Source organism: Herpailurus yagouaroundi, unplaced genomic scaffold (genome assembly GCF_014898765.1).
Source record: "Herpailurus yagouaroundi ecotype Mexico unplaced genomic scaffold, PumYag 164, whole genome shotgun sequence".
Taxonomy (NCBI): domain Eukaryota; kingdom Metazoa; phylum Chordata; class Mammalia; order Carnivora; family Felidae; genus Herpailurus; species Herpailurus yagouaroundi.
In genome coordinates this window covers 27,988,977-28,107,643 of record NW_024412405.1, presented here as the reverse complement: position 1 = coordinate 28,107,643, position 118,667 = coordinate 27,988,977, and the positions used below count along the sequence as shown (strand labels likewise).

Below are 118,667 nucleotides of genomic sequence, written 5' to 3'. Positions count from 1 at the left end.
AGGTTTGTTTCTATCTTCATTCAACTGCCCTCTTCATCAGCCATTCCTACATTCCAGAAGGCTATATACTTGACACATCTATTATCTCTTACTATCAGATGCCAGGGAGACTCTGTATATTCAAAGCTTACATGTTGCATTATAAAGCAATAATATTTACTATTTATTTGTTGTTGTGGATTTGGATCTATATCATGGCTTCACAACCATATGACTAACAATATTTTGTTTGGCATGGGGAAAAACACACTGCAATTCTTGCAATTTCTATCATGAGAAAAAAGGGCAAGTAACACACATTTGTTAAAATAAAAAAGTTTAGTGAAAACTGTTTTATTTAGTTTTTTGGTTCTTTGAAAGTTGATTTGAGGTCTTCTGCAATTAGAATAATTTATAGATTTTGAAGTTTGATCAAGTCAGAAGGAAAAAAAATCTTCAGTCTGAATCTAGCAAGTAAGAATGCCTAGTCAATAAAAATTAGAAGAAAAACACAACCATAATAAAACCAAAAATAAGACGAAATTCTGAAAATAATGGAATACATAAAAATTTCTAGGACACAGGGGTGACTATGTGACTCAGTTGATTAAGCATCTGACTCTTAATTTGGGCTCAGGTCATGACCTCACGGTCATGGGATAGAGCCCCATGTCGGGCTCTGCACTGAGGATCAAGCCTGGTTGGGATTCTCTCTCTCCCTCTCTCTCTTCCCCTCCTCTGTTCCTGTTCTTGCTCTCTCTCTCAAAATAAATTTAAAAACCTACAGAAAATCCAGGACACAATTTAATTCACACAGTACAGGAAACTTGGGGATTACACAAATATTTTCTTACTTTAAGAAACCAGCTTAATATAAGAGCTATAATGTCACTTACCAGACACAGCTCCTCTTAGCAATGAAATACCTTGATTTATTTCTCAAGTTGATGTTCTTATATAAGACAACATTTATTTAAAATTACAGAGGTACTAACAAATAACATGTTGGTCTAACTCATTCAATTATTGTGCAGTCTATTTTTAAAGGGGATATAGGATTTATTCACAAACATGTGTGCACATCCCCCACTGTGTAGAAAATCAGGAGTCATCATAATGATAATCTTGATGATTAAGAAGTCAGTTGATAATATCAGCTGACAATTGATAATATAATTTATCTATTCAGAAATATTTCCCATGAGTCATGGGACAGAACTCTGGGGATAAATTGTTTATCTCAGCCTTCTGTACAATGCAAAACTGACTGATATAATGAAATTTGACCCCTGTGTAAGCTACTTTTATAGACAAACTCTATCACATGGTTGGCAATCTGAAGTGAAATACAATCAATTTCTTCAATTCAAAAAATAGAATGACAGCTTTTCTATCTTCTTGTTTGGACTAGAAACCATACATGGCTCATTTGCCAGGGGACATGATGTTGAGCTAACTGCTTTTGAGTCCCCGCCAAAAGCTCCATTTTCAAGATTATATTTGGTAGTCAGTAGACCGTGGTAAAAATTCATTGTTGTAGGTTTTAAGCTATTTTCTTTATATTTTAAATTTGATTACCACGGACATACCTGTTTTCTAGAGAAAGTTTAAAACTCTTCTAAAAAACAAATCCAAATCTATCATGATCTGATATAGAATTTTTTTTTAATTGCTGCACATTTAAAATAGAAATATCTTCGCTTCCTCACTAAAGTCAGCTGGTGCATCCTGGCCCTGTGCTCTCCCACTGCTTTGGCAGATGCTTGCAGTCCACAACAGGGGACACCTATTGATCACATGGCTCTGGTGGTCGGGTTGGGGGTGCATTTCTGGGTCCTAAGGGACTGAAACAGAGAGACTGTTCTTGGCAGGCTACTATCTCCAGGGCACTTCATAGCTTGCAGACTGAAACATATCCCTAGTCTTTCCGGAAAAAAAGGCCTATTTACTCTTTGGAGCATCTAGAGGCTATGGAGGTGTTCTCAGAGAACACAGATGAAGGCTGTCATCTTTGTTGTCTCCCTTGGTTTCACTATTGCTCATGGGTACCCTCCAGAAAGGAGCTTATCTGAAGCCCAATTGTGTGTCTGATAAGGGGCTAATATCCCAAATACACAAAGAACTCATATAAGTCACCAGCAAAATACAAACAATCCAAATGAAAATTGAGCAGAGGATCTGAAAGATAGTTTTTCAAAGAAGACATACAGATGGCCAACAGGCAAGTGAAAAGATGCTCAACATCACTAATCATTAGGGAAATGCAAATCAAAACCACAATGAGATATTACCTCACAGCTGTTAAAATGGCTATTATCAAAAAGAAAAGAAATAACAAGTATGGGCAAGGATGTGGAGAATATGGAAAGCTCATACAGTGTTAGTGGAATATAAATTGTTGCAGTCACTGTGGAAAACAGTATCGAGGTTCCTGAAAAACATTTACAGGAGAACTGTCATATGATCTAGCAATTCCACTTCTGAGTATTTATCCAAAGAAAACAAAAACACTAATTTGAAAAGATATATGCACTCTTATGCTCATTGCAACATTATTTATAATATCCAAGACACGGAAACAACCTAAGTGTCCTCTGATAGATGAATGGATAAAGAAGATGTGGTAAATATATACAGTGGAATACTACTCAACCACAAGAAGAATGAAATCTTGCCATTTGTGAATACACATGGACCTTGAGGATATTATGCTAAGGAAATATGTCAGGCAGAGAAAGACAAGTACCATATGATTTCACTTATATGTGGACTCTAAAAAACAAAACAAACTAATAAGACAAAACCAAAATCATATTCAAAGATGCAGAGAACAGAGTGGTGGTTGCTGGGGCTGGGGTGAGGGGCTTGGGGTGCTTTTGGAAAATGAGTCAAGGGGATCAATAGGTATAGACTTTTGATTATAAAATAAATAAGTCATGGGGATGTAATGTACAGCCTGGTGACTATAGTCAATAATATTATATTACATATTTAAAACTAGCTAAGAGAGTAAATTTTAAAAGCTCTTCTTCGCACCAGAAAAATGTTTTTATAACTTTGATGCTAGATGGTAACTACACTTATTGGTGATGATTTTTCATTGTATACAAATATTGAATCATGTGGGGGTGCCTGGGTGGCTCAGTCAGGTAAGTATCTGACTTTGGCTCAGGTAATCTCACAGTTCATGGGTTCAAGCCCCATGTTGGTCTCTGTGGTGACAGATCAGAACCTAGAGCCTGCTTCAGATTCTGTGTCACCCTCTCTCTGCCCCTCTCCTGCTCATGCTCTCTCTCTCTCTCTCTCTCTCTCAAAAATAAGTAAACATTAAAAAAGATAATAATTTAAAAATACTGAATCATGTTGTACACCTGAAACTTATACATCTCAACTTTACCTCAATAAAAAAAAAAAAAAATAGCTTTAGCTTCACTGTTAAGGATGTAGTCTATTGTCAGATACAATGACCCTGAGAAAAGGATTCATATGATACGTTCCTCTTAATACTAGTATTAGTCCATTTTTTTCCTCTAAAAAGACTTATAGGATTAACTATAAGAAGCTAACAGGAATTTTTCTATTTATTATTTTCTGCCTTATGCAGGACTCCAGTAAATCTCCAAGTTAAATATAATATTCAATTGCACTAACAAGATTATCTTCAGTTGCTGCTCATACAACTATCCTGACTTTCTTGGTGCTGTTGTCTTTCTATAAATCTAACTTCCCAAATATACAAAGATATAAAGATACACAGCTATACATAAATACAGATAGGAAGACACTATTTTAATGACTAGGTAAATGCATAATATAATGAATAATATAAGTTACTGTGCTCTCCCAAAAATAATTAATGAAAAATAAAAATTTCCCCATAGAACTCAGAATATGTTGCCTCAGCATCTTAGCAATTCAGAAAAGATATTATGAAGGGGTCATTTTCAAGCTGTGTTCCGAAAGCACTTAGGGCATTTTAAAATAAATTGTAGTCCAATATTGCTGACATTCAGGATGAAAGGGGAATGGGGAGAATTTAAAGTGAGAGAGATAAGAAAGGATAATCCGTCATGGGCCACTGCTTGAAAAGCTTTATATGGGAAGATACAGGCAAACTGCTGCCCCCAAGATTGGAGAAACAGACAGGAGAATCCGGGGGTTTCATCTTACCAGAGCAGACTCAGGAGTGGAAACCACTGCAGGAACCAGCACAGGAGAAAACCAGAGCTGTAACTGTCCTCCTGCTAGAGGAGGACAGTGAGGACAACTCAGAGTTGAAAACTCCAGGGGGACACAGTCTTAAGAAGACTCCCACAGTACTGTGGGAATGACCTCCAGGAGCTCAACCAGATAGATTCCCAGAGTAAGACTCTGAGAGAAAAGTACCCCCTGCTTCCTGTATGTAGAGGAGAAAAGGAACCATTTTGAAATACAAAAGAGCTCTCGGTATTTAACAAGGTCTGCCCTCAGGAGAAACTAGTTAACCGGAGTCTGACCTGTTGGGTAGTACCAGAGCCTAAGTAACCTGGGAAGCAGGAGGTATAAGGTAAATTATAAATATTAAACTCTTCTAAAAAATATAGTATTTATAATGAAAACAACAACGACCACCTGTATGTCACATTAGAAAATGTGTATTTTATGCTATAGATTAGTATGTAGAAGATACCATTTTTTCAGGAGCACCTGGGTGGCTCAGTTAGTAAGCATCTGACTTCGGCTCTGGCCATGATCTCATGGTTTGTGAGTCTGAGACCCTCCTTAGGCTCTGCACTGACAGTGTAGAGCCTGCTTGGGATTCTCTGCCTCTCTCTCTCTCTCTTTCAAAATTAATAAATAAACTTAAAAAAATAGAAGACAATACTTTCTCAGAATACAAAATATACTTCCTTGAGAAAGTCAAGCAATACAAAAGTTATATACTAATGAAAACTTTGGATCCCACTTCCTACAAAATGGCAGATTAGAAAGTCTGAAAACCTTCAGTAGAAATAAAGGTTTCGACGGGGAATATAATAAACGTAAGTAAAATCAATTTGCATTCACAGGTATTTTTGATAAATCACAAGGTGAAAAGGAGTATGGATGATTCCACAGTGAAAAGCTAGTACTAAAGCCCAGGGTATGTTAAGCGTACATGGTGATACGGAGAATACAGAGCTTTGTGTGTGAAAAGCTGGTCAGCATTCAGAAGGCAAGGCACTAGACCTGCACAACATATGCACTTGGAAATATGTCCTCCAGCTAAAGCTAGAATTTCATGGAGAACATGGGTTAGGCAAAGAAAATCAACTGCAAGCAAAACAAAAACAAAAACAAAAAACACAGCAACTAAATATATTGATGATAAAAGAAAGTAAAAAGAAAGAAAGAAAATGAAGAAAGGAAAAAAGTAGAGAGTAAAGGAAGACAGGATAGAGGAAGGAAGGAAGAAGAGGAAAATAAGACTCCCTAGTATTTAGTAGCAGCACACCAATTATTCATGCAAAAAGCCATTCTAGGTTGATAGCAAGTAGTGTCTTACAGAAGTAAAGCAAAACTTTTGAAGAAAAAGATCCTTTGCACAAGTCCTTCAGTAATTTATATGAGTCAAAAAAAAGGACCCAAACATAAAACCATTGTAAAACAACTGCAGAGAAAAGCCACCCGAGTAAAAAAAAAAAATTAGAAACTGAATCTTCAATACTCCCAAGCAATTTTGACAATGAAATTATGTTGTGATTATATAACTGCCATGTTTAAAGCATTTATAGAAATAAGTAAGCAATAGAAAATTATCAGAATGACCAGGCTAATCTGCAAAAGAACCACACATGAGAGGTTCACAGGGAAAACGTGCAATGGTGACTGGGATGGTTGGCACCTCTATTCCCACACGGATGTTCACAATGAAAACATATTCACAAGGAAATGTGACTGTTCACATGGAAATGTATGTGGTGCAATGGTGAGAGCCAATGTTGATCATACCCCAGATCATACCCCAATGCTCCCAGAGTTGAAAAAAAAATTGAAATTTCAACCTCATCTGTAATATGATCACAATTTTGAAATATAGAAAGTACAGAAATTTTATAAACAAGGCTCATAAAGCTTTCTTTGCCAATGGTAGCATTTGGTATAGTTCCCATATTTTCCTATTTCAATTTATATATTTCCTATGATAGGACTGATACTTAAATTCATTTTTAAATGTCTGCATCATATAGCATTGAGTACACCTTAAATTACTGAAATATTTTTTTGGACATCAAAAGTCGCATTTTATGCATATAGATTTTTCTATATATTAAGATATTGTCTCTTGACAGATGCAGATATCCATATAACGATGAGCATTATAACTGACTTAGATTATAAAAATATTTTTCTTCCTTACAATACATTACAAATTTTTTTGAGGCTTCCCAAATTTGTTATGCATCACTAAAATATGTAAAAAATTGTTTCTTCATACTCCTGCTCAGACATATCATGGCTTTCTTTGGTCTTGTTTTGTTTTGTTTTCTAATTTGATCAGAAGAAAATTTCTTGGGATTAGAGATTTCATTAATATTTCTTTAGAAGAATTGAAGTTTTTACACCACTATAATTAATTGTCTAATCATGCTCATTGCTTAGAAAAACATCTTAAGAACAACAATTTCCATAAAACTAATGGAATGTTGATATAAAAATCATCCAATCTATCCAGACACTGGCAAACTGCCCAGCCAATGACACCACATTCTGTGTTATTTGTCTTTTTCCCCCCTGCTAAATGGAAAAAGACATTTTACTTTTTCTCTATTAGTTATATACTTATCATCACTCCCACCAACACATACATACACTTCTGTCACCTGGTCCAGTGATTTGCACTCAATCAATGTTTGTTAAATACAGTCTGCCAATTGAAAATATGAACAAATACATCTCTCCTGCAATGATTGTCCAAAGCACATTGTTGTGAAATATAAGCACTTCTGATACTTGGTAAAGTGAATTTCAGACTATTGTTTGAAATATAAAAAGATGACCTTCAATTTCTGTTTTTTCTCAATTTCTTGGTTTTAATGTAGCATGGAAAGATAGATGTTATGTTTCTATGGAGCTTGCTGAATCTTTAAGTATAGAACTCCTAAAGAGCAAGCTTTCCAAAATCATGGTCCTTAATATGCTCCTTGAAGTGTGAATTAAGCACATAATCAGTATATCTAGGTAATAGTCACATTCAATAAGCTATATTTTCCAGGTTTTTATGTTTACTAAATCCATTTTTTTTTCCTTTCAGACAGGATAAGTATAAAAACAAAGATTATGAGAATGCCTTTAGTAGCAACCCCATATTAATGCAAAATCATTTTTCCTATTTCTAAAATAATTGGTTTTTGTGTTTTCATTGGGAGAGATGCAAATATGATTCAGAAATTAAAGATCTGGGGGAGAAAAAAGAAAAGGATAGAAGGAGAAAAGAAAAATAAGAGGAATCATTATAGCACTTCTTAGATGCATATAATATAAAATGTGTTACCTTTTTAATTTAAGAGATAAGAATACAATTCAAGGTAGATTTGTTAACCTCCAAGTAACTAAATTTATGGCTTAAAGTAATTGAAAATCTGTAAATGACAACCTTTGTTATATTGTATGTAATTTTTAAAAAAATATACTTTAAAAGGACAAAATAATGATTTCTTTTTAGTATTAAGTGAATAAATGTATCATTAAAAATGAGCCGTTCCGTTCTTTTTTCATTGCTCTCAGATTTACTATAATTTCCTCATATGAAATCTTTACCTCCCTGAATAACCACTAAGAATTTATTTACAACAATGTAAGTTCTTATCTTTACTCCCAGAATAGATTTTACTCTTTGTATTTCTTCCTAGTCTTCACTGAGGTGTCTTTTATTATGGGACCGATTAATTAAAAATATTTGGTCAGGGTCATATATTTAATTCTATTGACTTTCAACTACTTAAAGATACATTGGCTGAAGACTTGTATGTATGTGTAAGAAAATGTTGACAACTTTATATCAAACTGCTTCACATATCCTACAAGATAATCAAAAAACAGAGAACACTAAAATTCAATTTACATGTAACTGGGGAAACCAACACTTGAAAATAGCAGACGCAAGTGTGGATCTCATTTATGAAGAGTAGCAAATTTTAAGGAGTCTACAAAAGAGAAGGTTGTATAAAGGAACCCCTAAGAGTGGTGAAATGTAAATAAAACTACCCCCAGAGGCCTAGGTAGGGACGCTGAGAATGGATCTGATCTGGTGCATCAAAAAGAAAGGGTGTGAAAAGTACACAACTCCAGAGGAAACAATATACAGAAGCACATCCAGAAACAAGGAGGAAAAAGAGAGGGGTTTGGTGGTGAAAAGGGAGAAGTAATCATGCTGTTCAAGTTCATAAACCTTTGAAAACAAGACAGTATCATTGAATCACAAGCAGAAGGCACAATGACCAGCCCCCCCACTCACCAGCACACACACACACACACACACACACACACACACACACAAAAGTACCATTTATTAAAGAGTTGAACTTCACTGCAACTCCAAAATGGAAGGCTCTTAAAGAAAATAAATTCACCATCCCAACTCCTCACCTCACTCCACCCAATATGTTACTGCTGGCATAAAAAAGTCTGCAAAACTTTTTATGAACAATAAAAAACAATTATTTTCACGCAAAATTACTGTAAGAATTAAAAAAGTGCCAGTCAATAATTTTAGGTATGAAAAAATAGAACTTCCTGCTGGCAGGGGACAGGTATGGAGAGGACCTGTCAAAGAGAGGTAAATGACACATCCTTTCTGCCTTTAATGAAAAAAATTAAATATGAAACTAGATATGTGAAAGAAACTCACCTAATTTGATATAAAAACTCCTGACTATAGGGGCATCTGGGTGGCTCAGTCGGTTGAACGTCCGACTTCGGCTCAGGTTATGATCTCATAGTTCCTGAGTTCAAGCCCTGTGTCGGGCTCTGTGCTGACAGCTCAGAGCCTGGAGCCTGCTTCGGATTCTGTGTCTCCCTCTCTCTTCCCCTTCCCCACTCATGCTCTGTCTCTCTATCTCTCAAAAATGAATAAACGTTAAAAAAAATAAAAAAAAACAACTCCTGACTGTAATGTACAAGTAAAAAAAAAAGATATGAGATAAGAACAAACTGAACAAAAGAAAAACAACTGAAAAAAAAGACATCATCTCAGAGATATTACAAGGTACCAATGAAAGAATAGGAAAAAAACCTTTCAGCAACTCTAGGACACACACACACACACACACACACACACGAGAGAGAGAGAGAGAGAGAGAGAGAGAGAGAGAGAGAGAGGGAGATTGTTCACACTGGGAAATGCAAACTTCAAAAGCTAATAGGGTGTTTGGTCTATTTAATAGTAAAAGTTTAATAGCATAATAACCAAAGTCCCAGATCTGGTTGATTCATAATGCTAAATATGGGCTCCAACCTGGGACTTTCTCTCATTTAGCAAAGGCTTTATTAGAGAGATGCCTACACTTAGTCTAATGTGTGATCTGTCTTGTGAAAGACTGAATTGAAAGCATTTGAAAACAGTAGTTGAAAGTAAAAAGAAGAGATAACATGTCCTTTACCTGAAAGTTATTCTCAGGGTGACTGGGTGGTTCAGTCTGTTCATGATTTCACAGTTTGTGGGCTCGAGCCCTGCGTTGGGCCCTGTGCTGACAGCTCAGAGCCTGGAGCCTGCTTCGGATTCTGTGTCTTCTCTCTCTGCCTCTCCCCTGTTCATGCTCTGTCTCTCAAAAGTAAATAAATGTTAAAAATATTTTTTTAAAGTTATTCTCAAGTATGGGGGCTAATTCTGACCTTTTCTAGAAGGAATATATATGCATGAGGTGTCCCAAAAAATTAAGCTGCTGAATTAAAATTAAACTTAGTCTTAAAGGAGCCTTAGAGTAGTTACATAACATAGGAAGACAGAGAAACTAAGGAAATGCATTCTAAGCAGATGTTTCAGGATGGATGGATGCACAGACTAAAGCAAAGAATGGTTTGGGGGCACCCAGGTGGCTCAGTCAGTTAAGTGTCTGACTCTTGATCTCGGCTCAATTCATGTGGTTTAGGAGTTCGAGCCCCACATCGAGCTTTGCTCTGATAATGTGGAGCCTGCTTGGATTTTCTCTCTCCCTCTTTCTCTGCCCCTCCCCCAATCATGCTTGCTCTCTCTGTCTCTCTCAGAATACATAAATAAACTTTTTTTAAAAAAGAGAAGAATTTTTTTTCAAGCAAATGTGTAGCTAGAGTTTAAGATAACATGGATAGGGAAAAAAAGATTACATGTATAGGTCAGGCGAAAGGAATGACAGGAAATAAAGTTGAAAAGGTTTTGATAGGGTACATTTATGAAGGGTCTTAAAAATCATGGTAAAGATTTGAGAATTCACTTAAGCTGCAAGATGAACTTGAAGGATTAGAAAATAGCTTTTTTGGGGGGTGCCTGGGTAGCTTAGTTGGTTGAGTGTCTGATTTTGGCTCAGGTCATAATCTCATGGTTCATAAGTTCCAGCCCTGTGTCGGGCTCTGTGCTGACAGCTCAGAGACTGGAGTCTGCTCTAGATTCTGTGTCTCCCCCTCTCTCTTTCTCTCCCCCACTCATGCTCTCTCTCTCTCTCTCTTAAAAATAAACAGTAAAAAAATTAAAAAAAGAAAATAGGGTTTTTCTTAAAGAAAAGTAGGAACAATAGAGCAAGGACAGACACTATTTTGTTACTCAATATTATACATGAGATAAAATGAGGCTGTACTAGGGGCAATATGATAGAGGTGGAGATGCATCCTAAATATGTTCCCTGGATCTGGATGAAAGTTAGTAGACAGCAATGCTTTTAGCTTGTGGGGAAATAAAGTAGGAAAATAAAAATAGGAGTATCTTGGGGCTCCTGGGTGGCTCAGTTGGTTAAGAGGTTAAACTCTTGATTTTGACTCAGGTCATGATCTCTCGATTGGTGAGATTGAGCGCTGCGTTGGGCTCTTCACTGACAGCAAGAGCCTGCTTGGGATTTCTCTCTCCCTCTCTCTCTCTGCCCTTCCCCCATTTGCATTCTCTCTCTCTCTCTCTCTCTCTCTCTCTCTCTCTCCAAATAAATAAATAAATAAACTTAAAAAGAATAGAAGTATCTAGTAAGAAGTTGGAAAATAGACCACAAGTTCAAAAGAGAGAGATAGGACTGAAGATTTGAGAGGCATAAAAATAGTAGTTACTATGTATGGATTGCCTTCTGTGAGTCAGATAGTTGTCATGCATTATTTCATGTAATCCTCAAAATCTTCAAAGCAGAAAGTTTGCCCTTTTAAAACTGAGACTCGATCTGAAAGGGATTAAAAACTTGCCCAAAGACACACAATTAGTAAGCCACAAATTTAGTAAGCAGCTTAACCAAGGTTGCATATTTGGAATGTTTCAAACTTATGCTTCTTTTGAATATACTTTGTGTCTGCATTTTACTGATAATTGAAACAGTGGAAGCAGATAGCCATATCTTATTAAAGACAATATCCAAATTACATTCAAGTACAGATACATAGCAATATTTTTCCTTATCCACCACAGCTAAGTATCATGGACATCATGTGTTAATACATACAGAAACATAGACACACAATCCTATGATTTAGGTTTATGATTTCGGTAAGTTTTTGTAAAATTTCTTTTAACTTTTTATCTTTTGTCATCACTTAAATCATTCAGATACTTTTGCTGTGGGTGAAATTTGAACTATGATAGTGCCATTTTAGTTTGCCTCTATAAATTAAGCTATTGAGAAGTATTAATATCAAATTATTTATAAATGAATGCAGCAAAGGCTGCTACTAGTTTACCAAAACCTCATTTTTTTTTTCTTCAGCATACACCTATTCTACATTTCCCAACCTCCCTTGATTTATATAGACCCATCTGACTGCCTCTAGACAGTGTTACAATAAATGATGGTTTCTATTTCAAGACAAAGCTTAGTGAGTATTTTCCTTCTCAGACTGTCTCTCTTTATTCTAGCTGGATTCCTGCTAGACCTGGAGGATGAGAGAGTCAAATGGTTTAAAAGACTTAGACTTTTGACTCACACCATAAAGGAGAGCTACATGCTAATCAGGAAAACCACACGGGACTGTTACACAACTAAGAAATAAATGTCTGCCATGTTTGCGATATTTATCATGTTGGGGTATTTATTATTATGACCTAGCTATCATAAAAAATTGACATATAAATAAGTATCATTATTTTAAAGGGTTCAGATTTTCATGCTCCTGATTTGTAGTAAAATTAGAAACTTACAAACAATTTAAAATCTATAATTTTGATTTTAGTCTCAACTGATTGCCAATTTACACATGAAAGAGGCATGATTGCCAAGTTAGTTTATAGGGAATATTGTAAAAGTACTTCAACGACTGTGCTGACAGGATAAAACTGTCAAAAACCTTTGCCTCTAATATCCCTATATGTGTAAGATGATACTTACACTATGATTATAATTAACACATGGCTTTCTTTTATTTCTATTGTACCATCTACACAGCACAACATAAACGAAAGCAATTTTGCTCATCGTTACTAAGCTTTGAGAACTAGATGTGGTACTCCAGTTACTCATTTATGAAACTATGTAGAAAGTAAAATTTGTTGTGAGGAAATTGTGAAAGGACAAGAGAAATCTTCATAACTGGATCTTGGCATAACAAAGAAGTCCTTGAAACACTCAGACTTGAAATAAACTACTGTAATTTTCTCAGGAGCTTTTTGGTCCCAATTAAGCTTGTCTATTGTGACTGAATTTTAATTAGTATGGATGTTTGTACTTCAGAAACTCAGAGTTTGAATTAAACTTCATAAATTTGTGAAACAAAAAGAAAAAAAGAATAATTCAAAAAGCTTAGGATTTTAATGAGGGCATTTGAAAATGCTGGCATTCTTCCTCTCATGGCTGCTGTGTCATATGCCAAAATGCTTCTATAAAACTGGTTTGAAGATCCAGGCTGAATTAACTATTCAGTTGAATCAAATGTTCAAAAATGTTCAAACACCACCAAAGGCACTGTTTGAGAAATTAATACGTTAGTGGAATTATTTGGTTTTTAAATTTTTAGCAAATGATCAAGTAGCTCCATAGGGATGCAGACTTGAAGTGTTTTTCAAATTGTATTTTTGATTTCTGAACAATTCAAATTTTTGGAGGATTTTTCTGAGAAGCTAATGTCTATTGCACTTCGGTTACTTAAGATTACCAAACTGGAAATGTGAGACAGTTTCAACAGTAACTGTCTTTGTTTTATTTGTTTGTTGGCTTAAAATAAATAAATAAAAATAAGAGACTACTTTATTGAGGTATGACTGACAATCAAAAAACCGTACATATTTAATGTAAACAACTTGATGAATTTGGAGAGGTGTATATATTTGAATTTGCCTTTTCATTTGTCTGCTTTTTAAAAGATTGCTTAGGAAATGGTAATGTGGCAAAATCACCTTTTACCACCCATGACAACTTTGAGCATGTAACTCTGACAGGACATAACTGAGATGCCTTAAAACCATCGGTTTTCAAACTTATGTGTGTACCACAGTCATCTGGAGAGCTGGATAAGATACCATGTGCTAGGTCTAAACCCTGAGTTTCTAATCCAGTGTTTCTAGGATCGGTACCAAGTATTTGCATTTCTAATCGGTCCCCAGGTGAAGTGCTGTGTCTGGTCCAGAGTTCTGTCTGAAAACCACTGGCTGAAGCATTGAAGCCTACTTATTAACACTGGAACTGTCCATATATGACGGCATTTTAAAAAATTAAATATGTGTTTAAAACCTATAGTTTGTTACAGATAACCCTTGAACAATGTGAGGGCTAGGGGTGCTGACCCTCCACAGAGTTAAAATGTGGGTATAACTTTTGACTCTCCCAAAACTTAACTGGTAACAGCCTACTGTTGACCAGAAGCCTTTCTGACAACACAGACACTTAGTTAACACATATTTTGTACATAATATGTGTTACATACTATATTTTTACAATAATGTAAGCTAGAGAAAATGAATTGTTATTCAAATCATAAGGAAGGAAAAATACCTTTACGGTACCATAGTGTATTTGTCAAAAAACATCTGTGCATAAGTGGACCCATGCAGTTCATGCCTGTGTTGTTCACAGGTGAACTGTATATCAAAATTAGGCTCCTTATTTCTACCAGGCATATGTCGGCTTTAATTATAAAAAATATATCTTTCCTATATATATTTATACAAAAGTGAAACATTATGGAAGGGAGTTTCAAAGGAAAGGGAATTTATATATACATAAAAGATATACAAATAATTATATGTACAAAAAGATATACAAATACAAATACAAAAGATACACACACACACACGTATTTATTGTAACTTTATTGTAAATATAAACATTGTAGCTTATACATATTTGTATTGATTCCTAATCATTTTTGTCATGGTAAAAAAAGTGCTCTGTAATATTTCAATATTTTCAATTTCATTGAGATTTGTTTTATGGTCCAGTTTGTGAATTATCTTGGTGAAACATGTTCAATTTACAAACTTTATAAATAATAGTTTTGGGTATAGTGTTTTGAACATGAAAATTAAGTCAAAATGATGGATAGTGTCATTCAATAGCATCCTTCTTAGGTTTTGTATTTTATTACAATTTCCCAGGGATGAATGGTAAAATCCAGAGATGAATGATAAATACGATTGCGGGTTTGGCTCTTTTTCTTTGTAGTACTGTCTGATTTTGCCTCATGTATATTGAGGCTCTCTAATTGGGCACATATGCGTTTATGATTTTTATGTCTTCCTGTTCAAATGGCTCATTTATCATTATGAAATGTTACTATTTCTACCTTGTGGTGAAACCTATTGTTTCTTAAATTAAAAAGAGCCACAAAAATCTTCCTTTGATTAAGATTTCATGGTGTATTTTCCTTTCTTTTACTTTCAACCTATCTGTGAGTGTGTGTGTGTGTGTGTGTGTGTGTGTGCTGTGTTTCCTGTAGTTGGCATACAATTGTACTCTTTTTTAAATCTCCTTTAAGTATGATAATTACTTCCCTTTACTGGATTATGTAGTTCATTTGTAAATGTAATTAGTGATATGTTTGTGTTTACATACATCATTTTTATATTTATTTTCAGATTGTTTTAGGTGTTTTTTTAAAACTGCATTTTCTCTTTTCCATCTTTTACTTTTCAGCTTAACTTTTTTTTTATTTTTAAGATGGGGGAACACGTGCTATCCCTATCAAAATCCTAATGGCATTTTTTCACAGAAATAGAAAAAAAATTTTTACTTATTATAGAACCATTATTATAGAAAGAAGAACAAAGCTGCAGGCATCATACTTCCTGATTTCAAAATATATTCCAAAGCTATAGTAATCATGACACTATGGTACCTGCAGACATTTAGATCAATAGAACACAATAGAGAGCCCATAAATAAAGCCACACATAAACAGTCAACTGATCTTCAACAAGGGGGCCAAGAATATACAATGCAGAAATGATAGTGCCTTCAACAAATTGTGTTGGGAAAACTGAATACCTACTTGCAAAAGAATGAAATGGGACCTTTATCTTACCTAATACACAAAAATCAAGTAAAAAATGATATAGAACCTAAATAAAGACCTGAAACTATAAAATTCCTGGAAGGGAACATAGGGGAAAACTTCTTCATTTTAGTATTGGCAATGATTTTTTGGACATGGCATCAAAAGCACGTGCAAGAAAAGCAAAAATATACAGGCGAGACTACCTCAAATCAAAAATCTTCTGTACAGCAAAGGAAATAATCAACAGAATGAAAAGACAATGGAATGGGAGAAACATTTTCAAAGCATAAATCTGATAAGAGGTTAATATCCAAAATACATAAGAAACTCCTATAACTCAATAGCAAAAAAGCAAATAACCCAATAAAAAATGGGTAAGGCCTTGAATAGACATTTTTTCCAAAGAAGACATACAAATAGAGACCAGGTACATGAAAAAGTGCTCAACATCACTAATCATCAAGAAAATATAAATCAAAACCACAATGATATATTACCTCATACCTTAGGTAACTATTATCAAAAAGACAAAATATAGCAAGTACTGTCAAGGATGTGGAGAAAAAAACAACTCTTGTATACTGTTGCCAGGAATGTAAACTGGCATAGTCACTATGAGAAGCAGGATGGATATTCCTTTAAAAATTAAAAATAGAAGTACCATATTGGGGCACTGGGCGGGTCAGTGGGTTAAGCATCTGACTCTTGATTTTGGCTCAGGTCACTATCTCACAGTTCATGGGATCAAGCACTGTGTTTGCTCTGGGATTAAAGCATGGAGCCAGCTTGTATTCTCTCTCTCCCTCTCTCTCTGTCCCTCGCCCCGTGCGCATGTGCACATCCTTACTCTCTCAGAAATAAATAAACATTTTTAAAAAATTGAAAATGAACTACCATGTGACCCAACAACTCACTTCTTTGTTCTCAAGGATATGGAAAAATTTTACCTACTTTGTAAAGGTATCACTTGCTTCCACCATTTTTAAATTTTTTTCATTATAATTATTATACTTTTAGTGTTTGCTTTAAAGGTTGTAATATGCATCATTACATTTTGAATGAATCTGTTAAATTTAAAACCACTACTTCTTCAGTTTTTAGCCCCATTGTCTCTGTAAAGATTCCTGATACTTACTATAGCACTAGAAACTTTCTCATAATCCCTGATATTTTTCTATAACTCATGAAAATTCTAGCATTTTATGACTTTTTTTTCCCTTTGAGTTTCCATTTGAATAGCTTCTATTGCTAAATTGTTCATGTTCACTGTTTTTTTTTCTTCAGTATCCAATCTCCTAATAAACACATCCAATAAAATGTTCATTTCATTTCCCTGTACATTTGACTTACAGACTTCTTCATTTGGCTCTTTTTATCACTTTTATTTTTCCCCTATGAGTCCTCATCTTTATTTTTTAGTACCATCTGCTACTATTAAGTCCTTAAATACATTTATGATAGTTTATTCAAGCACTTTACTATTTCTATAATCAAGTGCTCTACCTCTGAACTGTAGCACCAAGTTCTTTGTTATTTCTAATACCTGGATTTGAACTATGTTGTCTTTCTTTAAAAAGTTTACTTTTGTTCTAAAAAGGAGTTAATCTATGGCAGCTTTTCTTGACCATTTTGAGGCTTCAAATTAGTCTTTGTTTTGGGGGTCAGGTTTAGAGAAGTCCTTACCATGTGATGTGGTCGTTGGTTTTAAGATGTGACCAGTCTCTTGTCTCAAAAGAATGTTGAGTTATTATCGAAGTCTCTCTTACATGGATCACAGTGTCAAAGTCTGCAGCTCCATGTGCCTGCTTCATTCTGTAGCAGCTGCTTTCTGTTTGGCCTTGCGAAGTTTCACCCTGAAAATGAGGAAAGCAGTGCTTGCTCAAAGATCCTTGGGGAACCCCAGTCTCATACAGTTCCCTCCTTCTGATGCATTGTCTGTAAGTGCCACCTGCCAACAGTATCCTTGAACTCCACTGTCTGTCTTCTCCTTTCAGTAGAACCTCTGTGTTCTCCTTAGGCTTCACCACCCTGAGACAAGTTTGAGAATTGATCTCTATGCAGAAATTATCTATGGGGTAGGTGTGGGGCTTATCTCATATATTTCCTTCTTTTATTTATTTATTTTGCAAACCTAAGTTATTTTAAATGCAAAATAAGTATTTATTGAATTGGTATTTTTACTAAAGCTTCAAACATATATAACACTGTATCTTGATATTTTAACCCTAAGTGGAAAATAAAAATATTTGAAGGGGTTTGGATAGATACACAGAAGACAACAAGATAAAAATAAATGAGAAGCCAGAGGTTCATAAAATTGCAATAGGAAAAGAAAGTTGAAACATGCTTCATTGATTTCTTTCTGGCTCTATTTATATTTTAAAGCAGTGCTTAAGGTTAATGTGAACTTTCTGTTCATTTGTGGCTTCAGTCTGGGGAAAAAATGCGAAATTTACTTAGGAAAGAGACTTCACAGATATTATTTGATAGGTAACTCATGTACATGAACACAATGTATTTGTTGGTTTGCCACACCTTCAGTATGAAAATTCTCCCTAATTTGTAGCATTGGCTACTTCCTTTGATTTTCATCAGTCAAATAAACCAAGTATTGGATTTTCATTCCATTAAATTTACCTTAGATCAGAATGACTTTTTAATACTTAAGTTGCCCAGTAGTTATTCCTTCCCATCATGAATAATTGATTATTTTTTTATTAATGTTAGTCATTGTCTCAGAATTCCCTGCACACGTGCTGAGAAATATTTATTAACCATAGAAGAATTTGTTGCTTCTGAAGAAATTTTGTTGCAGAAATCTCCTAATTGGGAAAAAAGAAAATATGGCCCTGGTAGACTCCAACAAAATGATTCTGTTTTGCAGTTTGTGTTATTTTTCTTTGTGAAATCAGTATTTATTTTGTCATGGAGTAACCATTTTAATAGTAAAGGATATTGATCAACACATGTTTACTACAATGGAGAAAGGCTACCTATAAAGGATCAGTTACCCATAAGAAATGCCTTAAATCTTAAAGTAATTTTTTTTCAATAATGTGTGCACTTGAGAGAAAATGGAAGACAGCAACATCATCACTAGTACAGATGCAGCTGTACATTGTGTAGAAGGTGGATAATAGGACAGCACTTTTTACTTGGATCTATCTACAATTTGGAGTCCAATCAATTATACTTACATCAATAAGCCCTATTCTAACTCTAGCCAGGTCATCCAGGAAAAAAAATATGTTTAATATGACATGATTTCAATCAAAATCTTGCAAATAGTATGCATGGTTAAGAAGTAAGCCACACTTTACTAAGTTTCATCCTGTTTAAAGAATGCTATGTTGAAGTTTACAAAATTTAATATAATTTCATAATAAAGGGCTACTGACATGACATTTGGGAAGTAATGAACTATTTACTATATAATATACTCCATTAAGATTCATCAGAAAATCTAGATCTACACCAGTAAAATGGAGTGTTCTAAAGTGATGTAATGCCAAAAATTACAGGGTGTATTGTATACAGGCATTTTATGTCATAGAAAAGAACTTTCTCTGCAATATACAGATGATTTACCAGAAATGTTTTATTGGAAGTAAAATAATTTATCTGGTTGTCACATTTTTTAAAATTCTACCATGAATCTAGTGGTTAATTCCTTACAGTGGTCAAAATGCTATGTTCTGACACATATCAAGGTCTTTGCAAATATGATCACATTGTTTGTAATCCTTTGACTTCTCTCTGCTCTAATATTCCATATATTCCTACAGAAGTGTGTACAAACAAGTATTTCAGTCTTCAGAGATCCCCTCAGAAAAATCGCCTCCAATGCCAGTGTTATCTCTAGTCATTCCTATAAAAGAATGCTTCTATAATATCTTTTTCATATCTTGATCACAGTACTTTAGCATATTCAATGCTTTCTCTCTCTCCCCCAAACTGAACTGTAATTCCTCTTTGTATCCCAACGTCTACCTGCCTAACAGAGTGCCTAGCACATAATAGAAACTCCCACACGCATATATTGCTAAAAACTAGAAATTATAGATTAACTTCCATCTACAAGTACTTTACTTTTGTTTCTTTTCATCTTTGGAGCAGTAACGGTTTTACACATTGAAAGCATATCATCACTGCATCCGTTTTGTATTCCACAATGATATATAATAGTAATAGCTAACATTTATCAACTGCATGCTCTGTGACAGGCACTGTGGTTAGCGCTTCACATGGATTAATCCATTTGATTATCACACACACAAGAAATTTGTGAAGTAGGAAAATGTATTATACCAATTTTGTAAAAGAAAATCAGAGTTTCAGAGCATTAAGTAACTTGGCCAATGTCAAAAGCTAAATGATTGCATGATAAAATTCCTAAGCTAATTCTTTCTGAATTGGTGACCTGACCTATTTCTCAACCACTACAGCCCAATACTACTATTCTCTTCCCTGTCTCCCTCCTTTCCTTCTTATTTTTCTCCTAGTCACTCTCTCTGTTTTTCTCTGTTTCTCATCCCTGACTTGTACTAAACACTGAATGAATTAAACTACTGATCAAATAGATCTTAAGAATAAGTCTTTTCTTTGAGAACATGCAAATCTTTGAAGCAAAGAACAACACACATGTTTAACAATAGCTGTCTAGGAATGAGAAAAATAAAATAACCAATGTAGCTTTAGTCTTGTGTGGATAAAAGCAATGTATAATATTTCAATAATCTGGAGTTCACTTACTTGCCAACTCCAAACACAGCTGGACACAGCTAATGAGTGGCAAATGATACATTTAAGAAATGCTCCTGTCTACTTGTAAAGATGTCATAAAATCCAAGGACTAAAACTCTTATACTTTACTTATATTTCTTCAGCTTGAAAAGAAAGAACATGCCAGGTTTTAGTCATTACACAAACACACATAGCAATTTGCCTGAATAACTGGCAAGTTTAAACCTGTCTGATGACGTTGGAGCTACTTATCTATCTTACTTTTATCTCCGTCTTTGTTGTTGGCTAGAATAATTTCTCCTTTCATATTACATTATGATTAGTTATTAGATTTTTGTAGTATGAATAAAGTCAATAGTGATATGTATGGAATCTTCACCAATAAAACATGCTTTGAAACATAAACCCTTATAATAGGGTTTTTTAAAAAAAAATAAATGTTTATTTATTTATTTTGAGAGACAAATATATATAGAGAGAGAGACCAGGGGAGGGGCAGAATGGGAGGAAGAGAGAGAATCCCTAGCAGGCTCCACACTGTCAGTACAGAGCCCAATGTGGGGCTCACTCCCATTAACCATGAGTTCATGATCTGAGCCGAAATCAAGAGTCAGACGCTTAACCAACTGAGACACCCAGGCGCCCCAATAGTTGGGTTTTAAAAACCACTCTAGACACAAATTTACATGTATCAAATTTTCAACAGAACAAGCTTATTTAGAATATTGAGGAGAAATTTATTGAAAGGATCACCTGAATTTATTGCTCTTATTTTCCACAAAATCCAGTTATATTTTAATATTCCCATATCATATATCTTTATATAAAATATTAATAATAAAATATTTTAATAAAATGTTAAAACATGTCATTTGAAATGTAATTCAAACAGAATTTGATAACGTATCAATTGTTTATTTGTCTCTGTAAATAGGAGCATTTAGTATGGTCAATTTTACTGTTTCAGTTCACAAATAAGCTGTCTGCAAATTTCAGAGCTCTGCAGATAAAAGATGGATAGGTAAATAGAAGTAATACCTGATTCTCAAAAAGCATAGTATGAGAGTAGCCCAGCATTAGTTATTTAGGAGAACTAATGCATGCTATGAGGTCAGCAATTTTGAGTCATAGCAATGGAGTATTGTTACTAGACTGAGTCCAAAGAGCCCACCAGAGAATTTTTCTAAAAGATGTTTTTTGTTCTAGTATCTCCCCCACAGGTGTTCCTGCCCAGAAAATCCAGACCACAAGAAACTGCAAGAAACCAGATCAAACAAGATAGGCCCAAGATGGCGGACAAAATAGGCCAAAGTTCACATTATTCCTTCATTATACAATGTTAACATACTAAAATCTCCTTCCTAAGAGTGCCATGACAGGAAACCCCTGACCAAATAAGCAATAAAAAAGGATGTGGCCTAAGTTCCTGGAAATTTCTGCCCCTTCCCCAGAATCTGGCTGACATCAACCATCTTGTGTTTGTCCCCAGTCATATCATCTATGCCCCCGACACATCTGTGGAGAAGGGGGTGCCTTTATAGCATGAATTCCCTTATTCTATTCTTTGGCCCGTTGAATAAATTACCTGCTTCCATCAAATACAAATGTTTTGTTATTTGGCTATTTGGTGAACAGTACTGAGTAGGGAAAGAACCTATCTGTTTGGTAATAGTAACTTTCAACTATTTGAAAGTGTAGTCTTCTTAACAAGTAGCAACTATATTTAGATTTGGACTGCAGATCTGTTTCAGTGAAGCCAGAAAATGGGCGGAAGTGTGGTTTTGGAAGCAGGTGGCATGGAGAGTGTGAGACAGGTGAGGGAAGGCAAATGTCTTTGACTTACCTTTGCTAGCAAAATTTTCCCAATGAAACATTTTCAGTCTGTCTGTTTCCACAACAGGGAACAGGAAATTAAAATAATGCAAATAATTCCATTACCCAAAGGATACATTTTACAATAGTTTGAAAAATGTAACCTCTATATTTAAAGAGACATAAACTACTTTTTTTTCTCTTTCTTTTAGGGAGGTGATAACCAGTGCTGTGGCTGAGCCAGCCCTTGTGGTTCTTACAGTTGCAAGATGACCTCAGAAACAACTTTGAAAGTTTGGGAAAAAAATGTTTATTACTTACAAGTCTTAGGTCCACACAGTGAAGTTATGGAGAAGGGGGAAAGGAAGGGACAGGGAGAGAGGGAGGCAGAGGAGGAGTAAAGAGAAAGGGAGAACGAGACAGAGGAAGAGGAAGAGAGATTAAGAGCAATTGAGAAAGAGAGATTGAGCACATGTGGGCCTGGATTCTATTTTACTGGGCTCAAGACAGGGGTATAGGGTTCCCCCAGGCTGAATCTTAATTGAGGAATTTACAATGTAAGAGTGAGAATTTAGAGAACAGAAAGGAAAAAAAAAGTGCCCCAAATAGTCAGCTGTCTAAGGAGTCTAGTTGTGTGGCTGACAATTAGTTTATACAAGAGGCATCTTTGAAGTTGTTGCTTCAGCAATCAATATTTAAGTCAGGCACTTGCATTACACAAAAAAAGAAAAACCAACCTGTCAGCGCTTACACTATAGGGGGCAACTCTTCTGAAATACTTGTTATATTGAAGACAGTATTTCCAAACTAGTTTTTAATATTCGTTTTTAAAATCTTGTCCTCCACAGGATTATAAACTCCTTGATTATATTAGGTCATATTACTATATTTTTTTAAAAAAGGCTTAAGATGATACATTATAGATAGCCAACACATATTTTTTGTAATGAAGACATTTTTAACAATAAGGCAGATTTGTTAATATTAGTGAAGTAATGAGGTGGGTTTATTGCTTTTGTTTTTATATCTTCTAATAGACTGTTTGATGGTATATGGATATTTTCTCCTGATGTGTAAAAGGGCATTTGTCTTAGTGACAATTTTGTTGCATCTTGTATTTACTTAACATAAATCAATACAAATTATAAAAAACAAACAACCAAAAAACACAGAAATCTGTATCCAGATTTTGGTATTTTGAGATGAGAAAAATATTGCAATGAGTTACATAATTAGTCCGTTACAAAACTTTTCTTGTGAGCAAATAGCAATCCATCTCAGTGAAATGTGCCAAGTGAGACCATTCCAGCAATAACCATTAAGACTCAGAACAGAGAAGCTAAAGTACACCAAACAGAAAGAGAGATTGACTCATTAAAACTAAATTCTCCTTCCCCCATAGGATACCCTTGAACACTCTCCTTAATATGGAGAATTTCGGCTGACATTTGCAAGAACCATTTATAACTCAAATCCTGGATGAATTGCAGAAAATGATGGGTGCTACACACACAACAGGCTTTATTCTGATTTTTCAGGAAAGATGTTTTTCAAATAAACATCCTTAACAGAATTTGCGATGACATCTTAGTATGAATTGCTTAGAATTTTGAAAACCATTATTGTTTTTGTAAATCACTCCTAATTTGCATCTTTATTTGACAGATATCTTGATTAAAACAGATTTTAGGAATTGCACCTGGTTAGCCAGTACTACGGATATTTTATATTTTTAACGTTGAAAATTCATAATAATATCTTTTGAAAACATATATAAGACCAAAGGGGTATTTGACACATAAGAAATTGTATTAGGTGAAGCCAACTTATTCATTTAGGTCAATTACTTGGTGATGTTGTTGCAGCCTATTTCATACAATTTGAATTATTTTTCTTAGAAACAATTCTAAATTATTTATCTCTTATATTTTTTTTCCTGTTGCCTGCTAATTAAAGGAGTCACTGAGCTCAAATTAAAACTTTTTAGGAGGCATTGCTATTTTTTCAAGGTTTACTAAGCAATTCACTAATATATACTGATAGAAGCTATTCAACTTGTCAATGAAAATCTTTATACAAAGGTTACAGATCTGTTTTAAAGTATTCCAAAGTAAACATTAGGAGATGTTCATAAAGATTGTTCTTTAATACTTTTTTTATATAAGTAGAAAATATCTTCCAAAAATAACAATTACTGTTATGGAGTCTATGTAAGTCATTATTTAATAAAGTACTATATACCAACTAAAATTATAGGTCCAGTTAATTTTTTTTATTCTAAGAGGATTATTAACATTGAATTCTTTATATCATACTTTATTTCTTTGTGTGATATAATTTTATTCCCTTTACAAACCATGATACAAGTTAACATTAGTTTGGCATATTTATACCGATTTATTCCCAAAACATCCTTCCATTTTAGGCAAGGTAAATAATTTATAATCAAAACTGATGCTCATTTGAATATGAAGGACCTCAGCTAATAAATATAAGCTATTATTAAAAACAAAATAGAACCACTGGCACATTGGAACTGCCTTTTACTGGCTTGGATGAGCTGATTATTGAAAAAAAAAATTTGTCAGCCAGATGTTAAAAGCTGTTAGTTCGAAATGCTACCCCGGTGATAGCATTTTCACCATGAAAATCAGCTAATGCTATGAATCAAGACCTCACCCCTTCCTGGCAGTTGTTGAACACTTACCAGTATATGAAAGTGTATGCATCTAACAATTTTGTCAAAACACAGAGTAAACCAAGATTGCTATAGGTAACTGAGCCATATGGTAATCTACATTGTAGGTCACATTTGAGGTTGCTATTATTCGGTTAATGACTAAAGAAGTATCAATGAGGCATAGTAGCACTTACTGATATTGCTCTCAAATCCACGCTGAACTCCACAGATAAAATGATATTTTCATGTGATTTAGACATTTTCCAGGCCTAATGTAAAGGCTTGTCATGCCCATTAGGATGAAGTCTGACATGCTTAATAGGGGTTTTGCTAAACTTATCTGGTGTCGAATACATCCTTAGCCTATTCTTCATCTCTTTCCCCAAACCATACTGGAAGTTGTTGGTTTTTTCCTCATTTATTAATGTATTGTGTACTTCTTTGCCCTCAGAAATTTGGATATGCTCATTTTTTTTTTTTTTGCCTAGAACTGTCTTTAATTCATTTCAGTAGCTAGCTTCTACCCATTCTTTTATGCTAGAACTTAGTATCTAATCTTTTCCTGAGTCCTAATTCAGGTTCTCTGCTCCTCTCTACATCAAATCTGCGATTTTTTTCTATTTCAAGGTTATTGTTTATCAATACCCTTTGTGTGTTCCATATTCCACCAAGTTTTGAAATATTACAGTCCCTAGGAGTAGTTCACAGGAATATATATCCCTCTAATCTATATCCACCCGTGTGTAAGATCTTGATAGCTCAATAAATATGGAGACAAACCTCCCTGTTCTGGGCTCTTGTCTCCTCCCAGACATTGGCCTTTCTCGTATTCAATTCTCTGTCTGCTCTCTTGCTGGACAAGAGAGAACTCCAGACTCATTGTCTATGACACTGATATCAAGAATTGATATCAACTACTTAGGATCTCAAACCAAAAACCATGGAGTTATCTTTGATTCTTTATATTTTTCATTCCATGCTTCTCCATCAGTGATTCCTATCAACATATCACAAATATTTTACTCTTCTCCATATCCAGTAGTTACCAGCTCAACAGAAATTACCAAAATTTATGGTTTACACCACAGTATTATTGCGCTGATGCCTCACTGCTTTGCCTGTTTCTCTCTTTTCCATTCTTTCATCCATTCTCTATTTTCTAGAATGTTCTTTTTGAAATACAAATTTCCTTTCTGATTATATCCAATTATTATTAAAATCTTCAAATAACTTTTCTCATTTGCTTATAATAAAATATGAACTCCTTACCTGGAAAACATGATTTGTTGTTCACCTCCTATTCTATATCACTTCCTACAACTCCATTTCTGCCTTATTATTTTCACACTACAGCCATAGATATCATCTTTTTTTCTTATGCATAAGCATCTTGTTTGTGCTTTAAGTCTTTGCAATATCTAATCCTTCTGCTCAGAATTATCTTTCCTAATTCTTCATACAGTTGACTCACACCATAAGTTAGGTCTCAACATAGATACCCGTATATTAGTTCCCCAGGACTGCCACAACAAAGTACCAGAAACAGGGTAGCTTAAAATAACAACAATTCATTTTCTCACAGTTCCAGAGTCTAGAAGTCCAAAATTAAGATATTGGCAGAATTTATTCCTTCCAAGGGCTCTGATAAAGAATTCATGCCATGCCTTGCTCTTAGCGTCGGGGGATGGCCAGAGATCTATGGCATTTCTCACTTTGTAGATGCGGCACTACAGTCTCTGCCTTTGTCTCCATATGGTATTTTCTTTGTGCCTCTGTGTCTATATTTTTCTTTTTATAATAAAATAAGTTATATTGGGTTAGAGCCCACTCTAATGATCTCATCTTAACTTGATTACATCTACAGAGACCCTCTTTTCAAAAGAGGTCACATTCAGAGTGCAGGCGTTAGTGCTCCTTTTGGAGGACACAGTTCAAACCATAACATCACCTCCTCTGAATATTCTTCATATAGAACTTACTCTCATAATCCAGTATCCAATTTTCATCATAGTATTTGCCATGACTTGATAATTTTGTATTAATTTAATTAATGGTTTCTTGTATGCCTGTCCCAAATAAATAATAAATTCCATGAGGGAGTGACCTCATCGGTTCTTGATTTTCTTAGATGTGCACCTAGAAGAGTGTACAACATATAGTAAGACCTTAATATAGATTTGGTGTATGTGTTTATGTATTAATAATGAATTTATTATAATACCTGTTTATCACTAATATTACTGCCACAATATTTGTTATAATACCTAAAATAGTATGTGTACCATTTTAATTTGCCTTACCTTCAGAAATGTGGTTTTCTATATAATGACTAGTCAAGGTTATAGCGAGTTTTTTTTTTTTAATCCAAGAGAACATAAGTGCAATTCAAGACTGAGTCTTTTTCCATTACATTAATGTAGCACAAAATTCAATTTTTGGCAGTGTTCCCAGGCAATCGAGGTTGCAAAGTCATCTTGTCCTCCACATTTGTGTATAATGGAGAAACTTATATCATCGTGATATATTGCAATGTTACTCAGAGGGGTTGACCTTATTCTAAAAGATACTTGATTATTTCCATTGACAGTTGCCATTTAGATGTGATAAACATTACACTAATTTTTAAAAAGATAAATCATTGAATAAGAATTAAAGCTACTACAAATCTGTCTGGTAAAGAATAAAAATAATAAAGCAGGATGTTATTTTTCCAAGAATTTAATGCATTGTGTATATTACCACTGAGCCAAGATATAGAACTAGATAACTTTTAAATGATATTATTTTAATAATCTATGTTTCTAAAAGAAAAGTAAAATAAAAATCTATTAGAAATTTGCCTATACATGGTGGAGGTGATTAGATTTTCAAGGTTTTCACATGTCTGCATATTCTAAAAATAGCAAGTTTATTCATGGTAAATAGAAGATATATTGGTTTTCAGGCTAGCACTATGCAAAATACTGAATTATAACATAATTTATGAAAGGAGTCATTTCTACTCAATGTACTTTAGAAAAATGAATGTTTTCCTAAACATGTTTTAGTGAGAAAGAAAATCAATTAAACTTAGAAGAAACTTACTAGAAGAGGAAAAACAAATCTCATTAGTTTTTAAGAAAAGGGGATTATGATTTTCCCTTTACACAGCAGTATATTTTCTGCAACAAAGTTTGAAGAAGAAACAGAAAAACCTAAAAGAATAAAAAGGATATTTTGTTTCTTGCCCTTCAGTAAAACAAAATTTAGATTTTAATTGCAATATAAATTAATGGTATGAATTTCTTGACCTTGGCACTGTTGACATTTAGGCTGGATAATTATTTGTTGTTGAGACTACCCTTTATATGATAGGATGTTTAGCAGTACCGCTGACCTCTATCTACTAGTTTCCTGTAGTACAATCTCACCTCATTTTTGGAGACAGTGAAACATGTCTCCAGATATTGACAAATGTCTGTGTGAGTAGGGTGAGGGGGGGTAGATTTTTCTCTGGGTGAGAACTACTGCATTAAAATAAACTAATAAAATATTCCTGCCATACCAGGTTTGTTGTTTGCAGGCTTATATCTGTCTTGGCATTTAAGTAGGAAAAAAAAATACCCAACTCTTTGGAAAATCAAAATCCAAGGTTGTGCTAATCATAGGATAATTTAAGGAGTCCAAGATGATAATTTATAAGAATTATATATATATATATATATAATTCTTATATAATTCTTATATATTATATATATAATTCTTATATAATTCATATATATATAATTCTTATATAATTCATATATATATAATTCTTATATTATTTATATAAATATATATAAGAGAGAATACTTTATTTTTCTGTACATAAGATATTTAAATCTTTCTTTGGGAATATATCCAAAACATAGAATACACAGAAAAATAAAGTTTCCCCTATAATTGAGCTTATAATTAAAAGTAAAATCAACAAAGGGAATAATCTATTATGACCAAATCTATTTGGACCAAACTAATGTGATTAATATTCTTAGAATTTAAGATAGAGTAAAAACTCAAAAGTAGAATATAAAATAAATGTGTTTTAAAGAATTAAAATGATGAAATAATGAATGAGAAAAAATTTAGAAGCCCAGGGCACTATGAAACAAGCATAGACTGATTTGGAAAAGGACAAATGACCATACTAGAAATGAACTATTTTATTGTAATTAAAATGTTCATAGATTAATTAAAAATCAGGTTAGATATAGTTCAACATAGAATGAATGGACTGGCAGAAACATCTGAGGAAAATTCTTGGAAACCATCACAATGATACAAAGAAATGAAAATATCAGAGAGGTTCTTAGACAAAAAGGATCTAATACACATGTGTAGTCTATAAGCAACAGAATGGACAATTAAGAAAAATTTAAAAAGGTAATCTAAAGGTTTTCTAGTTGAGATGGCATTGCCTACAACTCATGAGACATAAAGAAAGATATATCCTAAAACTGAAAAATGTTGACGTGAGAACAAAATAAATAAAAAACTAATCTTAGGCACATAGTTGACTCTCTAACATGCCAAATAAAGAGAAAGTCATAAAAAGAACCAATGATTATGTGCAGAAAGAAAACAATTAGAATTGTGTCTGCAGAATTATCACAATTATTAATAGAGGCCAGAACACAAAGAAGTCTAGAATAAATTTACAAAAACTATTCAAGGAATACCACAAATTACTCAAAGTTCTTAGCGGAATACTAATGCTCCCCACCCATAGGATCCTATTTAAAATAATAATTATTATTTTAGTCCTAAGTTACCATTATGATTTTATTGTTATAATTAATGCCAGTCTATATCCCATTTATCAATTTTCTTTTTTTTTAATTGTTTTTTAATGTTTAGTTTTGAGAGAGAGAGAGAGAGACAGAGAGAGAGAGCGGGGGTGGGGGTCAAAGAGAGAGGGGGAGACCCGGAATCGGATGCAGGCTCCGGGCTCTGAGCCGTCAGCGCAGAGCCAGATGCAGGGCTTGAACTCACGAACCGGGAGATCTTGACCTGAGCCGAAGTCAGAGGCTTAACCGACTGAGCCACCCAGGTGCCCCCATTTATCAATTTTCTAAGGACAGCCAATTTACATTTCTCTAATGAAATATAATATGTTAAGAGAAGAAAAAAATTTCAGAGACCAAAATATTACCCATCAAAAATCTTTACTAACAAAATAATTGTAAAACAAATTTATTTGGAGATAAATTAAATCCACTGAGACCAACAAAATTGGTAAAAATGTAGGTTGTAGGCTTCCTTTTGAGTGCCTTATGTAATTTTGAGAGAATGGAAAATGGATGCTCTTCAAACACTGTTAATGCGATTATACATTTTAAGGCATCTGAGTAAAATTGCTCAAAGATAAAAACAGAATATATATGCTCTTCAATTTTTTTTTAATTTTTTTTTATTTAAAAAAAAAATTTTTTTTTCAACGTTTATTTATTTTTGGGACAGAGAGAGACAGAGCATGAACAGGGGAGGGGCAGAGAGAGAGGGAGACACAGAATCGGAAGCAGGCTCCAGGCTCTGAGCCATCAGCACAGAGCCTGACGCGGGGCTCGAACTCACGGACCGCGAGATCGTGACCTGGCTGAAGTCGGACGCTTAACCGACTGCGCCACCCAGGCGCCCCTGCTCTTCAATTTTAAAGAGAAAACATGGATTAAAAATTGATAAATTCAATGCAAGATAGGAAAGGAGAAAAAAATGAAATTAAGAAAGTAAAAGTCAGAGAGAGATCTAACATGGTGGTGTAGTAGGATGGCCCTAGACTTGTCTCATCCCTCAAACACAAGTAGATAACTGTCAAATCATTCTGAATACTCAGGAAATTGACCTGAGGACTGACGGAACAAACTCCACAACAAGAGGGAGAGAAGAGCCCACACTGAGAAAGGTAGGAAGTACGTAGATTTTTTTTTTTTTTTTTTTGGTGGAAGAAAATAAAAGCTTGATCAATAGAAAGAACAAAAAAAAAAAAAAAGAGATACAGATAAAGCCAATATATAATGACAATCATATTGAATACAAAAATAAAACTCTCCTCCAAATGTAGATATTTTCAGCTTAAATTCATAACAATTCTATTATTGGATAATTGTATTTTAGTATTTCTTTAGTGGCAAAACCGAAATAAAAAAGAAACAGGAAGAATGAAAGTAATAAAGAGAAATAGTTATACAAACCATAAAACAAAAAAGAAACTAGTATACAATATTACAGGAAAAGGAATTATTAAGGATAAATTGAGTCACTACATACTGATAGCCTACAGTGATAAGACCAACTCAACAGGAAATTATAAGCTTGAAACTGCATATACTACTATATTAACAATATAGTTGCAAACTAGTTGAAATAAAACTAAACAAATTTAAAGAAACACAAACAAATCCACAATCATAGTAGGAGATTGAAACTTTTTTTTCACGAGATCTTTGGGGCTGCTTCTAGGATATTAGTGTCTGCCTGAATACAAATCGTCACACATCATTTCAAAAAAATTAACATAAAAAATAAACTCCAATTGAACTAAAGATTTGAACATAAGTTTTGAAACCATAAAACTCCCGGAAAGAAATGTAATGGTAAGCTCTTTGACATTTGTCTTGGTAATGATTTTTTGGATTTGCTACCCATAAGCAAAGGAAACAGAAGCAAACATAAACAAGTGGTACTACAGCAAACTTAAAAGCTTCTGCACAGCAAAGAAAACCACCTACAAAACGAAAAAATCAACCTACGGAATTAAAGAAAATACTTGCAAATCTCATTTGTGATAAAGCGTTCATATACAAAATACAAAAGAACTCAGAATCATACCATTCAATAGAAAAAAAATCTATTTTTTTAATAGAGGAAAATCTCTATGGAGATTCCTCAAAAACTTAAAAATAGAACCACCTTGTGATTCAGAAATTCCACTACTGGGTACATATCCAAAGAAAACAAATCACTATCTCAAAAAGGTTTCTATACCTAATGTTCATTGAAGCATTATTTACAATAGCCAAAACATGGGAACACTTAAGAGTCCATTGACAGATAAATAGATAAAGAAAATATGGTATATATATCACATTTATTTTCAATTATATACATAATTATCATGTGTTGATATTGCATATACTGGTAAATTAACAGCATAGTATCAAACTAGTTAATTTTAATAGTACGTAAATTTAAGGAGACAAACAAATCCACAATCATAGTAGGAGATGTAAACGTTTTTTTCACCATAATCATTTGTGATTGCTTTAGGATATCAGTCTCTACCTGAGTATAAATTTTCCATACGTCATTTCAAAAATATACATGTATGTATATATTTGCGACAATATAAATGAAATTTGAGGGTATTAAGCTAAATGAAATAAATGAGACAGAGAAAGACAAATACCATATAATTTCACTTATATGTAGAATTTAAAAAGCAAAACAAAGAAACAAACAAACCAAAAACAGATTTTTAATTACAGAGTAGTGTCTTAGATTTATAGCTTTATAATGGTCCTATTTTAAACTGCTTCTATGATTAAATAATTTAGAACACATTGAGTGTTGGCAATTTTAAAAGTATTTTGATATTGTTTTCCTTTTGGAGGTAAATGAAGCATTTGTTCTTTTGGAATGAAGGCTGTCATATTGAATGAAATGTATTTTTGTATGTATGGATTTCAAAAAAATATGATCATCTGATAATGCATAATGATATATATTATATACCCTAACTATAAAAATGGCTTATGTTCTTTAACATATTTATGAACTTAGATGATACCTTGTTAATATGTTTTGGTAGGGAAAATTCCCTATAATCTTAGTATTTTGAAGTTTCAAGAATGGATTAAGTTTACAAAGAATTATAAAAGGTTATTAAAATAATCCATTTCGTAAGGTAGACCATTCAACATATTAATGCTTAATTACATATGAAAAATAAATTTTAAGGTATACATTATAATGCTTAAAAAAAGAAAAACAAAGTCAATTTTTTGGTTAGAGCCCTGGGTCTGGCATCCACATTGAATCAATACACTGTCAGTGAAATGATCAATAATGTAACATTTAACATGAGAAACTTTACTATTTTATGGTAAGAAAATAAAATCTAAAAATCAACTTGAAACCAGAGGTCTATTACTAATGACATTAAACTCTAGCACATTATACATGCTGTCTTCAGAAAATAAAGCTTGTTGAAAGGCCGAATATATTATAAAATAATGAACCCCAAAAAAGAGGAAATGATATATTAAGTTAAAGTGTGAAAAATTTCCTTAAATTAAAAACAAAAAAAGATTTTCTTTATTGTAAAATTTTGTCCATCAGATAATGCCATTAAAGACCATTATTTTCAAACTTAGTATCATTTGATAGTTCACATTTTAAAGTTGAAAAAAGACAAATTTTTAAATAGCATGCTTGGGCTACATTATAAGCCTAAGTTAATGTCATTTACAGATCACTGGGGTTTTTGGCTTCACACTACAATGGCCTCATCCAGAGAAAAGAGGCTGACAAAATCTAATTAGGACTTGTAGATGTGACGAACCCTGGTTGCTAAAAGCTGAAATGGCATTGATCTAAACAGTACCATGGCGCGGTGGAATGAGCAAGGGTTCAGAGTTACACGAAAAGGTTATGTTTAGAAATTTCATCATTACCAGTTTTGTCACCTGGGAAAGTTATTTGATGTCTCAGCACCCTGTTATCTGCCTCTGCAAAATCTGCAATGCCGTTGTACATTTTACGTGAGGTGCCGGTAGTGTAGAATAGTAGTTAACACAATAAACCCTGCCATCAGACAGACGTGGTGGAGATGACACCACAACTTAGTACATCTGTCACAGTGGGCCAATCCTGTAATTCTTGGTCCTGGAAGATGACAATATTTATTTAATGTTTTCTTATGGATGTTTTAAGGAGGTCAGGAAACCCTGAATGCATCTCTTATCACAGTACCTGGCCCATAGTAATTGCAGTGAATTTTAACTATTATCATAGGTAGAATGCTTATATGCTACACTGTTCCTGCCTCATAACTATGCTCAAAAAGATCATCCCATTATGCTCTACTTCATTATTTATTGCTATTAATAATATACTTAAGGCACAAATTTCGTGACAAGTCTATGCTTTTGGAGGCATGTGAATATTGGTTTCATCACTGACCAGATATTTGATTTTATGCAAGTACATGTTTGCTTGGAAACTTATGATTTGGTAAAAAGTTGCTTATGCAAGTAACTGCCTCAGATATAGGTGGAGGTGTTGGGGAAATGACTTGGTAGCATACAGCAAGTGAAAATGCTCTGCACTCAACATGTCCATGAATGTGAAGGCTGGAGAAAGCAGAGTGACTAAAGTCTAGAAGAGATAAGAACTCACATTGTCAGAAATACCTTAATATTATTTAACTGTATTTTTTTTAAATATTCAATTCTAGTTATTTGCATTTCTTTGGATTTTGTGATTATTGTAACTGCTGTTTTGTTTGTTCTTTATGGAATTAAAGGAAAGGATTGACAACCACATCAATGTTATTTAAGCTCATTATAATCTGGAATCTGTACAGAAATCAAAGACTGGTGGTGTGAGCAGTTCATTGACTTGCAGCAGAAAGAGAAGTTCACAGCCAGGTGGGAATTTGAAAACTCAGATTACCTCTATCTTATTGAACATGGCATAAGATTGCAGGAAATTTCACTTGAAGCTCAAAAGGAGATACATCTCTGCTGACATCTGGTTACAGAAGTGTCCAAACCAATTGTGAAATACAGTTTCCTAGTGGGTAAAATGGGAGCAAATGAGAGTTACCCTACCAGTTTTTGTATAAAATGTAAATGCCACGAAGGCTGGAAATTGCTGCATTTTGTTCTTCATTAGATGTCTAAGATTTAACCCAGAAGTGAAAAAAAGTATTTATTCTAAAGTTTACATAACATTACCTAAAAAACAACCATATGTAATACCGAGCACATAAAAATAACTAGGCAATGTTAGTTTAAATCTTTCGTTTCATATTTTAATATTTTATGAGTAAATAGAATTAATGTACTTAAAAAAAATATGTCCATTACTTATGTGAGTGCCTGTAGGTGAGCATCATGATTCGCACTATAAATACAAGAGGAGCCAGAACTGTCCCATACACGTGATATTAATAGATGGTTTTAAATATAATTTCAATTTCACAGGAGAAAAAAATGAATAGAAAAAAATAAATTGTTAAACTTTAGTTACTTTTTTATTGTAAGCTGAAATAAATTTTAAAAGGCCTTGCAGTTATGAAATAATTATACAATTATTAAGAGGATTTAAATAAATATTTTTGACTTTTGTCTCATTTATACTATGAGAGGAAATTAGGATTTCTATATTTATCATTTCTGCTGATTCCAAACACAAATTATTGTTTTGCACATTTACTTTTATGACACCTCCTACAAAATCAATCAAAATCTCAAAAATGCATATAGAAAACGTCAAATTAAGATGAATGTTGAAAATAAAAAATAAGGGGCGCCTGGGTGGCGCAGTCGGTTAAGCGTCCGACTTCAGCCAGGTCACGATCTCGCGGTCCGTGACTTCGAGCCCCGCGTCAGGCTCTGGGCTGATCGCTCAGAGCCTGGAGCCTGTTTCCGATTCTGTGTTTCCCTCTCTCTCTGCCCCTCCCCCGTTCATGCTCTGTCTCTCTCTGTCCCCAAAATAAATAAACGTTGAAAAAAAAATTAAAAAAAATAAAATTAAATTAAATTAAAAAAAAAAGAAAATAAAAAATAATACTAAATTCCTGTTAACCAGGGATATAGAAGACAATGTAAACAAGTAAAATTTCAAATCCCATGAATAATAATTTTTATGTTCTCATTAAATTTTTTTAAAAATCAGAGATTATCAAATCCCATCATTTTTTCATCAGTTGTAATGTTTTTGATGTCTTGTATAAATCTGCTTAAACCTCTACTGATAATTTTCCTTGGATATTGCACAACAATGTATTTTGGACTTTCTTTCTTATTCTCCTGAGTTGAATCCACTCTCTTGATTGTAGGTATTCTTATTTTCTGTTTCTTCCCTTGTGCATTTTTCCTGTTTGTTTACATATATATGTAAGATATATATATATATATACACATATATGTATATGTATATATATAATATATAGATGATCCTGATATAATATATATATATAATGGGATATATATCACATTTTACATATTATATCTGTTATATATAATATAAATGTAAAATATATAATAGATTTAAATATACATTATATAGATTTTAAGTGATCCTCACATAATATCTTACGATATTGAATTTTAACATATCTATAAGCAATCTAGCAACAGATTTGATTGAGCATTGGTCTGATATAGAATTTAACATTAAATTGAATTTTTTCCCTCAGAAATTTGAAATGAATATATCATATTATATTATCCTGTGCTGCTCAAGATGTGTTTGGTAATAATATAATACTCTTTTGTCCTCTTTAGAGAAGTGTAAAATTTTCTCTTACCCTTAGGCTCTGAACTTTTGCAGTTTGTCTAGGTCTGGGTCTTACTGTCTCCTAATTAGTAGTATGGGTAACTTCTATCAACGTGGAAATAAGACTATAAACATTTTCTCCTCCTATCTTTTCCTCCACTCATTTTGGATATTTTTCTTATTTTTTACTTAGGATTTTGTGTGTCTTTGCTATTCACATTTGTTCTCTATCAGGTTCATTAATTAATAATGAGATTATTATTTTTGAATGTATGATATTTTAATAGTTCTTTCCATATGTTAATTTTTATTACGTAGATGTTCTTTCATGGTTGTACCACATTCTTGATTCTTTTCAACACCAGTAGAGTTGTACATTTGTGCACAAATGCCCATATGTTTATGCAGGCCCTTTTGAGCATCTTTCATTCCTAGAAGCATATGATTTTCCTTTAGATCAATTTTTATATTACCTTACTGTAATATCTATGATGTTGTAAATATAGTTATTGGTTTATAATTAATTTCTTAAAAATAGTTTATTCATGTATTGTTTTAAATGAGTGATAAAATCACTATGGTTTTTATATGCCATTAAATATATTAAAAGAAGGGATGGGGCATTTTTATTATAAAATGTCAATAGTTTACAGTAAGCCAAAAATAATGGCATAATTTGTGGTTTGCAGTTAATTTTAAGGGATATAACAACAATGAATAGATATTTCAGTGTTCTGTGCCTATAAATGGGGCTTTTAAACTGATAGGCTTTACTTTTGATTCATCACATAAAAGTGAGGCTTCACGTGGGAAAGGTACTAAATATAAGCATTTTGAAAAAAATTGCTCAGGGCCCTGTAAGAAAATTAATTTTTTATCCTATATGCCTCTCTATACAGATTTTGTATGGAGAATGGGGTTGCGAGTCAATATACTTTCTCTCTAGGAATGCTTTACATTAATGACTGTTTTTTCAGTCCTGCATCTAACTTCTGCCCTTAGCGCACCTAACACTGCAGTGATCTCAGCCTTTCAACATACTGAGTAGAGTAACTCCTCTTTTGGCCATATCTTCCTCCACGAATATTGTTAGTTATCAGCTTTCTCCTCCCTTAACCCAGCAGTTACCACTGTTCCAACTTCTTTACTTCTTCTTCCTTGATAAATTTGATGTGCTTTTGGCCCATTTTATATCTCTTTGTTGTTGTGGATATATAAATCAGAAATATTACGTTAAATTTATGCCCTTAGAAATTTGTGGACTACAAGAATTTAGATGAGATTATCTGGCCATTATCAAACTAAATGCCCTTATTATTAGAATTTTTATCAAATTTAAGTTATTTTCCTCCAAAGTATAGTTATTAATAAACCTTTCTCTCAGTATCACATTCACACAGACTAAAAGACAAACTATAATTGAATTATAGATTATGCTCAATTAAAAATATGATAGGCATTTGAAGCATGAATGGTTGAACACATTTGTGAGTGTAGGCAACAGATGTTTATTTGAACACTCTAGTAAATTTATCATATCAATAAGGCAATTGCATTTAGGCTACTTTTATCTTACAACATTGTTCATTCTGTATATTTCAAATATTTAATTGAAATTTTACAATTTACTACTGAATATACACGTAGGCAGGTTGAGATTTCAGTTAGCAAAGTAACGGATATGCATTTGTATGGCTCTCACAAAATTCCAAGTACAGGTATATAGATCATTTTCAGTGAGTATATTAATTGAAATTGAAAATAAATTAATTGATTTCTTTGTTTTTCTATAAATGATGTCAAATGGAATTGTGTTACTGTAAAACTAATATTTGTTCAGTGCCTATATTCTAGGTTTTTCATTGACATCTGTCTGATATATTATTCATTCATTCATTCATTCATTCATTCTTTATTTAAATTCCAGTTAGTTAACAAACACTGTAATATTCAGGTGTAGAAGTTAGTGGTTCATCATGTACAACACACAATGCTCACCACAAGTGTCCTCCTTAATACCCATCACCTATTTTTAACTCATCTGCCTGCCCACCTTCCTTCCAGTAACCCTTATTTATAGTTAAGAATCTGTTTCCTGGTTTGCTTCTCTTTTTTCCCCCCATATGTTTATCTGTTTTATCCACATATATAAATAAATGAATAAATTTAAAAATTTCTTATGATCCTTGATTTTTAATTTTAATGAGAAAACTAAACTTCCAAGTGTGAAAACAACTTATACAAAAGCTGTTCTGTTAGTAAGTCATAAGAAAAAAACGGAAGTCCAGATTTTTTGTTAGTAGCTGATACTTTCTCTCTCACCTCTGGTTGTATTTCACTTTGTCACAAGTAATCAATCTAGAAAATATCAATTACATTCAAGAGCAAAGATGAGCCTACCACTTTTAATTCCTCCAAAATTTTGATGGAGTCACATGCTTTAATACCCCCAAATGTAAGTGAGAAACTCACTGTGTGCATACTCCAAATCTACCCTTTGAACATGAATACACAGTTAATCTGAACAGTATTTTTGAAATAATAAGACTCTTCCACCAAGGTACAGGTCAATTCTGCCACCAAAACTTTTACTCATTTTAACAACTTCTTATCCTTTTACCATTAGATTATTCATACGTTTGTTCATTTAATAAAAATCTAGGTACTATTAATAAGTATATTAAAACATAGCCAACTTCAGGAGAAATCATGAAATTATAATTTTGTAGATTATCAAGCTTTTTCTTGTTGATTCTATAGAAATAAAAATTCGGAAAGGTGTTTTGTAGACTGTAAAATCATGGACTTTCTACATTAGACTCTTCACCCTGCTTCCTCACTCTACTAATTGCCTGGAACTTAAGTGAGATTCCCTGAGGCATAGCAGCCACTTTTAAATCATGAAGATAAAAGTTAAGTGTTAAGGTAAACAGAACATGAAAATAAGTAGATTTAGGATTCTTTATGATGGTGTACCTGATTCCCTACTTCCATTTATCTTGATATTTAAAGATTTTTTTTCCCCTACCTGTTTAAACCATTCTTGATGAAGCATCCTGTGGCTTGCCAAACAAAATCTTACTTGGTAAAGATTAGATCCAATAATTTTCACATAATCTAAGTTGTACTTATGGGAAAAGAGCTACAAAAAGACATCCTAGGGGCGTCTGGGTAGCTCAGTAGGTTAAGTTTCCAATTCTTGATTTTGGCTCAAGTTGTGAACTCACAGTTGGTGAGATCAAGCCCTGACTCTGGCTCCGTCCTGTCAGCATGGACCCTGCTTGGGGATCCTCTCTCTCCCTCTCTCTCTGCCTTTCCCCTACTTGTGTGTTCTCTCTCGCTCAAAATAAGTAAATAATGTTAAAAAAAAAAAGACATTTTAACATATTGGATGTCACAGTAATTATATCATAGCAATGCCTTTGCTGAAGCCAATAAATATTAGTTTAGTTTACAGGTGAATAAAAATTCAGCATTTATGAAATAAATTTATGCTATAGGATCAATGAAAATGACTAAAATCAGTCATTGGAATATATTTGTAAATAACGTTACAGGGCTTTATAGGGTATATCCAAATATTTAAGTGGTAAAATTTCTTTCAATATTTTCTCGTCTAGGTTTATCTATTCATTTACCCATGGGAGCTTTATTAATATTTTTATTAGAATGGAGTTAAACTTTTAATTTACCAAATAAATGTACAAACAAAAAATCTGCACCAGTACTGAAAACATATATAATATACTACAAATTTGTATAAACTTAAATCAATAGGATATTAAAGACTGACCCCTAGGGGCGCCTGGGTGGCGCAGTCGGTTAAGAGTCCGACTTCAGTCAGGTCACGATCTCGCGGGTCCGTGAGTTCGAGCCCCGAGTCGGGCTCTGGGCTGATGGCTCAGAACCTGGAACCTGTTTCGGATTCTGTGTCTCCCTTTTTCTCTGCCCCTCGCCCGTTCATGCTCTGTCTCTCTCTGTCCCAAAAATAAATAAAACGTTGAAAAAAAAAATTAAAAAAAAAAAAAAAAAGACTGACCCCTAAACTTAATAATGAGTAGCAGAGAGCCATTTAGATTTCCCTGTCCTAAAATGCCACAATTTTAGAGCATGAACAGATGGGGAAACACGAGAGAGATAGGAACCATTTCACCAGGGATACTGCTAAGCATATTTTAGCTGCTAAAGTTCATGGCTATTTTTGGTGATTCAAGGATATTTAAAGGTTAAAAAAAAATGATGGTATGCTGGCAGTGTCCTTGCTTGACATACCAGAGCCAGCCCGTCCAAGTGGCAGAACAGACCTGCATTTTAGAATCATTTTGAAAGGGCCTAGCACAATACTCTCATAAATGGCCCACAGCCCAGCCTGGAGAAGATCCTCCAAATACCCAGTGGGTTGATGCTTCATCATGCTGTTCTCATCCCTCTTCAGGGACCTTTCAAACATTGATCAAAATAACCCAAACACTTCTCCTACCACCACTGGCTGCTACTCCATAATTTTTCAACTGGAAAAAAGTTCTCTGTATATACATACTAAAATATATTTGCAAATGCATTTTTTAGATGAGCTCATGTATTTCAAGTTAACAGAGACAAAAGCAAACATAACTAGGCATATCACAACAAAAAGATGCAGTGGGAACCAAACAATTCTTTAAACTTTTTTTTAACATTTTTATTTATTTTTGAGAGAGAGAAAGAGACAGAGTGCGAGCGGGGGAGGGGCAGAGACTGAGGGAGGCACAGAATCCGAAGCAGGCTCCAGGCTCCGAGCTGTCAGCACAGAGCCAGATGCGGGCTCGAACTCACAAGCCATGAGATCATGACCTGAGCCGAAGCTGGATGCTTAACTGACTGACCCACCCAGGCACCCCCAAACAATTCTTTAAAAATATATGATGACTGACAGAAATAGCACCAAATATATCATTTATAAGTATCAGAGTAGAAGAAATATTCTCACTTAATGATAATAATTATATTCTGAATAAAACTTGATAAAGTGACTGCATAACATGTCTCAAAATCTAGTATAAAAGCTAATAATTATTACTATGGATTTCAGTCATATAGCAATAAAAATTATAATATCCTGAGATTATTTAAAAGGCTGAAAAGAATATATAAATAACAATAACCCTGTCATGTTTTGCTGTGTGAATTCATGGTTGGTATTAAGGGTGTAGGTAGAGAAGGAAGATGTTGTAATGTAATCTCATACTTAAAAAAACACAACAACAACAACAACAACAACCAGGTTTGCAGTCCAGAATATAAGGAGTTTAGAAGTTGCTAGTTCATCCTAACGACAAGTAAAAAGCCGAACAAACTGAAAAATCAATAACTAGTCTTGGATATGGCAGAGAAATGAAGTCAGGGGGCAAGATACTGCCCCTCAAAGTTGGATAGACTGGTGGACACAGTCACAACTTACACAGTGTAGGGGCAAAGGCTTTCCAGAAGTCAGAGACTAATCACAGGACACTGCCCATCTCCCCACACGCTGCCCACACATCACCGAAGAACTGTTTACTGCAGTTCCTTTTATGCAGTACCGCATACCCACCTTGTAACAAAGTTTTAAAGATACTAAAAGGCAAAAACACAGTTTACAGAGACTTAAAAAGCAACAAAAGCAAAGTCAGATATGGCAGGAATGTAGAAATTTTTTAAAACCTCTGATTAATATAAAGGGCTTTAATGGTAAAAGTGGACAACATGCAAGAACAGATGGGCATTATAAGCAAATAAATAGAAATTCTAAGAAAAACAAGACAAAAATAAATGCTAGAGATATAAAACAAAGTAACAGAAAAGAAAAATGCTTTTGATAGGCTGGACACAACTGAGGAAGGAATCTGTGAGCTTGAGGATATGACAGTAGAAACTTCCAAAACTGAAAAGCAAAGAGAAAAGACTGTAAAAATAAACAACAGAATAGGACACTCTCAAACTGTGGTACTACAGTGGTGTAATGGGGATGCCAAAAGGCGAAGAAAGAAAGAAAAGAAAAGAAGCAGTATCTGAAGCAGTAATGACTGAGAATGTCCCCAATTAATGTCAAACACCAAGCCATAGATCTGGGAAACTCAGAGAACACGAAGGGAGATGGACGCTAAAATACTACCTAGTTATATTCGCATTTCATATAAACACTACCTAATTACATCATATTAACATTTCATAAAATATAAGGAAAAAGTCTTGAAAGAAACCAGGCAAAGAAAATATCTCACTTAGAGTGGAGGCTTTATTTGTATGCCAAATCTTGGGGACACCAAGATGTCCTAGGTTAATGGATAAATGAATTTTGTTGGATCTAGACAGAGGAATATTATTCAAACATACAAATAAATGAGCTATCAAGCCATCAAGACATGGAGAAACCTTATATGCATATTACTAACAAAAAGAAACCAATTTGAAAAGTCTTATATCCTGTTTAATGTCACCGATATGACATTCTGGGAAAGGCAAAACTATGGAAAAAATAAAATGATCAATGGTGGCCAGAGGTTATGGAGAAGGTGCAATGAATAGGTTTAGGGCAGTGAAAATATTCTGTATGATACTACAATGGTGGGCATATGTAACTATACATTTGTTCAAGCACATAGAATATATAGCACCAAAAGTGAACCCTGATGTAAACCATGGTCTTTGGGTGATAATCATTTTTCAACCTTCGTTCAATTATAACAAATGTACCATTATGAAGTGAAATGTCAATAGTGGGGGTTTTATGGGAGTGGGTGAAGAGGGAGTAGTGTATGTGGGAGCTCTCTGGATTTTCTGCTCTATTTGCTGTCAATCTAAAACTGTTTACTAAAATAAAGTTGATTAACTAAAAAAGCACTATTTTACCATGCAGCTACGCTGACTTTTAGTAATAGTTAATGTACTATATCAATATGATCACACAAAAGGCAAACTCCACTTTGGAAGGTTTTTGTCATTGTCCATAAGACCACATCTTTCCCATTATCGAGGGAGGCCTACCAAATGCTTAAGAGTGCTTTGATTTCTGAGTCAAGTATAGATGTTATAATTAATATGAATAAAAATATTACCACTATGACAAAAAAAAACCTACCAAATGCTCAGAGCATAATTACCTTGAATTAGATTTAGGATGCATGATCTTCTTTTTATTTTTTATTATTATTTTTAAGGTAATCATAAAGAATTGTATGTTATTACTTTATCAAAACATTCTTCTAGAATCCTGAAATTCATTCATTACTGCATTTATAGATATGCAAGTAATTTTATATAATGTTAAAGTATATTGATGCTATGCATAGTGTTTCCAAAAATTTATGTTCATGTAATTAGCCTGTCTTTATAAAGAGGTGGAGTCATCATTTGCGTCATAAGAGATTCTTCTCATCACTCCATCTATAAACCTCATATCTGTCTTCCCCTTCTCCCATCCCCACATCTTGCACATACCTCTCAGCCATTTATTTCATAGATTTTTAGGGTCTCTTTCACATTAAGAATATTTCTCTGGTTCCATTTGCAATAAACTGCATTTCCTGATAATCTTCAGGGAGTAAAAGTTGTTTGTTTATTTTTTAAAGTTTATTTATTGATTTTGAGAGAGAGATCTGGGGAGGGGCAGAGAGAGGGAGAGAATGAATCCCAAGCAGGCTCCACAATGTCAGCCTACAGCCCTCCCCGGGGCTTGAAATCATGAACCATGAGGTCATGACCTGAGCTGAAATTGAGTCCAAAGCTTAACCAACTGAGCCACCCAGGAGCCCCCAGGGGAAAAAAAAGTTGTTATTTGAATATCTACATAAACACACTATTTATATGATACTTCTAAATGTGAATAAAGCACTTTTTCCCCCCAATTCTAATGTTAATTCTCTGTAGCACCAGAAGAATTTAATTCTGGTTCTTTTGAAGTCTTACACTTTTAGGTTTATTTTGAGTTGCTTTTCAATCAGTGACACGTACACGTAGACCACTGGCCAGTAAAAAATGAAATGAGATATACCTATAAAGGTAAGAAAAAAAAGGAAAGCATGTTCACTAGTTTTATTCCTTGATGGCTGAGGTAATCATACCAGTGAGTTTGTTCACTTCACATATAATGCATACAAAACCCAGGAGACCATAGTTAATAGAAAACCTGCATTAGACCTCACCTGCATGTTCAAAGAAGTTGGATTTTCCTTCTGAATACAAATTTTAGTCCAAAGAGAAAAGGAAATTTAGTTTCTTTTGCTTTGAGTTTTTCCCAGGCCTAGCGGCTAAATACTGTCTTTAAAATATGTCAGTGGCAATATCTAAATGGGAAAAATTAATGAATTATTCTACCATGATTTTTAACCACAGCATGTAAAAATTAAAGTTAAGTAATGCATTGAAAAATCATGGCAAAGTGTCATTATTGAAATGCGTAGATGTACCATAACCAAATTTCAATTTGTACTTTGAAGGTTTGTGTACTAGAAAGCAGGGTCAGCTATTTTACCTAACATTGAAATGCATTTACTGATATAATCGTCAAGATCTAGGAACTTTCTCACATGCTAATGAGAATTACAAAAAACCTTAATTTCACGCATTACAAGTCAACATTGTTAGCACTGATACTGAAATTAATAAAAAAACAATTTTCTCACTGAAAAAAACAATGTAAAGAACATATGCAAAAGTCGATAAGGATATGCATATGCAAAAATAAGAAATAAGGGTTTAATGAAAGAATATTATCTTTAGTTGAAACTCAAATGCGTGGCTTCTGGACCTACTTCTGACCCCACCATTATGTAGAAGTATAGCTTTCAGGAGATGAGGTTTTTATAACTTATAAAAAATTCCATTTGTATCCCTATAGATTGAGGACTGAAGTCCAGTGCTTCTTCCACACCTAAAATTAAAAAAAATAAAACTATGCATTCTTCCTACCTACAAGTAGGAACTTGCAGGTCTATAGGAAGAAATATCCACAAAGCTTTTAGACTGGAATCTTGAAACTCGGTGATTGATTTAATACTAAAATATTATTAAATTATATTTATTTCTTCCTGACCTTGAATGTTTGTGAGAAGGGTGTTGTAAAATAGAACTTTATATTTTCAAATTACTGGTAACTGCATTGGCAATATAACACAGTCTAAGGAATTATGTTGTCCATGGCCACTAAAATGTCATGCTAATTTAATGAAAAGTCACTGGTATTTCCTTTCTTATTTCAAAGTAGTAATAGTTAAATAAATTTTGTTTCACCATGAGATACTTAGTAACTCATTTAACCAAATCTTTATGAATCGCAAACTACAGTATTTTTGATTTAAAAGAATTCTCAATGTAAACTCCATCTGTAATTTATGGGTAAAGAAAAATGTTAGAAAATGAACAAAAGTCAGGTCATATAAGTAGAAATATAAACCTAAAATATTTTGCTGCAATATGGCCAAAAATAAATAAAAATATTCATTGAGTCCTGATTCATTATATATTTTTTAATATTCTAGCTAGAGTGTATATCTAGAAATGACTTGTGACATGGTTAGTGATTCCTGTTTACTTTGTATTGTTAAAGAGATTTATTTATGTACTATACACATCTGCTGTATTTATTTGTTTTTAGTTTTTATGTAGATAGTTAGAAAGATACAGAGATTCCTTTCTCATTATAGATTTTATTTTGAAAATACAGGAATGTATAGAGAAAATATTTTTTCAAGTGCATTAGGCAGGCTACAGGCTAAGCTGCTATGACAATATCAAATATATTGACTTAAATACAAGTCTATTTTTACTCGATAAAATACTAGAACAAGATTTTCAGCTTTGAGGGGATGATGGTGGTACTTCTGTCATCAAAACCAAACTCCCAAATTTGCTCTAATTATCACCATTTCCCAGAGAGTATGAAAGAAAAATGTAGAATCAAGAACAAGTGGCTTTATCTGTAAGGTGATGACCCAGAAATAATCCACATCATTACCATTTACATTTCATTGCCCAAAGTTAATTACTTGGCTTCACTCAACTGTTAGAGGACGAAGAATTATTATCTTTAGCTGGATGTTAACGTGTGCATATAAAATTTGGCACCTAAAAATGAGGGGTGAATGGATGTGGGGAACAACTAGTACTTCCTGTTACGTTTTGCTTCACTAGCCTTTCAGGTATTTAAGTGCTCCCCTTTTCTCCATGAAGAACAAAACCTATCTCATCACTAATCCTATTATATTATTAGATCCAGCTTTATTGATATCTGGGTTATGTACAGTTCACCAGGTTTGATGTGGCAGGTTTTTTTTTTTTTTCTTTTCCATCTTACCTCCACCAGGCTAGAAAACTTAAGCAGCATACAAAAACCAGTGCTAGTGGGTTAATGGGGAACTCACATACACAGCTGATAACATGAAATCGGCACAACACCATGAACAAGTTGGTATCATTTAATAAAAATAGACATGCACGTATTCAAAAATTTGGCAATTTTACTGATAGGTGAGTTTCTTAAAAAACAAAAAAAGTCAGTGCACTTGCACCAAGGTAAATGTTTGGATATATTCATATTGAAATTATTTTAGTAAGAAGAAAAAGGAAGCTATCCCCAAAGTTGGAATTTGCTGGGAAGCACTTATATGGCTGTTTCTTTTAAGTTGTAATTTGTTCAGAGTGGTTACAGTTCTATTTTAACTGTTCAATTTTTATGTACCACTTATTATTAAATATTTTGAATATTTTCCCAGGAACTGTCCATCAATAGAACAAAGGAGAAATAAATCATGTATATCCTTATAAAATTGTAAAAGACATCACTGAAAACAAATGTACCATGACTACATATATTAATTTGGATAGGTCATAAATATGTAATATTGAGCCAAATAAACAAAATGCACTGAATAGAGCACATAGCTTTATATGAATTGTATACAGTTCAAACCAAGAAAATGTCATATATATAAAATACATATATATAATATATTACTGTAACAGACAAATGTTTAAATTGTAAAGGAAATCAAATGGATGGGTAATAAAAAAAAAAAGGCATGTCTGGTTAGAGGACTTCCAAAGTACTACTTATGTTCAAATTGTCAAGCTTGGCAGTGTGGCCATCAATATTTATTTTAATATAACATTTCATGTGATAAATATATTCTAACTATAATATTTGTGCATGATACATTTTGTATGATATTTTTGAAAGTGAGAGGATTTCTTGATAAAAACAGATGATCTCTCAACACAGTTTTATTACATTTTGAGTTACCTTTGTAGAAGTTAAAAGTGTGGTTGTTAATTATTATTTCTTATATGTGGATCCTGGTAGCTATTAAGAGATTGCTCCGCTCCTCTGCAAATATTTGACACACTCAACACAAAATCCAGGGAGACTCTATGCTCCCTGTTTGCACCTCTGTTCACCCACTGCTGTGATTGCCACAGGGTGAAGAAGGGGAAATGAATTATAGAGAGGCACAAGGGTGATTGCTTTCTCATCTTAATTCCCTTCCTGTCAGTCCTGCCTCTGCTGATTTAAAGAGAGAATGAGCTGGGATCAGAGCAAAGGTGAGAACCTTGGCCATATCTAAATTAAAAATTAAATTTAAAAATATGGCCAAACCTATAAAATGTAACTGCATTAGAAGTTGTGACTGAAGGAGCATTGCATGTCTCATTGGTTAAGAATGAGAGGGTTTTTTTTTTAATAAAAAGAATATAATGGATATATGAGGATTAATATGTCCTGATTATTTGCTTCATAAAATAGCTAAGAGGAAAACTAGAAAAGGTAAGTTATAGTATTGTTTATAAATATTCTGAATTGTAATGCCTTTTACCAAGATTCCCAAATTCCCTCCTACCCTAGTGAGTCAGAGAACACAATGTATACCACAATATTCTTTTCTTTTAATTTTTTAAAAATGTTTTATTTTTGAGACAGAGAAAGAGACAGAGCATGAGCAGGGGAGGGGCAGAGAGAGAGAGCGAGACACAGAATCCAAAACAGGCTCCAGGCTCTGAGCTATTAGCACAGAACCCGACGCGGGGCTCAAACTCACAAACCATGAGATCATGACCTAAGCCGAAGTCAGACGCTTAACCAACTGAGCCACCCATGTGCCCCCCACAATATTCTTTTTAAATGTGCATTAGTGATACAAATATAGCTTTGGGCAAAATGATCCTTCCTTACTAAAATCAAGGTCCTTTGTTTCTTCTTCCATTGTTACTGTCATTGCTATTATTATTATTTGACAGTTCTGCTCTACCTTAATAAAAAGCAAATTTAGAATACTATAAAAATCAGTCTTTAATGATGCTCAGCTGTAATAAAGTGTACTGAGTCACTCATTGTATAAAACTATGCATTAAGTATGTTAAAGAAGGGCCTTTTCAGGGCACCGGGATGGCTCAGTAAGTTAAGCATCCAACTTGGTTTTGGCTCAGGTTGTGATCTCACAGTTCATGAGTTCAAACTGATATGCGGAGCCTGCTTGGGATTCTCTGTTTCTCTCTCTGCCCCTCCCTCACATGCTCTCATTCTCTGTCTTTCAAAAATAAATAAATAAACTTTAAAAAGGGGGGGGTGCTTTTCTTATTTAGCAATTATAAAGGTGATTTGTATTCCTCATGAATTTTAACTAGAATTTTTTTCATTTGGACATTTCTAGTGCATAAGACTAAGCCTCCCTGACCTTCATAGTGTTTGTTTGCTTTAGTATATAGATGTGAACTCAGACATGCTTATACAGGAAAAAAAAAAAAACCTGCACATTTATGCAGATATCAGCTCATCACTTCTTTGATAGCCATTTTAGAAAATATTTTACAGAGAAAAGCACCTCCCTCACCTCTGAAATATAAAGAAAATATTAAATATATGAAAATAATTTATTAACTTCTATATTCAAAGTTTGGTAGACAGGATGATAAAGAAACCAGAGAAAAAGTATACTTGGTATTAGCAAAAAATAATATCTAAGTTTTATCAGAACATGGATAGATAAAAACTTAGATAAAACACCTAAGTTTTATCAGAACATTCTCCTTAATATTTTGGTTAAGTTTTTCCACCGACTTTCTGCTAAGGAAGAATTAGATATAAATACCAGAATCACACTGTAGTTTATTAAAGGCTTATTGCATAGGGGCACGTGGGTGGCTCAGTTGGTTAAGCGTCTGACTTTGGCTCAGGTCATGATCTAACAATTCATGGGTTTGAGACCCGTGTTGGGCTCTGTGCTGACAGCTCTGAGCCTGGAGCCTGCTTCGAATTCTGTCTCTCCCTCTATCTCTGCTGTGGAGAATAAGCTTAGGAATTCCCCAAGCTTGCACTGATGGGTTAACAAGGCATAAAGAAATAGAAAGCCACAGGATGTGCATCCAAGATTAAGTAAACAAATTAGGTAAACAGGACAAAGATCCTCAGTATAGCACAAAGGTATAGAAATAGGAAATCTCAGGATGAAAATATCCAAAATTAGGTAAACAAGATTAGGTATTCAGGGTGGAAATGCCCCCCAATTTAGTACAATAGCAGAAAGCTGCATTCACAGGAAGGACCAAAATAGGTAAACAGGTAAACTGGGCTATAGACCACAGCAGGGTGAAGTTGCCCAGAGCAGAGCTAATTAGCAAAAGAAAGGTGCCTTTTTTACCCTGAGGTAGCAAGCTCTGTCTTTCTCGTCCCCTAAGCAAGTTTAGGTAAACTGAAGTAGTGCCTCGTGTCTGCTGCACACAACCTTCCACCAGGAGCCAGGATTTTGTTTTGTATTGACCCAAATCCCTATCACTGCATATCTTCAAAACCCCCTTTCCCTCACACCCATGAGTTAATGTTCACAGTTTCATTGTCTCTTTGTGCACGTCCATCATGCTTATCAGCCTTCTGATCTTAATCCAAATGGAGCAAGGACCCTTACTCTCGGGCTCTTGTCTCCCCGGACATTAGCCTCTCTCATATCTCAATCCTGTGTCCTCTCTTTTGCTGGACAAGAGACAACTCCAGACCCAGACCTATGACACTCTGACACTTGTAGACACTCTCTCTCCTCTCAAAAAAAATTAACATTAAAAAAAAAAAGCCTACTGCATATATTTTCTTGAACTTGTCCCTACACCACATAAAAGCCCTTCTTTAATCAAATGTTTAAACGTTGGCCTAAGCCACAAGCATGGTCTTTCTTTCTCACTTCTGTTTTCCATTTCTCACACTTAATTAATCATTAGGGGTAATTGATTTTATCATCAAAATATTTACTGTTATCTTCCTCCTGCAAAGTAGTACAGGCCATTATCTTCCAACCCTCAATTACTACCAGACCTTTTAAATTGGTGTCTCTCCATCCTTGGGCCATCCTCTTCCTCTGAGTAATTCTTTTCAATTATCAATGATGATCATTTACAGACATGCATCTGATTACACATATTGCTCTGCTTAACAACTTCACATGGGTTTTGCATTATCCTCCAAGTTAAATAGAACTCCTTAATATGGCACCCTGGTCAATTCTGTCCCTGTTTTGCTCAAGTAACATCTCTCACCATATGACTTTTACATGTCTGTCCCTCTGTGCTCCTCCTCTCCATTGCCTTCTCTTCTTTCATCCGCTTAACCACTGCTTCTTCTTCACACATCAGCTTAAATGAGACGTCTTCCAAAGAGCTCCCCCTAAATTATTAGGGCACTAACTGTCTCTGGTAGGTACTAACATGCTAAGAATATATGGACATTGAAGGAAGGTAGTGGAATAAAGTATTTTAGAGAGAAAAAAAAAAACATAAGAAAGGTTACAAACTGACTGGTGTATCCAAGCCATCGAAAATAAGCTTAGAAAGAATGGTTTGAACAGAAAAAGAGAGTGAATGGTGTAGAACTTTGATAAAGGTGAATATAGTTTTGTGGATACCAAAATTTAAGATATAAAAGATGGATAAGTGAAAGGTTAAGATTGAATAGGTAAGCAGAACCAGATGATAATTTTGGGGGTTCATTTTATGCTACTATAATATTTTTTGTATTCTATTTTTGACACAGATACAGAGGTTCTTTTTATTTTAAGTTTATTTTTGAGAGACAAAGAGAGACAGAGCAAGAGGGGGGAAGGGGCAGAGAGAGGGAGACACAGAATCTGAAGCAGGCTTAGGTTCTGAGCTGTCAGCATAGAGCCCAATGCGAGTCTTGAACCCATAATCTGTGCTCAAACCTACAAACTGTGCTCGAACCCATGAACTGTGAGATCTTGACCTGAGCTGAAGTCAAATGCTTAACCGACTGAGCCACCCAGGAGCCCCCAGATACAGAGGTTTTAAAAGATGTTCATAAAGTGCTAGGAGCCCTGTGGAAGATTTGGAGGGGTTTGAGTAGTGCCAGGAAAAATAGTTAGAACTTCCAAGCCATTTATAAATGTCTCCTAATCCGCATGATAGAAGTCATTACTCCTGAGAGCATTTCCTCCCCATTGAAAAAGATGTTAGAAATGTTATTTTTTAAAAAGCTTTATCGAGAGTCACAACAAAGATACAAGCTACAACAGATTATCAACAGATTATCGCCACATTTTTTCAGATAACTTTGAAACAACCTGTTTACTTTGGTTATTTGTAACACTAAAAATAATTTGACAATTATAGATCACTTGTTTTAGTACAGAAAATATCATATTTTCTTCCTGAACTAGTATAGAACTTTAGAATTAGTGTGCAATCCATATTTGTTGGGTTGCTGATTATGTTGGATAAGTTTCAAAATTTTATTACCTTTGATTTGCTTTCTAATGATTTTTATTTAATAATTCTTTTTCTTGCTATATATGAGAAAATAGACCAAAGAAAAGTTTTAAAATCTGTTTCTCTGACTCATAAACCCTGTCACTGGTTTCTAGTAATGATTTAAGGTCACAAAGATAATTTGTGTGTTGCTGGGAGGTATAGAACACTAATCTGAAGGATAAAATTGTATTACCTAACATTTTACAAAAATTTAATAATTATTAAAGTTGACTTTCTGTGAGGTCTATAGATCTTTATGCTGCTATTTCATAAATGAGTAACCTGGAGCTTCCTTCCATGACATTCCAAAGACCACAAATGTCAATGGAATGGAGCCAAGAGGGAATGGTAGACAATTTTGATGACAATCAAAATGCATAGGGCAGTATCCTCTAACTCAATCCATTAACAACATTGCCTCAGATCTAATGAATTAAATGTCACTGAAAAAGTGAAACTTTTGTTAAAGCATTTCTCTTTATATAGAGTGGACAGATTTTTCATTTAAGTTCACTGTCCAAGTGACAAATTGAGGAGAGCATCCTAATGAGAGCATCCTATTTAGTAGCACATATGTAGAGGTCAAGTGTAACATTAAAGACGAAAATAGCATTATAATAATAGCTGATAGCTCACTGAGCTGTGTGCTCAGCACTAAATACACATAACAGGAAAGGGGAGGAGGTGATATGTGCTCAAGTGGCCATCTATTTAGCATCTATGGAATAAATAATCCATTCATGATTATTTGAAGGGCAGTGGAGAATTGTGCCTTTCTTGTTAAGGTGGTTAATTATACTTCAGATTTGTTTTTTATGGGAAAAGTAGTTTCTGTCTTTTGAAATTATAATATAGAGATAATTGCTGCTTTTGATTGTGCCCTCAGTAAATATTTATTGAGTAAATTAACAAAACAATAAAACTAATTTAGAAATAGATTATAAATAAATTATAAATAGCAACACAATATTTAATCTCTTCCTGTCCTTACCAGCCAAAAAACAACATAACAAAACAAAATAACACAGTTTTAATTTAGTTTATCTGAGCTATAACAATATTATCAACAACTTTCACAGATTTGTAAAAATTATAAAATAAACTTCATGATGAAATCAAACTGGCCAATTTGATAAAGAGTACTTTTGGAGTTTAACCACATTAATATGAAAACACTGATTGTCAAGATAAACAATTAAATTTGATAAAGTCAAAATGAAATATTTAAGTAAGCACAGTCTTGGGAAAGAAGCTACTATATAAGGAATAAAAAAGTAAGTTTTCTTTCCATGTAGCAGTTCTGCATCAATTATCTCATTTAACTACATAAACAATGCTGAAAGAAGAATATTATGCATTTTTTGCAAAGGAAGATATCTCAGGTGAAAGCTTTGAAATGAGTCTCTCAATACACATACTTTCTGTCCTACATTTCATGGTCTTCAGGTCAGCCTCACTAAATGTGGTTTGATCTCTCCAAAACTTCATGGTTCATCTTTGTTGTAGGTTTTTTAAGTAGCAGATCCTGCATTCCAGAGCAATCATTTCCTATTTCTCCTACCTCTTTCACTGGACTAAGTCCTCCTTTAGTCAATTATTAATTTTTAAGTCCCTATTCTGTGCTAGAAAATGTAATTCTCTCTCACCAGGCATGTCTTAGTTAGTCTTACCAGGCATGAATTTCTTAAATTCAAAAGCATTCCCTGATGTTCCAAAGATAAGATGGTAGCCTGTCTATACCAGGGATTGACAACATACAGACTGCAATAACCACCTTGCTGCCTATTTGTACAATCCCTGAGCTAAAAATGTTTCTTTTAAATTTTTAAATGGGTGAAAAAGTCAAAAGAAGAATAATTATTTTTGTGCAAAGTGAACATTTTTTGAAATTCAAATTTCAATGTCCATAAATGTTTACTGGAACACAGCTATACTATTTATTAATAAAATTTTAATAAACACTGGAATATTCTGCCATGCTCAGAAATATCCATCAAGGACATGTCTAATTTTCTGCCTGATACCAGTGGTATCAATTTCACCATCAGGAAGCAATGAAGAACCTGGGTAATTTCTGGGATTTAAAAAAACTCATATCAGTGAAGACTATCCTTATATGAGGTAGATGAAAAGTGTGGTAAATAAAAAATGACTCTATGATGAAAAAGTCAGGGAATTATTAAAGAATCCAGGTTCATTAAAACAAAGAAAGATACACAAGCAATATGTAAATTCTGAGGCGATAGAGGGAATATTGCAAAGAAGGATATTGCCTGTGGTCATGTGTGTGTGTGCACACGCGCGTGTGTGTGTGGTGTTGCAAACATATTATTTACTATTTGTCTTGCAAATTCATGTTTATACCAATAATGGAATCTATTTGACAAACAAAATATAACTTAATCCTTTTTCATTATAAATTTTTGCATTTTCCTTAAGTTTTGTCATTTCAGGCTAGATTTTATTTTCCTGAAGATTGAGAATTAATCACTCATTTGAATTATTGAATATTCTAAAATACATAAGCAAAAAACAACTTAAATATTATGGTACAGTGCTAAGTGAAATAAGTTAATCAGAGAAAGAAATATACCATATGATTTCACTCTTACCTGGAATTTAAGAAACAAACCAAAGGAATAAACAAACAAAAAAAAAGAGATGAGGAATAAAGTCTTAAAACTTTTAAAGGTTCTTAAATACAGAGGTTCCTGGAGGGGAGGCAGATGGAGAGATGGGTAAAGTAAATTAAGGGGATTAAAAGTACACTTAACCATGATGAGCACTGAGTAATGTATAGAATTGTTGAATGACTATATTGTACATCTGAAACTAATGTAACGCTGTATGTTAACTATACTTGAATAAAAAAACCCAACGCATTAGGAACACTTTCAATTTAATTCCAAAATACTGCATTTATCAAAATACTGGAGTTACATATTTTTTATTATCAATTTAAATAAACAAATTATTTTAATTTTCTGGTTCAGTGTTTCTATAATCATTTTTACACTGTGGAGGTTTCGTGTATGATAGTTTTTCTATACGAACATTTAATGATGGAGAGTAGTGAATCCAAATTTTAGTCTGTGACTAGCAGCAGAATTTTAACTACTTCAGTTTCCAATATCCAGTAGCTTATGTGTAATCCCTGATTGTATCTCCAGGTTTTTAATATTCTTCACTCCAAAAGACCTTGATCATAGTAATTTCCACGTTCTGCTTACAAGGTTAGATTTCTTATTTTATTTTAATAATTTAGAACTCATCTATAATTCAGAATAATGCATGACTGATTAAATAAATAAACCTAAATAACTTCTTGTCATATTAGAAAGGTGGAAATCAAAATGTATTCAACTGGTTCGATTATATTAAGTGTGGCAGTCTATTGTTAGATTCAAATTTATGAGACTGAACTGTTTCAAGGATTAAATAAGGTCAAATATCCTAACTTTCTGAATAACTTTAAAATTAATATTTTTTTTCTGATTAAGTTTTTTTTTTTCTTTTTAAGAAGACCAAAAAATGTGCTCTCAACTGAAATACAGGTCATTGGATAGTATCCACATTTTTACTGTGTTGATTACATTATGTCTTCCTTTCAAAATATCTTCCTGCTGGTTTCTATGGAGATGGTTTAATCTGTATTGAACTGAATAGAGGATGATTAGTGTGCTCAGCATGATAAAAGCAGACACTATCTTCTTGCTTGGCCCTAGTTGATTAGATTGGGTCTGTTTAGAATTTTCTCTTAATGTTAGGATATTTCCTGACTTTACAGCATAGCACTTACTACTAAAACATAAGATTTCCGGAGTCACAAATGAATGCCTAAGGTGCTCAATGATGTTTCCACTCAGGGTAGACAGAACTGCAACATGTTCAAGGAATGTGTAACTACTGATATAGCCATTTTGCTTTCAATATCACAGTGGTTACACTCTTCAAGACTTCAAACTTCTCATCCTTCACCTGCCCAGACCAACTCTTGGTCAAAAACATAAAGGAAATCCTCATGAAGACTTCTGGGACCAAACTTTGGGATAGCCTACTATTTTCCAGTAATATATTCTGCAAATTTCAGCTGCTTTTGAAAACTAAATTCCAATGGTTGTGCCCTCAGCTCAGAAAAACTACCTCTATTTCTGCTTGACTTACATTTTTTGGCCATAGTTTTGAGTGCATTAATGTTGAAATCCAGACTGAAGGTAAGGCCCTCCTGATTTGTCTCCCTCCTATCAAGCTTCAGAGTTATACACTACCTGTTTTCCTACACTTAAAAAAAAGATTTGCCTTACATATTTGGTCAAGTTTTATGGTTGTTTACTGTGTTAGAGTTAAGCCCAGCACCAGTATCTCCAAAATGTGCTGAAGCAAAACTGTCATTAATTAAAATGTTATCTTACTAGTTTAAAGTCTAATAATTGCATTGTGTAATCTTCATTTTATTGTTTCAATCCCAAAATTGATACCAAAGAAGTTTTGATTTCATCTTATCCCAAAATGATGATGAAACATATCTATTACTGAATATATAATAAATATATATTCTAACATATCTATATCTATTCATTTCCAAGTAATTAGGTCTATTTTATTCAAAATTTTGTTTTGTATTTCTGCTTTTAGTGCCCTTTTTTATGAGAACGTGGTACTTAATATTTAAGTTTCTAAAACTTAAAGGTATTTTTATAATGGCTTAATATTTTGTGGATTTTGGATAAATTTTCTTACTGCTTGAAAATAATTGTTTTTATTGTTTTATGGTACAAAGCTTATATATAGAGTTAATTATATTTAGGTCATTATCTTTATTCTGTCATCTAGTTTATCTTTCAAATTTGGAAATACTTATGCTAACGTTTACTTTTGGATTTCTGCAAATGTACATTTATCTATCTATCTATCTATCTATCTATCATCTATCATCTATCATCTATCTATCTATTTCTTTATTGGTTTTGTATCTTTAACAGCTGTTATTTGCATTTTCCTTTAATTCTATTTTTCCTGCTAGTAATTTAATACATTCTATTTCTTATGAAAAATCAATCCCTAAAAGCAAACACTGTTCATTCAGCATTACTCTAACATTTGCTTTTCTGGAGGACACTTATTCACAATGACATTACATGGGAAGCCCCCACTCATAGGAACCCATTCTTACTTCCTACTGCCAATTCTTACTTCCTATTGCCAATGATATGAAGCATTTCGTTTAAACCAGTAACATTCACTTGCACCATTTTCAGAATTATTCTTATTCATAGAACTACTAATAATGATTTAATTATTCTGGGCATGTGTCTTAGAATGCATCATACCCTTTCTTGCCACACTGCTCCTTTGTCTTGGATTCTTTGTCAGTAACCAAAATGAAGAAAGATTGAAGAGGTTAGATAGTTGGAATAGTTTCTTCTCAGTTTATAAAGATTATATAGAACTTAAAAACCACAAGTCATGAAACCTAAGTGGGTTTTCAGATTTAGCTTAAAATGAAATAAGAACATGCAGAGTGATAAGCAATTTAATCAAATCTTATGCTCTCCTGTCCCTCCCTACCCTCCCTCACATATAGACTCACACAATATAGCTATTAATAAATAATTGTAAAATTATTCATAGCTTGAAATTTAAAATAGCATTGCATTATGTTTTTAAGAGTTCATATTAAATATATCAACTATAATATGATATCACAAAACATTAATGTTTTATATACCTTAGAAAGATTATAACAGATTGTTTTTTTCTAAGTAAATCTGTGTGTGATACATGCAAACAAGTTTTTAATGACAATTTTAATTGTTCACATTCTGCAAATTTTCATATGGTACTTTGTGTTCCCTTGTAATAAGTTTCTTCACAAGTAATTGAAGCTATTTATATACAATGTTTTCATAAGCAGTGACTTCATTATTCTTGATTCATTTGGGGAGATGAGAAATGTGCATTATGGCAATAGGTAGAAAAAAATAATTAAGTCTAAAATGAATTATGTCAAACATCAACCTCATATTAATGTGTTCTATCAATACTCCATCTTAATCAAATTACTATTGTAAATAATTCACAGTGTAGTAATTTAATAGCTTATAAATCTTAAAAAAGATATGACATTTAAGGCTTTTGTGCATCTATAAAACAACTTGTTAGACTATTACAAATCTAATGACAAAACACCTACTTTAGTATTCCAATCACAACATATATTTTTTGGGTATTGTTTTCCATATAAAGTTGAGTAAAACCTCATATTCATTATCAAAGTGAAAGAGCCCACACATGAAATTCTTCCAAAACATGTTCTCCATAGTTGGTTGACTATTTCCCTTCTGTCACAGAACAAATGGAAATAGATTCATTTTGTTACACTGGATGCCTGGAGTTAAATACATGTCTATGACATTTTAGAAGTGGCTTTCTTTTCTGTAAGTGTGAAATTCCTAGTGATATATAAGAGAAAAATATAATCTTACTATTTTTGATTCTCTATTTCCCTTAAAGTCAATTTATCCTCATATATTAAAATTTATTTTATTGCAAATTTTGTACCCAAAGATATGGATTTGAATTATATATTATTTAAAAATAAAAGTTAAATTTTGGCTGCTAAAAAGACTATTAAAAACCATAACACACAAAATATAAGATTAAAAACAAAACATAAATGGGTCTATTTTTAACAGCATAAAATTGCTGTTTTTAGTATAAAATATGAAACTAAAATGTAATAAGATTACTTCTAAGGGGAGAGATTTATTTTATGGAATATTTATGATTGCATAGAAGATTTTCTTTAGAAGAGAATGATATTTTACCTCTTGTTATGTAGAATTTCACAAACTACATATGACATAGATTTATTTAGCTAGTTAATGTATTTGAAAATGATTGCTTCTAAACTTTCAGTAATATTTATAAAAGGGGTGTTTCCACTATAAAACTCTTGTCCCATGTACAGGCAAATAGATTTCTGCCATACCCTTCAATTTTAATATAGTTTATATGACACTCTTGATCTTCTAAAACAAACATGTATCTTATCTTGGCAATTTGGTACTTAAAGCCAGTGGTTCAAATGTTTAATCTTTAAATACCCTAGAAATAGAAAGGTCAATATTACATTCACTTTGTAATTTTTAAAATTTGAATAATTCAACCTACTAATCTCTGGATGGATTTAAATGAATCAATAAATTAAAAATATGTATTTTTTAAATTATACATTAATAGGACTCCTGGGTGGATCAGTTAGTCAGTTAAGCATCTGACTCTTGATCTGGCTTAGATCATGATCTCATGGTTTGTGTTTCAAGCCCCACATCAGGCTCTGTGCTGGCAGCATGGAGCCTGCTTGGGATTCTCTCTCTGTCTCTCTGTCCCTCTGTCTCTCTCCTTCTCTCTCTGCTCCTCCCCTGTTCTCTATCAAAAATGAATAAATAAACTTAGAAAAATAGTACATATTAACAATAATGATTGAGTTGTTCTGAATGTGAACAATGAATGAAACATATCATCTCTAGTTTCTTCTTAATGCCAATATTGTACAGTTTTGTTTTGTTTTGTTTTTTAGTTTTGGAAAGTAATTTATTTATTAATAATTATAATTATTTAAGCACATAAAAGACATTCCAGAATAAGTGACTCACATTTCAATTCACTTTATAACCTTAATGACAAAATAGAGCAAACATGTTGTTACCTTAGGATTAGCTCATGTCCATTTGTCTAGTACAGTGATACCATAACAAATCTCAGTGTTAATAAAAATCATCTGGTAAAGAGCTTTTAAAAAATGGAATATGAAGGGGTGCCTGGGTGGCTCAGTGGTTAAGCATCTGACTTTGGCTCAGGTCACGATCTCATGTCTCATGGTTCATGGGCCTGAACCCCAGGTTGGGCTCTGTGCTGATGGCTCAGAGCCTGGAGCCTGTTTTGGATTCCGTGTCTCCTTCCCTTTCTGCCCCTCCCCACTCATACTGTATGTCTCTGTCTCTCAAAATTGAATAAACGTTCAAAAAAATGTTTCTTTAAAAAAATGGAATATAAAAACATATTAATAGAAGAAGTCATTTCTATAGTTGAGCATTCCCCAAACTGAAGATTATAGAAGATTGTTTTAAAAAGAAGAGGGAAGGGGATGAGGGAAGGAAAATATGAACATGAAAAAAAAAAGATAAGTATTTAAGGCAGTACTCTTATCATGTTCTAATAAGTTCAACAATTAGATTCTAATAAGATTCTTGCAAGACTTGCCAGAGTCTACAGTGTGCAATATGCTTTGGAATATTAAAAGAAAGGATAGATTATACAATTATTTGCTAATGATTTTTTCCATAAAACTTATTATTTGGAGAAGTAGACCTTGAAACACAACTGTAAATGATGCTTAAGTTTCAAAAAGAATGATACACTCTGTCCTCTATACTTATTCATAATGAAAAAAATTAAAATAAATGCAAAAAATAAAATATAAAATAATAATTAAAAATAAAATTAAGGGCCAGATATTGGTAAAAGAAATATTGCTCAAAATGTATCCTAAAAATTATGTTGAATATGTTGACCCTGCAAATTCTTATTAACATGATGTTAAAAGTATTTATAAAATTACGTGAGAAAACACTGAATTGTTTAAATATGTGGCTTAAAAATCATTTCAAATAAACATTTTTAGTGATAAAATGGCTTTAAAACCAGGGGGAATTCATTAAATGAAAATACAGTTAAAAACAACATTTTCTTATCCTTAATAATATGAGATTAAACACAGTGATGGTAGCATCACAAGGTCAAATGATCACAGAAGTTGATAGTGTATAGTCCTTCAATTCCTCAAAGCAATTACATGAAAAAGACAATCTGATTAAACTCTGGTGGCCTGAAAGCCCTCTCTTATCTCTTCATCAAAATAGGTAAACTCACAGACCCCTGCACACACACACCCACACAAACACATAATTTTCCTTACACAATATGTGCTGTTGCCCATAACTGAAAAACTTCAAGAGTTATTCACAAAGTCCATGAATCCCCCTGGGCTAGTTGATGCCTCTCCTCACTACTGAATTAATGTGACGACTTACAGTTTATTTGAAGGTCAGCTGTACTTGTGTTTGAATTCCTTGAAATTTCTCTGACCTTTATTCTATATCCCTCTTGGCTTTTCCTGAGTTGAGAGTAATAACTTTTCCCCCCAAACACCTGAATAAGACATGGAGACACACATAAAAATCAAATAAAATATTTGCAATATGAAAAAAAAGTAGTTAAATTTCTGGTTAAATATAGCGGTGGGAATCTTGTCCCCTGAAAGCACCAGTTGGTTGATGGTAAAGAGTAAAGAAATTAAACTGGTCTAAGCTCATCAAGACAAAGAGAATAAGATAACAGATCCACATTTTCCCAAAGAATTCAATAAAATTTGAAGAAAAATATGGATGGAGGGGAGGGTCACTTGCTTACTAGAAGTAAACTATAAACTAAATGCTTACATTGGGATATAATGTTAGGGGGAAATGACTTCTCCCTTGAGTCTTTTAAAGTCTCAAGATTTAGAAGCACCAGTACCAAGAAAGGTGATAATTAGATTTAGAACAAAATTCGTGAAGATGGATTGAAAGTATGTATATGGAGTATTTGTATCCTTGGATACTTTTCCTTCAACTTGCAGAGTCAGGGCACCACTCTTCTAAGAGACTAAAAGTTATTCTCAGAATAATGTTGCCTGAGAGGCTTCACACCTGGGGACAATGATGCAAACAGAGATTGGCACTCTTGCAGAAGAAGCATGGAGAGGTAAGAGTAGGTTTATATGTCTGAACCATGGGCATCTGGGTTTGTTGTTGCTGCCAAAAGAACTTAGACAACAAGCACTATCGGTTCAGAAATGAGCAAAAAACTAATAATATCAATATAAACAGTGTTTATGAAACAATTCTTTGGTTAGGTGTATGGATTTCCAATTCAGAAAACTGAGACATGTTACTGTAGACGACAATTGCAAAATAACAAAAGAAGTGCTAGGAAAGAAAGAAACATCCAAGGTATTTGAGTCTGTCACAAACAAAAACAGAATGAAGAAGTGGCTGCATTTCTTATAGGAGGAGGAAAATTTAATATTATTTCAAAGAACCTAAAATTAATACTATACATCTATATTAGTTTCATGCTCCTCAAAATGTAACTATTAACATTTTAAAATAATCTCTTGGCCTTTCAATATTCACTCATATTTTAGATGCAATGTATTTTGTAATGATGATTGAGTCAATTCATTTCATTCAATGACAATGGAGGTTATAGAGATAATAGGGCTTTGATAAAGATTTTTTAGTTGGTGTTCTAACCAGAATAAAAAAGTCATAGGCTATCTCTAGATATTAATGAATAATCACTTATAATTCTTCAAAAGAATTCATCTGCTCCTTCACAGAGTATCAAGACAATTTTTTTCCATATCGATTCACATTGTTTCAAGGCAGAATAGTAGAACAATTCTTTGACTAGTGTGAAAAAAAGTATGTTTAGTATTGTGGTAGGCTGAATAATGGCCCCTCCAAAAGATAGCCACATCCTAGTCCCTGGAACCTATAAATGTTACCTTATATGGCAAATGTGATGAATTCATATGCATTTGTGATTAAATTAAGGAACATAAAATGGAGACATTATCCCGCTTTATTATCATGGTGGACATTAAATGCAATTACATTGTCTTTATGATACAAACAATCATTTCTTCTTATACCATGTTGAATTGCCATTCTTCCTTGTAAGTTTGGGTCAGCTTTCCATGTTTTATCTTTTGTGCTTTCAATGTTGTAAAACACCTCCAAGAGTTCCATTAACATGAAATTTATTCTCTAGTATTACTTCCTCTGTGGTGTTCACCACAACCACTTTTCCTCATTTATGCAAAGTTTACCTTCACTAATTTCCTCTGGCTCCATATCTCAAGTCTCCCAAAACCCCACTTATCTTCCAATCACCCACAGATTTATTCCCAGGGGTATAATTTCTGTTTCTTTGCTGCACCATTATCATTCTCAGCCTATTCTCTCTTTCGATTATCCATTTTTTTAGAATATCACTTGGATTTATCCCTGGGTGACAAGGTGGCAATACAACTACATGCTTTGTTATTTTTATGTGAACTGAATAACAGATGTGCAGTGACCAATTTCTGGCAGACTCTTAAACAAGTCATGTGATTGGTCACTGATCATGATGTGCATCTATTATTTATGTAATGATTTGTGGATGGAGGAGCTAGCAGCATGTTTTGCTTTATGTAATTACTCACAGTTGATATACCCAATTAATTTTAAATTACACCCATTTTTAGGGAACTGGCATTATTTAAGTAAACTATAAAAATTAAAATTTGGGCATGTGAGAGACCAGCAGAGCAAAGGCCTATATGCTAAAATAGCAATAAGATCATTGAAATATCAAATAAATGTAAAGTATAGGAAAATTCAAGTATTAGCACGCAATCATTACTAAAGGTATTATGTAAAATATAGCATATTTTAGATAATCAATACATTCTGATTTTATTTTTTTATTTTAATTTTTTAAATTTTTTGTTTATTTATTTATTTTGAGAGAGAGCTAGAGAGCATGTGTGTGCATGGGGGAGAGGCAGAGAGAGATGGGGAGGGAGAGAATCCCAAGTAGGCTCTACACTGTCAGTGCAGACCCTACGAAGGGCTTGATCTCATGAACCATGCTTGATCAAGACCTGATCCAAAATCAAGAGTGGACTCTTAACCAACTGAGTCACATAGGAGACCCACATTCATATTTTATTAAACAAACTGATAGAAAAACATGAAAATGTTAACCTTCTGGGTGTGTACCCAGAAGACTGTTAAATTTGAAATCCTTAAGCTGGGAGTGTTAGAGTTCCCCTGCACCCTTCCTCTCTCTGGACTCAGCTGGTTGGCTCACTAGACACTCTGGCCTGTGCATTCTCACTTTGCCCAGAGTACCTTGTAAACTGACAGCAGAGCTACCCTTTCAGACCACCACTCTGCCTTTTGTTAGCCTCCATGTTTCATCTGAACTTGCCTGGCATTCCTAAACAATCTTCAGATCCTTCTCTAACCTCATCCATCCCTCCTTCTCCAGCTTTTAACCCATCCATGACTCCCCATCACCTGGAGATTGAGAAGACCAAACTCTTGCTTCAACCATCAGTCAGCTGGCCCTGGTTCCCTCTTATCCTCTCCCTCTGTTTGTTCCAGCACCTTCAAGAGTATGGCTCATTTCCTGGACTTTCCCATCTCCATACTTTTTGAAGTTTCCATTCTCTGGATCACTTTTTCTTTGTGGCCCTCCCCCTACAGCATCCCAGAGCAGAAGTTTACTTCCCTTATTCCATCCAGGCCTCCTTGATTTTGTGGAGGAGATTAGCACATATGCTGTGTTCTGCCTGATGTCCAGATACCTGGGAAGGTACTATGGTCCTCAGTTGACTTGGTTGGCTCATCCATCTCCCAGTCTGCTGGCTTCTCCCAGTACTGGAAATTAATACTGGCACCCAATATTCCTATTTTCCTCAAGGAGGGTAGGGCATGAGCAACCCACCTCTACTCCTAGCCAAGATGCTACTTCCTCCTACCCCTTTTCCCCCAACAGCTACACCACCCCACCACCCCCACAGCCCTATGCCCAAATCTCCTGGAAGATCTCACAGAAGTGATTAGAGTGGCTGGTCCATGAGATCCCTCCTTCCAAAGAGTCTCTTGTGATACAGAAGTGGATAGGGCAGCTCATGTCAAGAAGCAGAGAAATACAAGTCTTATTTTTCTTCTTCCAATTAAGCACTGAAAATTTTACCTACACACATTGTAAATTCATATAATAACTAGCTGACATCTTCATCAGCTCCTCCATCAAAAACTTAGTTCCTACTCTCCTGGGATAAAGGATGTCAGGGAAACCACTTAGCACTTTGTTCACTCAAACACTCATAAGGAAGGCCAAGCAACGTGATTATCATACTATTTACGTATTTATACAAACAACGAAAGTATAACCTAATTACCATAAGAGTCATATTTATTTCAGCAACTCAGTTGAGTATGATTCCCTTCCAAATAAAAGGTTCACTTTATGTATTCGAAGGAAAATTATCTTAGGCTTCATATTTCAAAGAATAATTAAGTCTCAAATGTGTATCTTTAATAGTCTAAATTTAAAGGTGATATGTATTTTCTATTTGGGCATTTATTATTAAATGTATGAATTTGAAGGATTTTAAGCAAGATGTCAACATAAGAAACAACAAGCTTTAATTCCCACCCCTCTTTCCTCTTTACAATCTGACAGAAGTGTTCAAGGGAGAATAAAACTAAAAATAAAATACGGAAGAGGGGTCTTAATCAGTGTCAAAAACAAAAGAATTAGGGCTGTCCGTGGAGGCAGCCTCTCAGATGGGGCTTTCTTATGTCAAGACCAGTAAGAAGAAAGCATCCCTGGTGTCCCAGACAGAGTGCAGGACTGGGACTAGCCAGCTGAGGTGAAGCAGCTACACAGGGACTGCCAGGGTCAGAACCACAATAAATCCACTAACAGAAGAAATATTCTGCCATCAGTCTGGCAACCTGCACTGGGTAACAAATGCCCTACAACTGGAGGAAGATCTACTTGTGTTATCAGTGAAGCCCCGCGAAGGCCCCATAATTATGAAAGACTACCTACAAAACAAGGAAAAGCACCATGAAGAAATTTGTTTTTTGACAAGATCAAAACACTGCAACTGTACCAATCCCAGAGATCACAGAGCCCCTGCCCCACCTGTGCCTGGGAACTGGCTGCATTTGTCAAAGACCATCACACCTCAGCCTTCAGATCTTTGAGTGGTCAGGGGTGGACTCAACCAACTGAGCCACACAGGCGCCTTCCGCCTGTACTTCCACTTGCGCTGGAAGTATCATCAGGGGCTGAGACATCTGCAAACATCTAGGATCCCAATTGCTGTCATGAGCTGCCTGGAGTTTGGGGACAACCAGCTGGAGGAAGTTTGTGGACAACCAGGACAGGCCTTTTCAGCCCTGGGATGATAACCTGGAGCAATATAATAACAGCATAAACCGACAACTTTGGAGGACTTCGGAAATATGAAACTTGGATGACCATCACCCCCCCACACACACCCTCCCACCCCCAGCTAGGAAGCGATTCAAGAGGACTGTTCCTGCAGCATCTCAATGTTTCATAAACTGACTCTTAGGAAGAAGTTGTAAACTCCATAGGCACACTTGGCCCTTGCCTGAATCCAGAAAACCTTTCTTTCCTTCTTCATTCTTTTGTTTTCTTTTATAAGTGTGCATATATTTTTATATTAGAAGAAACGAAAATAATTTTTAAGTCTGTAAAAAAGAATTAAGATAAAGCAAATTGTTCAAAATTCATATATGTAAATTTTTCAGATATATGACCACTGATTGCAAATTGAGGGGAATGCCTAGGTATTAACTCCCACCCTACAGATGGCATGAACGTTGTGAGATGTTGCATGAACTAGGAAAAGGAAATTGTGATGAATCTCAGAGCATCACATAAACTGTAGGGGGGGAGAGTCAAAGCTGATAACTGGTCACAGGGCTGATGACAATTTCTGACTTTTTTATGTTTATTTATTTTTGAGAGAGAGAGAGAGAGAGAGAGAGAGAGAGAGAGAGAGAGAGAGGACATGAGTGGGAAGGAGCAGAGAGGGGGCAGGACAGAAGATCTGAAGCAGGCTGTGTGCTGACAGCAGACAGCCCAATGCAGGGCTCAAACCCATGAACCATGAGATCATGACCAGAGCCAAAGTGGGATGCTTAACCGTCTGAGCCACCCAGGTGCCCGGAAAATTTCTGATTTTCAATAATGGTTTTTAACTTCAAAGACTGTGCCAGCAATGGTGGAAGGTCAAACACTGGTGACACATTCACCCCACAACTCTCTATGGAAGCACACCATCACTTCAACATTGGGGAAGATTCTGGAATCAGATAAAATTCCTTTATTCTGGGGAGGAAAAACTAGAGGGGAAGAAAAGACCAACAATTTGAAAAGTGAATATTATTCCACCTGAAGACCGTTTGCTCAAGACGTAACAATACTTAGATTTAAAAGCCCTGAAAATACTCGAGAGAATTTTTTCAGCAGTGAAATTTAAGTGTCTGCAAATGTGGTTATGAAAATTAGAATGAAGGAATCACTCACTAGCACAGCTGGAGAAAAAGCAAGCACTGCTCTCCTTTTCAATGTTTAAAAACTATATGCAACTTCCATGAAATATATTCTGGCAATGACATTTTTTGAGTTTAGTCCTAACAATTCAGAAGCTGATCATACTTCTCCTGGAGCTTCAGAGCAAAGGAGCAAGATATTTCTAAAATTGTTTTTAAAATTTTTTTTTACATTTATTTATTTTTGAGAGAAAAAGACAGAGCACAAGTGGGGGAGGGGCAGAGAGAGAAGGAGACAAAAATCTGAAGCAGGCTCCAAGCTCTGAGCTGTCAGCACAGAGCCCGACACGGGGTTCGAACCCACAAACTGTAAGATCATGACCTGACCCACAAACCGTGAGATCATGACCTGAGCTGAAGTCGGATACCCAACTGACTGAGGCACCCAGGCGCCCCAAAAGCAGGATATTTCTGATGTTAGATGGTTCATAGGGGCCTAGTAGGGGTACCTCCCTTATGTTCACAAGGTCTGCAATTTGTTCTAGGACACATTACACAAAAGTCTAGGGGAAATTGCTACAATTCTACTTGCCACAACAGGATACTAGTGTCCTTTATGGAGAGCTCAGACTCCTTCAGTAAAGATGATGCTTTTGAGTTTTTGAGGTGGATGTCACTGTTGATGGTAACATGGTAAGATACAACACATTTCATAGCTAAGCCTTGGGGACAGAATCAGATTTTGGCTCTTGATTTTTTATATTTGTCAAAAAAAAAAAACCCACATGAATTTCCTTATTCTGTATAAAAGTAAGCTTTTATATGTTACTGATATTTCCAATGCAAATATATGTTTGTAATTTTCACTGTTAATTAAATTGAAGTAGGTAAAATTACATGAATAAGAAGTCATTTATATTGGATTTTTAAACTTATTATTATTTTTTATTTTAGAGAGAGAGAGAGAGAGAGAGCACACAAGCAGGGAGAGGGGCAGAAGGAGAGAGAGAATTGTGAGCACGCTCTAAACTCAGCATAAAACCCAACGCAGAGCTCAATGGGATCATGACCTGAGCTGAAATTAAGAGTCTGATGCTCAACTGACTGAGCCACACAGGCATCCCTATTAGATTTTTCTTAACCCCAACTTCTCATTGAAGTATTCACCAAAAATCAACAATTGATAGAACAATAGTGATAAAAACCATGTAGATATATTGTTTTTTTTTCTGCCTAGGTCATTCTGCTTTTCAAAAACCATGCCATATGTGATGCTTCATGTCCTTTCTGCTTTAAGACTCATCACAAGCAACTGATCAGAGCTTTATATTCCCTTAAGACTATCTGCCTGGCTAGGAACAGATCATATATCCCTCCTGAACAGTTATTTCTGTTACCCACAATTTATTATTTTTAAAAAAAGGTATATGAATAGGATACCACTATTAGTTAATATAGTTAACTGAGAGAGACTAGAAATAAAATATTTCATAATTATTTGCTGTACCACATATAAAGTGGGTATCAAACATTTTATAATAATAAATTAAAATCTTTTAACATAAAATATATTAAACTTCTTGCAAAATGTCAATAAGTGCTTTCAAAATAATATTTAAAAATAAATATTATTCACTATAATTAAAGAAAAACACAATTCTTGTTTTTATGCAAAACAAGAAAAAATGGTATTTGGTTTCTTAGAAAATTTAGTGATTTAAACCAAGCAAGAGTAAAATAACTGAGGAGCTATAAATTGTTCTAATCAGAAGTAGTGGGCAGTAAGGTTGCCTATTCTTTCAAGTTATTTTTATACATATAGTATTTTTCAATCATTATTATGATGGAATTTGTTTTCGGAACTGAAAAAAAACTAATTGTGAGTTTTATCTAGAAGAGTAAGTAATTTAAAATAAAGTTTAAATTTTTTGGAAACATAACAAAAGAGGACATTTTGGGTTTAAGTAATAAACTGTATTTAAGACTAATATTTAAAATACAAATTATGCATTTATGTATAAGTAAATTAAATCAAACAAGTGACTCTCAAATAAAAAGTATTGGGGTGTTTGGGCAGCTTAGTCGGTTGTGTCTGACTCTTGATTTCAACTCAGTTCATGATCTCGTGGTCGTGGGATTGAGCCCACATTTGGCTCAATGTTGAGCCTGGAGCCTGCTTGGGAGTCTCTCCTCCTCACTCTTTGCCCTCTCCCCCTCAAAATAAATAAACTTAAAAAAAAAGTAGTTACATGCATATGTATATATACATCTTATAATTTAATAATTATAATAAAATCATTAAAGAGCTATTGAAAAAAACTTTTAAATAGAATATTATTAGTGAACTGAAATCAATAGTAAAGAAAGCTAACAGTGTTCAGAAGAGTACATTTAGGCAGCAAATGAATACATCGAAACATTTGTAACTTAAAAAGTAGAAAGTACACATTAAACAGCATTTACACCAATTAAAATTATGAAGTTTCAAAAAAATGATTCAAAATGCTGTCAATGGTTTCAAAGTGTGTTTTAACAGTGAACATTAATACAGATTAATTGAAAAATTGAAACAGACAGGCTCATCAGATTCTGCCAAACCCAACCCTACTCCAGATTGGAACTATAAACTCTGGACAAAATACAAATAAATGATGTTCTGAAGGCACTAAAAAGTAAACAGAAATGGGCAGACTCTGGTGACAACATTTGATACAAATTTGTCAAGGTTTGGATATCTCTATTTTCTTAGATTTTACCCTGAAGTTAGGCCCAAGATACCAACATGAGGGATGGCTTAAACTTTGAAACACACACACACACACACACACACACACACACACACACGGACACATAGGTGGGAGAGGGGAGAGAGACAGAGATAGACACTGACAGACGGAGAGAAATCTATCTTCCTCTGATGAAGAACTAAAAATCAAAATTCGGAGCAATCACAGTCATTGGAGCATTAGTGGAAAATCTTCCAAGTCAGTGGGAATCCTAAAATCTGTGTGCAAAATCTGCCCAAATCTTTGGGCTATGCCCTGAATCATACATACTTTCATCAATGTAGCTAAACATATAGGAGCTGAATAAAGGTTGAGCTGCCACACAAGAGACCGGGTTGGCAGTTGATTTCAACTGGGTTGATTGCTTAATAATGGAATCAATAATTTTCAGAAGAGTAATGCTGAACTGGAGTTTCACAGTATAACATTTACAATATCCAGGATAAAATAAAAATTATTCAATATAACAAAAAGAAAGAAAAATATTATAGTTTCTCAAAATAAAAATAATTAACAGAGAATAGCCAAGATAACCAGACGTTAAAATTAGCAAAAGAAAGAAAAGTATTACAGTTCCTCAAAAGAAAAATAATTAACAGAGAATAATCCCAAGATGACCAGATGTTAAAATTAGCAAATATGAATTTTAATATAGATACCACTGCTATGGTCAATAACATAAGAAAAACATACTTCCAGTGATAGAAAAGATAGAAAGGTAAATGATAAAACAAATACCAAAACTTAAAGAATACACATAGAATAATAATAAAAAAAACACTCACTTAAATGAATTTATTCAGAGTAGTGATCTAGTGAACGTAATAAATCCAGTGAAATTGAAAATAAATGAACTAAAATCATCTAAGCTGAAGAAGAGAAAGAGAAAACAATGATTGAAATGAAGCTTATCTTTGGGAAAGCATATATACGTGTATTCCAAGTCCCAGACAAGAGGAGAGTAATAAAGGGAGAGGAAAAATATCTAAAGAAATGATGACCAAAACATCCAAAATTTGATGAAGGATATAAACTTTCAGAATCAACAAGTTCAGCAAACCCAAAGCAGTATGAATAAAATATCAACTATGCCTTGGCACAAAAATTAAACCAATTTTTAATTGAAAACAAAGAAAGAAAATGTTGAAAATGCAAGGAGAAAATACCATAGATCATAGAGGGGAACACAAATTCATATCATCAATGCATTTTCATCTAAAACTATGGAGGCAAGAAGATATTGAACTGAACTCCTTAAAGTGCTGAGAGAAAAAGCTGTAAACCTATATAAGTCTATATCCAGCAAAAACATTTTTTAAGCATAAAGTGAAATACATACATTTCTAGATAAACTAAAGTTGAGAGTGGTTAACAGATTTCTAGCAAGGTATTAGGTCTGTGGAAAGAAATTGAGTTCATCAGAAATGAGAAGTATCTGGAAAAATATAAAATACAACAATTTTATTTTATTTATTTAGAATAAAACGGATTATTTAAAATAAAAAGGGTAATAGTTTCTTGTGGGGTTTCTCATGTATGTAGATATATTACATAAGATAACTACAGCATGAATTATAGCAGGGGGCTTAGTTAATGGGCCCAGAGAGTTACATGGTTTATATATTTTACGTACTGTGGACAATATTAACTCTAAGTAGTCTATGAACAATTAAAGATAATTTTTGTCATCTCTAGATCAACTACACACACATGCACAGACACACACACACACACACACGCACACACACACACAACCCAAATAGCTGTAACATAAAAGCCAATAGATAAAATGGAATTTTAAAGTTATTCAGATCACTTGGAAAACAATATAGTAATACACTTTGACATATTTTAGAATTCTTATTTGTTAATTAACCACCTAATGATTGACACTTACATAGTAATTATATAACAAAGCTTCATTTAACAGAAACACTGATGAATATACTGGCAATGTTTGTTTGACCATTTATCATTTTCTATTTACTCAAGTTTTACATCTAAGAGTTGTATACATTTTATTGTGGGGATCATTACTATTTTATTTTACAAATGTCTTTGCAGTTGTAAAGGCCATATTTTAGTTATTCAGTCCTTTTCTTTCTTCTCTCATAAACATAAACATCTGTGTGGAGTTAAGGCTTCTTATTTTCCTTCCATGTTCTTTGCAATAATGTTACTGCATTTCTAGCTCAATAGCTTTTACTGGTACTAAGCAGTGTGCTCAAGAGATTGGTTAGGAAAACAGATTACAGCAACCTTGGAGTACTGCAAGGTTAAGTGATTTGACCTTGGTCACAGGAAAGATAAATGACGGTACTAAGAGCAGTATCTGGCTAACATAAGGAGCTTATTTTAATCTATTCTTCAATGTTAGTTTCTAAATCAGAGATTTTGCTTTAAAAGTACAGGGAAAATAAGCAAGGGAGTGACTCAAATTAAAATTTGCATCAATTCAATTCTGCTGTCTTATTTCAATCTTCCAAAATGATACAGTTCTTTTGCAGTAATCAAATAAAATGGATTCTGGACAGTAAGTGTTTACCCAGGTGGATGTCTGAGAAACAATTATTTGAGAACCACAGCAGATTAAGCCCTGAGTTGAAAGAGTCTGAAAATTTGGTCAAGAAGCCAAGCTCAATATTCTCTAGCACTAGAGACAGTTAAGAACAGCTAGCACATTATTCTAGAGTCTTTTTATTTATTTGTTCGTTCATTCATTCATTCATTCATTCTAACAAGGTAAAATTAAATTAAAAATCTGGGGGCGCCTGGGTGGCTCAGTCGGTTAAGCGGCTGACTTCGGCTCAGGTCATGATCTCTCGGTCCGTGAGTTCGAGCCCCGCGTCGGGCTCTGTGCTGACAGCTTAGAGCCTGGAGCCTGTTTCAGATTCTGTGTCTCCCTCTCTCTGACCCTCCCCTGTTCATGCTCTGTCTCTCCCTGTCTCAAAAATAAATAAAACATTAAAAATTTTTAAAAATAAAATAAAAATCTGGTTTCTGGAAATGAGCTGAGATGAATGGATTTTCAGAATCACAGAGAAGAGACCATTTGCTGGCCTGGAAGTGAGAACAAAACGAGGATAGATTGTGTTGTAGTCACTATGATAAATACTGACTACATTCATCCTTCAAGTGTGTTTTCTAAACCCACTTTGTTATCCCAAGTATATTCACTTGGGATAAATGACACTCACCTCCATAGTCTGTCTCCAGGAGTGATTTTAAAAGAGTGATTAGTCAAAGGAATTTTCAAAAACTTTATTTTTATGTAAACATCCTAAAATATAATCATCAGTAAGAAAATAATTTCTAGACATTTTCTAAATATACATTTTACTCTAATTTTCATTTTACTCTAATACTCCATCATTGATCTGTGCTATTTCACAGTGCATGCTTTATACTTCCCACCACAGAGGCCAAGGGAATTTGTAAATAATTTTACTGTCTTACCTAGAGGGTAGAAAAGTGACCTAGACAGGGCCAGACAATATTTTCCCAGAGCAAGTGAAGTCAAAGGGAAGTCTTAGGTTTTCATTTGTGCAAACGGGTAGTAATGATGTCCTGAAGTTAGGGTGGTATTGTGTTGGCCAGGTTGTGTCTGCTGCCTGTTTCTTTATCCTACCTTGTTTCTGTGGCTTCTGCCCAATTCACTAGCCTGATTCTCTAACTTATTTTGAGTGTTCTAATAAATTCTTTGTCTCAAGATAGCCATAGTGACCTTTTATGTCTTGCAATCAAGAACTTTGATAACAACAACAAAAAATCTATTTTTAATTTTTTTAATGTTTATTCATTTTTGACAAAGAAACAGAGAGACAGAGCATGAGTGGGGAGGGGCAGAGAAGAGGGAGACACAGGATCCAAAGCAGTCTCTAGGCTCTGAGCTCTAAACCAAACCCATGAACTTCGAGATCATGACCTGAGCCGAAGGCAGGCACTTAACTGACTGAGTCACCCAGGCACCCCACAACAACAACAAATATTCAGTCTATAAATAAGTATGAACTTTAGACTTTTCTACAACATCTGCAGATTTTAAAGGGGTGCCTATAACATTTTTCCCCAAACCTTACTACTAGTTTTGAGTCATTTGGGCTAACCGTTATCTGTCAACTTACTTTTTATTCCTGTTTTGTGAAACAGAAAGGCATACATCTGTTTTTTCCATGATCATCCTTTAAGTAGCCAAGGTTTTTTAGCTTCCTAAAGTAGCACAAAATAAGGTAGAGATGTAGATACCTGTTATTGTGTTATGCTTTTAGTGCCAGATGGTAAAAAAGAGACACTTTCTTCAAAAGCCAAAAAATTGAAAAGTAAGGTCTGTATAGAAGATAGAGAAAACTCCTCAACCATTTCCACATTTCTGAATCCCTTTCCAATTTCACCTTGATTAAAGCACACAGCAACTGTTGCTATCATAGGAGAAGACATTTTGTTACTGTGAAGTTTTACCCTTAATTAGGAGAGGTTTATTCTTAGAGATTTCTTCCTAACTTTACTTTGCGAGCTATTTTTTACTTGTTATATTAAACTCTCCATCTTAACTTTAAATTTATCGTTTGATTCCCTGTCTAGCGTCTAAAAATCAGAAACAAAAAATTCTTTAAAAAAGAGTTTATAAATTATCAACTAATAGTTTGATTAAAAGCACAGGAAAGTACTGCATGAGAATAGGTCATATTTATTACCTAATTGCAGGAAGGAACATGAGAATATGAGTAAGGAAAATAGTCCTCCATTAGTTTACTATGATAGATTCAAGGACCTGATTAAAAAGCAACTCATTTTAATTTGAAATGAAATTCAACACACATCAGGCAGAAGACAATCGACATTTTAAAAGTAGTACAGGAAAACATATCAATGACATTTTAGAGACAATTTATCAAGTAATGCAGGCAAAGCGGTGCCTTCCTCAGCACTTCCTCATCCAGATGGGTTTATTAAGGAGGATGCTAAAAATTAAGGCAAATATATTACTGATAATGATGGATGTCTTTGCACAGGAAGAAATTTTGTGAACAAAACACACCAAAGTTGAAAATGGAATCTCTCTTTCGTGAATTTTCTACTAAAATAAAATTCCACATTATTAAATTGGTAGCAACATATTTTGTAGGATACCTAGTAGTGTTTGTTATGTATGTTCTGGGAGATGTTTAACAGAAAGATAATTCTTGTAAACTTGGGATTATAATTTATCCTTATGAAAAATGTGAACTTAAATAAGTATTCAAATATCTGAAATGTCTATATTTAATGTTTTCTTTATATTTTAATTGCTTTGATTGTTTTTTAAGATGTAAGCTGGAAAGCTGACATATTTGATTATTGAAACAAAATTTCAAAATGTTAAAAGAATTCCTTAAGTACCATTAATAAATATTAATGAACAGTATTATTATGTCATAATTTATATAGATTCATTTAGCAAAATTATAGATACTATTTCATTATTTCTTAATACTTATAAATTAGAATTCATGTGATAAGTTATCCTAAAAATCTCATCTACTCTATCACTTATTAGAGAAATACCCATAATTGCTTTAAACTTTTTTTTTTACTTGAAATTTTGATAAGGAGAGACCAGATCAATCCCAACAGTATTATCTAAATGAAAGTTGCATATTAAAGTTTTGAGAAATGAGTAACTTTACAGCAGCATAACAGGGTGAAGGTATACATAATTTTAAGGGAATATTAAAAGCAATCCCTCATGTAACTCCATCATTCTGATGCCCTTCATGGGGACATATTGGGGAATAAGAAGAAGAAGAAATTCTCTTTTCACAAAGAGATTATAAGTTAGTAAAGAGGTAAAGTAAACAGATGAGGTAGTTCAATAGAAATATAAGGAACACGTACCAAAGCAATTTTATGAAGGTGATTCTAAGTGCACTGAAAGCCTTGAAGAAAGACACAATGAAGTATAGGAGTCTTGAGATAAGCCAAGCTATATTGGGAAAAGCAATATAAAGAGAGGAAGCAGTTTGTTCTAGAGGAAGTTGGAAAAAAACATTAACTAGGGAGCAAATTGCATGTGATTTTCTGTGTTTTTCCCAAAACAAAGAAAATGAGATTTAAGTGCTTTTCAAATAAAGTATGATCGAGATTTTGAGTCTCTAAGAACTCTAAGTACATAGTATATAGGCGTTCTATGCAGTTATGTTAGAGAGTTGATTAACACTGATTCTTAGCTGTGTTAATAGAGGATGATTGAAAAAAAGTAAATCTAGATATACATATATTCATATACATATATATATATAATATACATATACATACACATACATACACATATACATACATATACATATACAATATACATACGTATATAATATACATATATACACATACAGTGTTCAAATGGCCTCCTAATGGAGCTAGTGTACCTATAGAAAGTGAGCATTAGAAAAGCATTAAGATCACTGCTTTGTAGATTAAATCCTCAAAAAAGCAAGGTAAGTAATAACATTAGTGTGGCTATAAATGAAATTAAGAGCATGCTTTGTACATTGGCTATAGGAACCGTATTTTTGTTTTAATTAGAGGAGTCATTTATTTTAATGTGTTCATAAAAGAAGTCATATTGCTAAGATTCAAATCACAATAAATAAGGCATAAGTAAGAACTGTATACAAGTAATTTCAGTGTTTAGTTTGTTTCGTTATCTTGTGATGTTCTAGAAAAAAAAGAAATTTGGGTATGGATGACTCTGTTCTCCCTTCTACCGAAAGTGAAAGAAGAATCTACCTCTGTTATGTTAGCATTATTGCCTCTGTGGTGACATCATGAAGTGTCCACTAAAAAAATTTTTCTTGTGTTTATTTTTTTAGAGAGAATGACAGAGTGTGAGTGAGAGAGAGGGAGACACAGAACCCAAAGCAGGCTCCAGGCTCTGAGCTGTTAGCACAGAGCCTGACGTGGGGCTCAAACTCATGAAGTGTGAGATCATGACCTGAGCTGAAGTTGGACACTTAATCGAGTGAGCCACCCAGGCACCCCATGAAGTGTCCATTTTAAAAGAAAAACTTTGAAAGTCAGAATTTCTCTACAAGAAAAATACAAATAAATGCAAAAAGTCCATCAAGCAACATTTTTTTTTAATGTTAAAACCCTAGGTAGCTACACCAAAATCGATTATATTAGAAAATGTTTCAAGCTGCTGAAGAGGGCCCCCATAATGTAATCCAATGTAATTATCTTACTTAAAACAAGCAGAATGAGAAAAAAAATTGAAGGTAGATATATTTTAAACAGATTTTAAAATTTTAATTTTCTCATAGGAATAAATAGGCAGAGTGAATAAATTGTCTTGTACTATATATTTCTTCAATTAAAGAAATTAGCCTGATAATCACAGATACATAGTAGTTTTAAAAGGCATTTATAGATTTGGAATTAATTTCAGCTACGGTTTAACTGAAGCTTATTTCAGAAATTTCTAGGGCAACATAATTTTAAACAGGCATGGGAGGGATGCACCGTCCATCTCATTACCCAGTGGGTATGAAGTAATATTCGTTAACAATTAAGGAATAGACTTTTGAAGTGGAAAAATAATTTTTCAGTAACCTTTACAAAGGCCTCAGACATCCACAACCAAATGCTCACTTGATAATGACACTGTTAGGTCTCTACTAGAGAAAGACCAGTTAACTGCAAGCAAGCTCCATGCAAGTCGCTGTTCATCTCTTAACCACATATGAAAAAGGCTGATGTAAATCAGTCAACAAATGGGCATTTATTAGGTTCTGATGCTGGAAGCATTTTCCTTCTCTTGGCATATGGTTTCTAATCTCTCTGTCTTTCTCTCTCTCTCTCTCTCTCTCTTTCAACATCTCCTTGCTAAGTTAGTACTATATGGTCAGAGAGCTCAGTTCCTTCATAGCTAACCTTCCTTACAATGAAATTGTTTGCCAGAGGGAAAGATAACAATCACCACCACAAGCCAATAACAACAAAAATAGCTTTGCCCTAAGACTTATGTAGAACTTTTATCTAGTTTTCTTCTTTGTATTTATCTGTTTGGGAGAGAGTGTATTAGAACTGGAAAAGTGTGAGTTTGGAGGAAAAGGTTAAAGAAAACTCTCACTTAGGCTTACCACTAACATAAAGAAAAAGATTCTGCACAATTTAAACTAATCTGGGAAATATATAGTGGCTTGGGAATCATCAACCATTACCAGCATCCTTACAAGTAATGACTTTTATTGTCTGTGCTTACGTCCTCTGCATATATTTTCCTTTAGAATCTAGGCCAGCAGTTAGATGCAGTCTCAGTAGCTTACTGTTTGACAATGGGATTGAGGAATTGTGATTCAGCCATCCAAAGGGGACACATGAAAACCTGCATTTGTTGAGGCTACTGGATAGTAAAAGAGTTTAGGAGGAGCCAAGGAATTGTTTGGAAAACTATTTTCTGGGGATATTTTTTTTTCTGTAAAATATAATTGATTTGATGGTGAGGGTTTATATTACTTTCATTGGATCCAAGTTGTGGTATTATATAACTTTCATTTGAATTTTATTGGACAATATAGCAGTATAAAATTCAGATCAGAAAAAAAACTTATCAACTGACTTCTCTACTGAAATATGATGTCTTGAGATCAGATTAATTAATGTCTTGTCATGTTCCATTTAAGAAACTTCTGGTTATAACAGAGAAGAGATATCATATGAGCCTTCATTGACCAATGTGTTGATATCATTCTTGTCAAGTTAATACAAAGGCCTGGATAGAGGTGTCTGAAACTCTGTAGTTCTTTATTCCTGAAGGGTATAATAATTCAAGTTAACACTCTCCAGCTAACTATTTTTTTTTTTAATTTTTTTTTCAACGTTTATTTATTTTGGGGACAGAGAGAGACAGAGCATGAACGGGGGAGGGGCAGAGAGAGAGGGAGACACAGAATCTGAAACAGGCTTCAGGCTCCGAGCCATCAGCCCAGAGCCTGACGCGCGGCTCGAACTCACGGAGCGCGAGATCGTGACCTGGCTGAAGTCGGACGCTTAACCGACTGCGCCACCCAGGCACCCCTCTCCAGCTAACTATTAATAGCTTTTAAGAGATAAAGTATACTTACTTGACCTCTAGGGGGAACTCTAGGTTGATCTCAGTGACTCAGGTCCTTTGATTTCATCTCCAAATACATGGACAAATAAAACTACCAAATATTAAGGATATTTATTAGACTGTAATATAGGCACAGCTTCTCTTTTTTATTCAAACTTGACGTTTGGTCTCTTTGAGATTTTTTTCTCTTTTATTTGTTCATGCTGCTTGCATCAGAGGAGCCTGGGGTGATTTCACCCAGAAGTTTCTCCATCCAATGCCTAAGCCCTGGAAAGAATTTTCTTATTCAAGTTTTTCTCTGTCATTGGAATAGTCCATTGAAATTGGGTTACAGAAAGAGGGGAAAGAAGTAAAATAAAAGTTCAGTAGTAGTAAAGGCCCTTCTATCTATATGTGTACCTTGTGGATTTTCTAAGAGGAGGCTACAGAAATGTTGGCAAGAGAAAAGGATTCAGAAATTCCTGATTTAATGTCTGAGGTGACTGTCTGTCTCTACCTTCTCAAATAAGAACAATAAAAACAAATGACATCTAGAGACAAGACTTAGCATCTGAAAGAAAAGATCCTATTATGTTTAGTTGGGTAATAAATGGTAAATGATTCAAATCAGTTCATATTTTTCCCTATCTGTTTTCCTGATATACCACTACCTCTTGAAAATATTGCCTTAAGCAATGGACGATGTGTGTGTTGCAAATAGTTTTTAATATATCATGAGTTTTTATCCACAGATTGTTTAAAACACAAACTCATCACAGCACTAATGCACACTATAAAATTAAAACATTTAAATAGAGAATGACATATTAACAGTTTAACATGCTAGTAGTAATAACAGAGCAAATGCTATTTTTTATTAAAATATGAAGGGCTCAGGTTCTATTTTAAAAAAGTTCTATCAAACAACAACTCTCCACTACTTGAGGAAGATCTTCTTGCTCTGCAATACTTTACCACCCAGGAGGCAGCTTTGCTAGAGAGACACATGGAGCTGTAAGGCAATAAAGGAAGAGACAGCAGACACATATTGCTTCATATCACAGTTGGGGGGGTATGCATATGATCTTTATTTTATTTATTTGCATAGCTCTCCAAATATATTGCTTATTGAGATATAAAAATATTTTTAAATTGGTTAATGTGTTTTAACTTTCATACCTGTAATTCACAGGATAATTTCTAATTCACTAAATATTTGTAAAAAAAATAACAAACACAAAAACCTTAGTTTTGCTTTTTTTGAAATATATTTTAAAAATTGAATCAGTATTTTGTGAGCAGGAAGAGTTAGCTAGTATAATTTTAAATGAGGTCTCCATTGTTTATAAGAAGGGGCCTTCAAATATTGATTTGCCATTTATTCAACATGTAATGCAATAGAGAGGCATAAAAGAGTAATTGAAGAATTAAATCTGCACTTCACTTCTAATTTTCCTTCTTTTGAGGTTTGTGCCTGACCTTTTTGACTGACTATAGTTTTCATGGTTTAATCATAAGTAATTTGGCAATTCAAAGACAATAATATCAGACATGATATATTTTTTTTCTAAGCAATAAAATGCATTCAAAGATACCAAGGTTGAAGAGAATATAGTAAGGGGTTGGGGTTTCATCGTTATCTGGTGACAGCATGGTGAATTAAGGTGGGGCTTACTGAGATACCCTGTTGGGTCCAGACACAGCAGCTCAACTTGCTGTCATTTTTTTCATTCTCTTTTATTAGGTTTCTTATGATCAATCTTTACACTCTTTGAAATTGTTTATTGGTTGTACAAGTGTGCTACATACATATCCTGACAAAGGAGAACAGATTTAAAGGAGACATATATGAAAAGGGGAGGTTTCCTGGTGAATTTAAAACTGGTGCAAGCTGGCATTATATTACTAAAATTATTTTCAATAATTAGAGAAACCAGGAGAAATACCGTCCTTACTTGGATGTCTTTACAACAAAGGTAGGATACTGAGACAATTAAAAAAATAATAATTCCAAGTTTCTCCAGTGCTTTTCAAAACTCTTGCTAAATATACATCATCCTCTTTTACAATAATATAAAAATTTGCTTGATATTTATTAATATCGCTTTCTACCTTCTCAAAAGAGACCCCATAAAAGTTATTTAGTTTCTAAAACTCAGAAACTCCTTTGCTGAATGATTAGTATCATCATTAAAGCAAATATATGCAACTTAACTATGTATAGACATTGTCTTATGTATTTTGAATGGATTATTTTATACATGTGTGTCTCCCCACCCCCCCCCCCACGCACAAATAAATCCCTTGAGAAAATCATTGGTACTACCTTGATTTTCCAAATAAAATTAAGATACTTGAAGATTAGAGTTAGTAAGTGGCAGAGTTGGTTTATGAACATACACCATCATGCTCTATAACCTATGCTATTAATCATTGTTAATATAATCTTTTGTTATCTTGTATGGAGATATTTTTTGCAACAGCTTTCCTGAGCTATAATTGAGACACTATACAATTCACTCATTTAAAGTATACAATTCAGTTTTTTAAATTATATTCACAGAGTTGTGCAACCATCATCACAACCAAATTTAGAACATTTTTATCATCCCAGAAAGATACCTTTCCCACTTTTGTTACCTCCCTCTAAATACCCCTTAGGCATTTGCCTAAGGCAATGCCCTTAGGCAACTGCTAATCTGCTTTTGTCTCTACAGAGTTCCCTTTTGTGGGTTTCCTGTAAATGGAATCATATCACACATGGTCTTTTACGACTGGCATCTTTCACGTAATGATGTTTTTAAGGTTAATGTGTATGATGTTATATATCAATACTTCACTCTTTTTTTTATGACTACATGATATTCCACTATATGGGTATACCACATTTTGTTTGTCAGTTGATTGACATTTGGGTTGTTTTCACCTTTTGACTATTATGAATAATGTTGCTACATTCATATACAAGTTTTTATATGCAGATATGTTAAATGAGCCTTGGGTTTATATCTAGAAGTGGAATTGTTGGGAAATATGGTAACTCAGGATTTTTTTAATTTTTTGAAAATTTTTTATTTGAGATAGAAAGCAGGGGAGAGGGGCAGAGGGAAAGAAAGAGAATCTCAAGCAGGCTCCGTGCTCAGTGGAGAGCCCAACGCGGGGCTCAATCCCACAACCCTGGGACTATGACCTGAACCAAAATCAAGAGTCGAACACTCAACTGACTGAGCCACCCAGGCACCCTTTGATGTTTGACTGTTGGAGAAACTGCTAGAGTGTTTACAAAGTGGCTGCAGTATTTTACGTATCCACCAGCAGTGGATAAGTGTACTGACTTCTCCACACCTCTGTAACACTTGATATTTGACTTTTTTATTCTCCCATCCTAATGGACACCTAGTGGAATCTCACTGTACTTTTGATTTCTATTTCTCCATTGACTAATGATGCCAAGCATCTTTATAATGCTTATTGACTATTTGTACATCTTCTTCTGAGAAAAGTCTATTTATATCTTTTGCCCATTAAAAAAAAAGTTAATAGACTATTTTTAGAGAAGTTTAGGTTTACAGAAAAATGGAACAAAAAGCACAGAAAGTTCACATACATATCCTCTAGCCCTGCAGATTATTTTCCCCATTAATATCTTACATTAATGTCATATATTTGTTATAATTAAGGAAACAAAATTCCTGGTCATTAACTAAAAGTCAATAGTTTAGACTTCACACAGTTTTATGCATTTTGGCAAAAGCATAATTTCATGTATCCAGCATTACAGAATAGTTTCACTGCCCTAAAAATGTTCTGTGCTCCACTTCTTTATTCCTTACCCTCTCCCTTTGGACCTCTGGCAACCATCTATCTTTTTACTGTCTATAGTTTTGCCTTTTCCAAAGTGTCATAGAGTTGGAATCATACAGTATGTGGCCTTTTCAGAATGGTTTCTTTCCCTTACCAATACACATTTAGTATTTCCCCATGTCTATTCATGGTTTGATAAGTCATTTTATGCCAATTTATGGACATACTATAGTTTATCCATTCATCAATTGAAGGGCATTTTGGCTGTTTCTAATTTTTGAAATTATGAGTATTTGTTCATATATTTTTATGCAAAGATGTTTTCAACTCATTGGAAATATACCTAGGAGTGCATTTCAGATTGTATGGTAAGACTATGTTTAACTTTAAGAAAATGCTGGGGCGCCTGGGTGGCGCAGTTGGTTAAGCTAAGCGTCCGACTTCAGCCAGGTCACGATCTCGCGGTCCGTGAGTTCGAGCCCCGCATCGGGCTCTGGGCTGATGGCTCAGAGCCTGGAGCCTGTTTCCGATTCTGTGTCTCCCTCTCTCTCTGCCCCTCCCCCGTTCATGCTCTGTCTCTCTCTGTCCCAAAAATAAATAAACGTTGAAAAAAAAATTAAAAAAAAAAATGCCAAGAGGTCTTGCAAAGTGGGTGTCTCAATGTGCATTCTCATCAACGGTGAATGAGAGCTCCTATTGCTCCATATCCTTGTGAGCATTTGGTGTTGTCAGTGTTTTGAATTTTAGCCATTCTTTCCCATGTTTTGTGTTGTCTTTTTATTATTGAAATTTGAGTTCTTTGATAATCTAGCTACAATTCCCATCAGATACATGATTTGCAAATATTTTTTCCTATCCTGTGAGCTTTCTTTTAAGTTTCTTGATAGTGTCTCTTGAAACACATTTTATTTTGGATTAACTCCAAAATATCTATTTTTTTTTCATTTGTTGTTTGTGTTTTTGGGGTCATATCTAGAAAAAACTGCTAAATTGAAGGTTGCAAAGACTTGGGCCTACGTTTTATTATATGAATTTTATAGCCACTGCTCTTAACATTTATATGTTTAACCTATTTTTTAATTAATCTTTGTATGGAGTTTGGTAGGAGTTCATCTTCATTCCTATGCATGTAGATACCCAGCTGTCTCAGTATCATTTGTGAAAAGGCTGTTCTTTCCTAATTAAATGTCTTGTCACCCTTGCTGAGAATCAAATGACGTAGGTACTTATGTTTATTTCTGGACTCTCAATTCTCTTCTGTTTATTTATTTATCTATTTTACTCCAGCACCAAATTGTCTTGTTTACAGTTGCTTTGTAGTAAGTTTTAAAATCAATAAGAGTGATTTCTCCAACTTTATTCTTCTATATCAAGATTGTTTTGGCTGTTTTTTGTTCCTTAAGTTTCAATGTTAATTTCTGAATCAGTTTGCTAATTTCTTCCAGAAAGCTAGCTAGGATTCTGATAGGACCACACTGAATCTATGGATTAATTTGGAGAGTATTGCTGTCTTAACAACATTAAGTCTTCAGATGTGTGAACATGGATGTCTTTCCATTCATTTTGCTTTTTAAAAAATTTCTTTCAGTTGTGTTTTTAGTTTTCAGAGTATGTTTTGTGCATTTTTTCTTAAATTCATTCTTAAACATTTTATTCTTTTTGATAAAACTGTTTTCTTAATTTTATTTTTGTTTTTTTCATTGCTATCTTAATATTTTTTTCACTTTTAATTTGCACCTTGAGAAGATTTAGCTTAAAAGTAATAAATAAATAATAGAAAGGAAAATAGAATAAATAAGGCAATAAATAAAATATATAAATGAGGGATATATTTTAATGTGAACAGATAGCAAACTGTCATTGTTATAAAAGGAAATATTTAGGTGTAATAAGTGTTTTTGAAAGGAGTGAAATAATTTTATTCTTCTTTGAAGAAAGGACCTTCAAACAGTTTCTAGAGCACTAAAGAATTATTATATTCAGCCCTCAAGATTTTGGAGTCCTAATTTCAATTTAACCTCTTATTCAATTATCAAGGAAGTATTTTAGCTGAAGTATTAGGCCTAAAAATTTTAATATGTTTTTGTTCATTGTGTATTAGTAAATCCCAGAACTAATGTATATCCCCATCAGTAGGTAACACATTATTAATTATATATACAATAATTTGCCTGCTGGCCATTAAATGAACGTATCTGTTGAAATGAAAATACCTCCAAGTTTTTAAGTGAAAATAGCTGATGTGAATAGTCTGCGCACATGTGTGTTTGTTTATGTATGTTTGCTGTTTTTATCTACAAGTATTATCTATGTAATGGTATTTGAGGCTATTTTGTTCTCATCATATTTTTTCTTCTGGCAAATTGATATATTTAATAAAGCAGCAGTGAAAATATAAAGCTTCACTTTGTGAAAAATATATTATCTCTATATGTAAAATTTAATTCAGATAGAAAATAAACTTCTGAGATAGAATCTGTCATAAAATCTCATAACTACCAATGCTTTTCTTCTTTCTGGGAGGATGAAAATCTTAAAAATTTTTTTTAATTAAGCTATAATAAATGTAATCTATATCATATATTTAATTTTCTCTCATCCTATCCTAGGTCATCTATCTATATAATTGATATAGGTTTAAATCTTTAAAATTATTTATTATATATGAATACGTAGAAATATGTAGATACTGTAATATAGAGATTGATGATTTATGAAAACACCTGGTACAATGGAATTGACTGGCCCTATTTAATAGCTAATAAGTGAGTCAGCCGTAGTTACATGGATACTGACAGAAAATATCAAATTCCTGGATCAAAAACAAGGTAATCACACCATCATGGTTGTTCTGGATCCCTAAACCCTAAGTCCCATAGGGCAATATAGAGAGTTTACTGAAGCTGGTATACGTCTACTGCACCACAGGAAAGGAACTCTGAACATAAGAGACCCACTTATGTTGTGACAAGCAGGAAGAAAGCCAGACCTTTGTGAAAAAAGAGACAGTATTACCCCTTTCCAAAATCTGAGCTCTATGAACAATCCTAAAAAATAGCCCAGGTTAAATAGCTTTTAGGGCCTTATAATCCCAAAATCTATATAGAAAGATCTATATGAGCACAATGAATTAATGATGGGCTTCCCACAATTCGCCCTGGGTCATGCACGGTCTTAACCTCTAACACATTTTCACATCTGACCAATCTTAGGTGACAAACTGAGGCTGAAATCAAATCCTTTCAATCTGTCTCATTTAACTAGGATTCCTATCAGTAAGATTCTAATAACTAAGATGGGGCAACTGTCTTAGTCCATTCTGGCTGCTATAACAAAATACCATAGTCTCTGTAGCTCAGAAACAATAGACTTTGTATCTCACAGTCCTGGAGGCTGGAATTCCAAGAGCAGGGTGCCGGCATGGTCAGGTAAAGGCCCTCTTCTGGGTTGCAATCTTCTCTTTGTGTCCCCATATGGGGCAAGAGGCATGGGGAATCTCTGAGACCTCTTTCATAAGGTTATTGATCTCATTTATGAGGCCCCCTTCGACATGCTATCACATGTAACACAGGATTTCAACATGTACGGATTTGGGGAAGACACAAATGTTCAGCCTATATCAACAACATACAGTATTTTCCTCAATCAAGCCCTCCGGGATCCATGCCCAACCCGAAGGGGAAAATATCAAGTAAGTCATTGAGTCTACCTTAGAAAAGTACGAGGCTTTCTCCTTATATTTGTTTTGACTTTCTATTTGTCCCAAGGCAATAATTCAGATACATCAGGATTTATTATTGATTGCACTGACTCTGCCTTGGCCTGCAAGGGTGAAGTCTAGGGTAATTCTATCATTCATAACCACTCTGGGCAATGAATTTGGCTGAGCTGAAGGCTTTCCAAGGTCAAGGTGGTGTCACTGATGTAAGCTAACATCAGGGAAACAAATTCTTACTACATTTTCTAATTGGAAGATCCCTATCATAGCAATAAACTCCCAGAGAGTGTGCATAAGTAATGAGTCGGTTATCACTCTGAGGAGCTTCCCCAATATGGGGTCACCTCATATTGGGTCACCTCATATTGGAGAGATGTGTGGAGTTGTTGAAGAATCCTGATGGGAATTCCTTAAATATATAAATAAAAAAATAAATAAATTATGGCTTTGAAGCAGGAAAGTTTTTGCCAGGCTTCTACACAAGAAGTATAGTTCTAGTAGCAAACATGGTAGCCCCCAAACGAAAACGTAATTTTGATTACTGGGGTTTTCCCAATAGAAATTTCATCAGTTTGGTGGAGATGGGGGGAGGCTTGATTCCAAATGGTCCTATCAGAGAACATATCTTTACCATGGGCATCTACATTTGTGACCCAGAATTTCTTATTAGTGGCAGGGAAGTTTCTTTCCCTACAGTTCATGGCTTCAAAGAGAAATGTCTTTAATACGCCAGTCTATAGTCTCCCAAATGACAGACCAAACAATTAGACTATAGGCAACTGCCTAGGAGATAATAACAATGTCTCTAAGTTCATCAAGGTTTCTAATGGCCTGGCTATGAACAATTTTCTGAGTTCTGCCAACTCAGAAAAGAGACCATATTGGCCCTTGGTTATACACAGCGGGTGCTGATTGTGCACAGATGGTTTTCCACAGCAGTACAATGCACACCATCATATTTTAACATAGATGAACAACCAGTGAACCAGGCCCAGGCATTTAAGGAAATCTCTGTGAGTGGAAAGCCTCATTGAGCCAGAAGTTTTGCTTAAGGCAGTGAAGTGAAAGATAAGGATTCCCCCCAAAGGGGTTGCTTTCACTTTTTAATGCAAATCTGAGATGCTGCCAAGACCAAGTCAGCTGCTCTCTTGAAAACACAATTTCCATTTGGCAATCAAGACTTGTAGGGCCCTTCTTGCACTGTTATTTGTTGAGTCTGAAGTGACCACTGCCAAATGTGGATATCAGGCTGGAGATTCACAGACCTGCCTGTGGCATGCATTCAGCTATTTCAAAAACAGTATACCTGGTGGTTACATCAGAAAGGTGACACCTTTGTTTTGGGAAATGGTTTTTTTGAGTATTTAGGATGCAATTCATTTTCTAAAGTATTGTCTTTTTCCTCCCGTGATTATCATTTCTCCCAGGCTACCTGGGAGAGGATAGGAAGGAAGGTTGTAGTGTAATTTATGTCTATTTATCACTACATAAGTCATCCCTGAGAGAATGGGAGAATCTCCTTTGAATATATAGGATGAGAATATAAAGGATGTGCCTGTAGCACATCAACTGTTTTATTCCCTTAGCTAAGGGGGTCAAAACAGCAACAATTTAACCCTCCTTCCTCACTATGGGTTCCTTCTGAGCTACATCTGTTGAATTTGGGTGCCCTTTCCTCCTAAAAAACCTGGTAAGATAGTAATTTGGGCACTTGGTGCCACCAGGGTCATAAAAATTTATGTCCCTTATCCATTTCCTGGGAGTCCCTGAATGCTTGATGGTGGTGATGCATAGCTTTCACTCTCCCCATTGGAAACAGGGAGAGTGCATACATATTTTTCCTTAGAGAAGAGTTCAGAGGTAAAGAGAGGCACCAGGATTGGGAGACACAAATATATTATACACACAGACAAAAATTCACACACAGAGGTCATTCTCATCAGCATTAGGAAAAAAAAATGAGACAGTAAGAGGCTAATACTAGTCAATGCTTAATGTTTTGTTTTCTATAGTAGTTTGCTTTTCTCAGTAAAATCTTCTGAACCAGCCAAAGCTCCCTGATAGCAGTCAGGACTCATGTTGACAACTTTGAGAGGTTTTACTCTCATTGCAGCATGGATCTAAGGTTGGCATGAGAAACTACAAGAGAGGCTGACCAGAAAGGCAGACTACCTGCTTGTCATTCCTTCTTATTGAGCATTATATGCCTTATATTTGCATGTTCCAGGTGAACTAGTCAATGTACTGGTCATGTAGCTTGTAAATGTGTATCTCTGTAAATACAGTTGCAGGTTGTAGAGCCCTCCTTCAACTCCGAAAGGGTCTCATTGCTAGTTTTTTCAATATGGTTGGTAGACCAGTTAGTGCTCATGCTATAGGAGAGCTGCTTTTGAGCCTATCCCCTGGTATTTTTCCTCCTTAAAACAGGCAACAAATTGGAGAACTATGTCTTGGCCAAATAATCATATCATTTTGTCAAGATTATCTATCACTGGTTCTCAAGGATTTCCTCAAATCCTTAATTGACATTTTCCCAGAAATCCATGTCTCTATTAAGTGTCCCATCCTCTCCACCAAAACTGTGGGGGATTGATTTTACCCTACTCACAAGTTAAGACAGCCTGCTGTGGTCACATGGATGCTGACAGAAGATCCAAGCCCTCTGGGTCAGAGACAAATAACTTCATTACTCCTGAAAAAGTAACAGCCTGAGTACCAGCATAGTTTCACATTAACCTGGAAAGCCAGAGATACAGTCTGCTTGAGCAGTGTGTTGCATCACAATAGTGCCATGAGCTTAACTGCTGTTGTTTTTTTTTGGCAAGTATTGAGCAAGAGTATTCTTTGTGTGGAGACAGGCATAATATGACCTCTCAGAAATGCCAGTTGCATAAACAATCCTAAAAAAATGGTCTTGAGTGAGGGGAGATCAAGGCCTTGTAATCTTCAAATACTCTGCAAGATGTATACAAATAAAAGAGGCCTATAGAGGACCGCCTCCAAACACCGTATAACTAGTACCCAAAGTACCCAAATTAAGCAACAAAACTTCTTCAGCACCCCAGAAACTGTCCTTGTGCTGCTTCCTTCCAGTTAGTACTTATATCCTAAAAGTTTCCAATATCCTGACTTCAAAAAGGTTAATTATATTTGTGCATTCAGATAAAAAGAATTGACTAGCATATTCTCATGTGTTTTTGACTTCATTTGCTGGAATTTTATAGTGATGATATCCATCCATCCATCTGTTGTACATTTAGATTGTTTTCAGCTGGAGGCTGTTATGAGTAGTACTGACATGATCATTCTAGTGCATGGCTTTTGATGAACATATTTATATATGCTTTTTGAGTATCCACTAAGTAGTAAAATCATTGTGTCTTAGAACATGCACTCTGCTTGACAAAATTCAAAAATGATTTTACTAATTTAAATTCTCTACAAATAGTGCTGTATGAGAATAACTGTTGCTCAACCGTGGCATTTTTTATTTTTGTCATTTTAGCCATTTTGGTGGGTGTGTGATGTTATATTGTTGCTTTTTACTTGCATACCCTTGATGACTAATGGTGTTGAGTATTTTATTGGCTATTTATATATTCCTTTATATGATATAATTGGTCAAGTTTTAAATTATATTTCTATTGCTATTTTTTGCCTTTTTCAACTGATTTTCATAAAAATTTTGTGAATATTTCTGAATCAAGTACTTTATTACATGTGAATATATTTTACATACATGTTCCATTCTGATAGTTGTCTATTTATTCTCTTAATGTTGTTTTTTGATGACTAGAAGTTCATAATTTTAACATAGTGTTACACATAAACACACACACAAACGCACCCATCCCCCCTCCCTCTGCACATAGGCACTGTATGTCTTCTTCAATCTTTGTTCACCTATGATTTTTTAATAAGTTTTTGTTTTAACATTTATGATTATATTAACCATTCATCTAGCTATATAAGCGTCATAAAATATTTTTTCCAGGTGAGACAGCATCATTTATTGAAGGCTATCCTTTCCCCACTGTGTGAGGTGTTCTTTGTCATAAACAAGTGACTCTTTATGTGCAAGTCTGGGCTTTCTATTCTGTGCCACTATTCAGTTTTTTCTGTTCTCTCACCATTGCCTTTCTGTCTTAATTATCTCAACTTATAACAGGCCTTAATATTTTGTATTATTACTTCTTTAGCCAGGCTGTTTTCCCTTTAAGATTACTTTATCTGTTCTTAGTCCAAACTTTGCATTTATATATGAATTTTAGAATAAGCTTTTAATTTCTTAATGTACGTTTAAAAAGTCTGATATATTGAGAGTTATTTGGGAAAATTGACAACTTTAAGAGTATTGAGCTTGCCAATTCATGATTCTAGAATATTGCTCCATTTATTTAGCTCTTGTTTTATTTTTCTCAATAATATTTTATAATTTTCAGTTGAAGAAGACTTTCATTATTTTTAATTAGATTTATTACAATAAATTTGATGTTTTTCTTGCTGGTTTGAGTGGTAATTTAAATTTAATTTTCATTTGTCTTTGCACAGCATAAAAACACAAAATTAATTTTAGTGTATTAATATTTTATGGAGTGACTGCTATATTCCCTTATTAATTTATATTGTGTTATATGTATATTCTTTTGAACAGTGAAGGCACACAATACCGTCCTATGTAAATAAGCAAGTTTATTTCTTTCTTCCCAAGTCTCATGTTTTGTGTTTATTTATACATGCTCTATTACATGGACTCAACTACATTGGAATGTTGAAGAAGAGTGCCAGAATGTGACATTCAAATCTGATTCTTGACTTGAGGAAGGGACCGTAAGTTAAGTGTCTCACTACTGGATCTGATACATTTTCTTATAGAATTCTTTATCTTTTTAAGAAAGTTCCCTTTTATTTCAAGTCTGCTGTGTTTTAATATAAACTTATCTAAAGTCAATGCGTTTACTGTTGTAATTTCTTTCTGTATCTATCAATGCTGCAGGTATGCACGATCATACCTAGTTTACACCTTCTCCATTAATCAACTGAATTATTTTATTTGAGTGATTTTCAAATATTAAATACCTTTTGCCTTTCTAGATTAAATTTTACTGGGTTATAATGCATTATCCTCTGTAATATATCATTGGATTTGATTTAATAATTCCTCATAAGAATTTTTGCATCTACATGCCAAAAAAATGTTGGTCTTAAATCTGTCTTCCTTGTAATGCCCTGTTGAGTTTTGTTCTGAGTTAATTATGGCTTATGATAAGAATTAAGAAATATTTGTCTTATTTCTATTATCTGGAAGAGTTCGTGAGTGATGGGCAATCAGTTTTGAAAAAAAAATCAGTGACATCTTCAATTTCAAAAATACTTCACCCGTAAAGTCTTTTAGACTTAAGACTTTTAAAAAATTATTTTCAAAATTTGTCTTCATTTCTTGCTTCAGACTTGTGTGTCATCCAAATTTGTTTTCATAAAATTCTTTCATCTTTTGATACCTGATAAATCTGTATTAATGAATATCTTCACTTTCATTCTTAATACTAGTGTGTTAGAGAATGTTGAGTGGGTGAATTTAGGTAGTTGTCTTTCAAATATCATAGTTTTCTTTGTTGCTGTATTTTTCAGACAGGGGTAGTTTATGCTGTAATAATACATAAGTTTAAAATATCAGTGGCTTTACGGACATATGTTAATTTCTTGCTCATCCTAAGTCTTCTACAGATTTTGGCAAATATCCAGGGCCTCAAACCACACTATTTCAGTCTTGCTCCTCCATTACCTGAATATTACCTCTAAATTATGCATGGGAGGGGGCAGAGACTGGTGATTTACTTTGTAACTTCCGTGCTTTCAGACTACATATGATATACATATCTATTTGCCAGTGGTGTTTCACTGACAGGAACTACTCGTATGGCTCCTTTTCTGTATAAAGGTCTGGGAGAATATACTCACAAAGAAAAGGAGGTATCAGAGAACATCCTTAATGTCTACCATGGTTGGGAGTGACAGCGTTTTCAGATTCTTGGCCTGCAAATTATTTCTGACCCCAAAACATGTCTTTCAAAAAGTTATATATTTCATTCATGTACATGTATAATTTTTTTTAACTTAAGAATTTATTATTTATCATGAATTGCTAGCGCTTTGTGCTCTGGAGTTAAACAATTTTTGCTTGGATCCAAATTCAGCAGTAGATATAATTGATTTTGCTCATATTGTGTGAAAATATTGATCCAGCATTTAAAACCAAAAATCTAGATTTTTTTGGCATCACTTTAAAAGCAATTATGCTAGCAATTACCTAAAGCTGAGTTGCAGATGCCATTTTTTGGATGGTTTAAGAATGCTTTATTTTACCTAATTTTCCACCATTTTCTATTTTTTACATACTGCCTATTAAATCCTGGTAGCTTTTGAGCTTATTGTCCCCTAGTATTCCTATATACATTCAACTATATATATTAATCCTGTGACAATTCAGAGATTTTTTTTTTGCTTTAAAATTAACTGTGACCATTCTTCAATTAAGTGTTAAATTATGAGTATAGGGAAAGGAAAACAAAATGCTTAATTGTTAGCTTGACAAATAATGTTGGAAACATGATAAAAAGATAAGATAAATATGTACTGAATTTAATAGAAACATTATTGTTTGCATTTTAATTTGTTTTTTAAAATTTTAAATCAATGATAAGCCATCAAATTAAAACGATGAAACTACTTGAAGTAGAAAATATAGCATTGGCACTGTTCATTTTAATACTTTATTATTTGTCATCATATTTTGTTATCTTGAGAATTTGACAAAATGACAGAAATTCTAAATTCATCTTATATTTCTTTATCAGATATATATTTCAAAATATATCAAATAAATGCACCCAGTTTTTTTTGAGATTGGTCTTTTTTCATTTTACTGTAGCACATAGCAACATTACTATGTTAAGGGTTTTTTGTTTTGTTTTTTTGTATCAAGAACTGACTTCAGTTTGATGTCACTGTATTTCTTGCTATGTGCATGTCTAGTAGCTCATTGTCTCTGGTTTTATAAGATCACGGTAACATTACGGAAAATATAGATTCAGAAGATAATACTATTTTATATGCATTGTTCTATTTTATTCTGGAACAGAGTATTATTATAAGTTTGCGAGGAAGACTGATGATATATATACAGTTGTGAACAAACACTAGAGCCTCAAACTGAAATGAGAAAAGTGACTTTGGGATACTACTGTATCAACTCTGACATGTAAGATCTTGTAAGTCATCACTCTTATCCTTACAACAAGAATAAGAATACTGTGAAAATCAAAGACTTTTTACAGACTCATCAAACAACTGAAGTCAGAGGGAAAACCGCTACCTGAAAATCGAGAGAGAGAGAGAGAGAGAGAGAGAGAGAGAGAGAGAGAGAGGCTGACACAGAGAATCACAGCCAAAGTCATCATATGAAAGCAGAAGCTACCGGATCTGATAGGACACTTAAATATAACTTTGGCAAAGTGTTGGAGGCAGTATATAGACAAGTGTGAAAGAGAAAATTCCTGAGGCCATAGTCTTAGAAGGCCTCCACAATTTTATGGGTTTTATCTCCCAACATTCTACAAAGTTTCCATGGTAAAGAATCAAGAGAAAGCTCTTAGGGGCTACTTTGAGTCAAGAATGACTTCAAGGCTTCCTTGTGGAGGTTCACCAAGCCAATGTTTGCAGCCCCTTTGCCCCAATATCTCCAGCCCCAGGCAACTAGTTAGTCTTTATTCCACTGTTTTGAAGATTTAACTACAACTTTGGCTTCCAAGTCCTACATGCTCAGAAGGCTGGGTATGGTGTACCTGTGGTACACAAAGTGAATTCCAGTGGACTTTGGAAGATGCAATCCCACAGCATATGTGTATTCATTTGTGATTATTGGAGAGAGGAGCTACAGGATGGGTGTGCACTCTTGGTCCACCAAAAGGTGTTTAAGATGCTTCTGGTTCCAGAAAATAGCTCTCCCTTGGCCTATTACCTCATTCCTCTCACAGGGACTGTGGGGTTGCTGGTTTTAGCCTTGGGAACAGTGATGGTAGTTTGTTGTATCTAGCACTGTGTGCTGCCCCACCTAAACTGACTGACCAAAGATCAAGTGAAACAGATTCCTATCCATGAGACCTACTTTTTCCATCTCCTTTGGCTCCCATCCCCCTACCCCTTGTCTTTCCAGGGTCTCCAGCAAGGCCCCACACTCTCCTTCTTGCTCTTCCTTTTCAGCTACCACTCCAGCCTAACATATCCCTTCTCCTACCTCTAGTGAACTGTTTGCACTGCAGATTTTCCTCCCTCCAGCCTTCTATGTTGAGGGACAAGGGACATTTCTGTATCAGGTTTCTCCCTTCCTGACCCCATTCTTTTGATAGGGTTGGGGTTGCAAAGGGACTGGGTCTTCATTTTACTAGGTTAATAAAATCGTTTTTGTGAACATCAAAAATAATACTATTGAATTAGAAACCAGAGTATAAAACAAACACGAAGTCCATACAGATATAAATAGCTAATTCAGTAAGTTAAAACGAGGGAAGGCAAACACAAAGCCCCCACGCAGAATAATTTCAAATAGTTTATGCAGATCCTGCCCTCTCAAAGACAGGGAGCATAATTATCTGTTCCACACATGTGGACTGCGCAAGTGACTTACTTCAAAAGTGTACAATATATGGGGCGCCTGGGTGGCGCAGTCGGTTAAGCGTCCGACTTCAGCCAGGTCACGATCTCGCGGTCCGTGAGTTCGAGCCCCGCGTCGGGCTCTGGGCTGATGGCTCAGAGCCTGGAGCCTGTTTCCGATTCTGTGTCTCCCTCTCTCTCTGCCCCTCCTCCGTTCATGCTCTGTTTCTCTCTGTCCCCCAAAAATAAATAAACGTTGAAAAAAAATTAAAAAAAAAAGTGTACAATATAGAAGTGGGTAAGGAGGACGAGACCTTTACAGTAAAGAAACCTGGTAAATACTACCTCAGCCAGGTGATTCATTGCCAAATCAACTGTCATTATGTTGCCAATATGTACACTTGAAAGATACAATGAAAATGGCACTTTCCATCTGTGATCTTCCTCTTGGTGATCTATAAACCCAATCTTATCATGGCAAAAATATCAAGCAAATTCTAGAATTGTAAATTCTACAAAGTACCTGAGCAGTACCCCTTTAAAACTGTCAATGACTCACAGACAAGCTAGGTCTGTGAAAATATCACATCCAAGAGGAGCTTAAGAAAACAAATGTAGATGTAATTTGGTATCCTGGATGAGATTCTAGAACAGAAAAAGGACATTAGATAAAAACTAAGGAAATATAAGCATTTATGGGGTTTATTTAATAGCAATATATCAACATTTGTTCATGAATTTTAACAAATGTATACTAATGTAAGATATTAATTATAGAGCAAATTGGGTATGAGGTATGTGGGAACTATTTTCTCAATTTTTTCTGTAAGTCTAAAATTGTTTTTAAAATGAAGTCTGTATGAAATATCATCTCACACCTGTCAGAATGTCAAGGTTTACCAATTTTGCCAAGGCTATGCCAAGTTTTACCAATTTTCCTGAGATCCAAAATTATACTTATTGTCTAAGTGTCATGTGGTTTAATTATGGATGGATAATTATGTTCTTATTCTTATTCTTGATAATTCTATTCTGGGCATTCATAACAAAGAATGTGTAATGGTTAATTTTATGTGTCAACTTGGTTTTGATAAGAGTTACCCAAATAGCAGGTGCAACATTATTTCTAGATGTGTCTGTGAGGATGCCTCTGGAAGAGATTAACATTGAATCAACAGACTGGATAAAGAAGTTTAACTTCACCAATGTAGATGGGCATTATCTGATCTGTTGAGGACCTAAATAGAATAAAAAGGTTGAGGAAGGGTAAATTTGTACTCTCTTGTTGAATTGAGACATCCATTTTCTCCTGTCCTTGAATATCAGGGCTCCTGTTTTTCAGGTGATCAGACTCCTTGGGTGGTTAGACTCAGACCACAACACATATGCCCCTTTATTCTCTGGTCTTTGGTCTCTGGACAGAAATACACTGTCTTTCCTGATTCTCTAGCTTGCAGACAGAAAATTGTGGTACTTCTGGGCTTCCATTACTGTGTGAGCCAACTTCTACAGTAAATTTCCTCTTATATATATCTACATATGTTCTTTCTATATATTCCATTGGCTCTATTTGTCTGGAGAACCCTAATACCGAATGGTTTACTAACTAACATTTACTCCTCTAGCCCAAATGCATTTATTTATTATGCATGGGAAAGCACAAGATAAATAAGCAAAAGACAATCATTGCTGAAAATGATAAAACATTATCCAATCTTTGAAATAAAAAGGGTCATGTTGAGTTGCTTATATTTATAAACTTTAATATAATTTTAAATTTAAAATGCATATAGAAGAATTTCACTTTTTAATATTAAATTATTATTAATTCTGGGCTATAAAATCATGCAAAGCACTTCTGTTTGGAATTGTATTGAAGTTACTGATGAGTGATTTCTTTCATTTTTTATGTCACTTTCAGCAAACTTATAGAGCTATGAAAAATCTAAGCATTTTTAAATTAGCAACCTAAGTTAACTTCTTTTGAATAAATGTAGATTTCCTTAGATGCCATATAGCTTATGAAAGTAAATACTTGAAAATAATTATACATTCACTATAAAAAGATTCTGTTGTAATCCTTTAAGTGAAATCATTTATCATATTGTACCCACATATCTTATGATAGTATGTATTCTGTAGTAAAATTGCCTCACATGTACAAAGATGTATGTGCAAAAATGCTTCTTTCAATATTATAATAGCATAAAAAATGGAAAACTATATTTCTGTCAATATGAGAATAGTTAAATGATTTATGGTACATTGTGCTATGAACTACAATGAAACGCCACAGTGGAATAGTGTGCATGTCTGTCCATTTGCTCTGATGGAGAAATCATTCAAGGACATATTAGCAAATGCCCCAAAAAAGGGTTATAGAAAAAGAAGGTCTAGTATCATCGTACTCATGTACCATAGTCTTTGTAAAACTAATGGCATAGAGATAATGAAAACAAAGAAGAAAGTACTATATACAAAAATTAACTTAAAACCAAATTAAGGACTACATTGATAGTAATTTAGTAAAGTACCCAGAGACAAAAAATAGCAGTCTTTTATGGAGGCAGGGGGAGGGGTGAGGGAACTCCTCTGCTATTAATTCCAGATATAGTTGTAATGCCACCTGGGAAGGAGAAGCAGTAAAAGCCATATACTTCTAGAGGAGAGACCGAAGACACACTAGGTCTAGAAGCTTGTACTGATACAAAGTGGAGATCTGCTACTGCGATGAGAGAGTTAGCAACATCCTCCTGCTCAAGACCACCCAGAGCTACAAGGCAGAGACTTACTGCCATGGGAGGAAAGGGGAAGGAAGGCGTAGGTGGACTGAGAAAACTCTACTCGCGGGTCCCAGGAACATAGACCATGCTTGAGACCAAGGCAACGCCAGTATATCAGAGAACCTCCTGCCTCTTCTTTGAGTCTTGCACCAAGCCACAAAGCAATAAATAACACTTTACTTCTGAGGAATACGCTGCAATGCATGTATACAGGACCTACAGAGTGCTGACTGTGGAATAGAAAAACAGAAAAATCCTCTGGGATGTTAGGCCCCACAACAAGCATAAAATAGAATTAGCCCATTGTTAATAGAACCAGAGTCTGCGGTACACTGAAAATAATGACAGCAACAATGAAATACAAATTCAGTTCAACTTCAGACCGTATGGACTATATCTCTATGACTTGAAATAACTAAAATATTTGGCACTGAATAAAAAATGCAGTGAATAAAAAAATACAATGTGTCAATATATATTTGAGGAGTCTGGCTCCTGGTGAAAAACTGCCTGTTTAAGGCCTGTTTTTCAGGTCTGACCATATGCAGTTATAAAGGACAGTCCTTAACCTGACAGTCCTTCCAGGGAAGCTGCCCACCCCACACCTGGCTCCACACACAGCCAGTGTACTGTATTCTCTGGCCACCATGCTTTCTGCATATCTGCACTCCTAGCTCTGGCGCCTTCATTCCTAGATCTCTTTATCCGAGTGTTGGGCCCAGGTCTTCAGCTGTCTCTGCTAAAGCCTCCTTATGTGTGTGTGCCAGGAGGTGGAGGGGAGAGACGTTGGGGGGAAACCTTGAAGACACTTCTCCCTACTCTAACTACCCAATACTTTTCCATTCCTAGCTCTCCCTTCTCACTCTTTCCCCCACTGCTGGGTCCAAAACCTGCCAGAACCTTTTACTGGATCTTTCTCAACAGTGAGACAACCCTCCCCATCCCCACACCCATGATGGCCCAAAACAGAACAAGAAAGGTCAGTGCTTTTTCTGATTTTAAACTCTTGGTTACACCATCTCAATAACTGACTAAAGACTTAACTCTTTATTTTTTAACTCTTTCTTTAATTGGCTACTCTGAACTTGGCAGTTCACCTCTCTCTCCCAGGTTAGCTGATTTCCTGACAATGTTAAAGATGAAATATGGAATTATCCTTTTATAAATATTTTCCTCTCATTGTCATATAATAGGTAATCCAGAACAGTATGCACACAGACAAACATTGATATTTCTAAAATTTTCAGTAAAGTTTCATGTTAAAAAATTTAAAAATTGTTATTTCCCAAAATATCCAAACTATGCAGTAAGTATGTATGTAAGTAATTTATTTTTGTTCCTGGAAAAGATAATTAGAATATTGATGGATTTAAAAAAATATGTTTAAATATGTAATATCTTTCAGGAGTAAGGAATAATTTTTTAAAAAAAATATTTATTTATTTTGAGAGAAAGCATGCATGTGCATTCAAATTTTTTTAAAAGAGATATTCAAATTAACAGAAAAATATTTGAAAAGAATTATTACAGATTTTTCAGTATTGCTAAATCCATGAAGGCATTTTTCTCACCTTTCATGGTGCAAAGATTTTCAATAAAAAAAAATATATCTGTGATTGCAGAATTTTTATAGTGCCTTGATAAAATTCACATTTTTTACTGAACAAGAATGGTTTTATGCATATGTTATATCTTAAGTGCATATCTTTCTTGTTTCACAACCCTCTGTATGTATGTGCATGCAGTTATAGGTTTGTGCATTATTATGACATTACAGCTAATGATATAAAAATGTAGAGGTTTGGGGTGCCTGGGTGGTTCAGTCAGTTAAGCATCTGACTCTTAATTTCGTCTCAGGTCACAATTTCACGATTTGTGGGTTCAAGCCTTGCGTCAGGCTCTGTGCTGACATTGCAGAACATAGTTGAGATTCTCTCTCTCTGCCCCTCCTTTGATTGCACTCTCTCTCTCTAAATAAATAAATTTTTTTAAAAATGTAGAGGGTCATGAAGTGGATTAAAGTTTAATTTTTGCCTCTTCTGTGTCATGTTGGAGAACTGACATTTAACCTTTCTGTCTTCATTTTCTTCTTTATAAAAAGGGAGTGTTAATAGTAACTAACACATTGTGTTACAAACATTTACATGAAATAATACATATATATATAACTCTTAAATGTCTTTGGTAAATAGAAAAAGAATATTTTGTTCTCTATCTTCTATTCTCTCCCTCTACATTCTCTCCCTGTAGCATTTACAAAAAACAAAACATAGCAAGATATAAATATTAATAGAAAAACATGTGCACGGAGGCATGAGATAATTTGATTTTACTGTTTGTATAAAATTAAATGGACAGAATTTTGATTTAATAAAATGATGATTATCTTGTTTTCTCATAGCCTATTCATTTTTAATCCATTTATACTTCAAGAAATAGAAAGAGCATACCAAAGCAATCTTGACAAAGAAGAACAAAGCTAAGCTTTAATAATCCCAGATTTCAAACTATACTACAAAGTTTTAATAATCACAGTATAGTACTTGCATAAAATAGACACAGAGATCAATGGAACAAAATAGGGAGCCCAGAAATAAGCCCATGCTTATATGGTCAGTTAATCTACCCGCCCCAAAAGGGAAAAATATGCAACGAAGAAGTAAAGTGTCTTCAAAAAATTGTCTGGGAAAACTGGAAAGCCTCATGCAAAACAATGAAACTGGACCACTTTCTTTTGCCATACACAAAAATAAACTCAAAATAGATTTAAGACCTAAGTGTAAGACCTGAAATTTTAAAACTCCAACAGAAAATTTAGGTACTAAATTCTTAGACATTGGCCTTTGCAATAATTTCCTGGATCTGACTCATCAGGCAAGAGAAACAAAAGCAAAAATAAACAATTGGGACTATATCAAACTAAAAAGCTTTTGCACACTGAAGGAAACTATCAATAAAAGTTAAAGCAACTTAATGGAGGAAGATATTTACAAATAATATATACAATAAGGGGTTAATATCCAAAATGTATGAAGAACTCAACATAAATTATTTAAAAATGGGCAGAAGACTTGAATAGACACTTTTCCAAAGAAGACATGTAGATGGCTAATAGACACATGAAAAAATGTTCAACATCACTAATCATCAGGGAAATAAAAATGAAAACCACAATAGGATATTACCTGACACCAGTCAGAATGACTAGTATCAAAAAGACAAGAAATAACGAGTGTTGGTGAGGCTGTGGAGAAACGGGAACTGTTGGTGGATAGTAAGTCAGTGTAGCCAGTATGGAAAACTCTATGGAGGTTCTTCAAAGAATTAAAAATAGAACTGTCATATGATACAGCAATCCACTCTAATTACATATCCAAAGGAAATGAAAACACAGTCTGGAAGAGATATCTGAACTCCCTAAAGCATTATACATAATAACCAAAGTATGGAAACAACCTAAGTGTCCATCACCATATGAGTGGATAAATAGTTAGCTGGGATTGGAGATACCAGGATCCAAGGGAGATGAAAACATCATTATGGTGAATCTGGCACTTTCCTCTGCTTTTCCATCAAGACATTTGCTAATATGCAGCCTGGGGAGAAAGACTACATATCCCAGCAGAAACCGAAGGAATCTATGAGATTTTAGTAGGCAATAGGGCAGGAGAGAAGAGAATTGGACTTCAGGCCAGCCAAGGCAGTCAGACTTGAAGGGCTAAATTCCCAGTGAGAAATGGGTTTGACATTTTGCAACACTTTAATTGTTGATGTGTTTCCAGATGCCTAGGCTATACAAACAGAAAGCAGCTGCTGTTAAAATGCTGAATAGTTCAGTGAAACCATCAGAAATTTTGGTTGTAAGGAGATAAAAATTAGACTTTCAGAACTATGAAGAAGGAAGAGTATAGATAACATTTCCTTCTTTCAATTAAGTCTCTAATTGGCTAATTTACACAGTTAAGAACACACAAGAAAGAGACCCAGAAAGCTCTAAAAACTATTGTTTGGATCGTGTACTGAATCTAATTTCATTCTCTTTCTGATAATTAAATATGACCTGTTGGAGGAGACTCTAGAGTTTGTAGACTCTACAATTTTCATACACTATTTCAGATAATTTCTCAAAAAATGAGCAGACCAATAAACTAGACCAATTGAAAAACAGTAACACTTGAAATTGATTCATAAAAGCCTAGATTCCTGAGTTATCAAAATGGATTAAAAATTATAATGTGAGGGGCGCCTGGATGGTTCAGTCGGTTAAGCGTCCGACCTAGGCTCAGGTCAAGATCTTGCGGTTTGTGAGTTCGAGCCCACATCCAGGCTCTGTGCTGATGGCTGGGAGCCTGGAGCCTGCTTCAGATTCTGTCTCCCTCTCTCTCTGTCCCTCCCCTGCTCATGCTCTGTGTCTGTCTCTCAAAAATAAACAAATGTTAAAAAATTTTTAAAATTATAATGTGATTAATATATTTGTGAAAACAGAGGGTGTATAATGTGACTAATATATGTGTGAAAAATAGAGGGTGAGATATAAAATTTTGTCAGGGAAAAAAGATCTGTAAGAGAATATTATGAGACTTCTTGGAGTGAGATATGTGTATATATACATACACACATATATATAAAATTAAAGTTGAAAGTAAAAGAATGAATTTAACAGTAGGTTGGACACAACTGAAAAACTCACTAGAAAATGAAAAAATTGAAGGACACTGAAAAGCACACAAACTGAAAAGGAAAAGGGAAAAAATGTGGGAAAACCCAGAAAAGAGGGTAAGGCATTTAGTTAGAAGTTGTACTTTACTTATAACTGGCTTTCCAGAAGCAGAGGAAAGAATGGAGCAGAAGTAACATCTGAGAATATTCCCTACGAACTTCCCACAGCTGAGAATATTCCCTACGAACTTCCCACAGCTTGGCTTACACCAATGTCTGCCTCTGGTTTTTCAGGCTGGGAACTCTGTGGAGTTCTGCATCAAAGTTTTAACCATCATTTATACCTCCAACTGTAGCCTTCTCTCAGTATAAATCCAAAAAATGTGATCACTCACCTCATGCTTCACTCTTCTTCCAAGTATTGACTCCACTCTAGAATCTGCCTGATTTTGTTCACTCTCTAGTAACTTCAAGTACTTTTAATTTTGTAATTGTCCAAGATTTATATGAGCTGACATTGTTATGGAAGTCTATGGTAGGAGCTTACCTGGATAGGCTCAAATTGTACCCCTGCCATATGGGAAGAAGGTTCAGTAACTATTTTAAAATATTTCATTTTGATGAACATTTTTTGAGGATTTATTCTATTTAAGTTAATATTGCAACTGTTGGGGTTAAGAAGAAAATTAAACAAGATTTCAGTTTTAAGTACCTTAAAGAAAGAACATCAATAAAAAAAAATACTGTAACTTTTTATGATAGAGGCTAAGAAAAAGTCATGTTCTGAATGCTACAAAATCTGTCTGAAATGTGAAAGGTGGATGAATTTTAAAGGGGTAAAACTAATCTCAGAGAATAATGCATTATTTCAATATTTTCAGTAATAGATAATACATGTATAAATTAGTAGAGAAAGAATATTAACAGTTGGCATGCAAAGGCAGAAAATAAGAGTCAAGTAAGATCTAGACCATAAAATAGATAAACAAAAGCTTATTTAGAAGGTCAGAAGTAGTTCTCATGGTAAAGAGTTGTTGAGTGAATATCAACAATTGTGTTAACTGCAATGTATTAGACTTGGATAATTGGACACATGATCGAAGATTTACCAGTGATTACTGTGTTTAAGTATTCTACAGTAACAGGTAATTCTTTCCATCCAGGTTTTTTGTGGAGTCAAATGAGTGAAGTGAATACATATTTGTATATCATCCAATGATAACTGTAAAGAACTCATGAACATAACCATGGTAACCACAACAATTAAACATACGGAGATCTAAGGAGAGTATATGGAAGAAGGACAGAGTCATGAGCTATCTCTGAGGCACCACAATGCTGAGAGGTGAAGATACACCTTTTTAATGTGTCCTCCTTTAATTACATAGACATTTCCAGACCTAATAGCACTGGTTTATTGGAAGAAACGTTTTCTACTTATTCCACTGAGTATAGCAATAATTCATAGAAATAAGGTACATGCTTATTAAAAATGATTAATTTTCTCCAGGCTAATGGAGAAATTTTGAGTACTTGAACTAGAAAATTCTGAAACATAAAAATACCTTATCAAATACTTGGCTAGATTCTAACTTTTGCAGAAAGTCTGAAGGCCAAAAAGGATGTAGAAAAATATGCAATGTATGCATTCGGGAGAAAAATTAATGATCCAAATCTTGGAAATATAAGGTATGAATAAAGCTTAAAGGAATGATAATTAGGTAGCTCGAGAGAAGACTGCTGGCAGGTGACCTAATAACTTGTATTCTGTATAAGAAGGGTCATTATAGTTTAAAAAATGAATCCTTATTGAAGTGAGCCAAGGCAGCTGTATTTAATTATGGCAAGATAGATGTGGGTTTCACTGAATTAAACCACTTTAGCATTTGGAATAATTACTATTGAAAATGAGTCATTGAAATTTTTTTTCTTTGAAGATCTAGTATAATGCTGATTTGGAATAGGTGATATGCAAGTCTTTTACTGAAATTATATGGAATTTTAAGGGAAATTAAAAACATACAGTTTAGAAAGTGGTTGTGTTAATTTAACACTGAAGTTATCATGGAATTAACTGGTGTATTTCAAAAATAACTCTGATCTCCAAGCTATGGCAAATAAATAATGAATTTTTTATTTGTAAGCTAATAAAAACAGTTTATGTATAAATCTAAGTATGTGTACATCTGAATCATAAAATAAAAACAGCAATATTTTTAGGATAAATTTAGATACCCTCTAATCCAACACCCATTCCTGGAAATTTATTTCTTATATCACAGGAACATAAAAAATAATCTATGTAAGTATGATTATTGCACATTATATATAGTAGCAACAAGTTCCAAGCAAAGTAAATACCTATCAATGGAAAAATGTATGAAATTATTTTACATACTGATTGATAAACATTACCCAATCAAAAATAATATTTGAAATGTATTAGGAGAATTCGCAGAAGTTATTGTTGAGTGAGGAAGGAAATGCATGTGTAATAATTACATTACAGTAAAAATAATCTGAGCATGCAAATAAATATATGCACATATATGCCTGCAAATAGATGGAGGGTGTTCCTTGTTGATTCAATTATTTTGAATTGGCATGATAAATGATGAGGAATAGACTGGGAGTGGAAAAGGAAAAGAAAAGAAAAAAGATAAAAATTGCTATGATTGCCGGGGCGCCTGGGTGGCGCAGTCGGTTAAGCGTCCGACTTCAGCCAGGTCACGATCTCGCAGTCCGTGAGTTCGAGCCCCGCGTCAGGCTCTGGGCGGATGGCTCAGAGCCTGGAGCCTGTTTCCGATTCTGTGTCTCCCTCTCTCTCTGCCCCTCCCCCGTTCATGCTCTGTCTCTCTCCGTCCCAAAAATAAATAAACGTTGAAAAAAAAATAAAAAAATAAAAATAAAAAAAAATTGCTATGATTGCCAAATGATAAAAACAAAAGGATAATCAGCTTGTTGCTTTTACATAAATTATGCATATTTTAGAAATAAAATCTAAAATGCTTTTAATGAAATTGGTAAAAATGATTTTCTAATGAATTGCAGCACTTACTTAGAAAGTATGATCCTTAATATGGTACAGAAATATCTCCATCACCTAAGTTATATAGCAGCTAAAAATACAGTGAGGACTGTATTAATGTGTATAGTAATTAATATGTGTTAGAAAATTTATTGTTCATCTTAAAAATCTTATGCTTTTCAGGTTATTTGAAAATAATAGAAATAAAATTTCAGTGTACAGAAAAAAAATTGTACTTAAAAATGCCTCGTTGCCTAAAGATAACAAGAACTCTGTGGCATTTAGTACTATTATTATTTTATTTATTACACAATTAAAAAAACAAAATTTGCCTTGAGTTTCATTGGTTTTCAGAAAACCTTTTTTTGAAAGTTAGTGAAAGTGAAAACAAAACTCACTAAAATTTTCACTGTTAATTACATTAAGAGGTGACGCTTTTCTTGCCCATGCCTTGAAGAAAGAAGAGGAAAAATCTTTCTTAAAAAATGAAGGTTATAAATTCACACCTGTAAACCCTGTGCCAAACAAGGAGAAAAAAAAAACTAAATTGGGAAGCATAATACTTTCCTAATGGAAAAACTGATAGTCTGGACTTTCTAACCCCTGGTATTATGTACAGCATTATGACCTTGAATGCTGTGAGATAATACTTTTTTCCCTCTTTCCTTTTTTTTTTTTTTTTTTATTTCAAAAGTTCCCATTAACCTAAGTCATTGAGATGCTGGGGTTAGCAAAAAAAAAAAAAAAAAAAAAAAAATTCACATGAAAGATGATAATTAGCTTGGGAGGTTGAGTTTAACTTTTCCTAAGGATACAGTGTCTTTCATTACTTAGAAACACATTTTGGTCATAGAATGGCAGGGAAATATGCCCTTCAGGAAACTTGTAACTAATGGGAAATCCTTCTGCTCTGCACAATCTTAGGAATTGGATAGAATTTTTCAAACACCATGTCTTTTTTTGTAAATATATATCTTTTCATAAGAAAGTACCTTTTTTTCACATCTTTAATAACTTGGAAGATTATTTTATCATCAAATATAGCAAAATCAAATCAGGTATCGCTCTTTATTTTTCTAGTTCCATGTTCCTATGTAATAAAACAAAAATGGTTAAACAATAACTTTAAAAATGCATATTTATTTATTTATTTTTATTTTTTTTTCAACGTTTATTTATTTTTGGGACAGAGAGAGACAGAGCATGAACGGGGGAGGGGCAGAGAGAGAGGGAGACACAGAATCGGAAGCAGGCTCCAGGCTCTGAGCCATCAGCCCAGAGCCCGACGCGGAGCTCGAGCTCACTGACCGCAAGATCGTGACCTGGCTGAAGTCGGACGCTTAACCGACTGCGCCACCCAGGCGCCCCTAAAAATGCATTTTTAAAAGACACATGTGAAGAAATTCTGCTTTACACTTTATTTTCCCCAATCTAGCAACAATAGCTTTTGTGATAATTTTGCTTCTTCATCAAATTAGTCATACATATATATGTATTTGCTCTTCAGTACAAAATCCCAACTGAGAGCCATTTCCATGATGTAAACTTGGTTAAAGGGAAAGAGCAAATGAGACAATTTGCCTTTATGGTCAAGTTCAGTTTTACAATAGTACTTTAGTAATCTATGAAAAGAAAATAGGAAAAGACTGTGTGACTACTGCAAATGGTCATAATTTCAAAGAGAGTGACAGTGAATGTTTCTGAAACTTCAAACCATCTAAGTACTTTGGAATAATTTGTTTGGTTTTCTAGAGCTTTATGCTTTTAGATATTTATAGTTGCAAAATGTATATATTGTATAATAGATGTATGTTAGATATAGACACATATGTATTTTTCTATATTTTAAAATTTTTCTCTTGCCTGGAAAAACAATAACTAATCCCTCTATATAGGGCTCCATCACCATATGAAAACCGGAAGAACTCAGCATGTGTTTTTATCCTTCAGTGTACTTCTGTTTTCTTTATGTAACAACAGGATTATAGAGTGGTATAAAACATCTTCTTGTTTTGGTGTTGTCTATAGGAGTTTATGCCTAATCAATAATGAATACTAACTATTCTTGTTTCCTTTTGGTCAGTTATGTTTGTTTGAAACAATTTTTTTGTTATCAGAAAACATTTAAATGATGGTGGTTGGTATCTATCAGTAAATGCTTATTTATACTTGTACTTTTATATATTTATTGATACAGATATCCTGTTCCTCTATATCTTCTCTTCCCATTTCCTAGAAATCTGAATAAAAATACTATAACCTAGGGGCGCCTGGGTGGCTCAGTTGGTTAAGCGTCTGACTGGCTCCAGTCATGATCTCATAGTTCGTGAGTTTGAGCCCCACATCAGGCTCTGTGCTGACAGTTCAGAGACTGGAGCCTGCTTTGGATTCTGTGTCTCCCTCTCTCTCTGCCCCTCCCCTGCTCACACTCTCTGTCTGTTAAAAATAAATAAACATTAAAAAATTTTTTAAAAATACTATAACCTATCTCATTCTATCTTCAATGCTCCTTCGTGTCTGTTTCAAGTTTTTGCTCTCCTTGAAAATTTATATTGAATTTTGTGTAAATTTTTATATCTATTTTTCAGTTTAATTCTCCTTAATTTTTGTTTAATATCCTGTAAACATTGTTCAAGTGGTTTATAATTTCAAAATTACATTTTTTCTAAAAAATTATTTTCTGTTTAATCATCCTGTAATATTTTACACTATTCATTCTTGAATAATTTAGTTCATTTTCATTTCTCTAAGCATGTCATACAAGTATGACAAAAGTATGACTGAAAAGAATTTCCAGAGATACTTTTTATTTCCTTTTTCCTATTGATTCTTCGCTGCTTCCCTACTCCTCGTTACCCATGTCCCCTATCTAAGACTTAGTTATATGATTTTGGTTCAAAGTTTTGCCCCATGGAAATGTAAGTGTAATAAAATATTTAAAAAGCCATTCAGATTTCCTTAGAACTGTTGGATAAGTCCAAGTACTGATGACATAGATTAAGTAACCTGAATTTTAAAGAAAGCCACTCCTAAACAAGACAAAATAGTTTCTTCTGACTTATATGGCAGGCAGCCTTATTGCATAGAGCGTGATGTCACTTCCACCTCCTTTCTATACTAGAAGGCCACTGGAGAGAGAGAGGGAGATGGTGTTTTGGATTTGTGACATAATGGGAATGTTGTGTATATATTCACAGCCATTTCTGTCAGCCTATTCAAACCCTTCCATGGGAATGGTGGAAATTCCTCTGGACAGATTGATATGTTTCACACAAAACACGGTGGAACATAAACCCATGATTAGCCCAAGAGAAGAATTTATGATAGTAGGCTTGGAAGGAAATTTAGTGCAGTTTACTTGGAGAAGAAACTGATGCTACTTCCACCCTGCCCTCGTACTCTGCCTCGTTAGGTGGAATAAAAGAGTACCTCATCTCTTTTTCCTTTATGCAGAGAACTATGGAATTACTGAAAAACTACTAAGCCAGACTCTACTTGAGAGGAATTTACAATGTTAAGTTGGTTTGGCTAAGGGGCTGATATTACCAGACCAAATCAGGGCACACCAGAGAAATCTCTCCAAGGCAGACATAATGTCTGTAATATAAGACAACTCTGCCTTCCCTCTCTGTCATCCCTTTTTTCAACCCTGAAACAACTAATCTCAAAACAACTTTTGTGAGGACACAGAAAATACAAGATCATTTTGTACCTCTCCCAAGTCCAAGTTTCCAAGTTACAAGTCTGCCTTGATGAGGGTAGGGGACTTTCTGATTTGGGCATGAAGATTTGAGATTTTAAGTGTTCTAGACTGATCATAATTTTTAATAACATATTAATTGTTACTAGTTTTTCTATCTATCTATCTATCTATCTATCTATCTATCTATCTATCTATCCACCTATCTATCTATCTACATATTGATAAGTTAAAACAGCCCAAGCTTGGTTAAAACAACCAGGGGAGTGAGGTTTAAATCTACTGAGGAAAATCCCATGTTGATTATCTCCAAAAGATACTCTTGTCTGATTCCTACTGCTTTCCAAAGTGAGCTTGCCTCTCCGAATTTTTTAAAAATCTTTTTTACATTTATTTATTTTTGAGAGACAGAGTGAGACAAAGTAAGAGTGGGGGAGGGGCAGAGAGAGGGAGACACAGGATTGGAAGCAGGCTCCAGACTCTGAGCTGTCAGCACAGAGCCTGACGCAGGGCTTGAACCCACAGACCATGAGATCATGACCTGAGCTGAAGTCAGACGCTCAACCGTCTGAGCCACCCAGGCACCCCCCCAAATTTTTTAAAGTAAATTAAAATTTACATCTGAAAACCTTTCATGTTTTGACTTTTGTACTCTTAAAAATGACCAAGGCTGGGGCGCCTGGGTGGCGCAGTCGGTTGGGCGTCCGACTTCAGCCAGGTCACAATCTCGCAGTCCGTGAGTTCGAGCCCCGCGTCGGGCTCTGGGCTGATGGCTCAGAGCCTGGAGCCTGTTTCCGATTCTGTGTCTCCCTCTCTCTCTGCCCCTCCCCCGTTCATGCTCTGTCTCTCTCTGTCCCAAAAATAAATAAACGTTGAAAAAAAAATTTTTTTTAAAATGACCAAGGCTGGTTTCTTTTTTTTAATGTTTATTTATTTTTGAGACAGAGACAGAGCATGAACAGGGGAGGGTCAGAGAGAGAGGGAGACACAGAATCCGAAGCAGGCTCCAGGCTCTGAGCTGTCAACACAGAGCCCGATGCGGGGCTCGAACTCACGGACTGCGAGATCATGACCTGAGCCGAAGTCAGACACTTAACCGACTGAGCCACCCAGGCACCCCGAGGCTGGTTTCATGAATGTTTACTCAGGCTGAGAAAATTTTACTAACTTAGCAAAGCTAATATATTACCAAAAAGGGAATATTTATACCATTTCTATTAGTAATATAAAAATCAAGTCCTACCTTCAGTATTAAGTATGGTCCAGTTTTTTTTCATTTGCCAAACAGTAAAATGTGGTGGGAATACCAAAGTGAGGAAATGAAAAAATACCAACAATAATTAGCACTTACAGAGATCAGGAATATAAACAAGATGTCCTAGAAGACAGAAAAAAGAATTTTTACTTATGATTGTGAAATGGAAAAGGATCTTGGAAAATGGATATTTAAGCTTAGCTGTAAAGAAGAAATATATTTTTTAATTTTTTTAATGCGTATTTATTTTTGAGAGAGAGAGAGAGAGAGAGAGAGAGAGACAGGCAGAGTGTGAACAGGGGAAGGGGCAGAGAAAGACACACACACAGAATCTGAAGCAGGCTCCAGGCTCTGAGCTGTCAGCACAGAGTCTGATGCGGGCCTGAAACCACGAACCATGAGATCATGAGCTGAGCCGAAGTCAAACACTTAACCGACTGAGCCACCCAGGCGCCCAAGAAGTATTTTTAAAATTTTTTTTTAATGTTTATTTATTTTTTGGGGGACAGAGAGAGACAGAGCATGAACTGGGGAGGGGCAGAGAGAGAGGGAGACACAGAATCGGAAGCAGGCTCCAGGCTCTGAGCCATCAGCCCAGAGCCTGACGCGGGGCTCGAACTCACGGACGGTGAGATGGTGACCTGAGCTGAAGTCGGACGCTTAACCAACTGAGCCATCCAGGCGCCCCCCAAGAAGTATTTTTAAATGAACTTTTTATTTTGAAGTAATAGTAGATTGACATAAAGTTGCAAAGATAATATAGTGGATGGAAGCAAGAAGTATGAAGTGTATATTGGCTATTGGGTACATGAGGATGCTGAGGGAAAAGTAATAGTCAGGAATTCCTTTATCAGTTCCTTCTACAAATATCTACTGAGCTCTTACTTTATGCTGGTCAACTTTATAGATGCATGGTGACCATCAGTGAACAAGAGAGAGAAAATATCCCTGTCAGCATAGGAATTATATTTTATCAAAGAAATGAAGATAAACACAATCAGCATAATGTATAGAAGCCAATAGTATATTTGAAAGTAATAGTAAAAAAAGCAAACATCAAGAACAAGTAAATGCTGATAAGGTTAAGAGGTGTTGGGAGGAGAAGAATTTGTGTCAGGAAAGATAAACGACTCTTTCAAGAAGATTTATTGCAATAGGGAGCAAAGTAATGGAGTGATACCTAAAATAAGGAAGTGCAGTCAAGAGAAAGGCTTCTTTCCAGTAAAGTATGAGAAAGAACACCATGCTTTTGTAGCTGTGAGAGTGATAAAGTGGCTAATAAAAAAATTAAGATGTAGGAGAGTGAGAAGGGAAAACTGTTGGAGCAATGTCTGAATCAGCGAGAGAGCGTGATATATAGTGCATCACTCAAATGAATCCAGGGCTTCAGACTCAATCAACTAGGTGAAGCATGGTCCCACTCACTGAGGTAAGATACATAAGAGGAAAAGCAAGTTTGGAAAGGAAGAACATAAACTCACTTTTCCAAGTGTTATAAGAGGGACATTCTTTAGGAAATGTGCTTCTCTGTACTTTTATCTGGGGCAAGAATCCAAATAGAGGTCTAAATATAACATGCTAACTAAAATTTACAAATAAAACCAACAAATAAATAATATATATTATATCCTCCTACCTTGACAACCATCTCTTAACAATGGAAAAATAGAAGGAATAGGTTGTAATCTTTGGTTATGTAACCAAAAGCTGGCAAACTTGCAAAGACAAAATGATTTTTTCCTACCTTATTGGGACATAATTGACATACAGCATTGTATAAGCTTAAGGTGTATAGTGTGATGATGTATGTGTATATACTACAAAATGATGAGCACAATAAGATTAACACATCCATCAAAACACGTAGTTAGCATTTATGTGTGTGTGGTGAGACCACTTAAGATCTACTCTCTTAGCAACTTTCCCATATACAAGACAGTGTTGCTAACTATAATCACCATACTGTACGTTAGTTCTCAAATTACTTATCTCATAATTAGAAGTTTATATCCTTTGACTACCTTCACCTATCCTATTTGTTCCACCCACCTATATCTGAAAATATATGTATATGTGTAAACACACATATATATATATTTTATATGAAAGGCACCATTATTTCTCTGAATAATTTAGTAGCATCTTGTTTAAAGTAAATGTTATTACATCAACAGTAATTAATCATCATCCTCACTGAGTGTTTTGGGAATAACTACAGGTTAAGATATAATGTGGCCACAAAAATATTCAAAATGTAGACAAGTACAGAAAATATTCTATGTAATCTTTGATTGATATAAAAACTCTAATAGCTATCTGTTGATCCTGTGTCTCACAGTGACAAATATAAACTATGTACCTCCAATTGAAAAAAAAGATTCTGGACTTTAGTCAAAATTTGGTTGCTGCTGAAAAACTCATTTCTCATTATCCTCTCTCTTAAAGCCATGAAGATAATGCCAAAGACAATCATTTTAAGTTCACTAAATACCACTAAAATTTTAGTTGTTTATTTGAAAAATGTGAATGTATTATATTATATATTTATCTAATTTAAATTCATAATTCTAGTATTCAACATTATCTAATTATCAAAAAAGCATTGGTATCATTCTTCACGTATGCTGTATCTATCTGGCTATCTAACTATACTGAGATTAATTATTTAATATTCTAAAATCTTTCTGAGCCATCACGTTCAATGGTTGTGAATGCCATGTTAACAGAGTGCCGCTGGAACCAAGATGCGGAACAGAAAGAGAAGCAAGAAAATTGACACTTGGCACTATTGGAAAAAAACACTTCATTATACTAGAATCACTGAGTTCATGCAGTCTAAGTGGAAAGATTTGAAAAGGTAAATGAAATATCTTTTCATTTCTGCCAGTTAAATCCTCCCTGAACTCTGAAGCAGTATCTCTCTCCAATATTGCTAGTGGTGTACCCTTGTTCTCTTCAAAGCATTTTTAAGCAGTCAACATCTGTTTCAATGACTTAGAGCAACCAAAGTAAAGAAATATATTCTTCTCTTTACTCTTGATTCTGTGTGGTGTAGTGGTGTGTGTGTGTGTGTGTGTGTGTGTGTGTGTAAGAGACAGACAGACAGAGAAGTGGGCCCTCTTTAGCTTGGGGCCCATGTCAGCAGATTATTGTTCCAGAGTCTAGGGAAGTAATGAATGGGAGAGAGTGAACTGGAAATTGAGCGTATGCAAATGGAATCACTGGAACTCCTATGATTCTACATGAAGAGTGAGAAGATAATCTAGGATTGAATTTCTGAGGGGGAAATAGATTTGGGTAGGAAATAAGAATACAATGCAAATTCTAAAGAACAACCAGAAAAGTGGGAGGAAGGAGCACCTGGGATCGTAGAACATAAAACGAGAGAATGACAATGAGGTAAACAAACAAATGCTACTAAGAGAAAGTCTAGAAATAATTTTATTGTGAAGATTCTGTTAATTGTCTACCTAGTAGCATCTTCCCACCTTTTTCTTTGCTAAGTGAATCTTAGTCTGAAGATATAGGAAAAAATTAGAATCCTGTTCTCCACTGAAGCAATGAATGACCATATATCCCAGTTTGGGTCAATGAGATAGAAGAGAAAACTCCTTTGGAGAGCTTTCCTGAGAGAGGTTTTGCACTCTTGAATCAAGGGGTAACAGACAAACTTCATGTGATCCTTCCTGGAGTTTAATATTGATATACTATCTGAAACTGTTGCAGCCAGCATTTGATGTGGAAGAACAAGCCAAGATATTGACAAGGTCCAGCTCTGATATCATTGTGCTATTTTACTTATAATAGCAGCTACCTGCCTCCAGATTCCTTGTTAAGTAGGGATGGGGAGTGCGGAGAGAGAATAGAAAATAAAAATTTAAAAAAAAAACAACAATAAAATGGTTAGCATAAACTGCAGTGAGTAATGTTTTTTTTTTTTGTTTTGTTTTTTGTTTTTGTTTTTTGCTTGTTTGGTTGATTGCTGATGTTGTTTTAACAGATTAAGACATCTTACTTGTTACATATGGATTAACAATTAGAATTGAAGAGATCAGTAATCCTGGAGGTGTGTGACTGCAAACTATTTTGTGGTAAGTTGGAAAATGAAGTGGGAGGCAGAACAAGAGAGAATGAGGGTTAGACCTTTTCAATAGCCTTTGCTCAGGAAGTTGGGCAGGCTAGATGGATACATGAATTTGAAGGAAGTTATTTTTATTTTTTGGCTTTATTATATACCTTTTAAAATATATCTTTAAAAACATATTTTGTAGTCAGAGAGGTTTGGATTTAAATCCTGGTTCCACAACTTCCATTAGGTAATTAAACAAATCCCTTAATGTCACCAAGCATAAGTTTCTTTACATCTTAAAAAGAGATTTTGATAAATTTAATATTATTCTATTGAATTGGCAGAAAAATCAGAAGCAGAAGCAGTGCTAGTTAATTCATATTTCTAGTCTCTTTCAAATAAATTACACTGCTCTTGAATTTAATATTGTTCTTTTTTGACAATGATTAATATGATGATTATTGATGAGAACAAGCTGACTTTCAGTTAACTCTTGAAACGTATGCATATCTGTTTCATAATGATAGATAATAGGACAATTTATGATGTATAAACAATAAATCATTGAAGAAAGAGGTCACTAGAAATTTAAATATTTATAGATAGTGAAATAGATCAAAAACTTTGTGATGAATTAAAGCAATAGAGAGCACATTTATTTCTTAATTGTCAATTATTTTCATGACTAATGTACCTCCCATAAGGAATGTTATGATGATAAACAAAAGACTCTTAAGTGAGCAATTTTTAAAAATCTGGCTGATATCAGTTTGTTTACTGCATTAGTCACATACAACTTTCTTAACGTTTATTTATTTTTTGGGGACAGAGAGAGACAGAGCATGAACGGGGGAGGGGCAGAGAGAGAGGGAGACACAGAATCGGAAACAGGCTCCAGGCTCTGAGCCATCAGCCCAGAGCCCGACGCGGGGCTCGAACTCACGGACCGCGAGATCGTGACCTGGCTGAAGTCGGACGCCCAACCGACTGCGCCACCCAGGCGCCCCTACAACTTTCTTATTCTGAACACAAAGTAATAATTTGAAGAATCACTGAGGGTTGAACAATGTCATGTTAATTAATGGACAATATGGTTTAAAAAATTAGCAAGAATTACAGAATGATTATTTCTAAACACACATAAACATATGCATTTTTAGTCATGCAATATGATTTTGTATATTATTTTTTTTAATTTTTTAAAATTTATTTATTTATTTTGAGAGAGACAGAGTGAGTGGGGGAGGGGCAGAGAGAGGGAGAGAGAGAATCCCAGGCAGGCTCCACACTGTCAGTGTAGAGGCCAATGTGGGGCTCAAACTCAGGAACCGTGAGATCATGCCCTGAGACAAAACCAAGAGTCAAATGCTTAACCAACTGAGCCCCCGAAGCAACTCTGATTTTCTATATTCTTATAAATTATTCTGACTTAATTGGGAAAGGGTTAAAAATGTATTATGTAGTATGTACTTTGTGAGAGGCAATATGAAAAGCACTTAATTACCTAGTGCTGACTCACAATAATCATAAGAAAATTTCCATTTTATAGACAAAAACAAAAGTCAGTGAGATATAATAATTAGCCAATGTTTTAACATCTAATGAGGGCTGATTACAAATCTATTTGCCTCTCTGTTTTGCTGCCTCCAAAATAATTTAAATTCATTTTTTATCATGTTATATTTGATACATTAACGTTTTATTCACACTAGAATGCTTCCTTTTGGAAAGAAAACATATCATTGTAAACAAAAATCATTTGCCTATATATTTTTAGGTGAGCAATATGAATAGTTATGTTTGTACAAATCAGAGCATAATTAATATCTCTTAATGGTCAAAGAAAATTATATTCATGTGTAGAGTACAGAAATCTGAAGATTCATCCTTGAAAGGGATGCCCTGGACTTTCATATATTCATCCATATCCACATTCTATCATCTTTATCTTTTTTCAGGATAATATAATAAGATATTACATAATACATATAGTAGATGAAACATTGGCAAATATCATCAATGAAATATTTCCAGTGTTATTAGAAAATAATAAAAAATTGTTCTCTTTTTGGAAATGAAGAAAAAAAAAAACAAGATTACACCAAACTATCTCTCCCTTTGACAACACTTATAAACTCTGGGTTAAATAAAATTAAACAAATGTTTGAGGGCATAAGGAAGCAAACAAAAAGGCAGAAAATTAGACAGGTTATATCATTTAAAACGAGGAGAGAAAACAAGGGGGACTTCAGGTTTAACTGGCATATTACTTCAGTGTACTCCTCGAATAACATAGAGCCCACGACAAAGAGTACAAGAGAAAAGCAGCAGCTTCATTACACTGAAGATTCAGAGGTTGGAATCAGAGCTGGAACTGCTGAGAATCACAGGGGAGATTCTAGAAAAGAGGGAGCCACTCAGAGCTGCGCATGTGTCAAACTCAATTCAAAAGATTTGCTAATTTTTAAGTTATGCATTCACAAAGTGAGACTCTAAGAAATATAGCAGAAATCAACACTTGAAGCCTAAAAGTGATATGTATAAATTTAATAGCTGCCCAAAGCTTGTGAAAGAGAGTTTGGATATCAATTACTGCCAATTTAGCGGGTTTTGATGAACACTTTGGACTTACTATTGAAACTCTAGATAATCTAAATTTAAGAGAAACACATCACAGAGCTCAGAGGTGCATCTTTGTGGGGGATAAGCTTAGAAATTCCCTGAGCTTTCACTGGTGGGTTAACAAGGTATAAAGAATTAGAAAGCCACAGGATGAACATACCCAAGTATGGTAAAAAGATTTGGTAAACAAGATTAGGTAAACAGGGCAAAGGTCCCCAGTATAGGACAAAGGTATAGGAATAGGAAGTCTCAGGATGGAAGCATCCAAAATGAGGTAAACAAGATTAGGTATTCAGGGTGGAAACACTCCCCAACTTAGTACAATAGCAGAAAGCTGCTTTCATGGGAAGGAAGGGCAAAAGTAGGAAAACAGGACTTTAGATGGAAGTAGGGCGAAGATGCCCAGAGGGGAGCTAACTAGCAAAAGAAGGTGCCTTGTTGACCCTGAGGTAGCATGCTCTGTCTTTCTTGTCCCCTGGGCCAGTTTAGGTAAACAGAGGTGGTACCTTATGTCTGCTGTAAACAACTTTCCCACCGGCTCCAGGATTTTGTTTTGTATTGACCCAAACCCCTAAAACTGCATATCTTCAAAACCCCCTTTTCCTCACACCTGTGAGTTATTGTTTACAGTTTCATTGTCTCTTTGTACACATCCATCATGCTTGTAAGCCTTTGGATCCTAATAAAAACAGCAAGGACCCTTACTCGGGGCTCTTGTCTCCTCCCAGACAGTAGCCTCTCTGAATCCTGCATCTGCTCTCTTGCTCAATAAGAGAGAACTCCAGACCCAGAGTCAATGACACATCCTAAGCCCAAGGGCAAAATCAAAATGGTTATACTATTGGACAACACCCAAAAGAAAGACCTCACAGTATCAAGGGGATGTACCAAAAATTTAGCAACTGACCCCCCAAAAGTAACACTTTTCAACAAAAATAACAGAATTCAGAATTTTTACCTACACATCATAAAAATGTGCAAGATTGTGGGGCTCCTGGATGGCTCAGTTGGGTTAAGTGTCCGACTTCGGCTCAGGTCATGATCTTGCAGTTCCTGGGTTCGAGCCCCACATCAGGCTCTGTGCCTACAGCTCAGAGCCAAGAGCCTGCTTTAGATTCTGTGTCTCCCTCTCTCTCTGCCCCTCCCCACTCATGATCTGTCTCTCTATCTCTCTCAAAAATAAATAAAAACATTTAAAAATGCAAGATTAAAAAAATACAAT

The 118,667-nt window shown here is 34.4% G+C and overlaps 1 pseudogene; it reads left to right on the top strand.

The window, feature by feature from the left end:
• The first annotated feature begins 4,049 nt into the window (after window positions 1–4,049).
• Window positions 4,050–95,090, top strand: LOC121037897 (E3 ubiquitin-protein ligase RNF167-like; annotated as a pseudogene).
• Window positions 95,091–118,667: the final 23,577 nt, after the last annotated feature.